Here is a 144,179-nt window from a genome sequence, read left to right as displayed (position 1 = left end):
ACAGAACACCACGTTTCAGGCGCGCAGCCGCCTCCTCAGCCCAAGGCCAAGTTCACGGTTAAATCATCAGTTTCTCCACACAGCCTGCAGGAAGGGGCACGATGGAAGCAATTTGCGCATTATGCATTCATAGAGGCGCAGCCATTCATTACATTCATCCCCTGGCTCTGTCCTAATGAGTCTCAGGAACAAGGCTGAAATGTCAGGAAGCTTTGGCGTCTTTTCCTGATGGGAAAATTACCTGAAGCTGTTGACGCAGACAACGCAGCAGCAGCGGCATTTCAAAGACTCTAGGACAGGGGCCTCCCCTCCAGACCCCGGAGGGACTGCCATCCCCGATGCTTTCAGCCCCCTTGGCCGCTGAGACAGTTAGAGCGCTCTGTGCCAACAAGACTCTTCGGAGCCTCCTTTGTGCATTTATTTACTGACCTCAACTCTGAAATCTCTAAATTATCTGTGCCCGTGTCACTGAGTATCTATCCATAAGCTGAAGCAGGATTGGGGGTCGTCTAACAATAGTGATCAAAAGCCAAGGATGTAAAATCCTGATTTCTGCCCATAAAGGTGAATTTCTTCCTTCTGAGCCATACGTCCTTATTCTTCTTTTTAGCCAAAAGTCAAGAATCATCCATGTATTAAAAGAAGCAAGAGGCAGTTAATGGACAAGTTCTGGTCCCAGACTGCCCGAGTTTGAACCCTGCCTCTGCCACATACTAGCGGTGGAGGCCTGATCAGGTTATTCCTTTTGTGCCCTTGCTTCCTTCTCCATAAAATAGAAATCACGATAGTAGGTACATCAAAGGGTTTTGTGTGAATTCAGCCAGAACAATAAAGCATTCAATAATCATAGTATTATTATAAATTGCAAACATTTACTGGATATTTTCCTTGTGCCAAGCACTGCTTTAGGCATCAGTGGTATAATGCAGATAAGATTGAGGGGCTTGCCACACGGAGTCTAGTGGGGGAAAACATCTATACACACATAAATGCCACAGGCTGGGATAAATGTGCATGCAAGGAGCAGCGGGGGGAGAGAGACCAAGATTGATCCTGCAGAGGAGGTCTAGAGAAGATTTCAGAGATTAGGAAAACTTTGAACTTGGCCAAGGTGAATGGGAGCTGCCGGCAGAAGAGTAGAAGCAGTTGCTTCACCCGACCTCCCAGGCAGACTGGATCTCTACACAGGACTTTCTTCAGTTGCTACCCACAGGATATGTGGCTGTTCTGGAGACTCTCCACTGGGTGCAGGGCCTCTCTCCCACACCTGTCTCCTCCGGAAGACGCTGCATGCCCCAGGATGAAGCTGTGTCTCCCAAACTCAAAGATGCTAAGGCCAGAAAGAGAATGGATCTATGACAAGAACAAGAAAGGGACTTGTCAAAGGCCAGGATATTCTGTAATATCAGAATATTCTGGTCTTTGGACCTTGGAATTAGGATCTCATAGTTCTTATCAAAGGCCACAGTAAGACTTTTTAGGAATTATTGGATAGGAAAAGGTAACATAAAACAATAAAAGACATGGTATAATTATCATAGCTAATATTTACTTAGTTCACTAAATGCCTTACTGACGATTACTATATCTTTACAATTAATCTATTAGGTAGGAAATATTATATGTTGAACTATACGAAATCGCCATTTTTCGATAAAAAAAATTGAATATAGATGATGACTCAAACTAATATCACCATTAAGTGAAAAGAAAATAGAAACTCAGAGAGTGCCGTGAATAGATAGATATAAGTGACCCGTGGTCAGACGACTGGGGTTTAATTTCTGGCTATGCCATGTAGTATTTCTTAGCCTTATATCAATGTCAGGAGGATTACATGAATAGCTAAAATAAATATAAAGTGCAGGGCATATTATAATTTGCTAACAATTTTTTTTTAATATCATAGTTAGCACCTTCTTAATGAGGAAAAAGAAAAGAAATAGACTGCCCTGTATCCTAGGCAGTCAAAGGATTGGGATTGGGAACTAGGCCTCCTGATACCCTGAGCTGAACACAAGGTCTGGTCCTGCTTGCCCCAGATTCCAGAATCCGGAAACATGAGAAAATTGGAAGGTGGTTCAAAACAAGGCTAGATTAGAGCAAAAATAAAAAATAAAAAAATCATCCTGAATTAATCACAAACACCAAGGAATCGAATAGAAAGGAGACTCTGAGTAAGAAGCTAAGAGAGAAGATTCCGAGGGAGGGGATTCAATAATGAGTAGAACCTGGAGCAGTCGCCGAGTCCAAGGTCAGGACATTGGGGAGGGAGAGACTTCGTTGGATTTCTGGAGAGTTCGGAAGAGTCTGCCAGTTTCTATGAAAGCAAATGCTAAGAAGTTGACCAAAAAAAGTACAAGGATGAAGCATGAGAAGAGAGTTAAAGAGGGAAAAGGTCAAGAACGCTCAGCGGTGGGCTCATCGACGGCCATTCCCCAGGAACCATGGCAATGGGGGCATTTCCAAAAACTCCCAAAGATCTTCCTCTGCTTCTATCTTTGCTTTGCTCTCCTGGGGCTTGCTATAAAAGGATGCTGGACACCCGCCAAGTATGTCGGACAGGTACAGTCACTCTCAACCCCGTCAGTATTGAAATTACAGCTTTCACCCTCATAGTCTCACACTTTTATCCCACTCAAAAATGTGATTAGTTAAGGGAAATAAACTGAAACTTGAGAATTTGGTGACCATCTTTTAAACAAAGAGAATTCCCACTGAACACGTCGCAATCTAATTGGGGTTGCTGGAACTCGGTTTGGTATACTTGGGTCTTACACAGGCTACATGGAGAGTGCGTTCTCCTTCAGCCCTCCACCCCTTCCTGTGAATCTCTGGTAGAAGCAATTCCCTCCTTCAAGAACTACCATTATGCAGAGGGTTTTAACTAGAGGTGCAAAATCCAGCAAGATGGGTATGGGCTTTGCTAAGCTCAGGTTTACAACATTGTGTGCTTGTCTATTCATCATTTCTCAGGTAATTATTTGTCACCATCAACTCAAGCCAAGGCCACAGAGCTTATTTTTAGAAATTAAAAAAAAAAAAAAAAAAAAGGAAGTAGTACTTGTTTGGAGGCCCTATACCATCCTTGGCCCCAGACAGTCTCATCCCTCTTTGGCTACACTGCAGACCTCAGACCTTAGCTTCCCATGAACACCAACCACATTAAAACTTAAGTTCCTTTAAGTCTTGATATTTCACAGAACCAATCTGTAATAATGACAGAAAAATGCCATTTGAGTAACCTCTTACTCATGCATTCATTCAAGCATTCGCTCATTTATCAAATGTTTATTGAACTGATTGAATTATTCAGGAAGGAATGAGCTGTGTTCTCTACCCTCTCAGGGCTCATAGGCTAGTGGCTAGAGGTGAGAGTGGGTGGATGGAGGTGAGTGCAAGAGGCACATGCATAATTCATCGTTAGATAAAACAGAATAAAATACATTCTCAAGATAGACTTAAGGAAAGGGCCAAGAGGGAAGAGGAGTAATCCATTCTCCCAAAAGTTTAAGAAAGGCTTCATGGATATGGTGGCATTTAAACATGGCCTTGAAGGAAGATTTCAGGTATAAGAAAGGTGAGATAAAAATATACTCTTCTGAGGGAAAAGGAATGAGCAAGGTGCAGAGTAGAGAGGAAACAGATCTGTCGCAGAATTCAGTTTGCCACAAGAGCTAACATTTATTAAAGGTTTACCTTGTTCCAGGCACAGGGCTAAGTGTTCTCAATAAATTATAATACTTAATCCTTATAATAATCTTATAAAATGGTACTTTTATTAATCCCACTTTACAAAGAAGAAAACTGAAGACCCAAGAGATCCTATAACTTTCCTAAGCTCAAGCATTTACTAAAAGAGGGAGCTGAGACTGTCCCAGGTGGGTTCGCCCTCCTAACCACACCCCACACTGCCTGCCCCCTAACCACACCGGCTGCCCACACCACTCGCTGGATAAGGTAGAGCAAGTCTAGTCTTGATGGAGACCACCTTGAAATGCCAGGTGAAAGGGCTTGGGGCTTCATTGTTGTCACATTTTCTAAGTAGACAAAGCAAATAAATGAGAACACAAAGAAAACTACTGGACCAGCTGTGTGAAGAATAAATTTGCATTTAAACGAGAACATTTACCACCTGAAGCCAGAGACTTTTAACCCAGAGAGGTTCAGAGTCTGAGGTAGCCTAAGAGGGTAGAGACTTCCAGGTGAAGCTCAAGGTAGAGGCAACATCAGCTTAAGAAGATCTTTCTCACACCCACTCCCACCTCATTCTCTGCAAAGAAAGACATGTAAATCAATCATCTCATTCTACAGGTAAGGGAGTGAAAATCTGAGCTTTTTTGCCCAAAGCCATGCAGTTGGAATGTGGCTGAACAGGGGTCTGTCTTCGAGTTCTGTGTTCCTTCCACCGCATGACTCGGGTTTAAACTTCCTAATATTTAAACTAGCAGAAGTGCACCAGCAGACTACCTGTAGCTGCACTTCCGACCTCTCCCAGGTTCCTCCAGCCCAGGGAGCACGACTGACCCGGATGGAGCTCATCTCCCGCTGCTCACGTTGCAAAAAGGAAGTGTAATCTGCCCCTCTTGTCCCTCTTGCCCCTCCACCCCCACCCCAGACAACTTCAAGTTGCTCTTCTCCACGATCTGGCTGCCTCCCACTATTGCTTGCTCATTTAGTTTTTGGTGTTTGGTTTTTTCCTTCAAATTTAGACCAAAGAAAGTAATCTAGAAGTACCCAGAGAAGAGTTAAATAAAACAAATCAGGCTGGGAAGGCCAGTGAACCCGATGTAGAAAATCAAGTTCCTTCTGTATTTTAAACATAGGACTCTAAGAATGAGAAATGAATCTCAAGATCACCATGGGACTTATCCTCCGGCTACTTCGCAATTGGACACGTGGAACTATTTGCCTTACATCTAATTGCTCCAAATTAGGTTTTGCATCTAATTGCATTAAAGCCTTGCTGACTTATTTGAGCATTTTTAATGAGAAAAAAAAAAAAGCATCCTGATTTTAGCTCTGTGCTCCTCTGAATACCAATTTCGCGTTCATTAGCTGGGGATGTTTCTGGAAGAAAGACCGCTTCCTGACAGAAAAGCCACTTTTCATCAAGAGGTTCAACATTTTGCAAAATCAGCTAAAGTGAACCCCACTAGAATGTCCATTCCTTGGTGGTCCAGCAGCTACATGGACTAAGAGAAGGAGACCAGGGCTGAGAGCTGAGGGGCTGGCACAGGCGATGCTGCAGAGGCATCCTTGAGAGGCAGATGCATGCATGGTTGGGCAGCTGTCTGTCTGAGGAAGTTCCATCTGCTAGGTGAGATAGGAGAAGGGTGGTGATACTCTAAATCAGGACTGTAGCAGCACTGATGGGGATCCTCGCAGCCAGAGGGATTGCAATAGGACCCACTTACCCAGAGGAGGGCTTTGCTCATACCCATGCCAGGTGCGAGAGACCAACCAAGCAAATGGGCTGTGGGTTCTTGACCACCCCCTATTTAAAATACTTCAGTAGCTAGCTATGGCTCTCAAATGAACAGCCTATTCCCCGACATTCTCACCAGTCCCTAGGGAGGCTGCCCCTGCTTGTCCCCAAACTCCACCTCCTTCCACTCTAGCCTTACCTCTCTGTTCCCCAAACACTCAGGGCTTCCTACCGCCCCAGGACCTTTGCATACACCAGCTTCTAAACAGGGAGCATGGCTCCTAACACTTCCAAAGTAACTTCTGTTCAGTCTGTAGCCTTCCCTTTACTCATCATTTCCTGATGGAAGCCATCGTTGACACCCGGGTTAAAGCAGTTTCCTTTTACACAAACTCTCAAAGAACCCAATTTTGTATCATCTATATTTTTTGTACTCTTGATGCTCTGGCATGTGAGGTCTTGGTTCTGGGAAGACTGCTTCCCCCAACGCTACCTAGTTCTTAAGGATAGTAAACAACTCCTCTTGCTAACACACCAGTCAACGCAGAGTGTGCATCTCACCATCTCGTTTTCAAACTCTCACACCTCAAGTCAATATTCTCCCTGCACTAACTCACCCCAGGGCCAGGTACTGACAATTAGAGACCTACCACCCAGAGCCTGCCCAAATTATTCAAATCAACCAATCCTTAGCCTACTCAGAACACCTACCCTGCCTCATCCACTCCCTCCCACCCAAGTCCCAACAAAGCCTGTGGCCCATGCGCTGCCTGTCCCTCTCTCCGCCTCCTGAAGAACTCTGGTCCTTCCCCCCATGGCCCTGCATTTGCATGTGGTGTCTCCTGCTTCTAGGGACCTGTGAGTACAGACCGATACTTAAGGAAAACAATTCTTTTTCTTTTCATTTTCTTTTTGTAACTATATGAGATGATGGGTGTTAACTGAACTTACTGTGGTAATAACTTCATGATATATGTAAGTCGAATCATTGTGCTCTGCGCAGACTTATACACTGCTGTATATCACAATAAAACTGAGCAGGGGGGACTTCCTGCTTCACGGCGATCTTTTCCATCTCCGCTGTCTTACCACACCTGCTGAAAACAAATCCAGGTGCACTTTAACACATTCACAGTCACAGGACTTTCCTCGGTCATGCCTATGGCTGTTTTATGTGCCCCTACGAGACTGTGAGCTCCTTGAGAGAAGGTTCCATATCCTCCTGTGCTTACTTTGATATCCCAGGACCTCGCTCTTGAGAGATGTTCTAAAAAAGAGGAAATATTCCCATGAGAAGTTCTAGCAGGAGGAATAGGAAGAATGAGGCAGGAACCCACTATAACGACCGGGCTGACACAGCCAAACATGGAAACAGACTGGACGCCCAGATCGAGGGGTACTCAGAACTCCTTTAAGATGCAGAGGGTTCCAAATCATGGCTGTAGGACCAGCTCAAGAGTGCATCATATGGGGAAATAAATCCAATTCCAGTTAGGTCTGGGTTGCTGGTATGTAGACGAAAGGCATCAATTGTTCATAGAGTGGGTTTGTGGACTTGGAGAGACATAGTCAAACTGCCCAGTGAATCAGCATTTTAGCACGCCCCACCCTGAGTGAGCCTCCACGGGCCACTTACTTCACCTGAGGATCTTAAGCAACGTTAGGATGCTAAAATTACACATGAATAAGGGGGCATGAAATGGAGGCCTCAGCTTGCCGGCCAGAAAGTCACAAGTGGTCAAGAACTTTGTGTTGTGTATGTGCCTGCGTGTTTATTTTTATTAATTTAATTAATTTTATTGTTTATTGTCATACAGTTGACATATAACACTGTGTAAGTTTTAAGAAGTATAGCATGTTGATTGATACATTTATATACTTGCAATAAGATTAGCACCATAGCATAACTAACACCTCTATCACATCACATAATTATCATTTCTTTTTCGTAGTGAGAACCTTTAAGATCTAGTCTCATAGCAACTTGGAAGTATATACTAGTGTATTGTTGACTAGAATAGGAGCTTGCTTTTCATATCTGTACAAAAGAATCTGTGTTCTTAGCACACCCTTAGGACATTGGGAGTATTTCTGGAAATACATCCATTGACACCCCAGGGCATTTAGGAATCCAATCTGAGTGACGGTTGACATAGTCGTAACTGTAAAATAATAGCACTGATAGTCAACTCCCAGGGCTTCATCACAGGATGTAAAAGTGTCACTGTTGCTTCTCATTTTCTGTTTAAAATGCGTCACAGAGGCTAAACAGACATCCTGTGCATTGTGCTGGCAGTCCCTGCTCTGACACAGCATGTCCAATTAGAAGCCCAGCATCTAGCACCTCTGACCCCATCTGTGGGAGGCAGCCTCCCAAGCTCCGGTGCTATTTCGAGCCAGAGATGATGAGCCCAGGGAGGTGACGCATCCAAACACCTCGCCTGTTGTTTAATTGACAGACTGAGAGCATCGCATCAAATGCTCCTTCCTCCAAACCCAATTAAGTAGCCCGACTCTCCCAGAAGGCAAGTTTTTAAAAATTCCCTTTTATCACCGCTCTCCATTGACATTTCCCAACTGCTCACCTCCTTCCCACAGCCAAGCATATTAACATGTTTAATGTGAATCTTTTTTGCTTGTTTGTTTGCTTGCAAAATGGGCTTTGTTGTTCTACGCGCATGCATTTTTTAATTAGGTAAATTTGTATTATGTTAGCTGTCATCTTCCATTTCCTGCACTTTTTTTTCATTAATCACTGTGCCTCTATGTTTTAGTTGCTAAGTGTTCATCTAATCTGCATAGTATGAATGCCTGCACCCTACCCTGCCACTGACCAAGTGATGAATACGCTAATTGCCGCCAACTCTCCATCACTGCAAATAATGTTGCAGAAGACAGCCCTGTGCCTGGCCCTAACATCTGTGCACATTCTTATCTTTCTAAGGGCCAGGTTGCTCTCCAGAGGTTCTCAGGAGTTCCTTTACCCTCACGTTTCCATCCTCGCCAAGCCTTTGGCATTTTCCAGTCGCCCACTTTGGCCAAACTGATGTGCGTAAAGCAATATTTCATTAATTTAACTGGCATATATCTGATTAGTAATGAGTTCGAGCAACTCTCCATATGCTTGATAGCCTTTGGATTTCCTCCTCTGGTTAAATTGTCTATGGCTTTTGCCTATTTTTCTTTAGTGGTTGTTGTCTTGTAAAGTCTGGATATGAATTTCTTATCAGTTTTAGACATTGCAATTATCCTATTCTGCCGTCTATTAACTTTATTTATAGTGTCCTTCATTGAACAGGAATCTTTAATTTAGATGTCATTAAATGGATCATTTTTTATCCTACAGTATTCATTCAAGGTTTTATTTAAAAGATTCTTCTTATCTCTGTGTCATGAAGTAGTCTACGTTTTTTTTTTACTACTAAGTTTACAGTTTTACTCTTGATATTTAGATCTTCAATCCCTCTAAGGTTCAACTTTGGTTGTGATTTTAATAGAAATCTATTTTTATTTTTCTCCACATAGCAAGCCATTTTTTCCAGTCTCATCTACTAAACAATTTATTGATTCCTCATCGATTTGCAGTACTACATTTATTGTATACAAAGTACTATATATTCACAGGACTGCCTCTCAACTCTCTATTGTATTTCATTGGTCTATATATCTGTTCTTCAAAATGTGCCATACTTTCTTTGTAGGATATTTTGATTTCTGTGAAGGATAAAATGCACTCTTAATATTTTAAAGGTTAATTTAGATATTCTGAGCTCTTCCTTCTCTCAAATTTTAGAGGTTTATCAAGTTCTTTTCAAAGTCCAACAGGAATGTTGAATAGTATTCCATTTAATTTAAAGATTAATTTTGTGAAAATTAATAGCTTTACAATATTATGTCATTACATTCAGATAAACGTCTTTTGCTTATTTATATAATTTTCAATGTCCTTAATTAGAGAATTAAAATTGATTTCATCTTACACAAGTTAATTCTTAAATACATCCTAGATTTTGTCACTACTGTAAATAGTATATTAATTTTCCTTATATTTAGTTCTGGAATAGAAAAACTCTATTGTGATTTGAAGTTTAATCTGATATCTTTAAACTTACTGAATCTCTTTGCAAGCTCAAATAGTTTGTATATTGATGTTGTTGGATTGTTTTAGATTAATAATTGTATCACCTACAAATAACGAAAGCTTAATTTCTCTTCCTAAATCTTTATATTACTTTTACCTGAGTTGGGAACTTTCATACTCTGATAGCAGAAGTGCTGATATAAGGATCTTTGTCTTTTTAAAATTTAATTGATTGATTGATTCATTGATTTTTTTTGACATAAAATGTTACCTTAGTTTCAGGTGTGCAGCATAGAGATTAGACATTTATATACCTTACAAAGTGAGAGTTCTTATAATACATTATCTTTTTTTTAATTAGGTATAATATTTGCTATATTTTTTTTGAATTACAACTTTAATCAAGTTAAGAAAATTCTCTTTTATTTTAGTTCATGAAGAGTTTTTATTACAAATAAATTTTAAATCTTATGAAATTATTTTTGTACATGAATTGCAATAATCATTATAAAAGGCTTACTTGTATATTATTATTATTCTGGAAAAAGTTACGTAAACTAGGAATCTAGTGTTCCTTATAAGTTTGGTGGAGCTCCCCTGAAGTCTTCTGTGTCTGGGTTGATTACACGGAGTGGGTAGGAGAATAGAGAGAGTTTCTTTAATACATATTGGTACACTCGTTTCCCTATTTCCTGTCACATCAATTTTGACATTTGATTTTGTTTTCTAGTAATTCATTGATTCCATCTAGTTTACTACATAAATTAGATACGGTTCGAGCAGTCTATCCTTATTTTTAAATCTCGGTTGTATCTATAGTCATTTCCCCTTCTTTTGTTCTGCATTTTATCCTTTTTCTACATCTTCTCTTTTTTCCTTAATCTTTCTTGCGAAAGGTTTCTCTTGAATTCATATTTTCAAAGAACCAGTTTTGAGTTTGTTATTCTCTATTATTCTTTTTTCACTTTACGTTGCTATATGATTCATTTTCATTGCTTCTTTTCCTTTATTTGCTCCACTGCTCTTTTTCCAATGTCATGATGCTTAGCCAATTTATTTTGATATTTTTGATATTTCCTAATAAGTGCATTTAAAGTTATGTCTTTCCCTCAAAGTTTTTCTGTAGATGTGCCTGACAAATTTTGATATTAATTTTTTTTATTATACTTTAAGTCTAGATATGTCTGCATTTCCTTTATGACTTCCTTTTGATTCCAGGGTTGTGTTTTTTTTAGTACTAAGATGAGGATTTCTTTTAGCTATTCTTTTCTTATTAATTTCTCATTTTATTGCAATATAGTTGGAGTGAATGATCTGTTAGATATCAATCACATAGCATTTTCTAAAAGACATCATAGTACACACTCCAGCCATGCTTCCCCAAACATAGCTTCCGGGGGAAGGAGAAAGTCTACATAAGCTTGAACAAGGCTTTTAGAATATAGAAAGATTCTAAAAGGAGAGAGAAACAATAAAGCCTGAAGAACTCAGGCAAGGATTAGTATCTGGTACAAGGAAGGCACCTGACTGGAGCAGAAGACAGGTGAGGAGTACAAAATAGGTTGGATAGGCTTAGTGAGGCCAGAAAATGAAGGGTCTTGAACATCAGCAGAGCACCTTAGTCTTAAAATGGTGAAAAATAGAGGGCTGTTGAATGTGTTTGAACAAGAGATTAACATAACGGAGGTGTTTTAAAAATTACAAGTTTCTAATTCTGTGAGAAATATATGTATGCCTGTGTAGCATGGATCCACTCCACAGGCATTAATTCCATCAGACACTGATGGAGTAGGAGGTGTGTAGTCTAAGGTTCAGCTGACTGTTCTGTTTAGACCACAGATAAGACCCTCTCAAGAGATATTGAAAGTATTCTTCCTATTCCTTGCCTGCCTGTTGGTTGGTTAGTTTTTTTTTTTTTTTTTTACGGTTTAGTTTAGCATGTCCATTTATAATAAATAGCTTATATCTTAACTAAGAATTTTTTATTTGTCCACGCTTTACACAATATAGAATTTTCCATTCATGCTGACCAGAAAATAGGCTTTCTCATCAACTACATTTTTACTAAATTCTTTCTGTGCTAAGATTTTCCAAACAGAACAGTTTGTTTATTTATTTGACGGGTAAATTAGTTGGTTGGCATTATGAGTTAAACTGCATCCTCTAAAATTCATATGTTCAAGTCTTAACCTCTACGACCTCAGAATGAGAACTGATTTGGAAATAGAGTTATTGCAGATATAATTAGTTAAGTTTAGATGAGGTTATACTGGAGCAGAATGGACCCCTAACCCATTATAACTAGCGTTCTCATAAAAGGGGGGCATTTGGAAACAGGCATGCACAGGGAGAGCGCATGTGAACATGAAAGCAGAGATAAGAGTGATGAATCCACAAGCCAAGGAACACAAAAGATAGCCAGCAAACTTACTTACTGACATCTTGGATTTCTAGCCTCTAAAACTGTGAGACAAATTTCTGTTGTTTAAGCCACTCAATTTGTGGTACTTTGTTACAGTGGTCTTAGCAAACTAATACATTTAGTTCGCCATTTTGCACTAGCTGTGTTAGAAAAGCCAGAGTGAGTCAGGGCAGTAGAGCAGCTATGAAAGGAAGTAGAAGGAGGGCCACAGTCTAGCTCCATTGTAGGTCTTTGTAGGATTAGCTCGGTTTAAAGGATTCATGCTGGACTTTCAGTTGAAAAGTTCAGAATGTCTGAATGTGGCAGGGTAACATGGAAGGTCTGTTTCTTCTCACCTCCTGAAGATAGTAATCGAAGCTCGTTCAGGAGAGAAGCACAGTATCTCCCAAGAAGTTGGGTGCATCCAGGTGTCTTACTGCCTGTGCGGTCAGCCCGTACACTCCATGGTGGAAAGACAGGCATTTGGCTAGAGAAGGGCACTGGTGAAATGTTTGGCCACCCAGCAACCCAACGCCCTTACCGTAACAGAGACTTCTCAGATAGGCAGGCGGCAGGCAGGAGAAAGAGCCGTACTTTGCAAAACAAAGGAGATATTTTTCAACTTTATCCCCTAGCAGCTGAATTTGGGGCATGTGACTGAAATTAGCCAATCCGCGCTGAGTACTCTGAATCTTGATGAGTGTTTCAGTAAGTCAGGAACAGTTAGAGGCTTTCAAGAATGTGAAGCTGTGTCGGTGGCATGGTGACAAGTGTCTTTCTGGGAAGATACCAGTGGTGGCTATCCCCACTAACTAGTACGCTGAGGTGACCTTGCCTTGACCTTATCTTCCAAACTCCCCTACTTTTGCCAGTTTGCCAAACCTGCCTCTGTAGCCCTGCGTTGTTTAAATGAGCTGCCTTCTATTAATTGCCGATTAAGGTCACCAGCATTGGTATGCACTGTTGGAAACCAAGAACAGTGACCGGTATATTGCCTTATCCAGTCTACCCGTGCAGGCCCCCAACACTGGCGACCTTCAATCTCTTCAGACTCTGAGCCTCCCTCCATCTGGGCCCCAGGAGAGCTGTGCCATCTGCCCTGCTTCCTCTACCCCTTGCGCATGCCTCTACTTCCCCACCCATCTGCTCTCCTGCCTTCCCAGCGTGACTGTCAGCTCTTTAAGAAACAAGAAATAGGTGGTGTTTGGTTTCCGAGCTTCAGACTCTATCCCAGCAGCACATCATAAAGATTTTTTTAACATATTTATTAATAGCATGGTCTCCCATCTACCTTTAACCTCATCCTCACCTTGGAGGATTTGAGAATAATGTGGTTCCCAGAGCACATGCAGGAACAACACAGGAAATACAAGCGGGGAGCTTCTGGGTTTCTCTAGGCGTCCAGATGCCTCTGGAGCTGACTTGAGACTCTAGTCATACCCACCCTTAGCCTAGTTTTCGTGTCTCTAGATGGATACTTTTTCTGCTACTTTTGATTATTTACCTTTGAGCACCACCATTCCTGTCGGTCTTCCAGGAAATAATTGAAAGTTGAAAGTATCATATTCTAAATTTCTTTCCTTTTTTAAAAAAAACTAAAAACTAATTAACAGTAGTAAACCTTTTAAGATTCCTGCTTCATGTCTATGCAAGCATTTGAAAACATGGGGTTACACTAACATGCCCTTCCCCCAACCCCCGCTTCCTTGGCCCTCTTGGACTTTCATTTTTCCAATTACTCTTCGATTCCTGGAACCTCTATCTCCAGCAGGCAATAATACTTAATTAAGGATGTTTGTCTACAAGCTTTGAGTAAGCTTTTCTAATTGCGACAGTTTCGCATCACTTTTGTTCATGTTGATAAGTTTTTTAAACACCATGAATAATTCAAAATCAGGTTTTGAATTGTTAATCGGAATAATGATAGCAGCAGTTCAACACTCTTAACAATTCGACTTGCCGTGGATTTGAAAAAGGCCCCGAAACCATTTCCCTCCACAACTTGAGGCTCCGTTTTCAAAGAAATGTGCAAAATAGAAGATTTTGCTCCTCAAAGACAGCCTCTCCCCAATAGTGCTTGGGTCTGTATTGACGGTTTGGGACATAATAATACAGTGGGGACCTGGTGTCATGCCATGGGTACATTTTACAACCGCAAATGTCTTTGCATCCTCCCTCACTTTGATTTGCAGTCTCTCTATTAGTAGCGTATCACTTAAAAAGGCAATGGAAAAGCTTCTTTTAGCCTTAGACCTTTCAAATAGGCAGAATTAGCAAAGGTCTCATTTGAGAACAATTAAGATTTGTTCCTTGTACGAGGTTATCTCTTGCTCCACTTCCGGCCTGTTGGCAAACTGCTCACTTCCGAATATGTCACTTCAGGTTCCTGCTCTCAGAACGAGCCCCAGCTTGCATGCCCAAGCGGCCATCTGATATGTCCACATAGTTGTCCCATCATCTCAACACACCCGCTATTTTTAACTGATTCTCCATAGTCTAGTTTCTTCCAAATGCTATGTCTTCATTGATGCTGAGAGGAGCAAAGGATAAAAGTTCAAAGCACATCGGTGGAGAGAGCCTCACTCCTGAGATGTAACTCCCAGGTATAAATTCTGACTGCCATTTACAGCTGGGTGACCTGCACAGTCTTCTTAGTCTCTTTATGCTTGATTTCCTCTCCTGTAAAATGAGCGTGATAATGCTAGTATTTATTTCATAAGGTTATTACGAGGATGAAGTGAGTCAGCATTGCTAAAGCACTTAGACCAGTTCCTGGCACATCATAGGCTCCAGGGATGGCTCCAGTACCTATCTTCCTCCCATCTTTCTTTTCCTGGCTCGTGTCCTGCTTCTCTCATGAATCTCTTCTTCATCACATCAGTACACAGTCATCTCTCCCTTGGTCAGCTGCAAATAGCACATAGACTTGATGAAGTTCTGTTCTCTAATTGGTACCTATCTGCTATATGTATTGCCTCCCATTCATTTAACATTTCCCCTGGTATGGGCATCCTTGGGTGTTCATGGACTTGCCTTCTCTTTTTTCTGATCATCAAAGGTCAGGGCATTCATAATTCCAAGCCAGCCCAGTGCTAAGCATGTAGTGGGCACTGAATAAATAGTAATTAATCAGTTTCAGTAATTGAGTGAAAGAAAATAAACAAAAATAAAAGATTATAACAGAAAAATGTGTCATAATGATCCTGAGAGACCAGGTCATATTCTCTAGCCCTCTCAACCTCCTGTCTATAATATTCCTCACAAATTTTATTAGTTGTTTAATGATTGCATCTTCTAGAATATAATCTCTACAAAGGTGAAGATTGTGTCTAAAATTACATGGGAAATAATGTTGTATAGGAAATGCTCTTCCATGGCTTCAGTGATCCTTAACTAAAAGCATGTGGCTATCTCTTGGGTAATGCCACTGGGCATGGCAGCTAGAACATTCATGTGCTGGTGTAGAACAGCCTAACTGAGAAGAGCCAATTTATTATTAACCGCCAAATGTCCCTACAGCTAGATTTGTGCAAAGAAAAGAGAACTATTTACACAAGATTAATAAATTACCCTCTGCCGATAGTTCAGCTCCAGAGATTTGTAATAACCTAGTCCTGAAATTTCACATTAAGAAATTGACTATTCTACCTCAACTTTATGATTTTTTTCTTTTTTGACACATAGAAAAAAATCTATAAATTTAGTTCAATGTTACAACAAGAATGAGGAAAAACCTTAAAATCGTAAAATTTACAATGTCGCCAAACACTATTTGCCTCTGCAATTTATCCTGACTGGTATCTTGTAGTTTGTGATCGAATGAGATACCTGAAGGGTGACTGACATTTTATTTGTTTTCATTAATTTGTGAAACTAGAGAAATAAAAACTGTAACCACCTCAAATTACTCTAGTGACATTTTATCTGTTCCAAACATTTTTAGCAGATTGGCAGTGAATAGAACGTTCTATTTCAATACATTTAGTCAAAACACCTCATTTGCCCTGTGGGAAAAAAAATGCAACTGTTGGTGGAAAGGTTGTTTTTCAAAAATCAAGAAGCAACTGATCTACATCATTGCCTGCTGGACAGTATGCCACAATGTCCCAGATTTTCATTTTCTGCTGCTCGGTAACAGAATCTCTAGAATGGCTGCAAAGGTACGTGAAAGACACTACACAATAAAACAGAAGAGTAGAGACACTTCAGGAAGTCACCTTAACTATTACAGGTGCTCTTTCTTAGGATGCCTATTAATGAGGCAAAATATTTCAACAGATTTATAAGCACTAATTCATTAATGCTCCTATTACACTAGAACTTTCCAAAAAGTTAAAAATATGATTTTCATATAATACATAATGAACACATGTCAAATATTCCATTCAACTCATTATTTATTGAGTGACCCAGTAAGATATTAAGACTGGTTCAAAGAGAATTAGGGTCAGACAGTTCACGGAAAACTGAAATAAATTTTCTAATAGTTACAAAATCAGTAAATGTCCTACTAGGCAATAAACTATAACCAAGAGGGTGATCTATTTTCAGGGTATTTGCTTTGCCCCCAAACAAATATTATTTGATTGCCTCACTTGGCCCTCACCACTACCCTTTGTGGTAAATATTAATAGACAGTGACTGATGGAGCCAGGACCAGAGCTCATATAGTCTTTACTTTGGAGCCTCTACAGCATCCTACTTCCCCAGCTCTGAAGAACCTACGGCCTTGGCTGTGTGTAACGGTCAGGGCATGGGAATATATTCAGCCTATAGCCCTAATTTCCTCTTCTGCCATGCCAGTGAGTGAACAAATTTCCTTCCTGGCACTGAGCTCAGAGCTGCTGCTTATGTTCAAACTGAATGGTAACCTAACTTCCTTCAATCTGTCTTTTTGTAACATGTAACAAAAGTGGGAATAGTTACAGCCACTCTTTCATTCCAGACTGTCTAAATTATTTGTGTTGCCCATACGTATTCACTAGATAACCATTCGGTGTCACTTGTCACATTTGGTAGCCCTTAGCTGACACAATTGTCTGAGCATCCCTACTCATACTTCAAGAATAGGTTCAAATGAACAGTATGCTCTGGTGAATGATTTTCCTTTATTCCAAAGTCTCAAGAATTCAACTATAATGATAAAAATATAATATTTTAAAGTAAATATTTCCTTAGAAGATGCTACTGGCTATAGACTGAACATTTGTATCACTCTTCCTGGCCCCAGTTCATATGCTGAAACTTAGTCCTCAGTGTGATACTATTCGGAGGTAGGACCTTTGGGAGGTGATTAGGTCATAAGGATGGGGCCCTTGTGAGTGGGATTAGTACCCTTATAAAAGTGACCCCAGAGAGCTCTTTCACCCCTTTCACCTCTTTCACAGTGAGAAGATTACCATCTATGAACCAGGAAGTGGACCCTCAGCAGACATCACATCTGCCTCTGGAACTGTGAGGAATAGTTTCTGTTGTTTATAAGCCACCCAGGCTATGATATTCTGTTTCAACGGCTGGAATGAACTAAGACACTAACTCACACATACACCCTCTTCCTCACATAAGAGAAGTTCTGGATGAACCTTAAAAACATTATGCCAAATGAAATCAGCCAGACATAAATGTACAAAGAATACATAATTCTACTTATATGGAATATTTAGAATAGACAAATTCATAGAGACAGAAAGTAAATAGAGGGTACCAGGGGCTGTAGGGAGGGGAGAATGGGGAGTTATTGCCTCATGGACATAGAGTTTCAGCACTTTCTGTTCTAGTTTCTCTCTTTGAAACTAAGTAAGAAGATCAGAGCCTTATTAGTCTGGAACCCTAATTTTAAGACAGGAGGCTCTGTGGAATTCTTCAGACCAGCTTTCTCATTAAAAGAGAAGATTCTGCATTCAAATCTTTAGTTGGCTCTTTGTGCCCCAGTTTGTTAGAACCCACAGGAAAGAAAGATGAGTGACTGGCCTCCTCCAACCTCCACGGTTGGTGAAAATGTCACCAGTTATTGTTGGAGGAGGAAAGTTGTCCATGCTGCCCAAAGAAAGGTTGTGCCTTGCCACTAAGGATTAGCAGCTCACATTTCCGAAAACTGAAATGACTTAACAGCAAACCGTCATCTGTGCCCGCCCATCCTGCCCCATTATGTCTTCTGAACAGGATGAATAGAAGCGCCAACACTGAACTCATCCAAATAACCTCCTGCAAGATACTCCGGAGAAGTAATCCATCTTCTAGTTTAGTGAGACATAAAGCAGGAAATCATGAAATACTGATGTGGAGGATGTCGAGTTGATGAGAAGGCCTCTTTCCTGAGAGATATACCTGCATAAATCAATTGAATGGAAATGATTCTACGCTTGTTATTCTACACTGGGGACATTGGCATCATTTGGGGTTCTTATGGAGTCGTATTTCTTTCTCTCCATCCTTCTCTAAATTCTCATTTTGGTTTGAGTTCTTTATTTCTCCTCTTTGACAGCAGGAAATAGCCATATTTCTGAGATATAAAGGAGAAACAAAACATTTCCCATGTCAGAAGAGAGTGTTGCAATCGGGGAAAAAATGTTTACTGCTGTAATTCCGTTAGGTTCAGTGATTCATGTTCCTTTGCAAATACCTTGCTTTCCATGATTCGAAATATTAGGGTTACAACTATGTAGAGAAAAATCTGTATATAGAAAAATTCCTAGAGGCCATTTTATTAATCAATTTTGTGTGTGGATGATGAGATTTCAAGTGATTTCCTGTAGTAATTATGTCAGGTTCCTTAGATCGATTTACATGTTATCCTGTTGGGAAACCCAGGGACTCTTATGACTTAGACCAGTTTTTATGTTCATTTCTCTGCTTAGAATCCTGAACTAAGTGGGTAGTAATATCAGATCACACAGCTGATAGTGCAAAATGAGAGTGTGCCTTTGTTACAGCAAACTATTTCCCCCCAGATGGACAGGTAGTTTCCTTCTCACTTCTCCAGTCTGATGAGTAAAGATTTTACCTCTTTTTATATACAGGCCCATCACAGTTCTACCTTTAAACCTTTTCTCTGTTACCCAGTGGCTGTTAAATCCCAAGGCCAACCCTGAGGGCCAACATCTAGGCCTACATTATTTCTATCCTTGGGAAACCAGTTTCTCTTCAGGCTTCCACTTTGGCTCTGAATTCTCTATTTTTTTTCCAGCTATATCAAGGTATAATTGACAAATAAAATTATAATATATTTAAGGTGTAGAACTTGATGATTTGATGTACGTATACATGATGGAAGGATTCTACCATCAAGTTTACTAACGCATCCACCACTTCGCATACTCACATTTTCTTTTTTCTTTTTCTTTTCTTTTTTTTTTTTTTGGTGAGAATATGTAAGCTCTAATCTGTTAGCAAATTTCAATTACACAATATAATATTATTAACTGTAATCACCATGACTTTGTTCATTTTATAACAGAAAGTTTGTACCCTTTGACCAGCCTCTTCCTACATCCCCTGCCTCTCAGCCTCTGAGAACCACCACTCCTACTCTCTGTTTCTATGAGTCTGATTTTTTTTTTGTTTTTATTTTGTTTGTTTGTTTGTTTTAATTTCTAACATATGAGTGAGGTCATCTGGCGTTTGTCTATCTCTGTCTCCTTATTTTACTTAGCATGTCCTCAGGGTATATCCATGTCGTCTGAAGTAGCAGGATTTCTTTCTTTTTTTTAAGTCTGAATAATATTACACTATATATACATACCACATTTCCTTTACCCATTTATCCATCAGTGGACAACTAGATTGTTTCTGTACCTTGGTTTTTGTGAATAATGATGCAATGAACATAGGAACACACAAATCTCTTCAAGACAGTGGTTTTGTTTCCTTTGGATATATACCCAGAAGTAGGATTGCTGGCTCACATGGTAGTCTTATTTTTAATTTTCTAAGGAATCTCTATGTGGTTTTCATAGTGGCTGCACCAATTTGCATTCCCATCAGCATGTACATTTATTTGTGTCTTCTCTAATTTCTTTTACCAAAGTCATATATAGTTTTTTATTTTACAGATCTCTCACTTCCTTGGTTAAATTTATACCTAAGTATTTTATTTTTTCTGATGCTGTTATAGATGGGATTGTTCTTCTAATTTCTCTTTCTGATAGATCATTGTTCGTGTATAGAAATGTAACTGATTTCTATATGTTGATTCTGTATCGTACAACTTTACTGAATACATTGATCAGTTCTAACCACGTTTCAGTGCAGTCTTTAGGGTTTTCAATTTATAAGATCATGTCATCTGCAAACAGAAACAATTTTATTTCTTCCTTTCCAATTAGGATGCTTTTTATTTCTTTGTCTTGCCTAATTGATCTGGATAAGATTTCCCATACGATGTTAAATGAAAATTATGAGAGTGAATATCCTTGTCTTGTTCTTATTGCAAAGAAAAAGCTTTCAGATTTTTACTATTAAATGTGATGTTAGCTATGTGTTTGTCATCTGGGGCCTTTATTATGTTGAGGTATGTTCCCTCCATATGTAGGATGTTGAGAGTTTTTATCATAAAATAATATTGAATTTTGTCAAATGCTTTTTCTGTGTCTATTGAGATACTCATGTGATTTTTTTCTTTCATTCTGTTAATGTGAGAGCATTAAAGCTGCTAAGCCACAAAAAAAAAAAAAAGAAAAATAAATAAACCTCTTAAAATTTAAATAACATTAGCTTTTGCATAGCATTAGATTGTACTTGGAAGAAATTAAACCATGACTGTTTCACCTGCCTTTTAGGGTCAATGAACGTTAAAATATCTCTCTAGCCCAAACACTCATTATATTGCTCTGTTTTCAATTTTTGGTAATCTGATTCTTTTGAACTCAGGTATTCCTATTTTCATGCACTCTCTTACTAAATGGTCACACCACTAAGAAGGACAACTCATTAAGAAATTTTTCATCAGAAGTAGCTTAACACAAATACTGGCCTCCTTTATTGACAGATTACTGAATTCTTGAAGGGCAAGGCAACAGATGAAGACATAGAGTAGATTACCACAGTGGAAAGTTTTGGACAATAAGGGCTTGTATCTTCTGGGAATAAAAAGTGAAAGGTGCTTAAAAAGGAAGAAGCCAATATGTCTTCACAATGTTACTCAGAGAAGACTTCAAGACTGTCCAGAGCATAGTGAATGCTTTAGTCTATGGGAAATTACTCGTCCTATTTATCCACCTTACAAATTAGAAAAATCTGGAGGGAAAAATAGGGCGGGAGATGTGCCAGTTAGAAGGAAGCAGCCAAATGGCAGTGATAAGATGGAAATCCTTGCTTTATGTCACAAGGTGTAATTATAGGGTGTTTGTCAGAAATGCAACACAACTTCCCTCTGAACTCAGCATTCTTTGTTTTACATAAAGCATGAATATAACCTTGGGTACTCTTTCCAGAAGAATCACCTGCTATGAAAATAGTATCAGTGAAAGAAATGAGGACAGCAGGAATAGCCAGGCAGTTATATTATGTACTCCATAGAATAAATATTTCCATTCAAAGTAAATATGCCCCACATAAAAATGCTCTGCTTTACTGTAACTACTCTGTTTAGTAGTTTCAATGAATCATACTTGGGCTATTAAGTGCATAAGTGGACAACAGTGTGCCTTGATAATTACACCCTTCTGTAACTGGCATGGAGCCTGGGTGGAAAAAGAAATAATTTGCAGCTCCCAATTAAAAGTGAATCACCTTACGAATGTTCTCTGAAATATACCACTTTCTTCTTTATTTCCAAAGCATGTAAAAGCTGACAACATACTCTTGCCTTTCCCACTTGTACTGTCAGGATTCTATATTAATTCTCTTGTAGGGATGTTCACAGTTTCCTGAAATAGCCAAATGGGTCCCCAAAATGACAATATTTAAAAAATCTTCCAAATTTGAATAAGTTCAGTTCTTCTTTCTTTGGTTTCTCCATCTTTCTTACTCAGCGATTCCCAAGACATCATTTCTTTGATTTCTTTGTGATTCCCAGGCCAAGAGCTCTCTATTTTCTCTCTGAATTAGCCATCTTCTATCATCACTTTCTTCTCTTCCCATCTCAGTCTGCAAGGTTCATCACCTCTAGCAGGATCTAGACAATATCTTCGATGTCTTTTGTGTCACTATTTTTCCAATGTGCTACCAGGTACAATATTTTCAGATTAGAAAAATACACACAAAAAATAAAATATAGGTCATTTTTAAAGGTCTAACTTTAAATAGAGATATTGATCACTTTAAACTGAATCCTCCCAACAAATCGGATCACGACTCTGCTATTAATGTCTACCTTGATCTCAGCAAAAAATTATAATGAACTTGACGAACTTGACTTGAGCATACTTTTAACTTACACTTTTAAAATGTGTAAGCCAAAATCCAAATGCAGAAAATGTAAAAGATTTTCTAAACATACACGAGAAGGTTGAAAGCTGTTTTGAACAGTTTAATAACCAAATACAAATACATCATGTAACCAAATAACCAAATACAAATACATCATGTAATCCATGTGTGCTGAGTGGTTAGTAGGTATACAGCCCTGAACTAGATTCTCACCCAGCAATGCCTCTATATAAGCAGACAAGCTGCCGACTCTCCATGAAGTCTTCACATCAATTCAACAAACATTTGTTGAGTGTCTCCTCTGCTCAGCACAGGAACATACCTCTCCAATCATTTTAATAACAAGATTCATTGTAGGACTAATTTAAAGTTTAAGTTACTCTCTTGAAAAAAAAAATAGTATGACAACATTATTCCAAAAATTCATCTAATTATCTTTTTTTTCTCTTAAGCAAGCTGGTTAAGAATAAGGGTATGTCTGTTGGAACACAGGATAATCCAACATGCTCTAACCACTCCCTCCATAGAATTAAAGCTTAATACAATAGTCTTACAAGACAGATGTTGTATCAGTCTCAGAATAGTGTGAGTGAACCTCAGAGAACAATCTGGATTTTTCCAGATTGGCTTGGCCATTTTAGGTTGAGTGATCATATGAGGCAGGTACTATTTTTATCCTCATGTTATTAATGAGGACATTGAGGCAAGTAAAGTTAAATATCTTTCTCAAGGTCACAACTTGCTTACTTTACACAAGATGTAACACCTGGAGCGAGTCATATAGCACCCTTATCTTTGGGTGCATTGTCTATAAACATTGTGATACAGCCTTAACTGAGTACAGGACTAAAAGAATAAAAATTTTCACAGAGAAGCGAACATTCCTCTTCCACTCATTCGAGTAAGTGCAGGTAAGTCAGGGACTTATGGGAACAAAGCGCACAACTTGGAAAACACATTCAACTAATCTTTCTATGGCCTTTGGGAAACATCGGCAGAACTTCTTACTGTAACTGTACAACTGGCTGAGACTGACACAGTTCTTGGCTGTATTTGTTGTGGGAAAAGAGTCATATTTCTTTAAAACAGAAAGTTAAGTGGCTTTGAAGGACAGATACAATCTAACCTCTAATTAACAAAGAAAGGCTTGCCTGTATTTCCAGGGACAAAGAACAAACAGAATAAATTTGCATATTGATTGGATGAGCACTGCCCCAAATAGGAGGAGGGAAAAAAAAAAATCCCAAAAGAGGAATTACATTGAAAGAGGGCAAAAACCATTAAAAAAAAAAAATCATTAAGGCTCAATGCACGGCTTTGAGTACAGAAATCACAGACAACATACTCAAATCAGCAGGCGCTGGGGGTGGTCAAACAACCGGAATAAGAACATCACAGAATTATAGGAGAGGGCGCCTGAGACCGTGAAATGAGAAATGAAGATGATATCTACTCTGGTGGCTGCAAAAGTGAAGTACTGCCAACCTTTCCCTTTCCAACGTACAGACGTCATCAGGAGACATTTTATCTGCAAAGGGACCCACAACAAAAAATGGAATGCATGGGGAAAACATTTTAAAGGGCTTTTGTGTAAAGTACTTGCTACCATAGGGAGGAGGAAGGAAAGTAATAAAGATGGGGATGTGAGTGGGCAAAACAATGTCATGTAGGGAGTGGGACTCCTGGAATTCTTCGGCTCACAAAATGCCTCTCAGTATTAGGAAAGAAGCCTAAATAAATAACCGATTCAGTTGCACACACACTTCCCTTTGCTCTATGCGCCCTTTGCCCCTTCTTTTGCTCAGCAAATACCTTTATTTTCTTCGAAACTCAATTCAGATCTCATTCCCTTAGCAAACTGTTGGTTCCCCACATTGATAGTTCCCAGGATGAAATTCAAAATTACCGCCCTTCCCGTCCCCACCACCTGCAACACACACACTTACATTTTGGGCAAAGAGAGACCTGAGAAAGATTACTCCAGATTGGTAAACTGCAGGTGTCATGAGCAAAGGAATTGACACACAAAATTCAGCCTGGGCTGCCACAAGACAAGTATATCTTTGCACCCACCCACCAGAATCTTAAAAGTTTATATAGAGGCTTTAATGGGGTTCAGTCACATGTATAGTTCAGATAGTCTTAGCAACACCTACCTTCCTCTCTTAAGGCCACATCCTTGAAACAGCTCCTAGGGTGGAAATGATGGACAAAACGTATATTCCAAGGACAAGAGAAGGGGTGAGGGGCCTCCAATCACCCAGGTCCAGTTTCTGAGTCAATGAGCAGTCATGTCCTCTCAATGACCTACTCCTACGCAAACATTCCCTGACACTCCACTCTGAGGCTCAGGGCATACACGTATACCTTGGTTCTGCTATTAATCTCTTTGTAGACTTGTGTTGTTGATGTTTGCTTCCGTGGCTATCTGCCCCAATTGGCTGTGAACCCCTTAAGAGCCAAGACTTGCATACATGTCATATTGCTTCTCACGCGGTACGAGCTCAACAACTGTTTGTGGATTATGGTGGCAATTTGTATTAAAAATACAACATTTATTACAAGAAGTAAATAAAATTAGAGTCCATATTTTTCTCATGGTTGACAAAAAGGTCACGAAAGAGGCTAGGGAACTTGTTTTATAGAAAATGTGGGAAATTCTGGGTTTCTGCTTCTAACATTTTAGTTAGTAAAGTGACAGTATCCAAAGGTATTCTATGGCATAATTGCAAAAACTGAGGTAAGGTGCTGAAACACTCATCTGAAATTACAGTGAAATTAGAAATCCAGTTCTTTAAAAAATAGCTGGAATAATTGAAAAATTACATCAGAAAAATCTGATGTGGTCATTAAATATGAAGGAGTCTTAAAACTGCCTTATTAACCACCCCTGAATTTTAAATAGTCTAAGCATTAACTGTTTGCTTCAGGGGGGTCTCAAAAGCAAGAGATCTTGTAATGCTAATTGCTAAAATGCTCCTAATTTGTTTCCAAGGGTTTGAAACCAGCCTTAATTGCTGCTCTACCTTTGATCAAATCAAAGAAAAAAATCAATGCCAAATTCATTCAGCATTCCCAATGCCCAACCATGCGCATATATGTTAAAGTTTTTTTGGCAGAAACTTAAGTTGACAGTGAACTTAGAGATGGGTTTCTCAGTCTGGCATGTGGCCATCTCATCATTATTCACTTTAATTTTACATAATTTATGAGATTGTATTTTTACTCACCTGAGTATTGAAAATATTTCAAGACCATTATATATTTTCATTTCAGTAGCCTGGGTATCTTCATTTATTTTATCTAAAAAGTTACATACAAATCACAAATAGGCTACATCAGGATAACCTGAACATTTTTCCAAAAAAAAAAAAAAAATGGTGTGGATTTTAGCAAAAACTACTGATTAAATTTACCACAATTTTACAGTCAGGAAAATATTTTTTAAATATATTCAAACTAGCAGATTAATAAATGCATCAAAAAAAATTAAGAGAAACAAGGACGAAAAGAGCAGAGCTATTAGCAAATACTAAAAGGAGACTGGAACTTGTTTTTTAATAAAAGGATTTTACTATTCTCTGAAAACGTACAATAATTTCACTCAAACAATCCTAACAAGTATCACTATAATATTAAGGCCCTTGTCATGGACACTGCTGGTTGCTCCTCCTGCATCCATCCTCCAATTCTTTCTTGCTGAGTGCACACCTTCCCCTATGTAATATGTTAAGGAAAGATGGCTCAATCTCTGGTCCCAGTGTGAATCTGAATTGGTTTTAGCCTTTCATGGCAATCAATTGTTCTTTTTGCCAGTGATTATTTTAAGTGTGGCACATCAAAGCCACAATGAGATATCACCTTGCAACTGTTAGAATGGCTATTATCAAAAAAAAAAAAAAAAAAGATAACAAGTATTGTTGAGGATATGGAAAAATTGGAACATTTATACACTGTTGATGGAAATGCAGTATGATGCCACTGCTATAGAAAACAGTACAGAGGCTCCTCAAAACATTAAAAATTGAACTGCCATATGATTTAGTGATCCCACTTCTGGATGTATTACCAAAAGAATCAGGATCTGGAAGGGATATCTGCACACTCATGCTCATGCAGCATTATTCACAATAGCAAAGATATGGACACAACCTAAGTGTTCATCAATGGATGAACAGATGAAGAAACTGTGGTATATATATATATATTCAATGGGATATTATATAGCTTTAAAAAAGAAGTAAATCTCACCATTTGCAACAGCATGGATGAATTCGAAGGGCATTAATTATGCTGAGCAAAATAAGCCAGTTGCAGAATAAATATTGCCTGGTTTCACTTATATGAGGAATCGCAACAAGCAAACTCGTATATGCAGGGAGTGGAATGTTAGTTACCAGGGCCTGAGAGTAGGGGAAAAGTGGGGAGTTGTTTGCAATAGGTATAAATTTTCAGTTGTGCAAGATGAGTAAGTGCTAGAGATCTGCTACATAACATAGCGCCTGTAGTTAACAATAGTGTATTATGCACTTACGAAAAATTATTAACAAGGTGGATCTCATGATAAATGTTCTTATCACACACACACACAAAATGGACAAGCATGAGAAAACTTTTGAAGGTGATAGATGTGTTCGTTGCCAGGCTTGCGACAATGGTTTCATGGGCATACGCATTTGTTAAACTCATCAAATTGTATACATTAATATGCAGTTTTATATATTAACTATACTTCAATAAAGCAGTCAAAAATATTAAATGAAAAATGGATTTAAAGATGATTGTAGCAAAAACAAACAAACAAACATTGTCCTTTGTCCTTTAATAGCTCATGCTATGACCAGGTCCGGTAATATCCACCAGAAGGCTTCTACGTTGTGACTAACAGCATCCTCAGCATTCTCTAGAATTCTAGTACATGTACATTTTCCTTTTATTCCTGGTGAAATTAGCCATCGTGATGGTTCTTTTTATGTGTCAACTTGGCCAGTCCACAGTACCCAGATGTCGCTATGAAGATAGTTTTTAGATGAGCCATCCTCCATAACATCGTTGAGCCTCATCCAATCAGTAGAAGGCCTAAAGAGAGAATTGACTTCCCCGAGAAAGAGGCAGTTTTGCCAGCAGACTGCCTTAATATTTGACCTGCAACATGACTCTTATCTGGGTCTCTGGCCTCCAAGCCTATCCTGTAGATTTTGTGCTTGTCGGCCTCCACATTGCCCGAAACTATTTCGTAAACACACACACACACACACACACACACACACACACACACACACACGCCCTACTGGTTGTTTCTCTGGAGAATACTGACTAATACAGCCATGTTTTCTTTTCTTTCTTTCTTTTTTAAAATTTTATCTAAAAGCTTTACATGTTTATAGAAGTTTATATATTAGCCAAGTGTTTTTCTTCAAGAGCCACCCAAATGATTCTTAATATTTTTAAAGAGAATTTATTTTATCCACGAGAGTGTTGCAGTTTATTTCTTTCTCTTTTCAAAAGGCTATAATATGAAAGTTAAAATTTATAAGTAAAATTTGCACTGAGGAAAATCTTCCTGACAACATCTGTGACCCCTCCTCCCCCCAAAAAAAAAACCCCAGTCAACTGGGACTACATATCACATTTTAATTATCAGAAAAGGATGTTCAGAAGGGGCATATCCAGCCTTACGTGTGAAGTGACATGCTGCTTTAATTTCCTATTAATCTAAAATCATCATTTCAAAACACCAACCAGCCATTCAGCCATGTCAGAGTGAGAGTTGGAGTTTTCAGATTTGATTGTCAGTAGTCAACAGTTCAGAGCTTCCTGAGGGAAAAAAAAGAACTTTTTATAAAGATCTATTAACATTTAAATAAGCATAGCTGTTGGGTGATTGCTATTCCATCAGCATCTATAGGTCCCTGCCTCTGAATGGTAATGAAAGGCAAGGTTCGCTGTCCCCTTTAAACATCCCAGGTAAAACGACAACCTGGTAGGCCAGATAACTAATTAAGCTAGCTCACCTGTTTTGGCCATGCTATGGTTTATTTGCTCGTCCCCATAGACCATGAGAGAGACAATATTCCGAGTGTGCGTGAGCACGTAGGTACTTATGCATATATAAAATGTCATATTTAATATTAATAATTACATCGGTAGTAACCACAAACACACAGTGAGTGTTTTCTAAGTGGTAGTCACTGTGCTAAGCATTTAACACGGTTGTGTCATTTAAAGCTTACTCGAACTCCATGGGGTGGCTGCCTTTGTTTGGCTCTTTTTTCAGATGAGGAACCTAAGGCTCCCGAAGGTTAAAAAATGTCATAGCTAAAAACTGACAGAGAATCTCAGTCTAAGAACTCAGTCACTAAACCTCAAGTTTCTCAATGTAGAAAGGGAATAATAATAGATATAACATAATAATAATAGCAGCTATTGCCTCTAAAGTGCTCATGTTTTTGCAGGAATTGTTTTACATGTTTTGGGTATTTTAATTGATTTAATTCTCACTGTTATAACCCCCATTTTACAGATAAATAACTATGGTAAAAACAGAAAAATAACTTGCCCAAGATCACACAGCAAGTAAATAGTGAAACTGGGATTCCAACCAGGTACCAGGCCCCAGCATCAGCCCGTCCTCCATCCACCGCATTATCCTGCTGTGTGTGATTCTTTATAAAGACACACAAGAGCTTTTCAGAGTTTCTGTGAAACAAAAACTATTTTAATAAAAATACTCAGGTATTATTTTTCCTTCTTATTCTATTTTTCTCATTCTTTCATGGCTGTTACGCTGGCAAGTTCTTCAGAGAATTGCCAGTGTAACAAATTGAATGTAGAAAAAGAAAAAAGAATCCCGCAGTCATCTATTAAGACAGCTGTCAAAGAGACCTTGCAAAAATGAAAGAGAGTGCCACTTGTGGGAAAATATAGCTGTTTTTCACTAGAAAAAAATATTTAGGTTGGCAAATAATGGGTTTATTATTTATTGTTCTTTTAAAAAAGAGATTAGTAAATAAATGTTATTTTTTTCTGTTTTAGTGTTTACCAAAGTAAATTTTGATAAATGTAAATCATAAACAAAACACTTTAGGGTCCTCGATAAGTTTTAAGAGTGTAAAAGGGAGTCAGAAACCCAAAAGTCGGGAAATGGCTGCTATGTTACATACTATTTACTTCAATGATAGTATCTAGTCATAGGTATTTTGTGAAAATTAAACAAACTATCCCATGTGAAGAGCTTAACATGGCATCGGGCACATAAAAAGTATCGACATATGTCAACAATTATTGTCATTGTTATTAGAGATGAAATATCTTGCCTGTGGTCACACTCTTAGTGACAGATCGGGGACCTCAAAAAGCTGCAGTTCTCAGCAATAATGTAATAAGCTTCATTCAGTAATGATGTAATAAACCTGAAGACCAAATTCACTTCCAGTGACTAATAAGAGAGACACAGAAAAGAGTTGTCTGTAACTAATACCAACTGAGAAGCAAGATGACGGGGTACGGAGAGTTCTAGGTTCCAGGCCTGATGCTGCAATTAGCTGAATGTGTTACCGTAGGCAAATCACTTGAAACCTCTGAATTATTGTGTTCCTGTGTGCAGAACAAAAAATGATCTCTCTCTCATTCACTTCACATATATGACTTAATGTATGTTCAAGTTCTCTAAAACGTAAGTATAGGAAATAAAAGTAGAAGAATAGGAAAAGGGTTTCCTACATCACGTCTCATAACAAAATAAACCCCAAAGGGGTTAAAATGTTAATGTAAAAAAATGCAACCAAAAATTGCTAGAAGAATATGTTATACAATCTTAGAGTGACAAGAAAATTTCTCCTAAAGTCTGATGTCTTCTTTGCCAGCGGAAGCCATCTGTCCTTCCCTGGCTCTGGTCTCCACTTGCGATGAAGTGGCATCTCCACCATCCTCTGAGGGGACTAACCCTGCACTGCCCGCGGAAGCAGTGGCCTCCCCCGAGGCAGCTGCCATGGAAGACAATGCTGGGTCTCCTCAGGACCCGCCCTGACCTCCCTCCTTTGTTCCTAGATCTATCCCTACTGTAGACTCAAGTCCCAGTGTGTCCTTAAAGGTGAAGTATGAAATGTGACCTGCGAGGAGGTATGCTACACTCCAAAATAACTACCTGAGTTTTCTAACTTACACAAACAGAGTATGGGGAACATGTGTGAGCATGGTGAGTAACTGTGTGGGATAATGTGTAAGGAACATAAAGTTGGAGCAGGCTGAATTTACTGATATGGGATCCCTAAGGAAAGATTCTGCATTTACTATTGTGGGTGAGGGGGTTTGAAAGGGTTCTAGCAGTAGTTATCTTTGGTAAGATTATGAGAGATTTTCCCCTACATAGTGATTTTATTTACCATTTTTTGTACAAAATGAATAACTTGGCATAATCTTTTTTTTGGGGGGGGCATAATCTTTTTTAAATAGAGGTATGAGCAGACATTAGAGCACATTAAAGAAGCAATATGCTTTTGATTGAAGCGGTCTGGATCAAATGCTGCCTTTTTATAATGACCTTTGTTCACTAGCAAGTCACTCAACCTCTCCAAGGCTCAGTTTCCTCATAAAGTTGCTATGATTAGTGATACAAAATATTTTGTCTTAACACAGTACCTACGCATCATAAACACATTGTAGATGTTATTCTGGTTTTTATAATTATTATTTTCATCATTATCATTGCTATTAAGGCAGAGTCTCCATTGTTTATAAAACATGATTTTTAAATATACACACAAATGAATAGCTAGACTGCACCACGTGGAGGACTTTCTTAGTCCAGGGGGCTAGATAGGTGCCCGTTCCCCTCCAGAAGAAGAGAGAATTCTCAAGCCACGGCATTTTCTTGTCACTATAGGACATTTTATATTATAACTGTGTAATAGCTATTCGTTTTGTATCTCAACATTTTCTCACAATTTTTTACTTCTACCAGTTACCTTAACTGTGGTAACTGGTAGAAGTAAAAAAATTTACTTCTACCAGTTACCTTAACTGTGGTAACTGGTAGAAGTAAAAAATTGTGAGAAAATGTTGTCAAGTATAAGCTATTTCAGAAACAAATGAAGAACCCATTGCCATATAAGCTAACCATGCAGTCAGCCACCTTTTGTAATATTAGAAAATAATATAATGAATGATATGTTACAACAAAAAATAAATTATTATACAATTTAAAATATAATATATATCATCCTTATAAAGTATACAGATATAATAATATAAAAACAAATAATATAATATTATAAATAAGGCATTTTTTCCAAATTCGGAGTAACTGACTTCCAAATGAACCTGTGAACTGTAACATATTTCTAATTTGGGGACAGAATAATATGTACGTACCTATATCTATATATAGTGTTATTTTATATTAACATTTTAAATTTTGCTACATATCATGTTACATACACACACACACACACAATCTCTGTGTTGTCAATAAAAAAACAGGAGTTCTAACAATCATTTAATTATTTTGGTATTGTAGACTTTTTTGAAAAATCGAGTCAGGCAAATCAAGCCATGTCTGAGGAAGTGACTTAGTCCGTTTCTAAAACATTAAACCAAGCTCCTCTGATATCCTTGAAAGAAATAGGGAAGTCGCAGGTGTGAACAGCTTTTGATTGCCCTTCAGAAATTATATATGTCTCATCTCCCTAATATGAGAAAATATCAAAAAGACAGAAAGCAGTTATTTTGCTAGCAACTCTCGCATGAAAGGGCAAAGCAAAAGGACTGGGAAGATTACGTCCATTTGTCTGAAGTCACGCTCCCTTCATTATAGTCACCCAGTAAAGTCTGTATCGTTTGGATGAAAGTCTCATTTCTTAAACTTTTCCTTTATTAATCTGTTTGGTCTGCTATATACAGAAATGTATTCCTTTTAAAAATTCGGAGGAATGGCTGGGTCGTGCATGTTAGGTTATGATGGGTCACTGCCACAGGAAAAGCAAAATTAGAGTTTTGGAAATGTCAAATAAGTAAGTAAAAAGCTGTGACCTTTGCTCTTTTAAAGGAGAGTTGGTTAAAACTAGATGGAGTCTGGCTAATGCAACCCTGAAGTTCAACTCTTTGGGAGCCATTAATTTATAGGGAAGCGATAGGCTGAGGATGACGGCAAAACTTGCATAAAAAAATGGCCCGGGCTGTTGATTGAAATGCAGATTCCCAGGGTACGCCAGGAATCTGCACATTTTAAAAGTGTCCCAGCTCTTAAAAATTGATGAAAAGCCAATTTGGGAATAAAGACTTAGGAAGTAAAAATCACAATCAAGTGACTTTTGGTAAACTAATCTGCAAACATCCAATGACATTTCAGCAAAAAAATCAAAGTTAGTAATCTTTACTTTTAAGCAATCTTGCCATAATGCTGAAACGGCCATATTTGAAACAAGAAAGATATCTTTGTCTTTGAATTGCCAGTTCAACATTTTTTTCAGTCCCCTACTTAATCTAATCGAGCAGCCCTTTTGAGTTATAAACACTGAGCAGTCCTTTTGAGTTATAAACACACCCCTTCCATCTGAATATCAAATGACATTTAAAATTGAGGGACAGAAGTAAACAGGTACTGTGGACTCTATAATAATATTACGAAGGCTAAAATTACTCATTACTGATTACTAATTGCCTTCTCAGAAATCTAGATTTGAATAAACTGTAGACAGTGACAGTTTGTTCCCACAAAGTTAATGCTATGGTTAAAATTTAATCAGCAAGTCCATGATGCTCTCAAGTTCAGGCAATCTCTCTGGGCAAAAGCATTAGCAAAGTTGCAGAGTTTCAACCATGTCCTCCCCTTCCCCCAAACTGTTTTCTGTTTTAAAAAAATTATATGTAATTTATTGGCGTGACATTGGTTAATAATTGTATAGGTTTCAAGTGCACAGTTGTATAATACCTCATCTGTATATCGCATTGTGTGTTCACCACCTAAAGACAAATGTCCTTCTGTCACCAAATATTTGACCTCCTTTATCCTTTTCTACCTCCACTCCTTTCCCTCTGGTAACCAGCAGACTGTTGTCTGTGTCTATGAGTTTTTGTTTGTTTGTTTGTCTTGCTCATTTGTTGCTTTCAGTTTTACATTCAATTGAAAAATGGGCAAAGGACCTGAACAGACACTTCTCCCAAGAAGAAGTACAAATAGTCAACAGATATATGAAAATATGCTCAACTTCACCAGCTATGAGGGAAATACAAATCAAAACCACAATGAGATACCACCTCATATCTGCTAGAATGGCTGTTATCAACAAGCCAAATAATAATTGTTGGAAAGATTGTGGGAAAAAGTAACCCTCATACGCTGCTGGTGGGAATGTAAATTGGTATTGTCAGTGTTGGAAAACAGTATGAAGTTTCCTCAGAAAAACTAAGAATAGAATTACCATATGACCCAGCCATCCCTCTTCTAGGTATCTACCTGAAATTTTTGAAAACATTTATTCATAAAGATATATGTATCTTTGCAGCATTACAAATGTTCATTGCAGCAATATTCACAGTGGCAAAGACGTGAAAACAATCAAAGTGTCATTCGATAGATGATTGGATAAAGAAGATGTGGTTCATATATACAATGGAATACTACTCAGCCATAAGAAAAGATAAAATATCGCCATTTGCAACAACATGAATGAATCTTGAGAATATCATGCTAAGTGAAAAAATCAAACATAAAAAGTTAAGAACCATATGATTTCACTAACATGTGGAAATGAAGGGAACTATATCAAACTAAAAGGTTTCTATACAGCAGAAGAGACCAAAAGGCAAACAACTGAATGGGAGAAGATATTGGCAAACAACACTTCTGATAAAGGGCTGATATCCAAAATATATAAGAAGTCATACAACTCAAAAACAGAAAAACAAATACCCCCCAACAGTTTTCAACTTTCACCTACAGCATGACCTGGTGGCAATAGTACTAGAAAAGTTGAAGGTTAATAATTCCCCAAATGCCCTTCTTTTACCATCAGAATGGGAGTCACCCCAGAACTACTGAGGGGAGCCTGGGAACCTGCATTTTCACTAACTACACAGGATGATTCTGACGTGAGAACACTGCTCAAGACTCTATTTCCACTTTTGCCACTAAATATATTGCCTAGAATAAAGTATATGATCTCTCATGCCTTAGTTTGCCAATCTAAATAGCAGAATAAAAGTATTTAAATCTTCCTTTCCCCTAGGTATATCAGACAGATAACGTTAGTGAAGTTACATTTAAAAATTAAAACTTGAGGATTATGTTTAAAAAGTAGCATAATGTAGTAGTTGAAAATAATAGATTCAGCGTTAGAAAATTTTGGATCGAAAACCCAGTCTACCACTTATTCACTGAACTCGTGTCTCGATTTCATAGCTGCAAAAAGGAGATATAACACATTAACCTCACAGAGTTATGTGAGATTAAAGAAGATACTATATGCAAAGTACTGGTATCATGATCGCCACATTTAATAAAAAGGAGATATTAGTAAAGGAGAAAGGAGCCATTAACTTGCTGGATTTTTGGCAAGTAAGCGTGGTAAATAGAGCTCTGTTGTCATAGCCACTGATATTTGGGGAATGTTTGTTACTGCTGTATAACTAGCTCTCCTGATTGATACGGAAGTCAGCTGACGGTGGAACGTTTTGCTTTTAAATAAAGTAATTACTAGGTACAGCTTCCTCTATTAACTTTGGTCACCATGGATATCAAACCATTTAAGCAATGGACCATCTGTCAAGAATGTCCAGCCCGGATCTTCTACTTAGAAATTCCACTTGCAGGGGCAACCATGAAGAGCCCCTGGCAGAAATACACTTCTTGCCAGATGTTAAATTTCATGTTTAACCAGACGCCCAGTTGCTGTTATTTCCCTGCCGTAATTCATCACTAGCACTCATGAGAATGAGATCTTGAGACGCCATGAGAGAAAGCCTCTCTCGGCAGCTTTCAAGGATGCGCTGTCTGCAGCAATGTGCAGTCTCCCGACTGTGTACAAGACTTTGCTGCTTCCCCAGCGTTTCAGCCTCTGGAGAGAGAGCAGACTGTTCAGCTGAGATCCAGCGATGCTGCGACTGCAGGAGACCCCAGCGGCACGCTCCCCTTGTTCGCCGCACCGGCAGCGCTCACCCACTCCTCTCTCAGGCCTGGAGGACCCCTTCCGGCTTGTCAGCATCTGTCACGGATGAGGAGCCTGTATGGAAAGACGCTGTCAGAACATGTGTCAGGAGAGAAAAGTAATGATAAGAAACCACGAGGAGGGGACCGTAAAGCTTATTATTGTTACAGACCAATGCCGCTGATGAAAACAGAGTAGGAGTCAAAGAATTAGGAGTCAAAAAACAAGGATTTGAATCCCAGCTCCTTCGGGCCTACCGGTAACAACCACGCCTAACATGTTTTGAGCACTCTCTGTGCACGTTATATGCACCTTCTCACTCAGTCTTCACAATGAACACATGAGATAGATTCTACCGGATCATTACCCTGGTTTCTTAGATTGGAGAACTGAGGGAAAGTGAGGTACGCTACAAAACAAAAATGTTCCTTTCAGTTTATGAAATAGCTCCTTTCCTTTTACACTCCTATGATGGGCGATTTTTTGGGTGCATCTGCCAATGACATTCATGAAGCCAGGAATCTGAAATGTCTGCGTAATTAATTTCTGGTACAATCGAGGGACAGTGAGTCTGTTAGGGAATACCTCCTGCAAAGCCAGCACAGTGACATTTGCTAAAGATAAGACGTAAGACAGAGTGTGTAAGTATTAGATAGAAATGGGAGATTTGGACAGAAAAACGTCTACATCATTTACAGGCTAACGTGAATTTTTCTGTTTCCTTACACTGGGTTACATGAGCTTGCCTTCACACATTTTCCTCCAAAAGTTTTTCATGGGGATAAAAATAATTTAGACAGCTCTAAACATCTCTCCCCTTCCCTCCTACTAGAAAGCTTCAACGGCTCCTCAATACCCAAAGAAAAAAGCCCATAACCCCTAACGAGTAATCATATACTATTCACGATCTTCTCAAACATCCTTTTTGGCCACTCTGCCTCCCCACCAGGCACACACACTGACTCTATGTCCCAGCTACCTCGCCCCTCTGTTACCATGACAGGTATTTACCTCCGTGTCTTTGTTCATGCTGCTTCTTCTACCAGGTGTACCTTTTTTTTTTTTTTTTAATTATCGTATGTCGAAACAATACCACGTGAATGAGTTTGCTAGGGCTGTCATAACAAAGTACGACAACTATGAGGCTTAAATGACAGACATTTGTCTCACAGTTCTGTATGTTGGAATTCGAGATCAAGAGGTCGGCAGGGTCGGTTCCTTCTGTGGGCTGTGAGGGAGAGTCTCTTCCGTGCTCCTTGCCTGGCTCCTGCGGGTTTGCTGGCCATCGTCGGCACCCCTTGCTTTATAGACACATTCCCGTGCCTTCACGTTCCCACAGCATCCTGTCTCCAAATTCCCCCTTTCTATAAGGATGCCAATCCTATTGGATTAGGGGTCCACCCTGCCCCAGCATGACTTCGTCTTAACTAATTACATCTGCCACCACCGTATTTCCAACACTCTGAGGCCCTGAGGGCTTAGGACTTCAGCATACGAATTGGGAGAAACGTGATTCAACCCATAACAGAATGGCTCAACTCTTACATCTGAAAGTACCACTTCATTTAAAATTGTCCCCAAATTCCAAGCCAGATTTACCAGGGTAATTTTCATCGAATGACTTTCGGATGTCTTATGGTACATCAAATGCTTCTGTGTTTCCTAGTTCTTTGTCATGTACGTTTTTCTCCTGAAGGCAGAATTTATCTCTTGTTCATCAGTCTGCTCTCTTCATGAATATCACCTTGATATAGTTGTGCCTTATCCATGTTTGCAGAATAGAATTTGAATCTCCTCTTTTAGTTTCTTCTCATGTAGTCACTTTTTCATTTTCTTTTTTTGTTTCCCTACCAAGAAGCTGCAACCGGCAATACCCCAAAGGCGTTTATTCCCTGTCCACTATGCTATTCTGGTAACGTGAATGACCTGACCACATTCCTTAACATTTTGGCATGTATCATTAGCACAGACAGTTCTCATGAATAAAGAAAGTCACTTGTTCCTGAATACTGGACTGGTGCCTTAGGTAGGTAGTTATACACATATTATTAAATACTCACTCTACTAGCAGAATCACACTAGATTTACTGTTAAAAATTTGCAATCGTCCTATTTAATCTGCTAAATCTGCCCCTGGCGACGCATCTCTTCAGATCCGGAAGAGTCACTGTCATGCAGCTGATCCCATCTGCCCTGGTGGCATCGTTGATGACTGGGGAGTTTCTCTCTACAGGTAGGGACTGCAGAAGATTCCAGAGACTGCCATTTCTAGCACGTCTCTTCCCCCGAACAAAATAAAGTTAATCGCAATATCTACATACATATCAAAAAAGTCTTTTCTCATGGACAAATTACAGCAAGTGATACAATACCTTAAAGGTAGTATTTAAATGCTTTCATCTAAAGCTAGAATTTAAAATCAGTAGTTAAAGGCAAGAAAGACCGAGCTATTTCGAGATGCCTCACATCTTACGATTTAGTTCTTGCACATTAGTCGCTATTTACCTTACCTAAGGTCGCCACTCGCTCCTCTCCATCCACTCCTCCCAGATTTTCAAGAGCCAGTCTGAAGATGTTAGTTCATCTTTCTGTCACCCCAGGTATCCCTGGATTTATTATTTATGCAAGAAACTTGTATGTCAGTAGAATATTTGATTTATGTCAATGATGCTCATCCCTGACTGCATGCATGTGAGAATCACCTTGGGAGATTTTAAATGATGCTGATCTCTCAACTCTGAATTTTCTGACTTAATTAGTTGGAAAAAGGGCCCATGCCCAAGCATTGCTTTGATATTTTTTAAAAGCTTCCCAATGTTCTTCCAACATTTAGCAATATGATGCCACCATCACCCAAAGGCGAAGTCTGTTCGCGGGACTGGCAAAACCCTTGCTCCTTTGTCATAATGACCGGTGCCAGCTGCACACTCCCAGCTTCACTCCTTCCTTATTCTTCCTGCTTGGAGACTTGACGTGCTGTTATTTTGTGATCACGAAGGGGCAAGTGTAAAGACAAAATACCTATGCACGACGACTGATGAAGTAGAATGATGGAAAGACGCTGGACCGCTGATATAAAGACGTCTACATATGCCTTCGACATTCCTAACTGATAAAGCACCCTCCTCCATAATCCATTCCCCAGGAAAACCCAGGCTGCCCTTCTGAATAAAGGAGCTCTCCAAATTACAGAAGCCAGACTCTGCCCTCAGAAATGCAGATCCAATAGATCTGGGCAGGACCCAGTCATCTGTGTTTACAGCTTCACAAGTATCTGACGAAATCCATGGCTGATAAGCTCAGACCAGGAAGAGAAGCTTGAAAAACAACTCTGGTCGTGAATGGCAAATCCTGAATGCAACAAGAAAATCTTGTCAATTTCTCTATTGTACATTTAAAGTAATTTAAAACAATGAATAAGGTAGTTGTCAGACCTCTGGTTACTGGGATTTCATTTCACCTAATCAGAAAGAACTTGGAACTTGACAAAAATGTGGATTCCTTCCTTGATTCTCCCAGAATCTCTTATTTAGCACAAAGCAAGAATGGTCTAGTCATCTAGCAATTTTATATCAAGTCATCTTATTTTATCCACAAATTGTTTACTCCTTCTAATAGGTGACCCTGGCCGACAGTCAAACTGGATTTCTACAATGGACAAATATTTCTTCAAGGAAATGAAACTTTCAGACACATTCACACGTTTTCAGAGAAACTGATAAACATATAGCCACCATAATCATACATTGTAGTTTAGGCTCTATGTTTTGATAACATTTTTACTTAGCGTTATAAGCTTATCTGAGAGAGAGAGAGAGAGAGAGAGAGAGAGAGAGAGAGAGAGAGAGAGAGCAAGCGAGAGCAGTAAATATCTTAGCCTGTTTTTTATTATGAAATTTTATTGTAAAAATGAAAATCCTTTGCCTTTTGGAACTATTCTTGGAATCTCCAAATGCAAGATGAAATAAATCGTGAATGCTAACATGAGGTAATAGCAGTGTATCAAGGCTCTGATAAGATTCAGTGGAATTTAAAGACAAATTCATAGGCCCAACATTATATCGTTGTCTATCCTAGGTATGTTGCTACTTGATAATGTTCTCCGACATTTCTTTTTCTTAGGCTTCCAGTCTCTAAAATAAGGGTGAACATCCATATGGCTGCCAATCTCACCAGCAATTTGAGATACTGAATACTTTTGAGAGTATAACATGTTATTTTAAAATTACTAAATAGAAAGTATAATTTCCATAGCTAAAAGATATTTGTCATTAGTATAGTTATTAGTTCATCTATTTAAGTGAAATGATTCTCCGTAGAAACTGACCTTCCTTCATTAAAAATGCTGAACTCGAATGAAATTGAAGCCTTGTAATTACCCTGAGGAAGAAAGAAAGATCAATTGAATTGATACTGTTCCATAAAGCTGTCCTTTTCATTTATTACTTGTGAATCATATGAACTTTGAGGAGATCTCATACCCATTCTTTTCATTAAGAAACAGGTAATGCATTTAACTTCCTTTTTATGACTCAGCCCAGGGAACACTGTGATCCAGGCCCCTGGAGTTTCAAAATACACAAACTACTTTCTCATCAATATTAAGATAACCTTGGAGGATCTGAGAGGTTGGTTTTACTCAGCACAGAAATAGGAAAACAGTGCATTTTTACAAAGGCAAGTGTGTATGTGTGTGCATGTGTGCATTCTTGTGTGGGTGTGCGTGTGTGCCTGTGTGTGTGTGCGTGTGTGTGCGTGTGTGTGTGCGCGTATAGCAACATGATAGAATTTGTCTACCACATGTATGGCAGAATACCCACCTGGACCTGCAGACCAGGAAAGTAATTCTCTTTGACATATCAGCTTCCAAGGTCAATTCTGAGAGAAAGACCAAGGACTGTTTCACCACCCACACTTGAGAGTACGGATTCACCCTGTTCTGTTACAGGCAGTAGATCACCTATTACCTTTAGTAGCCATATTGTCATTTAAGGCACGATAATTCTAACTTCAAGGGAAGCGATACTTGGGACTGGATAGGGTAGAGAGGCAGGGGATCTGTGTCTTTATTTGGTGGGGCAACTTATGTATAGACCCCAATTCTCATAACTACCTTCTATTTCAATCTTGCTTTTTTAACATGTTGTCAGCATAGCTTTTCCTGTTGAGTTAACACATTACTCTCTCTCTTTTTTTTTTAACAGCATTGCTGAGGTATGATTCATATGCAAAAAACTGCATATGTTTAATGTATACAATTTGATGAGTTGGGACATATGCATATACCTATAATACTTACTATCATTAAAATCAAGATCATAAATATCTCCATCACCTCCAAAAGTTTCCTCCTGACCCTTTTTTTACCCTTGGTTGTTGTTGTTGTTGTTGTTTTGTTGTTGTGTGTGTGTATGTTACACACATTATCTACCCTCTTAAGTTTTTAAAATATAAATATAGTGTTGTTAACTTTATGCAACATCTTACTCTTTATAAAAATGTTGAAAAGAAGCTACATTTGCAGAATGCGCTCAAGGAGAAAAAAGACTGTTTATCTGATCTTACCATAGCAATGCTCCTGATTGCTATTCATGGAGTTTAAATGTTCACTAAATAATGTCATTGCTGTCCGAATAAAGGAGAAACCATAGGCTGTCCTAATTAAGGAGAAACCATAGGTTGCAAAAATGACCTGTTTCAGACTCTTGGAAGAGGCCAAGATCTAAACTAAGTTGGACCCAAAATCTTATTATTTCCTCGAGATTATTTCTTACCTCCAAATGACATTCATTCTGATTAAGAAGACAGTTTTTGTTCATTACAAACAAGTGCAAATACTGTTAAAAAATATGTTTCAGTCTATTCTTAGCATCATTTAAGGTCTCCCAATTCCATAAAATCCAATACACCTTATTTTCTCCTCCTTCCTGGCCAACTGTTTTCTAAGATTTCCTCCTCTCCAATAGAGGAAAGAGAGATGGATTCAAAGTAATAAAGTCTGCACACACATATCAAGCTAATGCCTTTGTTATCTTCATAATAATAAAAGAATGAATTCAAGTCCTCTACCTCTCAGACTTCTATCTCTGTGTTTTGAATCCAACCACCATATCCTCTCAAGAATGGCTCTATTATTCCATCTCAGCAACTAGCTTTTCTAGCTGGTGGAGGGACATTAGGACATGACAAAGAAGGAAATCGTGATTTTGGTGCAGAAACTAAAGCCGAGAAGTAGGTGGGATCATTGCCAGTAGCTGAAGGACAACAGCCATTGAAGAGCAGTGAGTTTATAACTCAGTTTTAAAACTCGTTCTCAGGCATGAGTAAATTTCAAATCGGTTCCTATCAACAGAGTTAGTTCACTTGAATTGCATTAGAGCCAGGAAGAGTGATTGATTGTTAAGGCTAGAGACAGTTTAAAGGAGAAAAAATTTACAAGATAGAAAAATGAGGAGAAAGAGCCTGAATTATCTAGTCAATGTTTAATGATATCTCATGTTGCTGCCCATCAAATCACTTAATATATATTTGAAAGAAAATGAGGATGTACTCAGAAACCTCCCTAACTAGTTTAAAAAAATATATAAAATACTTTAGTGTTCTTCTCGAGATCTCTTGTGTAGATATGATGAACAAAAATGACTTATGACTCAGTGATTAACTAGAGGAAATGAGTCATAAGATGGTGTATTTAGCTGTCTGAGCTTCAGCATCACACTCAGCCACTCAGACATTGTTTGAAAGTTGAGAAGTAAACTCACTGAACACTACTTCTATTTTTATTATATTTAGTTTTCGACATAAAATATATTTCTTGATCCCATAACTTTGGCTCCAACCATATAATGAAGTTTATTCTCAAAAAAACATGAGGTTTTGATTTTCTTTTGTTTTTTTTTTCCAAGTTAATATCTGCATTAGCCACGAAACTTACTAGAATTATAGGAAATTCGTAAATGCTATAAAATAATTTATGCTCTCTCCCTGTGGGGCATATAAATTCATATGTATGAAAAAGAAGCTTGATTAAGTATTTCAGGAAGCCGAATGTGGCAACTATGCAGAAGCATGTTGTAAAATATACCACCTCAGGGTCTAGAAAACGTTCGGTAATTTATCCAATGAAACACTAAATACCAAAATTTTCATGTTAGATGAAAAGATGGCCTTAAATTTCTGTTGCACTTGGTTTTCTTTTATTCATTCAAACATTTGGATTTGTATTTATGTTGAATAAAAACATCATTTTAAAGCAAAGTGAGACCACGAATATAACACATTTTGGGTTTTTTTCCAGTTTCAAGGTAAAATTACAAGTCAAATTGTATATATTTAAAGTATACAAATTAAGGAATTGATAAATGAATACATCTGTAATGATAACCAAAGTCAAGTTAATGAACACATCCATCACTTCACAAAGTTACCTGTGTGTGTGTGATGAGAATGTTTAAGATCTACTCGCTCAGCAAATTTTAAGTATACAATACCATCATTCTGTACATTAGCTCTCCAGAACTTATTCATCTTATAACTGGAAGTCTGTACCCCTTGACCGACATCTCCCATTTCCCCTCCACTCACCCTTGAGAATCATCAATCTACTCTATTTTATAAGCTTGACCTTTTTTTTTTTACTAGTACACATATGAGTGTGGTCATGCAATGTTTGTCTTTGCCTGTCTGGTTTATTTGCATCAATATATGTGTTCCAGGTTCATACATGTTGTCACAAATGGCAGGATTTGCTTTATTTTTTTCTGGCTGAATAATATTCCATTATATATAGATATATATGTATACACAAATATGTAATAGGTATATATGTATATTTATGTGTATATATGTATATAAATATATATTTCACATTTTCTTTATCCATTTACCTGTCTAGAGACACTCAGTTTATTTCCATAGCTTGGCTATTTGAATAATGCTGCAAAGAACATGGAAGTACAGGTATATCTTTGAAATAATGATTTTTGTTTCCTTCAGATGTATACCTAGAAGTCAGCTGACTGGATCAAATGGTCATTCTATTCTTAATCTTTTGAAGAATCTCCATACTGTTTTCCATTATGACTGTACCAATTTACATTCACACCAATAATGCACATGGATTCTTTTTTTGCCACATCCTTACCAACATGCTATTTATTGTCTCCTTGGTAATTGTCATTATTACAGATGTGAGGTGATAGTTTATTCTGTTATGGATTTGCGTTTCCTTGATGATTAATGATGTTGAGCATTTTATGTACATGTTGGCTGTTCGTAAGTCTTCTTTTTGGAAAAATCTTTACTCAAATACTTTTCCAAACAATCTTTACTCAAATCCTTTGCCTAATTTTGTAATTGAGTTACTTGGTTTTTTTTGTTGTTGTTGTTGTTGGGGGTGGTGGTGCTGCTATATGAGTTCCTTGTATATTTTTGATATTAACCCCTTATCAGCTTTGGGGTTTGCAAATATATCCTCCCATTTCCATAGGTTGCCTTTTCATTTTGTCAATGGTTTCTTTTGCTGTGCAAAAGCTGTTTAGTTTTATGTAGTCCCACTTATTTGTTTTTGCTTTCATTTCCTTTGCTTCAGTTTCATTTTTTGCACGTGACTTTCCGGTTTTCCCAATACTATTTATGGAAGAGACTGGCCTTTTCCCGTTGCATGTTCTTGGAGTTCTTGTCAAAGATGAGTTGAGTATATGTGTAGGTTTATTCCTGGGCTTTCTGTTGTGTTCCATTTATCTGTATGTCTTTTTTTATGCTAATACTATACAATTTTGATTACTATAGCTTTGCAATATAGTTTGAATCAGGAAATAGGGCTCCACCAGCTTTGTTTCACTTTCTCAAAGTTGCTTTGGCTATTCAATGTCTTCTGTGGTTCTATACAAGTTTTAAGATTGCATTTTTTCTATTTCTGTGAAAAATGCCATTAGGATTTTAAAAGGCGTTGCATTGAATCTGTAGATTATTTTAAGCAGTAAGGTCATTTTAACAATATTAATTCTTCCAATCTATGAACATGGAATATTTTTCCATTTGTGTCTTTTCCGATTCTTTCATCAATGTCTTATACTTTTCAGTGTACAGGTCTTTCACTTCCTTGTTTGAATTTATTCCTAAGCATGTTATTCTTTTTGATGCTATTATAAATGAGATTTTTCAATTTCTCTTTCAAATAGTTTGTTATTAGTATATAGACACAACTGGTTTTTGTATATTGGTTTTGTATCCTGCAACTTTACTGAATTTGTATATTAGTTATAACCTTTTTGGGGGGGTGATTTGGAGTTTTCTAACTATAAGGTCATGTCATCTACAGAGACAGTTTAACTTCTCCCTTTTTGACTTGGATGTTGTTTATTTATTTGTCTTACCTAATTGCTCTGACTGGGTCTTTTAATATTTGTAGAGTAAAAGTGGTAAGAGTAGGCACACTTGTAGTGTTCCTGATCTTCGAGGAAATGCTTTCAACTTTTCTGTCTTGAATATAACATTAGTTGTGAGCTTGTCATATCTGACCTTTATTACATTGAGGTTCATTTCTCCCATACTAATTTGTTGAGCTTTTATCATGAAAGATGTTGAATTTTGTCAAATGCTTTTTTTACATCTATTGAAATGACCATATGATTTTTATTCTTCATTCCATTTTTGTGGTTCATTATTCTCATTGATTTGCTTATGTTGACACATTCTTGCATCCCAGGCACCAATTCCACTTGGTCATTGTATACAATCTTTTTAGCGTGCTATTGAATTAGATTTGCTAGTATTTTGTTAAGATTTTTTGGATTTATGTTCATAATGGATATTGCCTATAATTTTCTTTTCTTGTAATGTCTTTACCTTGGTTTGGTATGAAGCTAATGCTGGTCTTGTAAATGAGTTTGGAAGTAGTCCCTTCTCTTCAACCTTTGAGAAGTGTTTTGGAAAAATTTGTGTTAATTTTTCTCTAAAAATTTGGTAGCATTCATGCATGAAGCCACCTGACCCCAGGATTTTTTTTTTCTTTTTTTGGAGACTTGATTACTGATTCAATCTCCTTACTAGTAATTGATCTATTCAGATTTTCTATTTTTTTATGGTTCACTCTAGGTAGGTTATATGTCTCTAAAACTTTATCAACTTTTTCTACATTATCCACTTTGTTGATGTGTAATTATTCATAGCAGTCTGTATGATCCTTGGCATTTTTTTGTATCAGTTGGAATATCTCCTCTTTCATTAGTGATATTTATTTGCGTTTTCTCTCCTTTTTTTCTTAGTCAGTCTAGCTACAGGTTTGTCAGCTTTTTTAAAACTAATTCTTATTTTCGCTAATCCCTATTGTTTTTCTTGTCTCTGCTTCCTTTATTTCAGCTCTGAGCTTTGTTATTTCCTTTTTTCTGCTAACTTTAGGCTTAGTTTGTTCTTTTTCTAGTTCTGCAAGGAACAAACTTTATTTATTTAAGACCTTTATTTTTTCTTAACGTGAGCATTTATCACTATAAACTCCCCTCTTAGAACTGCTTTTGCTGCATCTCTTAAGTTTTGGTATATTGTTTTCCATTTCTGTTGTTTCGAATACTTTTGATTTTTATCCGATTTTTTCCTTTGACTGTTCAGAAGTATGTTGTTTAGTTTTCACATTTTTTTGTGAATTTTCCAGTTTTCCTCTTCTTTAATGATCACTAGTTTTATAGCATTGTGATTGGGAAAAAACACTTGATATTTCAATCTTCTTACATTTGTTAAGATTTGTTTTGTGACCTACCATACGATGTATTCCGAAGAATGTTTTGTATATGCTCAAGAAGAATGTATATTCTGCTACTGTTGGATGGAATGTTCTGTAATATCTGTTAAGTCATTTGGTCTAAAGTGTAGTTCAAGACCAGTGTTTCCTTAAACAGCCTAGATGATCTATCCGTTGTTGACAGTAAAGTATTGAAGTCCCTGACTATTATTGTTTTGCTGTCTACTTTTTCATTCAGCTCTGTAAATACTTGTTTAACTTATTTGGGTGCTCTGAAGTTGCGTGTATATATATATATATTTATAATTTTTGTATTCTATTGATAATTGACCCCCTTAGTATTATATAATAATCTTCTTTGTCTTTTGTGATAATTTTGACTTTAAGTTTATTTTTCTGATGTAAGTATAGCTATCCTCACTCTCTTTAAGTTTCCATTTACATGGAATATATATTTTCCATCCCTTCATGTTTAGCCTATGTTCATCCTTAAAGGTGAAGGGAGTCTATTGTAGGTAACATACAGTGGGTCTTTTTTTTTAAATCCATTCAGCCATTCTATGTTTTTTAATTAGATAAATAATCCATTTATATTTAAAGTGATTGTTGATAGGTAAGGACTTACTATAGCCATCTTGTTATTATTCTTGTCTTGGTATTTATTTTCTTGACTTCAATATGCAATATCAAACATTGAATATATTCACATTTATTTAAAATGTTCGATTAATTATTATCATATAAAGATGTTGGCAGAATGTGCAAATTGCTTTTGATAAGTAGAAAATCAAATAGATTCTCAAAATATTCTTATTCTCCATTCATTATCTTCATGCCTTGATATCCCCTGAGAAATGTACCCTCTTCTGGTGCAGAAAAAAAAAGAAAGAAAATTATAATGCCCCCCAAATTCATTAATTTTAAAACTAAAATTTTACGTTTATTTTTTACTTTACATTTATTTTACATTTCAGTTTACATTTATTATTTACTATGAAGTCTTACATTTATTTAAATCAAGCCTCTTTTGTAAAAAATCACATAGTAAATATCTTAGGTTCAGTGGGTCGTACAGCCTCTGTCACAACTACTCAAAAGCAACCACAGAGCATATTTAAGAGAATGGGCTTTGCTGTATTCCAATAAAACTTTATTCATAAAAACATGGAACAAGCCAGATGTAGCCCGTCGTCATAGTTTTCTGATTCCTGATCTAAATTACCACAGGGAATCTTACTTTTTCTGCTCTTTATTAATCAGATAATAACGAGGACATGAAAAATATGAAACAATAAATTTACACATGAGAATAATCTGTAGGACTTTAATTTCTCAGAGAAAAGCATGATAAACATTTTTTCCCTCTGTATTTAACTGACAGTAATGTCTTAGACTAGTAGAGGACCTCAAGGTATATTTTGGAGGAGAACCAACAAAACAGGAGTCACTAAGGAATTGAATGTAAGAGAAGAAGCAATGATGACTCTAAACTTTCCATCATTGGTGAATAATGATGCCATTTATTGAAACAAGAAAGACTAAGTAGGAATATCCTTGAGAATGGGAGGCAGAATTAAAAGTTCTGGATTAAAGTTAATTCTGAAGTGTCTATGAAACTTCCGAGAAAAACTCCCAGGTAGGCTACTGAATGTATTCAGAGAGGAGCTTTTGACTATAAAGAGAAATTGGAGGGTCATCAGCACATAGATGGCATTTAAAGCCATGAAAATGGGTGAAATTACCTAGGCAGAGAATATATAAAGGGAAAGCAAGACAAGGAAAGATCTTGACATACTTTCTAAATCACTCAAGAAAAAAACTAATCCTGTTCAGCATAGTTAACCAGTGCAAAGAGGATTTTATTGTACTCCCAATCTTGGTAAATCTGTAACTTGTAGGTGGTGGTAATAAAGCCACTTTTCTATACTCAAAATAATTTTTTTTCAAATTTATCAAATCACATAGTCCTTTTTCCAAGAAATATGCTGGGATACATGTTCATCTCAACAAAATTTGGAAAACGCTGTACAAGATAATAATAATTCGTGTACTATATTTAATTTAATATTTTTAATAAGTTCATTTTCTTATACTCATCACCTGTGTTTTTTTTAGTTGAAGAATTAATATTAGCTTTCTCATCATGCACAAAAAAACAGCAGATTTCAAATAATCTCTACTGTTCAGACCCATGTTGCATTTCTTTTCTATCTACATAATATACTCAGTGCACTGCCTCTTGAGGTGTTACTAGCCCAGAGGTATAAGCAAGTCCCCTGCAGTTTAATCATGTACAGAGAACAGATCTGAGTGCATACTTTCTTGTCATTGAACATTTTATCCTTCACTTATACAAAACTACTCCCTTTTTTTCAGGAAGGCAACGGGGAAAGGAAAAAAGAATAATAGATGAGAGAAGGTTCAGAGAGCGCCCAAGACAATAAATTTAGTGCAAACAGCCATTCCATTTTCTGAGGAATGAGGAAAGAGGTGATAGAAAGTCCTGAAATATTTTTTTTTAAATACTGAAGGTAAAATTTAATCTCCAGCAAGTTATCCTTTAAAAATAAAGCTCAAATAAAGCCATTTTCAGATAAAAGAAAACTAAGAGTTGGTAACCTGAAGACCTATACCTCAAAAATGCTAAAGTTCTTTAGGCTGAAGGGGATGGAAACCTAAACCTTCGGGAAACAATAAAGAACATTAAAACTGGTAAATGTATGTAAATATATCAAAGGCAATTTTTCTCTTAATTTTTAAAAATACATGTGACTAAAGAATCACATTGACTTAAATATTTAAAGATAAACTGAATTTTTTATTTTTTACCGAAATGTTATCTAGCTTAGATCTTTAAAGGTCACCAATTTTTTTTCTGGCATGAAACTGACATTTGGATATAACGTGATTGTTATTTTCTGAAGTTAAATACATATTTTCTGTCAACATTTACTTGTAACACTCATTCTATTTGGATTTTCTTTTCTCCCCCTTGCAGAAAAAAATGTGTATGGAGTTGATAAGCTTAGCAAGCTTCTAGCCTAATAGGATTATTCTCAGGAAATCTCTTTTAAAAGGGAGACATTTTCCTAAATGGAGTTCCATTCTAAGAGATTTCTGAGTTGCTAATCAATGAAGCAATAAAAACTGAACACACTCATGTATGGTTAGAATTTCTAGGTTCCAAGAAGTATACTTTATTCATTAACTCTGATGACATTTAAGTTAAAATAAAAAAGCGAACTGTTCAAATAAGGTAAAATTATTAGAGAAAAACACTTAAATTTACCACTCCTCAAAATTATAATGTAAAGTTCTTCCAAAAAGAAAAGCGAATTTAAAAATTAATTCAACAATGCATTCAAATACTGATGGACAAAATAAAATTTATGCTATTAAAAATAGTAAGCAAAAATGTTCGAAATACAGCCATCAAAATCATATTATACTCGGAATCTTTTCATTATTTATAGAAGTAAACAAAAAAAGATTGTTTTCTCCAATTCTTGCATTTGCCTACCAGACATTTGTTTCGGATATTCTGTCAATACCTCAGCATCTATCGATCCACAATTAAACTCCTCATTTTCTGTCTCAAAATATTTTTCTCTCCTAACTGCACATTCCTTAGTATCATCTTTTTTTTCTCTGAAGTTCCAAACCTAAAAATTATTTTTTGTTTCTCTCTCACCTCTCATAAAAGGAATGATCTTGTTCTATTTTTTCATTGTGAAGTTTCTGTAAGCTAACCTTTTATTTCCCTTGCCACTGCCCCCAATCTAATTCAAGTTATAAAACATTTAACTTGGGACCAAGAAGACTGGATTCATGGATAAAGAATACAGAGGTAGAGATATTGTCCAGGCCTTAATATTAGTTCATATGTATTAAGCATTTAAATTAATTTAATCTTACTACAACTCTGTGGAGGAGACATTATTATTGCGCTAGCTTTAGAGAGGGGAAGACCAATATAGAAAGATATCAAGTAATTTGCCTAGTAAACACATATATGTATAGTAAGACAGGGGCCTAGGCTGAAACCAAGTGTTAGAGTCCAAAGTATAAGTCTTAATCGGTATAGGTATTGCCTTCCAGGGCCAGATACTGAGGCCAAAAGGTATCTTGATGGCGTCACTGTGCCTTTACTCCAGGGCAAGCCCTCTCAAATCAATTTAGTTCAATGCGCAAAAATATGCTCACAGAAATATATTCCATAGGGCAATTCCTGGTCAATTCTGTTGGTCTTCTTCAGCCACAGTTTTAGAAGAAAGATAAAAATGGAATCTGTCTAGCTAATTGGCGATCCTTGTATAGGGGAAAATCTATTCAGAATCCCAGTGGATTCAGTTTCTGCTGGGTTGGTCGGAATTATTTATAACTTCCTGCCCACAGTCACTAAGGCCATTCCTATTCATAGGAGGAAGCATAAAATGGAAAAAAAAAATTTTAAAGCAGCCAAAGTTTAAAAGAAATATCCCTTCCAGCACAGGAGGAAGATAAGAGAGCAGTTGTTATTGAAAATGCTAGAATCACCTAGGAAAGCCATTCCTTTGTGAGTCTGAAGATACAGAAGGGGAAGGATCGGGACGAAGAGGGGAATATATTGGGCTGCCAATACTGCCTCTGTGATGGGAAGTGTTTGCTTTGCCTTTTGGAATGAACCTTGCTAGTGAGAAATTCATCTTCAGTCGGGCTTGAAGCTCACAGTAGAAGAACGCAGGTCACCTCTAATCTGATTGCCATTATAGCACAGATTGGGAAGAAGGTCCCAGAGACCAGGCTGCAATAGCCGGCGGGGAACAAGGAGGATTTGATTTATAGCAGCCCAGGAACATGTCGTCCAACTGTCTATTCATCATCTCAGTAACCAGGATCTGCGAGCGGCTTTCAGCCAGAGTCACGGTTTAAGGGATTGTATTCCTGGGTGAAATTGGCAAGATCTGAGCTTTTTGCCTGTCAAAATCCATGCCGGCTGGCGCAAGAACAGAGATTCCTTTTAAAATTGCATGTGTCAGCCAAATTAATCCCATTAAACTCTAAATGACCTTCCATTGAGGGAAGCTCACTAGGAAGGATACTGCTATATTGTGATCCCTTCTCTACTATAGAAATCTTCTTAGGAAAACAATTTCTTAAAATATCTGAATGCCAGAGGTAGAGGTAATCTTAAATGACCTTGTATAAAGTCTGCCTTAGTGATCATCCCACCTAACCATTTTATTTCACAAATGCTTGGCATAAGGAGAAAGAAAGTTCATCAGAACATATGAATTATCTAAAGCTTTAGTTGTTGTTATGGAAACATAAAATACATGTACTATATAATATCCATAATTTGATTTATGAGATAAAATAATAAATTCTGATTTTTTTTTTTTAGCTTTAAAATAAATCTCAATATAATCTGATCAAAAGCCTCTTTTAAAGATAACTTGAAATAGCTCTTTATATAAAGTTCTAATCGACACTCTTTCGGCGTTGAGTCAAATGTCTCTTCTGGCCAGACTATTATCTCCACCATTAAAACAAGATTTATAAGTACTTTGTTCCTAAGTTCTAACCCATTCTTAAATTTTTTCCACAGGTTGAGTTCACTGCCTTCTCCCCTATTATCACTATAAATATCCTGACTTTCTTCTTTCAGTGTACTTATCTCTAAATAGAAAGTTCTTGTACTTAATGGTTTGGGGCTTCCAGTGTCAATCAGACTTCAGAAAAACAAAGTCCAGCATGAAACATACTACTACTACTACTAATTATAACTTAACCACACTAGCTAATATGTAGAGGGTACTTAGTAAGTATGGGACAGTTTACTGAATGGATTACTTCATGTTATTATGACACCTGATTTGATTAGGAGGTTGGCAGTATTAAAATCTCCCTATCACCAACAAAGAAATAGGCTCAGAGTTAGCAAATTTGCCCAAGGTCACATAATTAGAAATAGTAAAACCAGGATTTTAGTTCCAAAAGTCTGATCTCAGGGCCCTCTCTATTAACCACTACGCAAACCTGTCTATTAAATCGTGAGTGCCGAAGCTGGAAGGTAATTGATGACTAGATTTATTAGTAGGTGTCTAATGCTGTGGAAAGGGCTGAGTGTAAGAGAAGCACCTAACCCAGACTGGGGGTTCAAGGGAAAAATCATAGCGAGTTGCTTTCAGAGCTGAGTATTGAAAGAAAAGCGGGAGTCCCGCAGTACGGCAGAGGTGGCCTGTAATCAGCGGGAAGAACGTGGAGAAAAAAATAGAGGCATAAAATAATGCAGCAACTCTTTTATTTGACAGTTTACTATACTTTATAGGTGTCATATTTAAAAAACAGTCTTTTAAACCAGGTACAGATAAGTCTGCTACAGATCTGCAAAATGACAGACTTAAAGCATGTTTCAGCAGATAGAATACCTCAAATTCTGGATTTTTCAGTCACTTTATCATTATGCTATGGGAGCCAAGTCATCCTTAACTTCAGCTGGAACAAACTGTCTAAATCTGGCCTCGTTGCCGATGCCAGCTTCCATGTTATCTTGTTATTTGCCCTTCGAAGCTTCCCTTTAGGGTTGATATTGCTGTATGAATAGCATCTTCGAGTTCTAGATTCCATTATATATTTTCTCAAGGAAACCTCTCCCGTTCACTTAGTTCTTTCCCATTAATGTGGCGGCTTTCCAGGCAAAGTAAGCTCCGGATGGATCTGACTAAAATAAATATGGCCACCCCTCATTCCAATCACAAATGAGTAAAGAAACTCCGAATGGAAGCCTACCACCTGACTGGGGGTATTCTTACATCACAGAAACTACTCTCGGTACTAGCTGATTGTGGTGATGGGTTCTTGATAAACAAGATAGTATGCCTGAGCTAGATTTTGGCCTCTGCGCTGTAATCTGGGCCTATGCCACTCTGCACCAGATCTAAACGTTTAGTAATTGGTTCCACTTCGTGTGCACTTCGCTTATCATAAAGAATGAATTCCTGTTGTTTTCTCAGTTGCTAATACCACACCATTTGCAGCTCTAATTCCCACTGAGGAGACTCCTCCAGTTATAGCAACCAAAGCACATTCGATCCGGACAGGTTTAGCAGGAGGTCTGAATGCGGTCAGCGAAAAGCTGTAACTGAGCTCCACCATCTGTACCTGGAGAGCCCTTTTATTTGTTGTTTACAGTAACTTTATTCATAGTTACCAAAATCTAGAAACAATTCAAATGTCCATTAATCAGTGAAGAAAGCAGTGAGTTCACTGATGGTGAATTCATTAGGCAATTGGTGGGAGTCAAAGGATAACAATAAAAGCTCACAAACCAGATAAAAAAGACTAAATAAAGAAACAGAGGACTGGGACACTTTTTAAAAAAGTAATAGTACAAAAGTAACTACTAAAAATCCTTTCTAAATATCAAAATAAAGTTAAAAATAAAACAAAGAAAATATCACATAAAGAAACACAGAAAACAATATACATAGTACATATAAAATAATTTGAAAAAGTTAAGACTAAATACAAAAGTTGTACCAATAAATGTGAATGGGCTTAACTCACCTGTTAAAAGAAAAAAAATCTCATTTTTGTACTCAAAAAGCAAGACCAATCTTTAAGCTATATTCAGGAAGACGCACCTAAAATGAAGTAATTCAGAAAGGTTCAAAAGGAATAATGAGCAAAGGTACAGCAGAAAAAAATGAAAGTAATAAAAAGCAAACTTTCAGATTCTGATGTCTCAAATAAATAGAAGCCAAAACTCATTAAAGACAACAAAGGACCATTTAAATTTAGTGTTAAAATTCACAATAAAGATCAGTTATAAATATTAATGCAGTGAATGAAGTAGAAACTATCTTTATAAAGCAGAACCGTGGGAGACACAAAGAAATATAGATAGAAACATACCAACATTGGACGACTTCCATTCTCAGGACGAGATAAATCAAGTAGACAATAAATAAAGATATAGAGATCTAAATAATGTATTCAATAAGATAAATCTTGTGGATCTATAATCAACTTTAACCCCAATAATAGAGAACACATTTTCTCCTCAAGCCTCACATAGAGTATTTACAAAAGTGATCAAATATGAGGTCACAAGGAAAGTAACAATAAGTTGCATAAAATAGAAAAATATCACTCTGATGATAATGCAATAAAAATCAATAATTATTAGTAAGACATTTTTTAAAATGCTAAAAATCTTTTCCTCCTGGAAATTTAAAAACTACGACTTAACTGTCCCAAGCCAGAGGAGACATGGCAACTAAATGCAATGTGATTCCCTGGATTGGATCTTAGAACAGAAAAGAACACGAATGGAAAAACTGAAGAAATCCAAATAAAGTCTGGAGTATAGTTTACAGTAATATAGCAATGTTGGTTCTTAGTTCTGACAGCGGCGCCATGATAACATAAGATGTTAATAGTAGGGAAAAGTGGTTGAAGAACATATGGAAACTATGTACTGTCTTTGCAGTTGTTCTGTAAATATAAAATTATGTCCAAATAAAAAGTGTGTTTTAAAAACTTTAAGTCAAAAAATACTTCTATGAAATCATTATTAAATACAAGGAACTGTATAACTAAAACAACAGAACTTTTTAAAAATTATTATTTTTAACCCAGACATTTATTTCCCTCTAAGACATGACCAAATGGCTTTATTTATTATTTATGAAATTTCTAAAAATCTATTAAGCCCTCTACGGTCTGTCTACTAAAATCAATATGACAACTCATATTATTAATGATTCGTGATGGGAAAATTGAGTGGCAGAGTGCTTTTGATATTCAGGCAAAGATAATAGGTAACTGAAGCCAAAATAAGATCCATTGCTTCTTTTTAATCTTTGTAATTGGTAGAAACACTACAGTTCAGAATCTATGGGATATATTTAAAGGTGTTAATAGAGGAAAATTCATAGCTTTACACATTTTATCAATAAAAAGAAAAGAACAAAAAATCAGCTAACTTTCCAATCCATAAAAGCCAATAAAGCGATGATCACCACCACCGTTACCACCAAAACAAAGTAAACCAAAACATAACATGAAGAAAAATGATACATATAAAAATAGAAATTGATAAGGGAGGCAACAGGAAAACAGTAGATTTAATTAGTAAAATAAGATATATTTTTTTAAATATCAACAAAATAGACAAAGCACCAGCTAAATTGATTGAGAGAGAAATCACAAATATACAAAATTATTGACATTGGGACAAATAATTATTGAATTAGAAGAATTTTTTAAAATGAGACTACTGTGCAGACCTCCATACAAATACATTTGAAAAACTAGATAAAATGAATAATTATCTAGGAAAATAGTTTTCCTAAATTGACCCAAGTAGCTATAGATAGTTCAAAAAGATATATTAATGTAAAAGATGCAGAAAAAGTTTGTAAATTGCTTGTATAAATTAAAATAATAAAAGAACCAAAAAAGAGAAACTTTTTAAAAAATTAAAAAGAGGCAAATCCTAAACTCCCCTCCTATTCTGAAGTTTTTTGTTTCGATTTGCTTCATTTTTTTTCCTGTTATTCTTTTCTGCCATTTTCCTCTTTTCAAATAAGTCCATATTTTTCAGGCTGAACACTGGTTCAAAACTATTTTTATGTGAACTTCTCTTTTTGGCTCTAATTCCTATTAAGAGATCTTCAATGGTTTCACCAATATGTCATTTCAGCTTGTTGTTCTTACATCCAATCCCAAATGGTAAATATACCTTTCACATGTCCCTCCAAAAAATCGTATCCCTGCTTGAAATATTAATTTACTAACAGATAGGAGGGGAAAAAATCAAATTACAGACAAGAGATTTGGCATTACATTTGAAATAGGTCTTTTCACAACGGGACTTAATAAATCTCTTACAAGTTGTCTTTAAATTCAAACGTGTCATACTTCCCTCGGAACTTCTGGAGGTTGGTCTCAGTGCTCTGACCTCTCCCCCAAGAACCATTTCCTTTTCATAAGCTATCAACTGAGCAGGTAAACAATAATATTTCCCTACTTTTGTCATCTCCCATATACTACCATCATTGTGGTATTGTTTTGTTTTGTTTTTCCTTTCTAAGAATTCCATCAGCCTATCAGCTAGTTTCATAACTAACCTGAGTGGAAATCATTGACATGAATAACCAAAAGTTGTGAACCATTTGTGTTATTCATTTGTGTCATTCATGATGAGTTAAAGTCATTCTTATTTTAATGGGAATGACTTTTGTCATCAAGTGATACTTAAAAATACTATTTTCTGATTCTTTTCTCTTGAATTTCCTTGTGTTTTTTTTTTATTGTTGTTGTTGAGCTAGATTTTTAAGAAGTGACATTAATCAGACCAGAGCTACATTTTTATTTATAAGTTTGATGCTGTCAGCAGAACTTGTCTTTGACATTTAAAATTTTTTTGAAAATCAAACTTTTCTTCCAGAAGAGTTCTAATGAATGTACAGATAACTCTGTACAAGAGTCAGATGAGACTGTGTCTGTTTTGTTTCAAAGGGAAAAATACAATTATTTATCTTTTTCTTAAGCATTCTCAATAGACTAGAAGTTTAAAGATGCTAGAAAATGTTTTATTTTTAACTTCCCACTGCTATCTCTCTTCAATTTTCTTCTTTCTACGACTTCTCTTTTCTTCTAGAGCTAAGACAAATGTTATTTTCCATCATTATCTAGGGTTAAATTCAGTTGGGAAGGAAGTAAGAAACATGGGAGTCGATAAGCACAAAAACACAATTCAAATAAAACTGGCTTTTGCATTTTTTTGACCTTCAAAAAGGAGTCACAGAATTGGGGGGTGTTTCATTCTGCTGCAGTACGGATGCACACTTGCTTATTGAGTAAGTATTTCCTATGTGCCAACCACTGGGAAAGGGTACTGCTGGGTTCTGGGGACACATAGGTGAATAAAACAAGACAGAAACCTGACTCCACAACGTGTAGAATCTAGGAAGGAAGACGGGTTAAATAAATAATCATTTAAATTAACATAAGCTATGGTACACGCAACGAAGGAAAGGCAGATGGCGTGATGGGCATATATTACAGGGAGGCCTGGAATGTTCTAGTAGGGTCAGATGAAGCTTCTCAAGGACATGGCATTGTAGCTGAAAGTTGGAGACAGGTAAGTGGTAACTAGGCATGGGGTTAAAGGATGAAAAGAATATTCTGGAAGGGGAATGGCCTGTATGTACACTATAGTATGAGGAAGGTTGGTGTAACAAAGAACCATTAGAAATGCTGCATAATAGAACTTTACTGTAATGCATCAGTAATTGCAAGGACGAAAAATAGAAAAATGGGCCGCAGTACTTAGTACAGAATAATTACTAAATATGCTCAGGTTTCTGTTACTACTGTTTTCCATTTCAACACACTGCCTCCCACCTCTCTCCACAGTTGCGACTCACCCACACTGCTTCTGATCAACTTTCTAGAAAGATTCAACTGTTCAGCCCCCAGGCAGGAACCCCTTTGAATGTGTATTCTGAAGTCTGTTCTGTGACTTAGCAGAAGCCTTCCTTGGGTATGTAAAATGTATGTATAGGTCATTCGGTAAATGTGTGTTAAGCAAGTATGTGGTTAACCATAGTGACCGCTAACACCTGCTGAGGCTGTGCCTTTGTTCCAGAGATGTCTTATGGGTAGTGAGCTCCTCACAACAATTTTACAAGGCAGGACCTTTTACTGCCTTCATTTTACCAATGAGGACAGAAGGTCAAACAATTTTCCCAGGGGCACGAGTTGAGTAAGTGGCAAAGCTGGGCTTTGAATCCGTGAAATCTATCTCAGGAATATGAGAGCTTCATCGCTGCTCCATACTGCCTCTTTAAAGACAAAGTTCTAGTTCATATAACGCTCACAACGTACTTGGACAGAGGCAGGGAGATGTTGGAAATTCAATTAAAAATACATACATGAGTGGACAATCGCCACGTGTGATTAATTTTACAAAGAAACTAAACTGAGCGATGCGATACACAGGAATCAGGTGTGGGCTGGGAACACGATTTAGAAAAGGTATTCACAAATGGCTTCTTGAAGTAGGGACTTTAGAACCGAGATCTAAAAGATGGAAAAGAGACAGCCATGTGAAAAGGTAAGGAAAGGATTTCCAGCAGAAGAAATAGAAGGCGGAAATATCTTGAGCGGGGACCAGATTGGTGCATGAGAGAAACTGATAGGAGCCAGGGCGAGGCGGTAGGAGTGGAATGCAGTCTCCTAGAGCCCATAGGACCCGCTGCCACGGCGGGAGGTTTGAGTGTCATCTGAAGGACAATGGGAAGCCAGTGGATATTTTAAAGCAAGGACCAGAGTAAAAAGGTACGATTAACATATTTAGAATTTCACATTAACTTTCACATCGGAGAATAGATTACAGAAGTCAAGAGTGAAAGAAGGAAGACCAGCTCAGTTCTTGCTGTCGACCCAGTAAAAAGTAATTATGATCGATACAAGGATATTGGCATTGGACGGGGAGAGAAGGAAATAGATATAGAAACACAAAGTCTTGCTAACAGCCTGGAAATAGGGAATGAGGAGAACCGAGGGATCAAGGATGACTCTTAGCCTTTTTGACTTAAATAACAACAAACAGTGGCCCCTCCCAAGGGAGACAAAGGAAGAGGAAGTTTGAGAGAAAAGTCATGAGTTCCAGTTTGAACGTGAAGTTTGAAATACTTATTGCACCTTTCTGTGAAGGTGTAAAGTTGAACGCATGCAGGTGGAGCTTAGGACTGAAGATAGAAGTACGAGCCATCAACATGTAGGTGGTATGTAAAGCCAGGGAGAACGCCTAGGAGGGGAAAGAAAAGAGGAGGGCCCAGGCCTAGTCCCCGGACATCGCTGGCTAATTCGCCATTCTTCTCGAGGCCTCAGATTCCTTATCAGTTAAGTGCGAATGAAGTGACAATGATATATCCTGTCCTAGGCTGGAGGAATCCAGGATGAACACTCTTATCCTTCTTTCCTGATTGTTCTTCTACATTGCTGGCAAGGAAGGAGATTTTTTTTTTTTTTCCTCCTAGTAGGTTCTCAAATAGGTTGAAAGCTTGGTTAGGGTTTCCTGGAGCAAAACAATGCCTAATTCTTAGATCACAATTCGACTCGCCTTCCAGTGAATCCCACATGTGCCTATCCAGATAAAGGTCCAGAAAGGGCCTTCTCCTGCCCATGACAATAAGGCTGGTGATGTTGCTGATCTCTTAATGTAAATCTCATGAGTCTGAGTGAACATTCCAAACCACGAAAGAGTAAATAGTCACAAACATCTGTACACCAATCACATAATCATATCTGAAAACTCAGTTTTAGCACCAGGATGTACAAGGACCCAGCAGGTCCCTTTGTTTGTCAATCAACAAGGCTTTACTGAGAGCCCTGGGGTTGCCTGGTACTGAATGAGGCTGCCTTTGTGAGAAAGCAAGCAAGTTCTCTCCAATGGAAATAGAAATTTAATCTCTTGTTCATCCAAACATTTCCCTTTAGCTTTTCCAATATGTCTGTTTTGTTTTTTGTTTTGTTTTGTTTTGTTTTAATGAATGACTAACAGAATAGCTGTTGCAAAGGCAGCCTGTAAATCCCAGCCAGAGGCCCTGAGAGGAAAGATGACTCATCTCACCTGACGTCAAAGCCTCCCATTCCTTTCAGAAGAATAGAAAGAGAATGATAACGACCTGGGTAGAATGACCCAGATGCCCTCTCGATTCTCGCATAAGTATAACGGCTTCCTCTTCCCCTGCCTGGTAATAATGATTTTAAACCAAAGGAAGTTTAAACTGTAAAAACTATAGTCCAGTGGACTAAAGAACTGGAAACAGTAGTTCCTAGCAATTCCAAATCTTTGTTGCAAGTTATTCTCCTTTGGAAAATGCTGAAGGAGTGCAATTCCTTTCACAGTGTGTTTTTTGTTGACGTGTGTCTTAGTTCAGGCTACTACAACAAATAACACAGATCGGATGGCTTAAACAATAAATGTTTATTTCTCACAGTTCTGGAGACTGAGAAGTCCAAGATCAAGGTGTCAGCAGATTTGGTGTCTAGTGAAGACCCTCTTCCTGGTTTCCAGAAGCTTCCTTCTTGCTCTATCCTCACATGATGCAGAGAGAGACGAAGTTCTTGTCTCGTTCTCTTCTTATAAGGAAACTAATCTCATCATGGTGGCTCACCATCGTAGCCTCGTCTGATCCTAATTACCTTTTAAAGGCCCCACTTCCAAATATCACATTAGCTGTTAGAGTATCAACATGAATTGGAGGAGGGAGAAAACAGAAGTGCACTACACAACAACTTGTCCACAATGTCTTGACAGTGACCATTTTCAGTTTGCCTTCTACTACGTGATTTCCAAGGACTTCATGACGTTATGCATAAGGTCATTCCACTACTCGCTCTGATGCTAATTCAAACGGAGGTTCAAGTGCATCAAGTAACCCCCAGGGCCGCAAGTCAACAAAACTCTGACATCCTTGTGCAAATAGTCACATAAATTTGCCCTTGGAAAATTTTTGATTATGTCACAGTTCAGTCCCCTGGGTATTTGTCCTGGGGCCCTCCACCCAGGCTAGGCTACTCTCATTAGTCCAGCAGGCAGCACCATCAGATCTAGTCTAAATCCTTCTCTACTTTCCAAGGAGACTAGACATCTAATAATAATACACGCCGAAATCGTTCGTGACTACTAATGGGTTATTTGATCTTCCTCTGAAGCTTCAACTCAAGTCATATGTCTGGCCACTCTGGCACCCACTTAGTTTGAATTTTTATTGCATAAGGATCTATATCAAGCCTTTGAGTATTTTCGATATATTAAGTTTTCATTGTATCTTATTATTTGTTTTATGGCTCTTGAGACAACTTACTTTATCATCGCCTTGTTTTTTTCTTTTGTTCTTTAACTCAGAGCACTCATCACAATGCTTAGCATAAAAGGTTGACTCAATAAGAGTTTGTGAAGTTGAATTGAATTTACATGATGGCAATTCTGGAACTACAGTTTAATGGCATGAATCTAATAGTAGTATTTCAGATGTTATAACAGGTAGGTAGGAAAAATGATCTTGAATTAGGACTTTCAGAACCCCTTAACATATCCACATCATATATGCTATAGAGGTGGAAAACTAACCATGATTAGTTTAATGATAGCCTTGCCCCAGCTTACGCCTCGATGTAACAATATCACCCCAATTTACACAGGACTGTTAACAAGAAACCAATTACTAACTTACTAAATGATAACGAGAGAAAGACCCGACCTATGAATCAGACACTAGCAGAGGGTGCTTCTTCCTAGCATGCAAATCTGCTAATGAAAGCATATTAGAATGAGAAATAAATGCCTAATGAATGTAGAATAAGAATTAAACAGATATTTTCAATAGACTTTGAAAAGCTGATGAATGGCTCTTTCTTTCTTCAGAAGGATAAAATTTTGGTCACTTGGAATTGGAACCTCAATCCTTTGAGAAATGCCTAGAGTCACCATGACAAATTCTTATTCTCTGACTCCCTTTTTTAAAGTTAATGTAAATCTGCATCTTCTGAATCGTGTGTCTTACCTCTTTTCTAAGCTCTCTGCCCTTCCCTCTTGTCCTTAGGGGGACAGTTCTGTGCAGGTCGTTATTATTCTCACTCTCATCGAGAGTTGCCTGTTGTACTCCTGGAGAACAACCCCCTGAGGGTCTCTAACCTGTCTAATATTCAGTCTGGAATCTCCCAAATGTGGGTATTCGTCAGAAAAGTGAAGCAGTTCCAGGAGTTCACCTAAACAGAGCCAAACTCCAGACATCTATTGGAGAAAAACATGGAACATCATAAATAATTATTAGAGATCAGAAATAGGCAGGCTGTTCATGGCTGTTATGCAGAGTTTTAGGAGAGGGAAGGGCCAACAAGAAGCATCGGTAAGTGTAGGAGTCATAATGGCACTTTGGTTTCAACCCTATAAAATTCAGTGTTTGATGGCGATCATAACAATCCTTCTGATGAGAAAACCAAAGTACAGAGACGTTAAATAACTTGAGTAATATCACCACTTGTGATAAAGCTGAATTAAAACTAAGTTTGGTTAGGCTTGGGCGCTTCTCTGTAATTCCTATCGCGTGCTGGTCTCAAGGGTTGAGGCCTTTCAGCTCCAGAAGCCAGCCATCGTGTTGCTATTGAATTTCTAATTTCATCTGTGACAACGCTGATTTCAAAGCAGATAACGAAAACTAGAGACCCCTGCGTGAAATATATCCAAGATTTTCGTAAACATTATCTCATCTTTACATGTTTACTTCCTCACCCCATTGTTGAAATAAATCAAGTCAAATAAATTTCCCAAGATAGTAAGTATAAACTGAGGTTTTTACAGACCTGAATGGACCTTCGTTTGCTAGCTCCGTTATAAGTCCAACCTAGTTCCTACCGTTCTTTCTCTAGTTCTTCCCTCGTCAGAGGTCTCGATGTCAGTAACTACAAGGCCCTCCTTCAAGCCCTGAAGCGCTTCAGAGGCCCAGGCCCAGCGCTGGAAGATCTCTCCTCCACAATTCCAGGCTCTAATAATTCCAGCCTCTTTTCCTTGTTCCCTGAGATCGGTCCCTGCCTCCTGCAGTGATTACCCCTGTAATTCATCAGGATTCCCTTTCGCTTTTGCAACTCTCCGTCCCGTTTAGCCAGTCTTTATATTATATACTCTCTGCTAAAATAACTGATATGTTTCCATGACTGGATCCTAATGGATACAGTTATTGACACCAGAAATTAAGATTTTTTTCCCTACCCTTTGGCTCACCTGTATCTAAGTAAGGTGCCTAAAGTACTTGGTATTCCTGCTCATCTAAGTCCATTTGGCACAATGTCATGGACTAGTATGTTATTCTTTGGAATGTTGAGATGATCAACATCTCTGCAGACCACGCAGACAATAGGAGAGTGGACACAGCCCTGAGCCTACACTAAGAAGTTTTACTCTTGATCCTGTCAGGTAAAAGGAAACTGCTTCTGGTAGTCCTTTCAAATTGGCATAGCAAAGAAAGCATCTGAGAGGTCAACCATGGCATCCAAAGTGCTAGATACTATGATTTGCTTCAGTAAAGATACCCAACGGGAACAGATGCTACCATAGGACTCGCCATCTGATTGAGTTAACAATAATCCACAGGCATTCTCTAACATCTCTCTTCCTTCTGCACAAGTCCAACAGGCAAGATAAATGTGGCTAGAACAGATTTCACCACCTCCGCAACTTTCAATCTTCGAAGTCCTTTTGTGGAAGGCTTACAGGAAGACTTGGAGTATATACTTGTGACTGTGTGTCTGCATGTGTATATGGTGTTTAAATCAATTGACAATTATATTTTCCAAGCACTACTATGTGTCTGTCATTGAGCAAAGAATGAAAAGATGGTAAGACAAGGAGATTGCCCTCAAGGAATGCTTTTTTTCTGGATGTCAGTACAGTAGAGGTAAATGCAAGCAGATAATTTGTAACACAACCATCAAGTGGTATAAAGGTACAAAATTAAGTGATGTGGAGTGCTTTATAAAAGAAGAAATCTATCATTTTTAGACAAGATCCTTGAGAAAGCACTACATATATTCCTTTGGAATTAGTTTGAAACGAGTATTTGTATTATAATCCAAGTCTTCTTCTTACAGTGGGATAATGAATGGGGTTCATTTTCTCCCTCGATCTTTAAAATTTTGCATTTTTCAAACTCTAATAAATTTTTACTTGTTTTATAATTTGAATACAGTAAGTCTTATTTTAAAATCCTCTCGAGCTGAAGTTCTATTCCATTTAGTAATCAATAATCCTTCTTATATAGTTCCCCAAACCAGATATAAGTAATGATAGTAATAATAATAATAATGCTTGTGATTATGGTAATCTGGCTTCACTACTTATCACCAGCTGCGTTATCTTGAGCTCTCTCAGTTTCTTCAAATGTAAAATGAAAATAATACCAATATCCACCTAATAAGATTATTGTGAAAGTTAAATGCATGAAGAAATACGAAACTCCTATAACAGTGTCTAGCACCTAGTAAGAGCTCAACAAAATAATAGTCCTCTATTGAGCACTCACTCTGTATCAGGCACTATGCTAAACATTTCAGTAGGTTGTCATCTACTCTCCCCGGCCAGTTGTAACTACTGAGGATGAAATTTTAATTTCAACTGCTCTAGTTATCCACATGTACAGTTGTGCATCAGAAAAGCGGCAACTGTGCACAAGCATGAATAATCTATCACTCCATTAGCCACTCATTTCTACATTTCTTTGGGGTCTTTCTTAGAAAACAATGGCACAGATGACATCTTCACATTTTAAGCTCAGACCTTTTCCAGAACCTGGGGACCAAAGCTTTAGACAGCTCAAAGGCAGCACAGCCTTGCTTCTACTATTTGCCATTCAGGATAGAGGCTGACCTCAGCGTTGACCTTGCAGAGCAATCTCACTGTCAAGTTTGGGTACTATTTCTACTCATTTAATGAGCTGTATTCAAAGACAGAGAAGAAAAGGAAGGGGTGGAAGAAGAGTGAAAAGAGGAAGGAAGGGAGGAAGGAAAAAAGGAAGGAAGGAAGGAAGGGAGGAAGGAAGGAAGGAAGGAAGGAAGGAAGGAAGGAAGGAAGGGAGGGAGGGAGGGAGGGAGGGAGGGAGGGAGAGAGAGAGAGAGAGAGAGAGAGAAGAAGGGAGGAAATAAGGAAAGAAGAAAGAAGGAAAATGACAAAAACTGAAAACGAAAAGTGCTACTTTAAATATGTTCCACACTGTCACAGGTGGGGATGCTTTTTAACTTTAAATAAGGATATTTTAAGAAAATATTCATTGCTCCTGGTTTATCCAGATAAAACTACTTAAGCCAATACAAGAGGAACAGGTTCAAATGGGAGCTTGATGGAAAACATAAGATAAAGTTTTGGCCATGGCTCCTATAAACTGCCTGGGGCTCTTGGTGCTATATTTAGTCTTCTGGAGTCAACTTCACATCACAAATACAATAACCTAGAGGAGATTGATGTAACTGATATACAGGCTGCTGTGTGTCCTTGGGGGGGGTATAATTCACATATCAACAAGAGTTATTCTTGTTTTTCTGCGTCATCCCTCTTCAGAGACAATTTTAAATCATTTGTGGGTGGATAGTTCAGCCGACCTAAAGGAAAATTTTCAATTTTCATAAAATAAGTTCTGCACCAATAAAACAAGAGATCATAAGGAATCTCATTCTCCTTTTGGGGGTACTTTTCTTTCTATTTGCTTTTTCTCTTAGCATAATAACCAAAGTCATTCAGTCCAGAATGGGCTATGTGCTGAATATATACTCACACCTTCAGAAAACATTCAGCATCCATTGCCATGTTACCATGTCTTTATGCTAAGTTCTAGGGATAAAATCATGACCAACGGAGAGCCCCCAGTCTCTAGGAACTTAGAGTATAAAGAGGAATGCAGATAAATAGGTAAGCAGTATAAAAGTGCTAAGACAAGGAAATACTAAAGAGTACGGAAGTACCAAGTCTCAGTACCAAGCTAGTTGCTTTATTACAAACTCATTGATTCTTGTCCATGATCATAATTTACCCCAAGTTCTTTCTGTATTTGAGTGAGTCGTATGAAGTAAGGGATGTATGAATGGGCAAGTAGATGAATGGGCAAGGCATGAATGACTGAACAATCTTCCCATCATCCCTGGATCTTAAACCCTAAACATTTAAACAATGTCTGCCTCTGAGCCTTTACCTTATGTCAAGTACTATGCAGCCCTGACCCTGATTAACTTCTATTTCTTTGTGAGGTGTCTGACCTCAATACAATCTCATCTAATGGAAACATGAAATGAAATCTTTGAAGCTGTTTCAAGAACTCCATTTTCCATTGCACTGTAAATGCCCTTAATGGGTAAAAGATGTGAATAACAGAAAAATAATAACTAGAAATATTATGCACTCACATAATTTCTAGAGTTTTTCTTTGTCTATCAAGTTAGGAGAGAGAGTTAAGGAAGAAAAAGAAAGCTAAACCAAATATAAATCAAGCTAGCCTTCTTTATAAAGGCACTTGTTTTTAAATTTGAATAAAACTAATAATCGCTTAAAAGATGTATCATAATATTAGAGTAATAGACAAAGCAATATATGTTTTATTTTCTCTTGACGAAAAAGGAATTGAGAAATTGTAGACTCAAGTCAATTCAACACAATAAGTGTTCATTGGGAAGCTACTGTGCATTTATTCATTTGTGCATTCAGGCAACAAAAATCTGTTCCTTCTAGATGTCAGACTGTGAGTTATAGTTACAGAGAGTTCGGTCCTTGCCTCCTCAGCCTCCTCACAGGTTAGTGGGGGATTCGATACATCAGTTCACCACAGATGCTATGTAAGGGGTGTATTGGCAGAACACAGAGGAGGAGTCATCCTCCTCCACCTGAGGTCTGGAAGGGCGACCTTTGGGTCCTAAAGATGAGATGGTGTCCTCTGGCACAGGATGAAAAAAGGAAACGTGGGGAAACTACTTCATTCCAGGCTCTCTTACAAGTGGTGTTCTATGTGCTAGGGATGCGGGTCCCCTCTCTCAAAGAGCATACATTCCAGGGAGGGAGCAGAAGGGGACAATAGACGCACAAATACATGCACACATAACACATAGGTAAGCAACAGAACAAACCAATAGGATTATTTCAAATAATGTAAGTGTTATAAAAAATAATAATAAAACAGGATTATGGGAATGAAAGTGACAAGGGCAGGAGAGATGGGTTGCCTCTTCACTGGAGCAATCACGGAAGGGATCTCTTAAGCCGGTGACATATAAGTTGCAGGTTCTGAACATGCAAAACTGCAGAAGAAAGCGAGCATCTCACATGCCGATGAAGGTCCTGTGATCAGTGAAGCTGGGGAGACCGTGACAAGACCTGGTTCTACACCGGGGAGCTTGGATGTCATCTTAGAGCACCGTGAGACCACCGCAGGGTTTAGAGTAACAGAGAGGAGAGATCTGATCTGTACCGAACTGCACTTTGCTCAGTCGCTAACAAATTGCTGGCACGAGGCCTAAGTTAGGGAATTCCTCTCAAATTCTTCATTGGAAAGGCTGAAGCAATCAACATTGTCTCTTTCCCTGACAAGGGCAAACAATGTAAACTCTATCTGATGTTTTTCAATAAAACAAAAATGTGGCCTCAATTATATTCCTGGCCATGCTCTGAAGCCAGACTTCTATAAAAATAACCAGGTTAAGTCCCACGTAATGAGATATATTTAATGTGCCTTACTATATCCAGTATCAGAAAAACATATAAATCCATTAAAGAGCATTAGAATCCCACCTGCTCACACCAGACTCTGAGAGCTGCCAGGAAAAAGAGAATCTTCCTTAAGAGAGAAAATAACAGTATCCTAAGCTAGAACAACCCTCCAAGTAGACTGTGTGACCTTGGGTATCACCTGCTTGCTGTGAGCATCCTAAAAGTCAGAGCAGAAGCTGTCAGGGTCCTTCTCGTAAGTCAGGACATTCCTGTTCAAGGCAGAATACCATCAAATGTTTAAATATGCAGCTTATCCAGTCTGCACTGAGCACTGAAGAGTGAGAAAACACCTGTGAGCAATGGCAATCCGTAAAATCTTCCTATGATGGGCAAAATTCGGATTCATAGACCCATGACCCTCACTAGCCATCACTTAACTGGTGGTAGAACATCCTCTTACATGAAGTACTTAATAGCTGTATAACCACAGCCATTCTTCTTTCCTGGACATGTAGACTCTTTCCAGTCTTTTGAACTCCTGGAAAACTACTGCAAAGATGATCCTTGTTCACGGAGGTTTTCTGTGTTCTGGATTATTCCTTAGGTAAGATCAGGAGTAAGCAAATTTGCTATAGAAAAGGCCAGAGAGTAAAAATTTAGGTTTGTGAAATGTACAGTCTGTCTCTTCTCTTTTCCCTCTCCTCTTTTAACAAATGCTTTAAAATTGTACCAACCCTCCTTACCTTGCTGGCCGTACAAAAACAGGCCACAGGTTGAGCTCGGTCCATGAGCAAACTTGCTGACAGCTGCATTCGATCCTCAGAATTCTTGAGTCAAAGGATATGATCATTGTAAGGTTATTTATACCCACTAACAAATTCTTCTTCAGAAATGTATGCCTTTTACCTGTGGCATCCAACAGTGGGTGTTATTTTTAGTTTTCTGGTTTTCGTTAAATACAATTTGAATTTTTGTTAGAGATGAAAAAATTTTGCCAGGAATTCTTACTCGTTTCTTTAAATATGTCAGTCTTATTAAAACTCTTAAGAGTTTGGAAATGGAGCCCATGGCCCCAGAGAAACAAAATGCCCCCTTATGTTTCTTTTTAAAAATTGTAGTGTAGAGGGGGCAACTTAGCCGTGCCATACAAGACAGCCACGTGACATCAGACCCTCAGCACGCTGAGGACATCACATTCCAGGAAACACAACTGGCCCTTGGTCTTTCGAATCTGTGTAGAAATAGGCTTTATCATTTGGGGACTATCCTGAATATGTCAAAGGAAGAGACTATTTTCAATCCAGAGTTTGCCTACGATTTAAGTTTCTATTTTGACAGATTTGCCCTCTTGGCCTCAGGGGCGATATCAGCCTCACACTTGCTTTGTCCGATGAAGCAAGAAATTCGTCCCGGCCAGCCGCGCGCCTGCAGCCCCATCCCGGGGGCTAGCAGGAGTCAGGAAAGGAGCACGGTGGGGAGGGAGAGAGGAGGAAAGCCACCCAGGGACACAACCCAACCTATTTGCTGCAAAGAAATCCTCTTCCTTGAATGGGATATGGAAGAAACAGTGTTTAAGTGCAGTTTCTATAACCGACGCGCGAAGGGCTGACCCAGTTCCAGTCTCTCTTCTTCGTTTCGGCTCCACGAAGCTATTTTAGGCAACATTAACCTCTTCCCAACAATAGAGTTAGAATAGCAACTCTGCTGTTTATTGGACGGATCGAGAATAAAAACCGACAACAGCAGTTGGGCATTTACTGAGCGCCTACTAGGTGCCAGACACTGTCCAGACACAGATGAGGAAGCTGAGGCAGCGGAAATTTCCTGCCTAAAGTCACACGGGGGGGGGGGGGGGAAGTGGCAGCATCGGGATGTGAATGCTGTAACTCCAGGTCCCAAACCCACCTTATTGCTCAACTCAAAGATTTTAAGTGCTAAAATCAAGAGTTTATCCAATGGATATGTAAAGAGATTCCCTTGATCTCAGAGGGCCAACACAGCCAACAAGATTGAGACGGGCCACCTCTCTGCTCACTCCAAAGCAAATCTGTTCCTCCCGCTGCCCAGAGGGACCAGTCCTAGCAAGGCTGGTCGACAAGCTGCCCTGAGCAGAGTTGGCACTCCCAAATCTGCAAAATTGCGAGTTATATATACTCAACTCTTTGTTTACTTCACCTCCGTCCCTTGGGAACATGACGATACCTTTTGTGTCAGAGGAAGCCAAGCCCAGCATTTACCCCAGCCATGTCTGGTTCTAACCACATAATCCCACTAAAGTGGAAAGGCCCAACTTCCTCAAAGAACCCATTGCACTCTGCCCCCAGAACACCTTCCCAGACTTTCCGCTTCCTGGTCTCCATAATTATTAGTTTTCACATACCGTACTCCTGAGTCATCGCATCTGAGCTGATGGGGGAGTGAGTGTCAGGCGTCTCTAAGACGAATGAGGGGGAAGGCACGTGGAGCAAAGTCCAGGAGAAACCAGGCACGAGCTTCCAGGTGGGCCCTCTCGGGGTGTCACACGGGCACATGCTTAATTCTCTCGGCAATCCAGGAATTTTAATGGGGGCCAGTCACGTACGGGGTCCCTGTGTGACTGATCTCTGCTATTCAGACTCTAGCCCTCAACCCAGAGCAAAAATCCGGTATTCATCACTAAGTAACATTGTTAAGATAACAGTTGCACAGCAGGGCCCCAGGCCTCAGGCATGCAAAATCATTCTCATCTTGCAAAACATTCCAGGGCCTCAGAGGTTATCTCCCAAGAGCCAGCCAGCCCTGGAGGCTGGTTTTTATTTGGCATATACAAGGTTCGAGCAACCCAGACCTGCTGAGTTAACCTTTTTCTGTACTAGCTGTGATCAGAGAAAGAGATATGTCTCCTCAAATGTCTCTAGCAAGACTGTCAAGGAATAAAAAGGAACAAAGGGACCCTGCTTCTATAGTCAACCGTGTCCAGGAGGATGTGGCAGGTGGAAACCCCAGGGCCATGGTTTCAATGCTCTTCCTTCCTCCTGAAGTTCGGAAGTGTGACATATTTATTTATGTAACAACCATTAAATAACCATCTGGGAAACAGTATGAAGCTCACAGCCTCTGCCCTGAAGAAGCTCACCGTCCTGAAGAAGAGGCCCCCCCTGTTGTCTGTGTATGAGCAAGTATCAATAAGCCACAATGCCCTCTGCTCATGTAGCATCCGGTGCAATCCATTCATACTGGGGAGGTGGTAATGCAGGCAGTTCAACAGATGCTGACAGAGAGTTGTCAGGTCAACAGCGAGCAGAACACTCTCAAGGCAGAAAAGAAAAAGGCAGGCTGTTTCAGACCAAGGGCTCAGCACACGCATTAGAGACAGGATTGCTCAGTGCATTCGGGGATCCTGGACTGTCATCTGAATAATGCTCCTTTTCTCAGTCCTCAAAATAAGGTCAAGTTAGTAAGGCTAGTTGTTACTGAGTAATTTATGACAAAGCTTTCCAATCTTTTTTCCATGGCGGCACTCATAAAAAAGTAATCCAGTTTGGCTCTCAGACGTCCTTTACAATTGTTGTGCATTGTAAATTTTCATTTTTATTACTTTTCCATCTATAAACAGGAGCATAAAATGAAAGAATTAAATAAATGAAGAACCTTTACACTTACCAACACAAAATATAATTTTCTTTTTACTGCTATCCGTCCTTCCCTACCTACTTGTCTGTTCTGAATAAAAAGTAAAAAAAAAAAAAACAAACAAAAAAAAAAACCAGAAACTGCCTTTCTTGTCACTTATGAGTAATGCCTTAGCTAGTTCCGGCGTGAAATGTAATTGACAATCAGTCATTTCCAGGGCAAATACCACCTTCTGCTAGAGTAAGATTCTTTCAAAGGTATTTTTCCATTTCTGTTTACAAATGCAAGTGTTTGCTTTCACACAGCTTGCATCTGTATGGATCTCACATGGTTTGTGAAGAGCAAGTCGACAGATTTTGTTGCAGAGGGCAAAAAGACTGAAATGCAGTCAGAAATCTGCTTTCTACTGTATGAGTTAGGCAAAACAATCAAAAAGGGAACTTTCATTCTAATAAAGACATAATTCATGTGACACGATTAAAGACACAACAGTGCACATCTTTGGGTAGAAGTGAATCATATATTTTTTAAGAGTCTATTCTTTGTACAAACACGTCAGTGAAACTTCGGGTTCTCTTCCATCCCACAGGTAAGAGCTGACCATGGGTTTGCCACCCAGATGAATGGCTTTCACATAAAAGCTTAGTGACACTCATAAATGCTGCTGAATTCAGGCTGGCCTGGAAATGTGGTAGCTCAACTTCTTGTTTCCTTGTTCACAAGGAACAAATCATATCTTTAAAATACCACCGCTAAGTGTGCAGTTTTAATTTTGATCATTTTACTATCACAGGAGCATCTGTGGCTAATTAATTACCATGTTGAATTTAGTCTTTCATCATCCAACTTTCATTCAGCAAATGTTTATTGATATTTTATGTGTGTCAGGCACTGTTACAGGTGCTTAGGATTCATAAGTAGTTGCTTGGATTCACTCTAAAGGGTGTTACATTTTTCCATTTTTTGAAAATTAACTTGATTACACATATCCAGTTCCTGCTGATGGTAGTCCATAATTGTCTCATGAACTAGGGTGGGCCGACTGCTGTAATAAACAACCCCAGGAATTCAGTGGCTTAACACAATAAAAGTTTATTTCTCTCACACAAAACAGCCCAACGTAGTTGTTCCTACTTGGTTGGCTTTCCTGATGACCTTTTCTATGTTTCTTCCACCTCACAGTTTTGCCTTCTCTGGACCCGGGAGTATTTTCCTTTGGCTGTGCACTGGGAAAGAGAGAGAATGGATGGTGTTATGTGGGAGGGTGTTTATGAGTCAGACCAGCAGCTGGGCACATGTTATTTCAACCCGCATTCCACTGGCCCTAATTTCACGTGGAGAAACCAAACTTCAAATGAGGCTTTGAAATGAAGTCTAGCTGTCTGCCTCCGAGGAAACAAGAAACTATTTGGTAAATAAGCAGCTGGTAGCTTCCTCATCTCTCAAGCAGTGTTCGTTTTCATCCGACACTGGCTCTTCAGCTCAAAACCAAATGTGAAGGTCTTGTTTTACATGTAGGTACAAACAAGGTTGAAATGCTAAGCCTTAGCTCAATGCAGGAAATAGTCACCGAATTGAATAATTTTTCCAAATAGCTTCTTTTATTTAACACTCGCCAAAAAAAATTATTCTTCCCTCTGAAATGCTTAAGATTTTTCACCTCCAAAATTCGACATGAACTTGATAATTGGCCCTTTATCTATATTCTAAAGTAGGTCTTCTTTCTCCTCCTATGACGGTATCCTTCATTTAAAGTGCACTCAATGTACTTCATCTGTATCATTTAAAAGGGTGAAAAACAAGCTTGAATATCATTAGGCTCGCAATTCGTACCAGAAAAACAGACTCATCTAAGACTTTCATGAAGGGAACACTTTGATCGAGACAAGGTTTAATTAAATGAATAATTAGCACTGGGACCTGATCAAAGCATACGTGTTACTGTACTGATTACTGATTATTCTTCTTCCTTGTGCATAAGGAGTGGTTCAGACCAGCTGACTCCGATGTCCCCACCTGACTCTGACAATCCATTCACTCCAAAGAGCAAGGTCATGACCTTTGTTGGTGGGACATCCAGGAGCAGCATGAAGGTCCCCAATCTCTAGTCCATTTTGATGCTTTAAACATAAAAATATTTAGCCTTATGGCTTGGAATGTTACAAGCAGTGAGTCATGGCCCGCTTGTTTGCCCTGAGAGACTGATGACTGAAAATCATATATAGAGATTTAGAAAAAAAATTGAAGCTGTTATAGCCTATTCATTCAAAAGTTCACATGAGCTGAAAATATATTTGAGTAGTATTTGGATGGCTGTCTCATAAAAATACCTAAATTTACTAATCATGTATTTTGGCTCATAGATTGTGAATACAGAATGAATAGACAGATCAGAGAGGACTTGAATAAGTGTCTACGTATGTGTCTAAATTAAGTGTCTAAATAAAGAGTCTGATTTTTACTTTATGATTTATCCTTCTTGATGTTCTTTGTGTGTATGCAAAAGATTTAAATTTTTCTTTCCACTTAATTTGTTCTATGTTCTTATTTTTTAAATATAGCTTTCAACTAATAAAGTATATAGAAATTATTTTTTTTAATTATTAGTTATCACATGGGATTAGGTTTTCGAAGTAAAACATAACTGATTTTGCTTTTATTTTGTGTGTTGGTTTATTCATTCTTTCATCCACTGTTACAGTTTGGCTTTTAACATTATAATTAAAGTCTAACTCTTGAGAAAATATCATGAAAAATTTGTTTCTGTAATTAAAAATATGGTTATTTCTAGAAACAGGAAAATATAATCACTTCATTAAATAGAGATTTACATTAGTGAAAGTAATATTTATATTTTAAGACATTTTAGAAGTTTATTTTATTAAATAAAAATTAGTATTTCAATTTTTGACTGTACTCATTTAAAAAATTACATACCGATTTTTAAAATTTATTTTTGTAACATTCTAAAAACTGCAGATGACCCAAATTATTTTTTGAAACAATTTTCTGACTACAATTCTCTACAACTACATTAGTTCTTAATTCTTCACATTTACATAGTCTTAAATTTTACATTTTCTCGCCATAATATAAAAATTTTATTAAAACTGGAATCTTCACAAATTCAACAGATTTTTCTCCCTCCAAGAAAAATTTTTTTTAAAACAAGTTTGTCACTGTTGAAGCAGCATGAGGATTATCTCACATTTGAAACCAAGTATCCTCATAATTCTTCCTTTTCTTTGGCCTGAATGTCTTTACTTCAAAAATATTATCAATTAAATTACGCTGTCATCTTTCTACCAAACCTCCAATTTTACACACAGGATTAATGAACATTTTAAACATCTGCAAGTGTAAAATATATGAATCAAAGTTCTCCTATAAGTTATAGCAATATCATGTATAGCTCATAAGGCTAGTGAGGTTACGCTAACATTAGCAAAGACTTATATAATTCACACAATTGCAGAATTGTTCATTTTACCAGCCTCCAGGGAAACTCTCGACATTTCCAAAAAAAGAAAAAGTGCCACTTTTGAATGATACTATTAGTAAACAGAAGACATGTTAGAAACATGGAAATAATTCTGACCTGAGATGGTTAAATCATAAATGTATCATCTCAAATTAATCTATCCTTGTTCAGAACTATGCTTTTAAGTCCGGAAGAGAAATATTTAGAACATTGTTTATTCTGTAAAGTAGCAAAACAAATTAGTTAACGGCACAGCAAATTAATACTTTGAAACAAATAAATTATGATGGAAACACTACATAAATTATGTAGTAACGGCACGAATGCACAGTGAAAACACTGAGAGTCAGTTCATATGTGAGCTTATTCACAAGGAATTTATCAAAAGTAAAACTTCATCTGTAGACCTGAATTCTATATTAAGTAGGACTATCAAAAGGTGACTCTAATACAGCCAGCCCTACGATTACAGTCCCGTTTTTAGCTTTATGTGACAAAATAGGTTATCGTTGTTTAATACCAAAATGCATTGCCTATGGGTGGAATTTTTTCCAAGAGTTTGTCAAGAACTAAAATAAGAATAGAAACAAAAATGACCCTTTCTTTACAAATTATTGAAAAATAGTCACTGGCTTGCTTTACTTACATTCCAGAGCATCTGACTGAACTTAATCCAAAATTTCAGGGACCACATGAAAAAACATATTAACGATTTCCAATAAATTTTAGAAAAGTTAAGCACAGTTTACCAGTGATGTTTCATGGGAATTATAACGTAAATCCTAAAGAATGATTAGGTTTAGAACAATATCTGTGTATATTTGATGAAAAGTTTTATCATTATTTTAGGAGACTTATTCTGAAAGAAGTTTGACCTAAACATCCATCTGTTTTATCACGGTAAATGCCCACTTCACATTTGTTAATGAAAGAAAAGGAGACGTTAGATTTTAAGGACGATTGCGTCATTAACTTTAGGTAAAGAGATTAGATCATTCGAATGTGGGTGATGGGGAGGAAGAAATCAACAGGGACAGGCCATTTCCCTCCCATGTCCTCCTTTGTTGTCAGCTGCGTGTGAAGTTTCTCCTTAATGGTAAGTACCAAGGAAACGGAAAGGTCATGTTCAAAGGTCTTCACCGAGAATCGTAGGTGGCAATTTCAAGCATAAACTCTTAACTTAAAAAGAAATTTTACTCAAGTTCTTCATTTAAAAACTTAAAAATATTTTATTTGGAAGTTTTATACAACTCTGATATTTATTGTCTTCTCTTTCACTTGGCAGTTTTAGTACGATTATATAATATACAGAAAGCATGATGATTATTTTCACCAATGCCCACAAAAGATGTCTCCCAAATCTCTCAATTTTACCCCAGCATGCCATATTGTTTTGTTCATTTTTGGTGTGTGAGGGTGACATGGAGCCTTGAGAAGCCCTGTCTATAGCTAGACAGTATCTAATATAAAATTCTCCAGAATGTGTGTAGTACATTTGAATGATGTTTAATAAATAACTTCATCCAAAAATGGTGGAAAAGTTCAGAAGAACCAGAAGACTGTGATGGATTTACATAAGTCCATTTTTCCAAAACTTTTTAAAAATAGAGTCCCACCATATTCATAACAATGAAAAGCTAAACCACAAACTGAACACCTAAAGTAAACAAAGTGATCAAAAATGATACTTAACCTTCAATCTGATGCCATAATTGTAGTTACGTTATTATCTGAGGAAATATTCAATATTAAAAGCACAATAATTACTTCACATACTACCCCGAATTATTTCCATTTGATAATAGTTATATTGAGGAATTGGTCAATTTTTTCTTCTGTTCTTCTGCTTGTACCATTTTCCCCTAAATATGTCTAGTAAGATGAATCCAAGAGCACATTCTCTAAAGTCTACCCTGTGGGATTTGCTAGAGAATCCAATAACAAGCACACTCTTAGAAAAAGCACCTAATGGCTCTAGTGCGAATGTGACCAGACCCCAAAACTAACGATGAAAATGCACAGCTGAGACGGGCTGCCAAGATGGAACATTACGAGCTATTTCCCTACAATGTCTGATCATATTCACTCCCTGGTTATATAGAACTTTCATTCCAGGAAGCGCGAACGTGACATGTACACAATGAGAATGGTCAGCAGCAAATATTTTTGTTGGGGTTGGGGGTGAGGGGGAAAAATGGAGAAAAGGCATTTTCCATATAGGATGTAATTTTAAATGCTCTAAATCGGGCTAATAAAAAGTAAACTTTCAAATATCTTAAATATACATTAAAACATATTCGAAACAAAATCTCAAGCAACTAAGAGAGCTTAGAAGAAAAAGATTATTAAAATAATAGTAGTAATAATAATTATTACTGTAATTAATCTCTATTACACTATTTTTATAATAAGGGAAGTCATAGACACTAACTCCAGGTGTCTAAAAACCTTAATAAATATATAGGGATTGTAGAAAACATGACCTTATTGGGCTGCCCCTTATTTTCAATTTAAAGGTAAAACTTAAACCTTAGCCAAGAGAGCAGCTTCCAAGGCCTCAAAAAACACTTAAATCCTATACTATCTTTGGTTATTTTTCTTTACTCCAACTCTGAAAAAATAAATATATTCAGGACATTAAAATCAGAAATATTGTAACTGGACTGAAATTACAGTATTATTAAGTGTATTAAAAATGTCTAGCATTATGTATGAACTCTGAACTATAACATAAATTTGAATTATCATATAATTTTAAAAGCTAAACATTTAGAAAAGTATTGATACAAGATATATTTTACATTCAAAATCATGGATTATTACAATACAGCTTTCAGCCTGGCAGTAGAAGATGGAATGCAACAAAAACATATTGCAACAAATGTATTTAAATTAGTTTACAAATATTACATAGAGTTAACACATTGCAAACAAATATTCAGTGAATTGAGTTATGAAGCAGTAATTTTAACATCAGGAGCTACAATAACTAATCATATATAGTATAAGACAGACATGTAATCATGATAAATATGTTAAACAACTTTAATTTTTGCTAGTTAAAAAAAAATCCCTTTTGAGTTATTTTTGGCATGGTGCTAGAGGCTCTCTCAAATAACTGGATGCAAAAGCATTGCTTCTTTACAAGTCCACAACACGCAGCACTCAGAGTCTTCCAGTTAAAATGTAGGCTTGTTCATGTATTCTTCCATTGTCTGAAAAAGAACAATAAATTAGAACAATTTTCCCTTAAGCCACGTTCTTTAGCAGCCTGTGAGATCTTTTTCATTACTTATTTCTTTGCCATTATTGAAAAGTAGTTTTGAAAAGTATTTACGGACATAAATCGTTGCATTCCAATGGTTTAAAGTTTGAATACAATTTGTATACACATTCATATGGCTGGAACTAACTTTCAACCAAGAAGAAACTAAGCTCGATCATAAAGTTAATGTCTGATAAGACAAATACTAAAGTGATAGCTGCCAAGATACCACTGTTGACTTCAGATAAGTGTCTGCTAAAATGATCATGAGGACCATCACCAGGCACACGTATGCGAGAAAGCTGAATCTGTTTATATAACATGTAATTTTTTAGATACTGTGCAGAATCTCTTTATTACACTATTGCCGAGATATGGATAAACTATGAGAATTCTTAAGATTCTTTGCTGCATATTTTGAAAAGATTTTCCTCTAAAGTATACAAATTATGTTTATTCCATCTTCCTCATTAGTCACCCTTGCTAACATGGCACAAGGCCATAATTTTTTTTCCAGCACTTTAAAAAAAAAAAAAGTATTCGAATGGGTTCAAATTACAGGCAGAGTTCAAAGTTACAGTGATGTTATAAGCCCTTGGCCATGCATGATGGATGGACTTTCTCTTGCACTCATCTTTATAACGTTTGTATAACACAGTGGCCTCTGGGTTGAATCAATGACGGAGATCAAGGTGGGGACCCTTAGGCAACACCCCGGTCTTTGAGAGCTCAATCTGTGATGCTCGGTGTGTTCTTAAGCCTGAACCCCAGGGTATGTGATTCACCTGCACCTGCCAGGAACACATGAACTAGCATGGATCAAACAGACCGAGTCCGAGGCCAAGCAAGATTGCTCAGAGGACACCAGCGATATTTAGAATTCCAGTGCTCCTCTGCTGAACATACTTGTGGTCAGTCATCCACACGTTCCTATTGGGCTCTTATACTTCCTAGATGAGCAGTGGCCAAGAGAAGCCCACACCCTAAGACCTCTGCCCTGTACCTTCTCCTAGAGATGCTGCTTGCGTCTTGAAACTTAGCAGGGGTATCGTATTGGCTAGGGACCCAGGCCTGTTTTGTAGCATCCTAAAGTTCACACCATTTAAAAAGGGGTCCAAAGTCACAAACACAAAAGTGGGTATAAAGCTGATTCAGAACGAGAAAAGAAATGAGAGTGGATCGCGAATTTTTCAAAGGTGACAAGTATCACAATATCCACAGCAACGGCATGTGGTTTTCGATCATTAAGGGCCTGACACACCTCAATAATATCTTATATTCGTTGTACGGCCACATGTTCATTGCAGTTATGATACGTTGCATTTGAAAATTTGACTACGCGAGGCTGCGGCCTGGGAAGGGGCCTGGGACAGCAAAAGGCCCTGGAAAGGCCCTGGAGTTGTCCCTTTACCAGCTTCGCAGTTCCTGGCATCTAGTTACTGGCACTAACTCGACCTGCGAAACACCGCATGAGCTGCCCTTGCTGAGCCATGCCGCTACTCAGATTCGATGGACCGGCAATGGGTAAGGTTGGTATTTTCTTGCTCTTCCTACCCTAAAGGTTGGAAGAGACTCTTTAGAGCTGGCACAACCTGAAAGAGCTCTGCCCCGGCCTTTCGCAGGAGGCCTGGCGTCCGCATCCCGGGAGCCCTCCTGTGACCCGTCGGCACTGCGCGTGCTGTGACTTTTTACCGCGCTGTGATTTGGCTTAGCTGTTGACATGATTTGTGCTTTAAGGGGTGACAATGTTGGGCTGCATCGAGCCGTTGCTCATGAATCTACACACGTATATATGAGAGGTATCTTATTGCTCGAGCTAATGACCCTCCCTTCTGAACTTGCTTTCTTATTCTGTGATCAAAACGTCTTCTGTTTGTCGCCCACACTGACAGACCTAAGAATTGCAACTTCTACAGTTCCCGGTCACTATCTTTTTTCCAGGGTTTCTTTTTTCCTTCTAATCACTTTGCACTGTAGTCCACAGGGCTTAGCTGTTCCCTTCAAAATAAGGCATCGCCTAAAGTCACCCCCAAGCAATTAAACTGCTCGTGTCAGGGGTGGTTCCATAGTGTAGCGGTTAGCATGTCTGCTTTACATGCAGAAGGTCTTGGGTTCGTGCCCCAGGTGGACCCACGGATATACCCTGGGTGTGCCAGGCCCCAGGTGTGCACCGTGAGCCTGTGGGAGGAGACACCCCGTCCTCAGAGATCCAGTTCTAAAGGGGAGATGGCAACATCCACAGGTCAGGGGTGGAGGTGGGGGGTGGGGTGCAGATAAAAGAGGGGAAAAAAATTGTTCGTCTCTTTCCATGTTATCAATGTCTAGCTCAAGCACACTCGGAATAAGCTTTCGGCATTTGGAGACTTAAAACTCTGTATTTTCTTATGAAATATGTGAAGGCAGCCTTTTATTCTAAGAAACTTTTATCAGGGAGAGATCTAGGGAAAGTCTCAGGGGTTACGTCAGGGTTTTTAGTTGGGCTAAAAGTGAAAGTGATGTAACAAAGGCCTCTTTTAACCTTTATTAACTACAAATACATGCTTAGGTCCCGAGGACAGAAAAAAAAGAAAGCAATAATTTTTTTTCATGATGCAGTTATATTACATATGCTCACTCTTTCTAAACATGTCTGACTGAATATACAAAACAAACCAGATACATAACGTCAATTTTTTAACCAGCTCTGCAAATGTTCATTGACTTAGTTAGCTTAAGTACTAGAGGCCAAGAGAACATTGATGATGCTGTTTTAATTTGCTAAGTGCTGTTAAGTCAACGAGAGAGATTTAGGGGCAGTCATGACATTGCCCGCTCACTATGGGGACATGGGGGCTAACTGGAGGGTCCCCTGAGACTTATTCATCAAGGCCTTCCACTCAATTACCAGGGACATGAACTACCAGTTTACATTTAATTGTGAAAGGCCTCTCGCTTAAAATACCTGCTCCCAAGATTTAAACGGAACTCAAAGTACCCAGTATACTGCAAGCTCTTCAAAACTCTTTCTCCTATGGGAAGAGGTAGAGGGGAGCTGTCCAAAACCAGCCAGGTGTGTCTTGGCCCTAATTCAAGAACCTTTAATTACTGGAGTGCCAAAAGACCCTGTTTAAAGTCTGCGTCTCCTATAAGGAAAATCCATAGTAAGGGCCCTGAAGATAGAATTATAAATGACCCCTGGCATATTTTAAGAAAGGTTGCTCTGCGAAATTTCCGAACCGCTGATTTCTCAAATACCTTGTAAAATTCCCTTCCTGTGGCATCTGGGGAGAGCCAAGTAAACATCGGAAAGTTTAAGTGCATTTTTTGAAGTGATAAATGCCCGAGCTTCCTTGCAGGCACGTGCGAGGTCTGATCGGTACCCACTCAAACAGACGCCTATCTCAGCGGCCGTTCACCTGAGGACTGGGCCTCTGGATGGGCAGGAGCATGTAACCAGCTCAAAGGTGTGCGCGAACAGTTGACGGGAAATCATGCCTCGCACTGTTTTATTAACTTGATCAGGCTCTTATTCCCAAACGGCAGGAAGAATGGCTTTAATGCTAACTTTTCAAAGATACTTTGTAACTCTCTGGAATCTCTGGATTTCTGTTATGAAAAGAGAAAGAGATGGAAAGACCCAATGATGCCAGGGGAACAAGCACCTAGAGGGGCGAAGGCCAGTGGGGTGAAGCGCTCTTTTTTACAGTGTCCCTAGGAAGATAAAAGGGGCTAATGTGAGCTCCCTCTTTAGGTACATTAGGTACAACGAAGTCTGGACTGTACCTAAAAAATTTATATGAGTATCACAGAGTCAGGAGCACAACAAAATTGATGCTTCAGGGCCCATTTAGACCTTGGCAAGCAAGCCGCAGCATTCCCAACTTATTTATGCAAATAAGAGCACACATACAACCTCCCCAGGAGGTGTAAGAAATTTTAATTAAAATGATAAATGCCATCTTCGATAATAAAGTCCTCATATCTCTGGCAAATGAAGTAACTGATGTACTGCCATCCTGCCTTCCCACGGCAGCCCAGACATTTTAATGAAAGTCTTTTTATACCTCTCGTAAAATTATTCTAGAGAACGAAAATCACCAAGTATTTGATAGCTTTTTGATAATGAGGCATCCTCACTAAATAGCTCAGTCAAACATGAAGAGCGAAGACTCTGGAGCCCAATTGCCTGCGTTCAAATCTCTATTCCATAGTTACTAGGGGTGTGACATTGAGCAGGTCATTTAACCTCTCTGTGTCGTAGTTTACATCTTTAAAATGAGGATAACAATACCATCTACCTCTTAGAATTGCTGTGATCATTAAATGATACATGCAAGTTGCTTTGAAACTGTACTCAGCACAGAGTAAGCACTCAGTATGTATTGGCTAATATATAAATACCACCATCACCCCCACCCCCACCCCCACCATTATCACCATCACCACAACCGCCATCACCACCATCACCACCATCACCATCATCACCAGCATAATCATCGTCGTTTTTCCCATTGCATGAGAAACTGAGTACTGACCTCTTGTAACATATCAGAATCTTCAATAGCTTTGACAGCTGATTTCTTGGATGTTTCCTGAATTTCTCCACCTATTATAAATTCGTCCAGGATAAAATAAGCCTTTTCAAAATTAAAGATAATATCCAGCTCACAGACCTGGTAGGACAGGGAAAACAAAACAAAACAAAACATTTCAATAAACCTGCAGTGAAATCAGGGTAAACATTTGTCAGCGTCTCAAGCTTTTTCAACAGTTACACCGATGAGGCATGCCAAAGATAAAAATATCAGATGGTATGTTAAGGACAGAAAAACAGAACTAGGGGATCACAGGCCTTTAATAAAAGTAGGAAAACCACATTCTATTAAAGCAGAGCATGTCCTTAGGTACTATCGTTTAATGTCACAACAAGAAATTTGAGACTCGGTAGAGGAATGAGGGAGCTCTCATCTCGTCTTTCGATCTGCACACGTGAGAGCTGAATGCCCATGTCACATTTCAGGAGGGAGGGCAGTGCTTTGTTTCTGCTGCTCTCTGGCCTGTAAATCTGGGCTCCTAGCATTCGGACTCTCGAAAGCCCACACTTCAGAGCTCAACTGTGCTCATGTTTCTCAAAATGATGTTACAAGCCAGTGGCTCTCAAACGTCAGAATGTGCCCGAATCACCCAGAAGGCTCATTAAAATGCATACTGCTGGGCCTCACCCCCAGAGCTTCTGATTCAGTGGGACTGGGCGAACCTGAGAGTCGGAACTTCTAATGGGTTCCCAGGGGACGCTAATGATGCTGGACATGTCAAGAACTACTGTCACTGTCACAGACCAGAGCAGAGAATGACAGGTTTGGTTAAGTGAAGCGAGTGACAAGACTAGTACCACTCATAATGCAAATAAGGCTCATTTTCGGTTCTTTAACCAGACAGCCACTCGGGCATTCTCCTGGCTGGTTCCTCCCCAAGGGTCCCTCAGCTCCCCGACACTTTCCACACCCTCTTGAAGGTCTGCTAACTGAAAGTTTGCAGTCCCCTTCACCCCTTACAGCAGCACTGAATACCCTTCGTTAATCTCTTTCTTGAAAATCACCTCTCTCTCATTCCCTGACTTTGACAATCCAATTCAATGCCTGTTCTCTTCATCTCCGATGATGATTCGATGATTCGTTCTCAGGCCCTTTGGATGGTTTATCTCCCTCCTACTTTACATTTGTTTAGGAAGGATTTACAGAGTGCTTAGGCCATAGCGATCAGCAAAACAAACATCTCTGTTCCACACTGCCTACATTCCAGCAATCTACCTTCTTAAATATGGGTGTTTCTCAAAATTCGTATACACACATCCTCCTAGGCCTACATTTTCTTTGCAATCCATGTATTACCCTAGACAATGTCGTTGACTCTCTACAGCTGTGTCTAGCATACAGGTAGCTTAACACACCTAGGTGACTAACCCTTATCTCCTTCGGATACGCTAGTGCAATATTTTCACCTGCTAAATAGACATCTCTACCTGGATGTTGCTCAGTCCAGGTCACCAGGGACCAAACTAAAGTCAAACACATTTTTTTCCCCTTTAGTCTCTAGTTTCTTTAGTAGGTGCAACCTCTATCCAGCGGCCCGATCTAATACATCGAGAGTTCAACCTGCCTTCCGGCTTCCCCTCACGCCTCTGCCTCCCTTGGTCTCATCCCTCTCAGTCTGGTGACCAGTTCCTACTGGTTGCACTGTGTACATAAACTCATATTCCCATCCTGTCTTTTCCATTTTCACTGTCACTGCTCAGGTCTGTGACAGCTCTAAGCCACTACAATGACCTTCCGGGTAGCATCTGTGCCTGCTCAAGGGCAGTGACCACTAAGACTTTGCTAAAATGCTGATCTTGTTCCCCTTCTGTTTAGGACAACATTTTAGTTCCCCGGCATGGCATACAGGACTATTTATAACCCAGCCTGGTCCCTGCTCTCTGCCTTCCTGTGACAGCCCTCACTCTATGCTACAGCCACGCATTTCACAAACTCACCGTGTTCTTTCATGACTTTTGCCTTTTGCACATTCCAGCAATTTCTGGAATGTTCCTTAAATGTCCTTTTCTTAGTCTGCTGATAAAATCGAGCTCATTTTTCAAGAGAGAATTCGAAAGTAAGGGGAATGGTGTGCCCCCCAAATCCTCTTATCTCTCATCTAGTATGTGCACTTGGATATGCTTGCTTACCAATCACTACCCCTGTACTGTGAGATCAGCCACAGACCTTGTCTTAGTCATCTTTCTATCCTCAGTATCCGGCACATAGTAGGATGTAAAAAATGTTTGCAGGATAAATGAATATGTCGGCCACCATGTAGGCTTTGTTTCTATGATCCTGGGGATTAATGGCTTCTCAGATAAACAATTTTCTGATCCTATCAGACGCTATGACTTTATATAAAATGGATGTCAATAATTTAGCAAATTGCTCCATATATCCAGGACTTAGGTCAATAACCTTGCAGACACCACAGAGAAAATGGTTTATACTGACAGATCCAATTGAATCTAGAAGCATAAGAACAAATGAATATAATACCACTATAATAAATGGCCAACTCAGAAAAACTCATCTAATTCATCTGCAAAGGTTACGATCCCTTCATTCATTAGAAAACAACATCAAATCAACAATAAGTGTGTATATATATCTACATCTATCTCTCCCCTCCCTCAAGAGTCTCTTGCTCTGAATCTTTCTATCTATATATGCACATATGTATATATACATGTATATTTATATATAAACCAATTTCAAATAAGAGTCTATCCAGACCTTTAGGGCTCTCTCTTAAGAACACCCATTAGAGAGAGGATGGTGTGATAAAAGCACATGTTTTCAGCTAACAGGCAGTCTCTTTTACTTCTAGAACACTCTCACTCCAGGTATTCTAATGATAGTGAAACCTAGCTCCCCAGGCAAAAATGTGGAGAGATCAGAGTACATTGTGGGCCAGGCACTATAAACAAGGTTAAAAGTACAGAAACAGAATGGGGACAATATTTGCAACATGTATAACAGTATCCACGATACAGAAGGAATTCTTACGAATCCCTAAGATAAACTTCACAATAGAAAAAAAAATGTTATCGAGAGGTAATTCATAGATGAGGCAAGGAATGAAAAAGGATAGTACACATCTAATAAGAGGCAGAGCCTCACCAGTAATCAGTGAAATGAAAATTCAGTCAATTTTTTCATCTGATAATTGCTGGTGAGAGTATAGATAACTAGGTACTCGCAGTCACTGTTGGTAGAATCTACAAGTTTTATAGGCCATTTTGGACTATCAAACTGTAGTATCTGTCGATTTTAAATGTACAAATCTTTTGACCCAAGAATTCCACAAGGAATTTATTTCTATGCTATCCTCAAACCAGTGCACAATAACATATATGTGAACAACAAAAATTATGGAAGCATCACTTACAATAAAAATGGGAAACGACCCAAAGTCCATCCATAAGGGAACTGCTTAAATAGTGTATGATATACCCCCCCCGCCGCCACCACCACCACTTGGGTTTGGATGGTACACCATGGGAACTCTATTTAGAAGCTGGAAAGAATGAGAGGCATGGAAAGGGCTCCATGATAGACTCGTAAAGGGAAAAAGAAAGTTGCAGGATAATATGCATAATGCAATTCTTCTTTTATTTTGTAAAGTATATGTCTAGTAGGATATGTAAAAATACGCATTACTTTGCAATGTTAAACAATCTAGATTAAGCAGAAAGAAAGCACAGTAGCTCCATGCACATGAAAGAAAGTATGAGAAATAAGCAGTTACCAGAGGTCGGAAGAGGCGGGAAGTCGGGAGTTACAGTAGCAAGAGCTGAGGAACCTCACAGCTCCAGGCAGGTGGACACCAGGAATCCAAGACAGACAGGCGCCTCGTTAGGAGAAACCAGCAACCAGAATCCTGCAAAGTGAACCTGACAGATACTAATGCAAGTTCTCTGGGAACTTCTTGGACCCCACTCACAGAGCGGCCACCCATCCCCCAGCCTACAGGGCTCACCGGCAGCCATGGGGCAACTGATTTACTGTACCTTGGTCCATGGAATAAGGATAAGGTAAGGTGGGATCCAAAGTCAGATACTCACAAAACACACAGACACATACCCATACATTCAACTTGAATATACAGCTACTATCTCTAGATCATAAGGGAAATGGATACACAAGTTCTATTGGCATAATAGAGAATGCTCCCAACGAGCAACTATTTCATATACAGCAAAATGCTACCCTACGGCTATTCTTGGGGTTAGACTCAGAGTAAGAAGAGAAAACAGTTCAGGAGAAACTTAGACCAAATGTAGGTTTCTTTAGCTATTGCTTACTTACTCAAATACTTCTAATTCCCTCTTAAGGATGCTGTCCCCATACACGAGAAATGCGCCCCTGATACTCGAATGACTCCATTCTATTCAATTATGCAAAAGCACTTGGCTTCTATGTATATAAACACGTGAGCCTCTTTACTTATGTTTTCTCATTTTCTCATATACCTATACTCTGGAAGACAGAATATAAGGCAGAAACAGTGATGATTTAACGTTATCTTTGATCTCCAAGGTTTGTGCTTTACTGTAATTTGGTTTGAGGGTCTTCTCTCAGAGAAAGATATGTGATGCAGTGAGATTATCTCAGGCATTTCAATAACTAAATCTTTTTAGGCAGAGTCCAAGAAGGACCTTCCCTTACTGAATTCTGTTTGAAATAAATACAAAAGTATCAAGTTAGACACAATAAATGTATAAAACTATATGTGTAATAGCCATAATGCAAAGTATGACTACATAGCAATTGACAGTGTAAAAAGTATTGGTAATTATACTGTTTCCTTGATCCTTACAACAGCCCTAGGAGGTTAGCAAAGTAAATATTTCTGTTAACCTTTCTGAGTGTCATTTTTCTTATCTGTAAAATGAGATATATGATGAGCCAAATTATGGGTCTGGTTAGTAAGTAAGCTGACACCAGGATCCGCTGGACTCGGAGTGCCCCTCCTTCTACAGCAAGAAAACCCCCCACATCAAGATCTCTGAGACAGCAACATCCACACCTTCTGAGTGCATCAGTGAAAACTCACAGGACTGTCCGCAATGGGGAAAGAGGGCAGGCATCCAAATCCTGAAACAGACCCTTATCTACTAGGAGACTGAGGCGTTTCTTCTTAGCCTCCATAAATAGTGGTTCATACTACTTATTGAAGATTGAAAGATTAACTAGTTAATCCTCGTAAACCTCCTCAGAACTGAAAAATGCTATAAAAAAAAAAAATACGTAACTTAAATTAGTAGCCAGAGAATTTGATTTATCTGTCATTGGAAGATAATATTTTTCAGTGTTACAGGAGAAGCTCAGTACAAAGTTTGCCCCTAGATAATATAAATGCAGAATTCAAGGAAACCTTCAGTATTAACACAAGAGGAAAAGACAGCCAAAAAGAAATCTTCCTGAGACGATGTCAATGAGACGCAGTACTGGTAGGTTTTGCTCATCACTGTTAATTAATAAGAATTGAACACCTCCTGGGCAGATAGCCTCGAGTTGCTCGTAGCTGCTCTTAGCTTAATAAAAGATTCATAGAATTTTTTAGTGAATTAAATTTTGGTTCCTGACAAAGACACAGCTTCTAAAGGTATGCCAAAATTGGATGAAAAATTAATGTTAGAGAAACAGGAATTCGTTCTGATTCTCCTTGTACTTTAACTGAGAGGCTAGCGCTGGTGAAGGTGATTCGAATTCTCTTGAGAAAGCCATGTGTTTCTGAAATACCTGAAATTTGGTCAGGTAAGATCGAGATCAACATTCAGCCCCATTTCCCATGATCATAGTTGGATTAATCTAGGAAAACACAACAGGTCAAACCAGGGCGCAGAAATGACGGGGGAAATGCAAGTTCCAGGCAAGCCTCAGGAAAACACCTTCGGGCCTTCACGAAAGGCGCAGCGTGGCGTTTGTTGCAGAAGACGGCACCAAAATGTCGGGGTATTTTTGAATAACGGAAAGCATAAAATTAAATAATCTAAAATATGAAAATACACTATTACATTTTTGCAAAATTCCTCTTTTAAAAATGAAAATAAACAGTGAACCAAGAGAAAGAGAAAGAAAAGTTATCTCGCTCTTTGATTACTTCTGTATGCTGTACAACAACCAAAGTTCCTGAAGCAACATTTGAGGTTTTATCATAATTTACGAAGGAAAAAAAGAGGATAATTAAAGGGGGGGGGAGCAGGAAAATTCTTTCAGAAACCTTTCAAGAGCTCATCCTATAAAACGTGTGGCAAACCCCAACCAATACTGCAAACACTGCTCATTCCATTAAATAGAATACAGAAAACTCTTCCAGAAGCAAATTCTCTTAACAACACTTAATAAAAATCTCCAGTGAGCAAGCGAATAGGGAAGAGAGTATTACTGAGAAAAAAACAAAAAACAAAAAACCATTTTCCAAATGCAATGATTTATTATTTAGAGTGTGAACTAAATTAAACGTTTCTGGGATATTTGCAAAAATCTAGCCTAGAGCTGGTTACAAGTGTTGGAAAAACAAATAAATAAGTCCTGGGTCTTATTTATGATCTTGAGAGACTTGCAGTTTGGTGGTCAAGCAAATTTTGTACATGTTAAAGATAATGCCAGGCTGGTCCATGTCACGGGAGCACTGGGTATGTCAAGAGAGAAAAGCAAAAAGGCAGGAGATGTGGCCTGGGACCAATGTTTGGAAGGCCTGAATGCCAGGCTAAGACGTTTAAATTTTATTCATTATAGATGGAGAGTGACTGAGGAGGAATGTCACCCAGGATTTGTGCCTTCTGAGACGGCCACCAACAGGCCAGGCAAGGGCCAGAGACGAGGTTTAAAAGAGAAGTGAAAGTGTAGCTCCAAGAAAACCTACTCTAGTGAGAGTGGCAAGAAGGAGATGAATTTTAGTTCAGTTTGAATAAAGGCGGATTTTAGTAAAGGCTGGAGAAAGATAAGGAAACACTGTTCTTCTGCACTGAAGGACCCTGGGACACGATAAATTCAATCACAAGAAAGAACACGTTTTCAGAAGATGTCTGGTTCTTGAGACGACTACGAAAAGTCCAGAGAAGACTGTCATCGGTAAAGTGAAAAAAAGTCACCTGACACGGATCTCCAGGAGAAAAAGTCCAGTGGACACGCAGGAGAGCAGGAAGAGCAGGTGGTCATTTAGAGCGAGAGAGAGAATTAGGGCACCTCGTATAATACAGTACTTGGCAATAAATGCAAGGAGATGCAATAACAGTGTGAAGGAAAAAGGGTTTGGTTTTGTTTGTGGGTGTTTTCTTCTTAGATATAAATAGCGTTAAAGAACACACGTCACTTAGTAAAAGAAGCTAGAGATGCAGCAAAAAACTCAAAAGAGAAGAGAGATGACTGTCACCGAGGAAGATGGGACAGAATAGGAAGGAATCCTTCACGATTAAATTCTAGTTCATGAAACAAAGTCTCTCGTGCCATTATGATCTAAAGGTAGAGGCGCCGCCTGCCTCTTGAGTTTTAAATCTATCATTTACTAAGAACTACAGAAAGTAGGGAAAGTCTTGGATCTGGATCCTTGGTACAAATGCGATTCGTATTTTAGACTTGAGAGAGGGAAGGAACCAATGTAAAAGCTGAAATGGAGACCAGACACTTACATTTCCAAAGTACTTGTCCAGCAACTCCACATAACGATGCACGATCTCTAGCGTCAAGAGCTCATTGTCCTGATTTTCAATTGCACAGCAAAAATATAGACTAGCATACCTTGAAAAGAAAAAATATATATATATGATGACCCATTAAACAACATGAGCGTGTTTTCCCCAGCGAATACGCCGTTACCTCCCGCTCTCCAGAGACTCTCCACCATCCAAAGTCCAAGAATAAAATCATTATTCATCACATCCCATATCTTCCTCAAATGTGAAACTGAATATATAAAAATACTGGGTGATTGGATTATTGCTGTTATTTATGCGAAAGTCCCTCAATAAAATTTTATCAGAGGGACAGAGTCCTTTGGCTCACGGTAATCAAGGTGTCTGTTCATGCCCTTCTCCGGCTTGTGGATTGTCCTTTCTAAACTCCAAACCCTTGACCTTCTCGCTTTGCACTGGTCTGTGTCTCCATCCTCAGCTTGCCAAGTCCCATGTGTTTCTTCTGCCTAAAATACTCTTCCCTACCCCGTTCGCATGGCTAACTCTCACTTCTCCTAAACCTCTGGACTTGGATGCCACTTTCCTCCAGGAAATGTCTATCTTCTCTGACTAGACTGGAGGCCCCGGTTATGCACCCCGTGTCTTCCCCACATCAGCGCATCTAGCCTCTTCGTTGTCCATGCCGAGGTCTGTCCCTCCCCCAAGGGATCGGTGGCTTCCCAAAGGCAGGTACTGACTCTGCCTCGTTCACAGTTATATTCCAGGTATGTGTAATATCTGTTGAGAGAACCACGGAAGCCTATTCTTTATGCAATGGTTGAAAATACAATTGAACCCAAAGTTTTAGAGAACTAGCAGGCAGAGAATAGGGGCAAGCTTCTGGATGACAAGTACTAAAAGTTTTGACCTTGGATCCAGCTGAAGGAGCTTTGCCCAGGCACTACCATGGATTAACAGTAATTTAATCCATTAAATACAGGCTGCAGAGGTTACTTCTGTCTTTCCCCTTCAGGCTTTATAAATACCCCTTGCAAGAGCCTCTCTATTGTGCATTTTCCATGTGGAAGTTGCAGAAGGATGCCGTATGCAGGGTCGGGTCAGCTGTGTTCTGGTCCTGGCTTAGGCATCAGTTACTGGGTCTTTATGGGCATAATTACTTTATCTCTTGGGGGCTTCAGTTTCCTCATCTATAAACAAGGTTCCTTTCCAGAAGGAACTTGCTATGGACTTGCTATGGCAATAAAGGTACAATAAAGAGAGAACATACTCAGAGGCGTTAAAGCCAGACAGACTTGGATTTAAACTCTGGCTCTGACAATTACCACTCCATTACGGTGACTGCGGACCAATTACTTAAACTTTCTGTGGCTTCAGTTTCTTCATCTGCAAATATGAGTAATAATAACAATAAAAAGAGCTGCCATCTCTGCACCACACTAATCTGCATTTTTCCCATAATATTTATTACTAACTGACAATGTTTTGTTTATGTAACAAATGAGTAAGATCCGTGAGAGGAGGAATGTTCTGTGCTTATTCACTACTGTGTCCACAGCCCCCAGAATGGTGCTGGGAACAAAGCAGGTGCTCATAAGGGTTTTCCTGGACGCATGCGTGCATTAGCAACGTGTAGGGGAAGTGCCTAATATCCACCTGGCACATGGAAGGCCTTTTAATAAATGAGAGTTCTTTCTCGGTTAGTCTATTGGTACAGATATTTGGGCTGCAGTCTTCGAAAATTTCACTAAATGATGAAATCAGTGTTGCAATCTAAAATGTTCAGGATAAACAAACCCAAGCAGTAACAGGAAATTCAGTTCTCATAAAGTTACTCACACCTTTTATAAACAAGTTTTAGCTCTTTCCAGTCGATAAAACTGCTTGTCCTGTGACCGCGAGAGAGAACAATCTGAATAATTTCCCGGGTGATCTTTTTCCTTTCTTTGTCAGGGAGTGTCGTGTACCACTTCTGGAGCCGTAATTTCCCTTGTCGACTGAAGAGCAATATGAAATGTATCTGGAACAAGTGAAGGACAGGAAAAAACAGAATTTGGTCAACCAAATCATTCTACGTAGACACTAAAACTCAGTGGCAGGGTGTAAATGATTATAATTCTGAACAGATGAGAATACATTTGCCAGCCTGAAAACTGTCTCATCTCTGAAATTATATTTAACCCATCGGAGAACAAAAAATGGTGTGAACCACAAACATAGCTTATTTATATTCTAGGGGAAAGATAAGTTCTTTATAAATTCCTTTTTATGAATCACAAATTCGGTACAGGGAGGAAAATGTGTCAAGGAAATATATAACTCTTTTAGGAAAGCATTCAAATCTTTTGTCACAAGCCAAATATATATATATATATAAATAGAAGAGTTTACTTTAAAAATTACATCCCAGTTCCCCATCGCAACTACAGAAACATAATGGAAACAGAGAAATAAAGGAGAGAAATATGGGAAGGAACTGAAGATAAAGCAAGGGGGGAAGTGAGAAAGCAAGGAAGGGACCATATTTTAAGTCTTTTTAAAATAAGAATTGTACGTATTTAAGTTGTAGAACATGATGATTTAATATACATAGTAAAGTGATTACTACAATCAAGCTAATTAACATATCATCAGCTCACATAATTACCATTTTGTGTGTGTGACAGCTTCTGAAATATACTCTTTTAGCAAATTTCCAATATTCGGTAGAGTACGAAGTACCGGCATCACGCTGCACATCGGGTCTCCAGACTTGCTCACCTTATGCCTGCAACTTTGTACCCTCTGGCCGACATCTCCGCATCTCCACCACCTCCCCTCTCCCAGGGGCCACCTTTCTACTCTCCGCTTCGCTGAGCTTGACTCTTTTAGATTCTACATCTAAGTGAGATCACGCAGTATTTGTCTTTCTGTTCCCGGCTTATTTCATTTAGCGTGATGTTTTTTTAGGTTCATCCATGATATCACAAATGACATGAATTCCTTCTTTTTATGGCTGATTTTCCAGTGTGTGTGTGTGTGTGTGTGTGTGTGTGTGTATCACATATGCTTTATCCATTCATCTGTTAATGGACGTGTAGATTGACTCCGATCTTGTCCATTGTGAATAATGTCACAAAGAACTTGGGAGTGCAGGTATCTCTGGATCCCATGGTAGTGCTATCTTTAATTCTTCAAGGAATCTCCATACTATTTTCCATAATAACTGGACTAAATTACAGTTCTGCTGAGGGTGTACAAGCATCCCCATTTCTCCAGATCCTCACCAGCACTTATCTTTGGCCTTCTGTAATTGTCCTCCTAATGGAGGTGAGGTGACATTCCATGGTGGATTTGATTTGCATTTCCCTGATGAGTACTGATGATCATCTTGTCTTGGACCTGGTGGCCATCTGCATGTTTTCTTTGGAAAAAATGTCTATGCACCTTTTGCCCATTTTTAAATCAGGTTACTTGTTTTCCTGCTACTGAGTCATCTGAGTTCCTTGTGTATTTTAGATATTAACGCCCTCACGGATGTATGTTTTCTTCCATTCCACAAGTCATCTCTTTATTTTGTTGATTCCTGTTTCCTTTGCACTGCAAAAGCTTTTTTCAGTTTGGTGCAATTCCATTAGTATGTTTTTGCTGTTGTTTTCCGTGTTTTTATAGTCATACTCAAACTATTTCCAAGAAGCTTCTTATTAATGTCAAGAAGCTTTTTTTCTTGTTTTCTTCAAATAACTTTACAGTTTCAAGTATTACATTGAAGTCTTTAATCCCCTTTGAGTTCATTTTTGTATATACCTGTAGCTATCCAGTTCTCCCAACACCATTGATTGAAAAAACTGTCCTTTTCACATCTGTGTCCTTGGCATCTTGTTGAAGATCAAATTGTCTGAAAGGTAAGCTCTTAACTTACTTTATGTGTCACTTGGCTGAGAACTTGAGAATCAACTATCTCAAGTTACAATTGTCTTTGGCATCACAATAGATTCTTAACAATTTAGATAGTGTGTTGGCTACATTAGGAAGCAATCTGATCTTACTTCCAATTACTTTTCAAATGTTTATTTAAAATGAAACGTTCGTGTTTAAATGAATTTTAAAAACTTTAAACAAGTGGAAGACACTGTAACATGTCGAAATTGACTCTGATACCTTGGAGGTATAGTAGATCTGCTTTTCAGAAATTGTGAGATGGTCTGACCTTTATTTTATGGGAAATTAAGTTTTATCAATCCACAATATGAGAAGATTGCATTTAGAATCATATTTTATTTTGTCAAGTTTGTGCTTTGTGTTGTTTTTTAAATAATAAACTTTATTATTGAGGTTAAGGGTGTTATAGAGGAACTAAAATATACTGGGAACCAAAATAATGGATTTTTAAAACTTTTTACAAATAAAATACTTGACTCCTTTAATTGAAGAGGTTTGGCTCTGAATGTCATGGCATAAGTTATACAAACTCAATAAATAGGTGGTGACATTTGAGCCCCCCCCCCAAAATGGACTCTTTCCTTGGAGCTTCCCCTACCCTCAAACTATAGAATTTGAGGTCTTCTTAATAAGCTCTCTTCTGTCTTAGAAAGGAAATATCTGTTATAACAAGGACTTGAGGGCTAAGACACAGCAAATTAAGAGAAAGCAAGTTAAAAAGCTCTGTTCTCCTAGCAGCTTTAAGAAAATTCACTCTGACTGGGATTTTAAATATTTGCTTAGAACACAGCACTTTCTCACATATCCATTTCATTATCAGCGCAGGTATAGATAATTCAATGATGGAACACCGTTCCTATTTTCTAAGAATCACATTGAGAAAGGCAGTTTTGCTTCTAAGAAGAGACAATCATAAAAGTGACATTCTAAAAGTACAAAATTGAATGGTGATAGAATAATAAAACCTCGAGATTTTGAGAACAAAATTCAGTTTTGGATTATTAGCAATGGGTAAAACTATTCAACCTGATGTCTAGTGAATGATGAGATTTTTTACTAGAGAAGTGAAATCCACACATTTTCTCAGCATTCACTCTGCTTTTCCTGTCAGAAAATGTTCCTCATCCCATCTAGCCTAAATCTCTTCTGTTACAATGTGAACCAATTTTCCTTGATTTTATCCACAGAATATATAAAAAAATAATAAATCGCTATTTTTGGAATAACAACTAACTTCGCGTACTGTAAGACAGCCTTTAAGTCTACCCTGGATTTTTTCCTTTCTGAAGGTTTCATGCCTTCTCCTTTTTGGTTGATGATGTCAGAATCATCGTTGTTGTGATTCTCCCAGATTTCCCCACCGGCTATCTGTTACTTTCAATTTGGGGCACTCAGATCAGGGCCCACAGTTCCAGTGACAGGCTGCAACTACTGCTGAGTTTCAATGTAGAATACTTTCTAGTTCTTTTACCTTGCGACCTTCTCTCAAGATCAGGCGTTTGTCCTTTTAAACGCTGATCGACAACGTATAACAGTATACAAAGAACAATTTTTTCCTTCATTTTAACAAGGAATTCGAAGAAAAGGGGTGATATGTGACAATACATTGTATGCATAAAGCGCAACCGAAATATTAAAATGCATTCCGAATTCAAAAGAAGCAACAAGTAGCTTCAAGTTGACCCAATAAATGGCATTGCATAGGACAGTGTCGGAAGATCCAGCCCTCTCAAGAGATGCTCTGGTGCCTGGCGTCGGTTCCATCTCAGGGTAGAGTGGTGTAGCTGGAGAGACCTAGCAGAGTGAATCACAGTGATTCGCAAGAGTTCATCACCTCCAGCAATTAATTTTATCCAGATATCAGTTTAGTCATTCAAGGCATATTTGAATAATACGTTTTAAGAGGTTAATCAAATACCATTTTTGATTAGCATTAGGTTGAGAGTTGGGAGGCGGGGAGGGGAGAAGGCAATTGGGAGGTTTTTCTTCAGTCATTACGAAGAGCCAGCTTCAATTCAAGTTGATGCCATAAACTTCATCTGACTTTGGAAAAACAACCTCCGGACATTTCCTTTCAATAGTGTTGCTGGGAAGAAAGGGGCAATGGTGATCCTGACCAGTAATACCGACAAACGCCAACTCCAGAAATGACCATAAAACCCAGCAACACGTGTTGAGCAGGGCTGACTGCTTCCATTTGGCTCACATGCTTTGGCCTCAGGTGAGCACCCAACTTCGCCAGTGTCACCCACCCCCGACTCAAACAGAGCCACCTCTGTCAGCAGTCCTTCTGAAGAATCTGGTTCTGTCCTGGATGATCCTTCAAATCAAAATCAAACTTAAGTTTAATCCAGGCTCTCTTCGTCCTCAGAGTGTCCTCTAGAACACTCCTTTGATGTAATTTGGCACGGCCTAAAATTCTCGCTTTGACGCCACACAAATTACTCTGGGTGTTTTCTTCATCATGTGTCTCTGAAGCACGTCTCGGGTAAGTCTTTGAAGGAAACACAAAGCAGCCCAGTGCCAGACCAAAATATTTAGTCTGCTGGCCTGAACCAGTATTAGCATCTTCCTTCTAGCAGAAAATAAACAGTGAAGGCTTCTAATAGCAGCTTTCATTCTCAATGTTCGCAAATCTCCTTCCTCCTGATCTGAACCCAGGCAGCGGATCCACAACCAGCTTCCAAGAAGAGGGGTATCCAGGAACTCTTTCCTGTCCCCAACACTGTCACGTCATGAACACCACTTTTTTGGAACCAGCTTGTATTATAGGGTCTGAGCTATAAATATAAATATACAGAATATGCTCCTTTCCTCTAGTTCCATCACCCTGATGGGCCCTTCCTCTGGTGGCCCGGATTCCGTGAGACGTCACTTAAACAACACTATTGCTAGTGTCCTCACTTCCTTTGCTCCTTTTCCAACTTCCGCAGCCACTCTGCAGATTCCCAGCCCAGATCGGCCCATCCGCTCTTATCTTTGCTTCCATACTAAGGCATTCCCGAGAAAAGCCATGGAGGCCTTTGCAGATCGGTACTGCCATAAATGCAAGATGGCCCAGCTCAGCCGAAGTGCCACCGTTACCGAGAAACCTTCCAGGTACCTCTTCGTGGAAAGCGTCACTAAGCCATTCCCCCTCTTACTTCCTACATGGGTTATCCCAGGTCACCACACCACGTCCCTCCTATTCCTTATCTCCATCCTTATTCCCGGACGAAGGAGAGAACAGCCAAGAGGACAAAAATCTTTCTGTGGTATTTCCTCAGCTTCCCCAGCCCCTCCCACACCTGGATGCCCGTAGGCACAAACGTGGTCACATCCACCCCCTGCCAATTTAATTTTCTTCTAACGTCAGGGAACACGACATCATCTCCTGCCCTGGCTTTGAACTCTCGCCTACATCTTCGGGAACATCATTCTGACACTGCCGATCTCTGCCCCTCTCTTCCGAGACTCCTTAAATATCGATGCTGAATAAATCGAAGTCCCTCTTTCTTTAAAAATGATGGCCCTCTCTGGAATTCCAACCTTTCCGATAAGTGACTCAGTGGTCAGTGTCAAAGGCTCATACCTGTTTCCATACCTGTAGGCCTAGTAAGTCTACTTTTAAAATCTTTCTCAAGGATATGCCTAAAATGCTGGCACATATTTAAGCATTCAATGTTTACTGCAAATCTTATAGTAACACACGCACAAAAAATATAAACTACTTAAGTTAGAAATTACCTAAATTGCTAATAATAGATAAATTTTTAAATAGTATTTGTTAAATGATTTCAATAATGAAAATGCCTATGATATAATGCTAAGTAAAAAAAAAAATCAGAATATAAAATAGTACATGGAATTTTATAGCCACAGTGTAAAACGATACTTTCATGGAAATTATATGAAGGAAACATATGAATTGTTTAACTGTATTTATCTTGGAATAATAGAAATCTAAACATTACTGTCTTCTTAGTACTCGACTGGATTTTCCAAAATTCACAAGTGATTCTTTCCTTAGAAACAAAAATGGTTAATGAAAAGATTATTAGCGAGTTCAATAAAAATCAGCCAACATTCTAGCTGAAGGCCAAATACTAAGTAAATGTCAAAGTGCTTTCGACAAATAAATCCACACACCTCGGGGAGACTGCACACTACTCAGGAGATGCTGGTGGGACCAGACAAACTGGGTTCACAGCCGGCCTCCTGGCCACAGGACCACGCAGGCACGGGACAAAGGAGGTATGTAAGCAATCACAAAAACGATCATTGCTGCTGTGTTAAGATGGGGAAGCCGTGGTAATTATTCTCTCTAACTTCGAGACGATGTTTTTTAATTCCGGTAATGAAATGAAGTAAGTGAGGGAACGAGGAAGCAGGAACCTACAGTTCAGTCTCCATTCCTATTAACCATCGTTTCGGCAATGGCAAGCAGGTTGCAACCCACTGGGCTGCTTCACAAATTCTGTAGATCACGACTAGCACCTTTTTAATGATGTAGAACATTCACATATATTACGGTGTGTGTTCCAAGACACTTTTGTCCCATTTGCATATACTCGTACTGGGCAGTGGTGTAAAATGCATTTCTTGTTATTGGTTGTGGCTAAAAGGAGGAGGAGGAGGAGGGCGAGGGAGGCAGAGAAGGAGGAAACAAGGACAAAGAAAGACACCGGGCCGGTGAGGAGGTCGCCCACAACGAGGTAAAAAGCCGGGAAAAAATATTCTAAAGCGAGGCTAGTTAGTAAGGTCATGTTAACAGAAAAACAGCTTTTTGTTTAGTGTTACTATTTAAACTCTGAATGCTGAGTACCAGGAAGAAAAACGTGTGTGTGTGTGTGTGTGTGTGTGTGTGTGTGTGTGTGTGTGTGTTTTCTAAGTGAGGAAAACAATATTTGGAGCGGGTCTCTGGGTGTGGCAAACCACTGCAGTGTTCACAGTCAGAGAGGCAACCTTGGAGAAGGGCAGTATAAATATATTTTTGAATCAGTATAAAGTGTCAACAGTGAGCATCTTTGGACTTAAGTGGACTTTTAATTATTTCCCTTATTTTGCTTTTTTCTACCTTCTAGTTCTTCTACAATGGACACACACACACACACACACACACACTCTCACACGAGGATGCTGAGTTAAAAGAAAATGGAGTTTCTAGATCAATAAAACAAAAATGGGGATCTATAGGGAAAAGACAAGAAAAATATCTCGAGAATTAAAAAGTATGACAACCAAAATAAAGTCAAAGGACTCTCCAAGAAATTGGAAGACAGAAAAATAGATGAAAAATTAGAAGAAAAGATCAAACAATTAGGGGTCAATAGAGAATGTGTAAATCCAAAAAGATAAAGATAATAGAGAGGAAGAAAATCTCAAAGAAATAATTCAAAAAATGCCCTAGGCCTAACAAGATGAGACTTCAGATTAGAAAGGCTCTGCAAATGCCCAGGACAGTGCATTTTAAAAGTACACCATCATGAAACTTCAGAACACTTAAGATAAAGAGATAGCCTAAGAGATTCCAGGAGGACAAAACGTTCACAAAACAGCATAGGACTCCTCACCTGCGACCCTAGCATAGGACTCCGCACCGTGACCCTAGCGGTGGGACACCAGGAGGCCACATCCGGCCACATTATCAGTCAAGCGAGCGTTGAAAAAACATTTGACATTTCCACACATGCAAAAACTAAAAATACAGAGGGAAAAATAAAGTAGAAAATTGTGTCCAATGTATCTTTCTTAGGAAGCCACTGGAAGACGGCTCTCATCAGAATGAAAGCATACACGCAAGAATAAAACAGATGTTATCCAGGGTACAGGGAATTCGAAGTGAAATGATGATTAAAGGAAAGACCAGAATAACACTCATGTCCCAGATCAAAAAAACAACCATTCCAGATGCAAGTGGTGGGGGCTGGAGAGGGGGAGGGAGGCATGTGATTTATGGATCATTTCATTTCTTTGCATAGGTGGAAAAAACACTGATAGCCATCTGAAGGATCTGTTAGTATATTGGGTAAAACACTGTGATGGATACATAGAAAACTAGGCAAGGGGACAAAATGATAAACTCCAGAAAAAGAAAAAAATAACTTAAAAAAAGAAATCATAATCATAGTTTTTAAAACTGCTTTAGGAGAAAGAGAGAAGGTGTACGTGTTTTGGGGTAGAGAAGGATGGAGCAAGTGAACAGAAATAAAAGCTCAATTACCATAACAGGAAGTTGTGAGATAATGTAAAAAATGGTGAATGGAAAACTACCAGCGTAAACACATGGTTTAGAAATTTAGAGGTAAATACCAAGAGAAAAGGCTGCAATTATTGAAAGTAATTGCCTCTGGGAGAAAAACCTGGGAAAGGAGAGGGGATGCTTTTCATTATAAATTATTTAACTCTATTTGATTTTTTAAAAAAATTATGTACATATGTTACTTGGATTAAAAAGTGAAAAAGAATTTTGAAAGAATAAATAAAAGGGGGCAGAGTATCTATATTTCATAATAACATTATTCTGGGATATCATCCCACTTCCTCACAACTTTCGACTCAAAAGTTTAGAGCAAAAATCCTGAAATACATCAAGTGTTCTAAACTGTTATAAAAGCTATCGTTTGATTCTATCTGAGGCAGTTTTATTTACCAACCTGTATCATCAGTTCATGGTGTAACAGTATCATTAATTTACTAGCTTCCAGGTGTAATAATACATTAATACGTGTCCTGATTTTACTTCGAGGCATACGACGTTTGACCAGAATTCTAACATTCCTAAACAATTTTTAAGGAGAGAGGCTAGCGTTTGCTGATTCTGTGGCCATCCTTTGTGTTTTAACACATCACCATTCATCCCTCCTCAGCCTTCACCTGTGGAAAAGGAAGTCTCACCTTTTAAGGTTCTTTTTATACCAGAGGTTTCTTAATTTCCTTATTGTTTTGCATGTTTGTTCATAAATCATGTCTAACTCCATTGTTTGCTCGTAACAGGGACTCAGTAAATATTAGTGGAACTATTGAATTTTGAGAACTGGCAACTAGCCCTGGTTTAGTATTCTGAGTAGATAATTGGCTTTTCTACGGGGCGAGAGAACACTCTGGCTGTCTTGAGATGACCTTTAGAAGAAGGCCCACGATTTCAAGCATTTGAGATTTTTCTCCCCAGCATATGCCATCAGTTTGGCTCAAATAAACTGTCCGAAAAATTCCCTAAAAATGTGTGTGTATGCGTGTGTGAGTGTGTGTGTGTGTGAGTGTGAAAGAGAAAAAAGAAAAGCCCAGGGTTTCATTGAGCATCGTAAGCTTAAAACTGGGATTACCTTTCTCCAGATGCAATAAAGCCAACTAGCACTTGCCGTATTTGACAAACCTTCTGGCAGCTTATCCTGACTTATCCGTTCTCTGGCCAGAAGAGCATCCACAAACCAAGAGGTACAGCGGCTCTTTTCTCTCTGCTAGATCAACTATAAAAATGTTTCACACAGCTCTTCTGGACACTTATTCCTTCAGGACCCCAGAGTACGTCCTTGCATGTAGGGACAGACTCTAACGATTCCCGGTCTCCCTCCCCTACCTAAGCCAGCTCTGAAAGCCACAGGGCCATCCCTCCAGGTCGCTGCCTCTCAGGCATCTCCCTTTGGTCTCAGCCCTCATTGAGGGGCTTTCGCAACATGGAAAGAGAGGCATCTGCTGCTGCTTCACCAGCATCAGGTATTCGCCTTCTCGAAGGATCTACAGTTCCCTCTTCTACATGCCTTCTCTACAAAGGTCATTTGCTGAAGGCTTCAGTGATCCACCCTACTACAGACTACCAGCATGCCCAGGGTGGGAATAAAATTCGCCAGATTACAGTCGCCCAGGGGTCATTTACACATGTACTTAGCATAAAGGTTCTTGGACAATCCGCCAGCCCTCTAGTTGAGTGACGCTCTGAAACAAACTTGTTACATGCCAGAAATGAACATTTTAGTTCTTTCCAATTTGTCACATGTCATTCAGCCAAAACAATGTATTTCGATAACTGCTTCAGACTGGGTCCAGGACATGCTGCTGCATTCGCTACTAGGCCACCCAAATTTGATTCAGGGCACACTAGGCATTTATCACTAGGCCAAGCCACGTGCTTGGATGGCAGGGGAGGGGCGGGGCGCAGGGGGTGGGGGCAGTAGAGCCGCTTGGTGGTTAAGCGGAAAGACTACCAATCGGTAGCTCGAGAGCCTGCATTTGAATCCGGACTCTCATTCCTGAGCTAAGTAGGAGTGGAAAAGTTCCTTGCTCTTTCCTGTCCTCGGTCTCCTCGGCTATAAAAGCAGGATGACAAAAGCGATGACGTCAGTGATGCTGGGGGTGGGGCGCCGCGCACATGGGACCCTCTTAGTGCCGTGTCTAGCGCAGAGGGAGCTCTCAGCGAGTCACCTGGGAGGCTGCCGCACCCGCGGATACTCGGGGCTACCTTCGCCGGGGCCCGCGAAACGCACCCCGCTTCTCCCTGGCGAACCGCAGCACCCTACGCCATCGCTCTGCCCCAGCTGGCTCTGGGTTCCGACGGAAGGGGCCTCTGACAGCCATCTCATAGGTACCCACGAGGGCATTCTGCGTCTCTTAATAAACCACCTAATTGCTGCCTCGTCTCCTTAATCACCTGGTCTCATCAATCACCTTTCCCAATGCTTAAAGGACGAGTTTGCCCCAGGCAGCCCAAACTTGCAGGTAAGTCATTTAAGCTTCTTTCTTTCTTTTGACTGCTGGCCGATGGTCTTCTGATCATGTCCTTTTTTTAAAATTCTCTCCAGGTTTCCTGTAAGGCGTTTACTGTAGGGCCCCCTATTTTTTTTTCCCCTTGCCTATGTATGGTTCTAGTTGCTCTTTCTGCAACTGAGTAATGGCGGTCGCTTTTAGTTTTCACCTTCGTTTTCAGCGTTCACCTTCCCCGCTGACTCTGCGTGGACCGCATCCCTCCTCCACAGCGACCAGTCTCGCGCGTCCTCCAGCAGGTTCTATTCACAGAGGCCGCGGCGTGGCTCAGTGCGAACCGCAGGGCAGGTGTGACCCTGAACTAGCTGTCAGCTCCCCGCTCTGGGCCTTGTGCTTTCCAAGGAACGGGACAGCAGGCTCACCGGTCACATACCTTTCACAGCCGGGCAGAGGTGGGTAACGTCTTAAATGAGGGTGAAGTCCCAGCGTGATACAACAGAGGGGGGAAGAGACAGAGTCAAACTGTCAATCCCACGTTTCAACTAAAGAAACAGCCACAATAAAGCGTTTCCGGGAAAAGAAAAAAAAAAAAACGTCAGCCAGTATCTCCAGGTTTTCAGGGTTTTTTTTCCCAAAAGCAGCATAAAATCTGAATGATTATGTGAAATACTAGGGTTATTTTAATGTTGGCAATTGATAATAATAATAATAATAATAATAATAATAATAATAAACAACAACGACGCAACCTGATCAAGCTAAACGGAGCCCTTGTGACCAGAGGTGGTTTGCGAGCTGCATTGGGGCTGCAGGCGTCACTGGAGACTGCTCGCCGCATTAGGTGACGGGCAAAGTCCCTTATTTCACTAATATCATTCTACGGCCTTATTGCACTTAATAAATTTCCCTCCTTCTGTGGCTTCTGAATTTTCCCGCTTGAGGACGTGGCTCTCTGGCCCGAGAACCTTGCGTATACATCTCAGCCCGCTATCACAATCCGAATCTCCAGTTTTGTTAAGTTTATTTTCTTCGAGATTTCAGCTCAGGTTTATGTTTCCACAGTAAAGGAAGAGACAATTTATATGGAGAAGTAAAATGCACACAATCTCAGAACCTCCTTTCTGGCTCGCTATGCCGGGCTTTTTTTCCTGAAATAAAATGTTGAAAAACAGCCACATTGGCTAACGCGTTTCGATTTCTTTTCCCAATCCTTGCACTCCATCTGGTGGCAGAGCTCTCTACTTGTAACAAGTGAAATGCTTAGTGAAGAAGGAAAACCAGGTAAATTGGGTGAAGAGGAACGCGTTAAGAAGGATAGAAAATGAGGGATAGTAAGGGGAAAAAAAAGGAATGACATGGAAACAAAAGAGTAATCCACAAGTTAAAAGGTTAACTGCTGAGAATGAGCTAGTGGCCATTGATGCAAAACATTAAAGAGCCATCTGTAAAGACAATTCCTCATGCAATTGTCTGGTACCTAGCCACCTGCATGCACCATGTGTTTATGAGAAGGAAGGATGGATAGAAGGATGGACAGATGGGTAGTTACACTGAAAGGACAGACAGAATCAACAGCCCGTTGTGAGCTGAACTGCGTCACCTAAAACTTCATATGTTGAAACCCCACCCCCTGCATCTCAGAATGCGACCTCGGTCGTTCCAGATGTAATCTGTTGAGGCCAAACTAGAGTAGGGTGGGCCCCCAACCCAATATGACAAGATTCATTATTAAAAAAAAAAAAAAAAAGGGAGGCTGTGGACACAGATACGTACACAGAGAGAACACCATGTGAAGATGAAGGCTGAGGGGTGGGGGGGGACGGCAGAGCCGAGGGATGCCAACGATGGCCCGATGGCCGGCAGCCCGCAGGAAGCTGAGACAGGAGCCGGGAACAGTTGCCCTCAGAGTCCCCAGAAGGAACCAGCTCTACTAAACACTTGATTTTGGACTTCCAGCCTCCAGAACTGTGAAACTACAAATTTCTGTTGTTTAGGCCACTCAGGTGGTGGTACTTTATGGCAGGAGCCCTGATGCATAGCTTAGTTTGCGTCTAGCTTTGAATTTTATATCTTCTTTTTCAATCTCAAAATCCTCATCGTTGTTTTCTATGTCATTAAAATCCAAAATCATAAAACCAAATCATCTACATTCCAGAGATTAAAGTCAGCAGATTCTATTCCAACTAGCTAATATTTATTCAGTGTCTACAACAGTGAGGTATTTAAAGTGAAATTATCACTCATGCCTAGGCTCATAAAACAATAACATTAAAATGGGACAACAGAGCTGATCTGGTGCAAACTTCCTCCTCTTAAATTAGGACATGCAGACCCAGAGAGCTGGTGGCTGGACCCTCCGTAGCATAGTTAGCCCGAGGCAGAATTAACACGATGTTCTGGCCCCCAGCCCAAGGCTCTTTGTACTTGGCACCTTAAACCGCTTTGTGTTTTCTGTCAAAGCTAAACTACTACTGTTCTTCCTTTTTCTTCCATTTATGCAAATAATTACAACCAGGCAAGTCTCATGCTAACACCAGAGACCTACTCGTAATGGTTGACACATGCAGATATGTTCCAGACACCATGCTAAGCACTTTACATGCAGTACCTCATTTGACCTTCGTAAAAACGAATAAGAGCTGGGTAATATCACTACTTTGGTCGCTAAGGAAACGGGAGCCCCCAAAAGTTAAGTATGCTCTGGGTCAATCACAGAGAAGATTCCAGAGATGCTCTGATTCTAGAGCCTGCTCTTCGACTAGCTACGTGACATCACCTCCCTGGGTAGAAGCAAAGACACAGAAACTGGCGCCAACTGGGCTGGCGTCACCCACTTTTAAAGTCAACCAGAAGGTATTTCTTGAGGCTCTCCACACCCCATCCAATACCGAGAATTTCTGAGCTGATCTTAAAAATGAGCAGGAAGAGACAAAAGGCCGGTGCTTTTAGATAGTAAGATAGAAGAAAAAAAAAAAAATACTCAACCGAGCATAATAATGACATGACCACTGATTCACTCTGGGTCACTCCTATTAAATATAGCACAGCGGTGACAAGAAGGTAGGTGAACAAAGCTTTAAGCAACATTTATTGGACTGGCAATTTTTGCTAGCAGAAAAAGATAATCTAAAGTCCTCTATGTAGTTGCACTAGATCAAATGTGGGCCTTATCTCGCCTTATAAAAATAAGAGCAATGAGGAACTTCAACTTAGAAAAATAAAGTTGGTTGGATATCTCTACGAAGGGTCTATAATGTTATTGAAAGAAGAGCCATTGCTTCCTTTGAGATTATAAAATAACTTACACAGACCCTGTATCGGTGGAGAGGTCCCTGGAGTAGAAGGTAGGGAGAAGGATGGCAAGAAAGGAAGAAGAAGGTGTAGCTGCTGTATGCTGGGCTTTCTTTCTTATTGAAAATGCATCTGGTTTTACCTTTCTGCCTTTCTTCCCTTATTTCTCCATGTATTCATTCAGCCAGTATTTACTTAATGCCTGCTATATGCCAGGCACTGTGCCAAGGGACGAGGATACCACCAAGAACAGGACGGACAAGTTCTACCCTCATGGAACACACGTCTTAACAGAAGGAGATGGACAATTAACAGTAAGAATGATGTGTTAAACCAGAAGTGGCACAAGTTGCTATGGAGAAACAAAATAACCTTGTCTAAGTATATCAAGGAAATGACTTTCAAGATAAGGCCTGAAGGATGAAGAGCATTAGCCAACTAAAAATGGGGAGAGATAAGAGAGGGTAGGGCTGAGTAAGAATGATAGGCAAAGGGAACTGCAGATAGAAAAGCCAGGAGAGGAAGGCTACGGTGTCTTCAAAGAATTGAGAACAGCACAAATGGCTGGTCGTCGGCGTAGGGAGAGATGGCAGAGGTAAGGAGGGTTCTGTAAGCTACAGTAAGGAGTTTGGACTTTGGTCTAAGGGTGATGGGGATGAAGAAGCTCTAGAATAGCAGCACGGTGCAGTGAGGACTGAGAGAAGTGGAAGGTCCTAAGCTATTTTAGTAGTAGAACCAATGCGACTCGGTGAACTGTGGGTGTGGGAAGGAGAGAAGAGACAAGAAAGGTCCTCAAGCGTGGTAGCAAAACTTCTAAGTCGAGGAACCCAGGGGGAGTAGGTGGTAAACCAAAGGACGACTTTATCGGGTCAAGTTTCAAGAGCCTCTTGAACGTGGAGACTGTCCTCCCACAGAGGGTCAGGACGTAGAGAAGCTGGAAGAACTCTCCCAAATAATCTGCTCCAATCCCATATTGTCAAGTGAGGACACTTAGCCACAGAGACAGGAATTGACACACCAAGACCGCAAAGAGATTTACAAGCCCGTTCAACTTGGTGACAACGGCTACACACCCTGCGCTGCTTGTCTATTCCTTTTAAATTCTGAATTCACTAAAAGAGCATTTCAAAACATCTCAGAAAAAAAAAAATAATACTGTGTAGGTTGGGGATATCCTAATATTTTCCAGTAATGAACTATTTCTCCAAGAATGAACCACCTGATCAGCAATGCTTACACCGGGGGTTCCAAATAATGTTATTTTAACAGGGTGGGGAAAATTAACAGTGATTATTTGCTAGGTTGTTTAAAACATTTCAGTTTTTCAACATAAGGACATATAAAAGTATTTTCTTATAGAACACAACGTAAAATTATTCATGGTCTTTAAATTCCTAATAATGAATCCTAGCTTTAAAAAATAATTACCATAATTATAAATTATATTCCTAGGCGATATGTGAACTATCTTAAAGACAGAGTGCCTCTTAAGCAAATTTAACAAATAACCTCACAAATCCCAAATGTGGCAAAGGCAAACCATTTTAATAGTGTGCTTTCTTTGCATTTACTCTGAGCCACGTTCGACTTCAGAATGAAGCAAATTGTTAAGAATTTCATCAACAGTTTCAGTAAGGAGCATTTTTCCTGAAGTTTTGATTACATTCTACCATCTACAGTTCTAAAAAGAAATATCTTTCTGCAAACTGTATAGTTCAGGAATATTTTTGAACAACTAAGCACTTTTTATAGATGAAACAACAAGAAATGAACATCTATATCTTTGGATATATAAACCAGAATATGCCAGAACTGCATGCAGTAAGATGGCTTTTTCCCATTACTACAATCTACGTAATTGTGTTAAAATTTGAACATTTCTGTCGATCAGAATTTCTATGCTGGTTGATAGTACAGACCAACCTTTTTCAATGACTGCTTGAACCTTGTTTAAAGCAACTTTAAACTGCAATGATGTTATAAATGACAGCAAACACATCCACCGTCAGTCAAGAGAGATTTGTTTTCCTTCTTATAAATCATAGGTACTCAATAAAGACAATCCACTCCAACCTCAAGATCTCTTATCCTCAGATAGGTCATAAATTCACCTATCCGTCTTCCTCTTTCAGAAAGTTAAAGCTTTATTCAAAGTCAAATGCAGCCAGTTCATTTTCAATTTATATTCAAGGTGAGTCAAGAGGAGTCAAAATGGCAGGCAAAAATTGGATGTGGTCGGTAAGGTTTGTTATAAAGCCCCGATTTCGCAACGCCATTTTAGTGTTACTAAACGTTACTGCTCAGAATTCCATATGTCAGGGCTTTTCACTTCATGCAACAATTAATCGGCTGCACCCTAACAGCACGGCACCCAGCATTGCGGGTATAGGTGATGAGTCAGGCCATACTGCGTACTCAAAGCATACTATACTTCAAAGTCCCAGGATGGCAGGTCACTCATTGTCTTTGGTGTAAAAATTGTACGCTGACTTTAGGAAACAACGTGGGAAATCTGAGGTGACTAAAACAAGAGAGAAGAACCATGAAAATGGAACCTCAGCTCCAAAAGATAACGGGTATGATTTTCCGGACCTCTGACAGGCAGAATGCAAACAAGGAATGCAAGGCTGTCTTTACTCAGACTTAAGCAGAACGTCCCGTTGTGACCCACCTTGCCCTGTGTCTCCCTCTCCCATCGGCTGAACAATGGCCCTTTAATAATATATATATATATATATTTTTTTTTTAAGTTGCGATGAGAGCCAGGTAAAGCTAGACATGGTGAACCTCCCAACTGATGCCTAGGCTGGCGTTCCTAAATCCAGGTCCCGCTCATGGCTCTGGCAGTGGCTGAGCACGCATCCCGAACCCTTCAGATTGGAGGTTGCGGGCACACTGCCAACCTAGAGATGTAACTGCGAATTAACTTCACAGTGCACACTCGCGCTAACCGGCCTGATTTGCCATGCCACAATTTCCTTTCTTCCAGTTTTCCAGGTCATTGATTCCGAACTGTGGAAGAAGAGAAAGACTAGGATCTTCTGGATCCAATGAAAGGGAAGGGGAGCTTTTAATGTAAGGACGTTCATGGTAAAATCTGCAAATCGTGTTGGTATGTCCATCTCGAATGTTAAATCTTACAAAAAGACTTAATTGGCCAGCAGTGTTGTAGAAAATGGGCAGTTAGTTGAAAACCACCTTGAACTAACAGCTGGAATTATACAGACTTCACGCTCATAGGTATACAGCTATGCGTTGGGTGAAAAGAACCTGTGAGAAAACATTCACAGGGAAATCACCGCAGAAAGAACTTGCCTCTGAATAGCCCAGCAAGGAAAAGGCCGGCATTGAACAGGAGCCTTGAAAACCTGTCAGAGGACGCAGAGGAAGGAAACAGCAATTACTGCGGCTTTGTGTACAATTTCCAGAGACATTTCTGAAGATTGTAGCAGAAAGCCTTTATGTTTATAACATGCAGTGCTACGCTTCTGACGTCAAGAAAAAACCATTTAGTCCTGACATTTATTCTGCTAGGTAAATAACTCATCAGATACTTCAGATATGTGTCCAATACTATTCTTAAAGAAGAAATACATGCCTCATTGTAGTTCAGAACTATATCTACTAATACCGCTAAAATAAGTGTTTTGGTTTCTCAGTCTGTTCCTCAATTTGTTTTGTTTTGAGGTTTCGGTGAGTTGAGGCGTTTTTTATTCCTCTTCTGTTTTATTCATTTTACCCATGTAGTATATGTAATCTAGTTACATTTTTTTTTTTCAGAACTTTTCGAATACTAATGATTTCGAGGTTAAATCTGAATACTTTCTATGCATTCACTAGTCTGAGTATACCAGAAATCTCCATTTATAATATTGATTGATCAAGTACAGCCTCACAAATATTAGAGGAAAGTTGGTACCATACTAAGTAAAGGCTTTCCAAATTACAGGGGGGGGGGGACAAAGGGAGAGAGAGAGGGGGGAAGAGTGGGGGAGGGAGGGAGGGAGGGAGAGAAAGAGAATGTGAAACGTTTAACTTCCAGAAAAATAAAAATAAAGACAGACGTAAGTACAAACACTAGAAAAACTGCATAGCTCTCTAACGGGCATGCTTGCCAAGTTAAAAAGAAACCAGACAGGTTCCAACTGAGTGAATAACCACACGCCTTCATTACTGAAGTTGCCAAACTCCTCCTGGTAATCACGCCGGTAAATGTAAAATGTATGCTTTGTGAAGTTCATGGTCACGTTCCATTTTTTTGATATGAACATTTTTATATCATTTAGGTATATATTTTATACCATTTATCTGATTTTATATCATCTTATGACAGTTCTGTTGTATATCATTTTAGCTGCATATCACTTCATATCATGTTAGATTCTCCCTTTTCTTACTTTAGGAAAGTGACTTTATGCTTTCAGTATTTAGAATATATGTAAATTCTGTATATATGTATGTGTATGTGCTTGAGATTGTAAACTTTCTTTTTTGGGGCCCCACTAATCTGAGATACTGTTCATGTTTAGTTCTCATAATATTTGAAGAAAAAAGTAATATTATAAACAACATCTCAATGGTTCCCTCGAGGCATCATCGGAGATGGTTTTTATTTTCCTCTTTACATTTGTTTTATCATGATTATTAAACATTTAAAGATGGCTAGAGAAATACAGAATGCAGTAGCTTCTCCACTGCAGGGCTTTCTGAGATGCTGGACAGTTGGATACAGGGACTGGAACAACGACCCCGTCACCCCCTTTCCCCGCTCCCCCGGGCCCCGGCTCTGGGCCCCGACACACCCTGCCCAAGAAAATATGGCTTTGTTGACGTTGGATGTAGGACAAGAAAGAGCCCAGTATGTGTAAGCACTTCCTTAATCAGAAGTGAAAAAAATCGTTACCATAAAATTCTTCCCAAATGGCAAAGTAAGACCCCAGAACGCACGGAGGTGACACAGCTAGAACTGAGCTTCAAAGGAACAGAGAACCCCATCCTGTTCCAATGGCATGACTGGCGGCTGCAGCCAGCGCGACCCCGGAGGGCCCAGGAAGCCCGGAGGAGAAGCACTGCCTCTGCCCCGCCCCACGTAGCCTTCCCCCCCACCCCCCGTCCCCCCCCACCCCGCCCTTTGGGTAAATTTTCAATCTTAGGTTAAGTAATGGGATTTTAATGCTACACGGAAGGGTTTTTTTGTTTTTGTTTTTTTGTTTTGTTTTGTCGTTCCACAGGCCTCCAGAAACACTGCAGAAGAAAGGACTCTTTTCAATAACAACTTGTACATTAGAAAGATGAATGATGTAGAATTTCTAATTTTAAACGATTCATCTTTTCATTGAAGAAGATCTCAACAGTCCCCAGAATTTTGATACTCTGATGGCAAATCAACTTGAATGCGTGTGACTAACGTACTGGAAAACAATGCAACTCAATTCCTTTAGAAATTTAATTTAATTTTCCTTAAATACTGACAGGTTGGTGAAGTTTAAGGAGACCTCACTAGGAATATCAAAACAATGACTTCACCATTGCTCCATTACCATTATTCTTAATAAGGAAGCTTCATTTATCATAGGTCAGAGCAGGTCATTGCCCTGCTTTCCGAGGGAGAATCAGTCCTTACCACGACCTACGAGGCCCTATTCAAAGCGCCCCCTCCACCTCTGACATTACTCACCCTACCCCAGCCCCACTGGTACTGCCCACCTCAGGGCCTTTGCACCAGCTGTACCCTCAGCTCAGCACTCCTGTCCCCCAGTTGACTATCTGCAGGGGTCACTCCCTCATCTCCATCAAGTCTGTTCAAAAACTCACTTCCCAGCAAGACCTACCCTGACCATTCTATATAACATGTGCCACCATCACCACCCTACCCCGAAACTCCCAATCCGCCAACCCGCTCCATTACTTTCCATAGTAGTTGTGACTTACTATTTTACTGTATTATTTTATTGTCATTATTCTACACTCTACAATGTATGCTCCACAGGGCAGTGATTTTGCCTTTTGTTCAATGACGTAGCCCAAGCTTCCAGAACAGTGCCTGGTACATAGTAGTCCCTCAATAAATTCTTTTTGAACGAATGAATGAATGACTACGGCAGACCCGGTCAGAAGAAGATGAAGAAGTAATATAATCAATGGTAGTCCCATAATACAAAAAAGAAAATGTAATATGTAAAATGTAATTATTTAGTTAACTTACAATAGAATTATATTTAAAAGAGTAATTTTAGGATAATATTGATGGGTTTTGAATTATGTTTAAATCCATCACTGTCTCCCATTTTAATGGTAGAATTTTGCTTGTGGGAGAAAAGATTAATTCTGGGAACTGTTGATATGCTATCACCATACAAGTATCAATCTTGGTGTCAATCTTTGATAAATCTAAGACAATACATTAAAAGAAACATAAGAACACTTTTTTTTCCTATAAATGTTATAGTAAAAAAAAAATGCAATGACCCATCATAGCAGAGTCAAAGAAAATCTCTTTTAATCCATTTATTGGTAAGTAATTGCCATGAGGACTTAACATTTTGAACTCAAAATGAAGAAATTAACATTTAACTTTTCAACTAGCTACCACATGTCTACTCTTCCAATACATTCAACATTACCCCCTCCCAGAAAAATGATAGAGACAATAAACGATCAGAAAAACAAGTAACCAACGGGTATATTTTGACAACACAAAAGTAGAGTGCGCTATGTGTCTAGCATGCACCTAAAGTATGAGAATTATAATGGTACGATAAGCAGAAAACAAGCTCCTAATGGCCCCTGAAACTTTAAGCGTAAAATTTAAGAGTTTCCTTAAGAGCATTCATGAGAGAGCCGTTTCACTTTTTCGTTTTCTTGTAAAAACTTAAGTTCTAATTTCCAAGTCCTAGGCTCAAAATGGGTATCCAAGCCTTTGTCATCATCCATCTCTTCATGTTCTTTGTCCTTATGGTTTTCCAGGGGTCATTAGAGTGGCAGGACAGCGTCCACCCACTACGGAACTCTAGAGCGAGTTAATGAATGATTCCCTCGGCACCAGTCAAGAGCTTAATAGCAGTGTTCACAATAATGCTTATAAATAACACTGAGAGTGGTGTAATACAACACCTAACATCTAGATGCCTTTACATCTTTGCCCGTGACTCTTCCCAAGTCTGGGCTATTAACTGAGTCCACTGGGTCCCCTATTTTTCATTCTGAATCAGTCTTCAAGGAGTTTTTTACTTTAGAAATTAGAAAAAAAAAAGCTATACAGATCGAGAGCAGAGAGCAGTATGTTTTAAAATCTGCATAGGCACTAAAAATTACAATACGATGGACCAGAGAGTTTGCGCAATGCTAAAGCTAAATGGAATCTTTGAAATAATCTAATGGGAACTCAGTTCTAGAGGGGAGGCTGAGGCCCCAAGTCACATGGCTGGTACACTGCTGAGTCAGGACGAGAGCCTGGGGATCTTGACCTCAAATGCATCTTTTGATCAAAGCAAAATGCAGCTGGGCCAGTGAAAATTTAGACTAAGTTGCTTAATACGTTCAGAAGGAAAAGAAGTGATACCTGATCCCGTCACAATCCCTTCTTTCTTTGTAGCTTTCTAAATATGCTATTCTTAAGTCTGCACCTTGGCCCAAAGGAGCAGTATTATTTTCTTTCTTGAAGCTACACACGAAGCAAAGTCCACTTACCTCCCACTTCTGAAAAAAATACTATTCAGATGATGCTCAACAAACACTTTGTGATGGATAGGAAACTCCCAAAAATTTGATAATCATTATTTATATTATTATAGACCAGTTAGGATTTCTCCCTTATAGACTCATTCCCTGCAAATTCTTTTTAAAAGCACAGTATCTTCCTATTATGGTTTAAATATTGGCTCCGTTTAATTTTTATAAAAAGTTTTAACGTAATAAAATACACATAGCATTTGCCATTTTAACCTTTCTTAAGTGGTTCAGTGACCTTAAAGGCATCTGTAAGTTGTGCAATCATCACTACCACCCTTTCCTAGAACTGTTTTCTATTTTCCTAAACTGAAAGTCTGTACCCATTGAACAATAACTTCCCATTCCTTCCCCTCAACCACCAGCAACCACAATTCTGCTGTCTGTCTCTGTGAATTTGACTATCCTAAGTATGTCATAGAAGTGAAACTATACAGTATTTGTCCTTTTATGACTGCTTATTTCACTTGGCATGAGGCCTTCAAAGTTTATTCATGTTGTAGCATGTCCTCCTTCCTAAGTCTGAATACTATTCCAATCTATGCGTCTAGTACATTTTATCCATTTACCCATCGAAAAGACTTGGGTTGCATCCCCCTTTGGCTACTGCGAATATTGCTGTTACAAACACGGGTATACAAACATCTCCTCAAGTCCCTGCTTTCAGTTCTTTTGGGTACATACCAAGAAGAGGAATTGTTGGTCATATGGTAATTCTATGTTTCATATTTTGAGGAACCATCACACTGTTTTCAATAACGGCTACACCATGTCACATTTCCACCAGCGATGCATAAGAATTCTAATTTCTCCACATCCTCACCAACACTTGTCATTCTCTGTTTTCTTTCCTTTCTTTCTTTCTTTTTACTAGTGGCCATTACGGCAGGGATGAAGTGCTATGTCGCTGTGCTTTTGATTTACACTCCTTTATGAATCATGACATTGAGCATCTTCTCATGTGCTTATTGGTCGCTTGGATATCTTCTTTGGAGAAAGGTCTATTCAAGCCCTTTGCCCATTTTCTCATCGAGTTGTTTTCCACTCCATTTTTAACGGTTCCATTGATAGACAACTGTTGATGCTGGAGACATTGTGGTTCAATGGTTTCCTGGGACTCGGGAGTTGGGTGTATGTCTCGGGGCCTCTTAGACATAAACTGTAGGAATTAGAATATGTGGTTTGGTAGTTTTTAGGTATCTTACGGAAAGTTTAAGATCTATTTATTCTCTGCCTGTTTCCTCTTGAGCCTTAGGAAAAACAACATGGCACAGTGTAATAAAATGTAGTTACAAGCTCGGGTTTTGCCAAGAACCAGTTCTGTGCGCCTGTGCAAGCTGATCAGTATCTCCGGAGTGCTCGACCTGAAATCGTTTCCAAGGCTCCTTTCAACTCTGACCATCTGGCACTAGATGCCTATCACGCCAGGCCATGATAACCATCATTCTTTAAAATAATGGGACTACTGAGAGTAAGTCTCAAATCAGCAGTCATAAATCACTTTTTAGATACTTCTCAGGAACCAAATATTACAAAAGAACACAAATATCACATTTATTGATCAAAGTCTCTCCCCATTTCCTCACACAGGTGTGTGAGCCATTGTTCACCTGGTATACAGTAGGAGCGGTACCTTACTTGGTTGGTTCCCCTTCCTACTCTTGCCCTTAGAGAATCTGCTTTCATGTTGGAGGGATTGTTTTAAATGTGGAAACTCTAGATCTAAATAAAAGTTAATGACGGAGAGGAAAACAAAATCTGAGCAGCTGTGGTTAAGGAGAGGTTGGGGGAGGGGGCTTCGGGGGGCTGCATGGAGCCGGGTTTCACCACCACCGTGTTATTGTTCAAATCGTGGGGGAGAGGGGAAGGGGTAAGATCAGGAATATGTAGGAAAGTCATAAAAACAGGTAAACTGGACTCAAAACTATCAATAAAATGAAAAAAATTCACTTTTCTCCTACGGTTACTTCAGCTGTGCCATTTTGACCTCAGAATGCATGTTACAAAACCTCAGTGGGCAATTTTTCTACGCTTTCCAACGCCTTTCTTTTGGCACTGACACCTAGAGATGGAGTGCAGCACCCCCCACGCGGGACAGTCACGAGCCTTCATCGCCTGCATAGACCGAGAACAAGAGAGTAAGCGGATTAAGATCATGGGGAAAAGAACGAATCGTGCAACAAATCGTCGTAATTTAATGCCATTGTACGTTACTTTCAATAGCAATTTATTACTATTGTGCATTAACATCAGACCCTGTGCTACATACATAATTTAATCTCCATTGCAAACACATGGGATGGAGAACAATTATTCTCCAATTTTTAAACTGAGGTAACCGAGACAGAGGTTAAGTTACTTGCCCAAGGTAGCGCAGCTGTTAAGTGGTGGAATTGGGCTTAGAAGCCAGGCAGGTTAGCAGCAGATCCCCAACTCTCAATATTTTTACCAGTTATCATGCTGTTTGGTGGACACCTGGGCTAACTCACTGTAACACAGCCCCTGCATGCCTACCATAAGCCGCTTTCTAAAATATGGCCATGATGACTACCAACATGTGGGACAGCGAAGACAGGCAAATCATCCTTGGAATCAGAGGCGGCCCGGACGAGTGAAAGGGGTGAGAAGGAGGCGTAAGCCTCCCTACCCGCAAAGGGCCTCAAATTTAGAACTGCACATTATTCAGACTGTCCCAGAGAAACAACGGTGAGGTTAAAAGGCAGAGGCATTCTTCACCCAGCTGGAAGCTTGTGCCCAAGCTCAAGTTCAAACTCAAGCTCCTGGCCTACGTGCACGGTGACTCAATATAGTTCTATAAATCCTTAAAACATTTTGAAAAAGGCAAAAAGAAAGTGCACAGCATTGTATGCATGCTGCATGCATTAACTTGTTAAGCACAAGTCCTGTACAGACACTTCACATTTTCACATGTCAGTGGCCTCAGAATATGAAATTAGCTTGGATTTCCCCAGGCTAATTCTGCCCGTTAGGCCCCAAACCCTGTGCTTCTCACTGGGAAGAAGACTGGGCTGAGCAAATCAGAGAAAATTCATGGGGAAGAGGCCACAGTGGACCCGGCTGGCATCACTGGGTGTCTCACACTCTGCTCTCTGTTCTCTGCATTAATAATGGGAAGTGGCTGTTCTCTGCTTTTCACTTTCTGTTCTGCTCTAGTTCATAGCCTGCGGCCTCGGAGAAGAGACCGCACCCATCATATCGAGTTCAATAAACAGGCAAAACCATAAAGAGTTGGCCCTTCTGCTTTTCAGACATCACCTAATTCTGAAACCAAATTGTACCTGAGAGGTAACAGTTAAACCATCCCTGGCCACTCTCCAGGCCAAAATAATCAGGGACAATATGGTTAGGACTAGGTGTCCAAAACCCTAACCAACCTCACAAAGTTCTCACTGATCAGGTGAACATCCACCATTTACAAAACAGGCTCACATTTCATACATAGAAACTAAGTTTTACTTCAATCAAAAGAGGGTCTGTACATTAATTTAAAAGATATGAGAGTTCTAAGACTGTACAAGAGATTTCAGGCTGACAATAATACAAAGACTGATCTTCATTCTAAAGGAATGTGATTTAGTTTTTGACTTGGATTTTTAATTCATTTTATCTATAGGGTTGATAGAATTAATAAAACAATACCATTGCTTCTGAACGTAAATATCGATGTTCTATAAACTACATTGGAAAACCTTTGGGTATCTTGTGCTATAAAACTAAGGACCATCGTTGGTTCTCCTTGCTTGGTAAGTTTTAGTCACAGGCTCAGGGTATGATACATCAGAAGGAAGAGTTTGGAGGAGCTAATTCTGAGAGAAACCATCCAGAGTGATTTTCAGCACAATCCAAGGGAAGCAGAGAGACTGGGTTAATTAATTCCAGACGGACCCAACTAATGACTCCTTAGTGTCTGACCCAACTCTCAGATAATAATCACTTTCTCTCCTAAATTTAAAAACCAACTTCAGATTCCTAGGGATTGTGGTACTAACCAACCTAAAATGAATGATGCATGACAATGTAAAACCAACCTAACAGATGAATCTTGTAAGAAAAACTAAGACAATGGGTCCCAGTTTCATAAGAAATCTAATTTTTTAATTTCACATCACGACCCAAGCCCATAAACCATTCTTATGTATACCTTACTCTGCATTCCATAGAGTACAATACTACCAGAATGAATTTTATCATCGGTTAGGTTCATTGGTTAAATTAGGAATGCAATGCATACAATATATTCAACAATAAACATTTATGACAGAGAATGGATGATTATTCCGTCTGTCCCCAAGCATTTGACAAAAACAGGGGTCACTCATCAAAAACAAAGCAAGAGATCAGATGGCTCTTTTTGAGCAAAGCCAGTGCTCCAGGCCATGAACACACTGTGCTGTTAAGAGAAGCAGGAGATGTGAGCAGCCATGAGGCGTCACAATCATGAAAATCACAAAACACAGATAGTGAATGTTCACGGGACGCCATGGAGAGATGTCCCATCGCACCCACATCAATGACTGAGGCCAGAGGCTAGTAAATGGCAGAGACGGATTCAACACAGATCTGTCTGGCTCTAAAGCCTGAGGATTCCCACCATCCAGGCATCAATCCTTCCCACCAGTCGAAGACAGCGATCACGTGCATACAGTGTAGATGGAACCGCTGGTTACACTACACGAGCCTTTCAAATCTGTGTTTAATAGACACATAATACTAGCGTCAGCAGTACCGCAGACTGTTTGCAAAAGGCTACAGGTAATCCCCATAACACGGCAATTTGACCAGCACAATCCAGAAGTAGCGCAGTGAGCACCAGACCATGCCCAGCACTGGCCTGGCCCGCTGGGTGACCCAGCAATCAGCCATGTGTGGACAAGGGTGAAGATGGACTTAGCATCTTCCAATTGAAACACATGTTTCTTCTTTCATTAGACTTGCCGAATAGCATAAAGTTTTTTAAGGGCGAATGAGACAGATATTTTTGGGTTCCTTTTGCTGGAAATAACCATTCTTTATGTCACCCGGTCGAGAAACAGGCAATGTAAGAAAAGCACATTCTATTTTCTCACTTCTTTCTCTTGAACAACATTTTAAATAGTTATTTTAAAATTCAGAACTCTAACTTAATTTTAGCAATGAGCAGCTATGGAATAAACTATCAAATCATTGGCACCCATAATTATGGCAGTTGGCAGTAAAACTGATATTTAATTATAAATCTTTCAATGATGTTACCAAAAAAAAAAAAAAAAATACCAGTCCAAGATGCTTTTGTCAATTATATCTCAACAAAACTTGGAAGGAAAATAAAGATGCTTTGTAAAGAAAAGGAGTCCTACTCTGTTGATGATTATCTAATTTCACAGTTAACAAAAATAATTTTGTGCCTTTTTTTTTGGTACTTTTGATCGAGGTCCAAAATTTTTAGCTTCCATAGCCAAGATGCTAGTATAGAATATAATTCTAAATTAGGAGTATATTATAGAAGCATTCATGATGTAAATATTTGTGAAAAATATGATGATTAATGCAAAGTTAGTTATCCGAAGTATTCTGTTCTTTTAACTCTTACTGATAAAATACAATTATATTCACGGGTTATGAAGAGGAGTTTAGGAAAATGGGATTTAAAAGCAGGTTTTGTTAAACAGTCAATTTAACTCTTGTTAGAAAGATTTAGTGTGGTCTTTAAAATATCAGTATTTTGACTCTGAAATTGACTTACAAAGAGCAGAGATTGTATCAACGCAAGTTTTATCTGCATATTTGCTAAACTAGTTGCTCCAAAAATTACTTTCCATTATGATTTAAAAGGTACTATTGTTATCAATTTTTGTAATATAAACATCAGTTAGACAAGCTTATTATTTCAAAGAAAGTCATCTTTTAAAGTTTTTTTTCTGAGACAGAGAGTTATTTATCTTGCAATTAACACAGAATGAAAGTCTTTTTTCCAAATGCTTTACACAAGGAGCCAGAACTGAAAATTTCACAGTCCATTATGTTTTAAAATGCTTTATTTTTAAATAAGTTTAGTGGTTTGAATTTTAATAGATGATGACATATAACTTCTCAATAAATAAATACTTATTGCCTGAGTTTTCTTAGGCAATGAATTTTAACTAGACTTATTGTAGTGATCATTTCACAATATATAGTTATTGAATTACTATGTCATATACCTGAAACTAATATGTTATATGTTCGTATCTACGAAATGATGATTTTTGAACAGAAAACAAAAATACCAGACCCTCCTGGGCTGTCCTCCTGAAAAATGACAGAGGAAAAAATCTATCATTCAATATCCTCCACTAAGTGATCAAACGGCTCCATTTTTTCTCGGGAACTGCGTGAGAGTTTTCCAAACTCGTTCCCTTGTGCAGCCAATCTGTTCACGGGCCGTGAAACACGTCTTGCTAGATAGAACCCACCTCACCAAGCCAGCCCCTCTCCCCCACAACATCTGAAATATGTTCCTCGCCCAACCAAATCTGTAACACCCTTTCAAATCCTCTCTCAAAATTCACATTTCCCCACGTACCCTAACCCCCTCTGACCCCATCTTTGTTTTCCACATTCTTGAAAGAAGCCCACCGTTGAGGGTGGCACACCAGTTGCTCTATTTATACGTTTTCCCTCCCTGTGAGATCAGAAGCTTAATTACTTGTTTCCTTTACATCTCTTAATGATCTCTAACTCTGTGTATAGACCACAATAGGCATTTAGTGAATGTGCACATACAGCAAAATTATAATGCTGTGCTGCTTCTACACTGGACACGATTGAAGCCCAAAACACACTTAATGTAGTCAACACCTAGACACACACACACGCACAAACATGTGTGTGAGCAATGCAATGTTCAATACACGGCCACATGCGCTCTCTGCTGGTGTGGCTGGCGCGCCTTTATGCCAGCTGTGGTCATGAGAACCCCACCTGCAAGCTGCACTTAGGACGAGCCCAGCTCCTGACCAACAGCAAGACAAGGACACACGGATCAATAATTTAGCACCAAGCCAGCCCTGCTTCTGATCTGCTATGTTCAGAAAATAATATATATTAGGTGTGGAGAGGCATATGATTTGAAGCTGATAACAGACTGTGAGAGCCAAAAAGGATTTTTAAGATTCTATCTCAGGCCCGAGCTCTCTTTGTATGACAGCTGAGGACATATCCTGGGAAGTCAGGTGACCTAGTGAAGGTCACAGCTACGGGCATAGCTGGGTGCAGGGTCCGCATCCCCTTATCTTCCAGTTAGCAATCCTTCCAAGTATTATGCTCTTCTTCGGTGTTTCTAGGGATGTCTGTCCTGTGCTGCTATTAAAATAAGCTTTCCCTCAAAAAAATAAAATAATAAAATAAGATAAAAAATTAAAATAAAATAAAATAAAATAAAATAAAACAAAATAAAATAAAAGTGTTTCCTCTGAAAACATCTATTAAAGTGTTGGAGGAAGAGAAGTTGGGGCAAACACACAGGTCAGTGGGGGGACGTAACAGCAGATGGCTTTTTAGAGACACACAAGGGAGCCAGCCCACTTGGGGACAAAACAGACACACACACACACACGCACACACACACACACACACACACGTACACTTACAACTTCAGTAACATTGTACCGTGGCTGCTGCTAAGAAGGCAGCTCATCTCCAAAACCACACACTGGAACGAGAGAGGCTCCCCCTGCCTCCGGACAAGACACGAGGCACTTTCAATCCATTTCCCTCAAAGGCTTAAGGAAGGCATTAACATTTACGTTTCAACTCTAATTTAAAAAAAAAAAAAAAAAAGTTTGTCCTTTTTAGTTATCTGGAAAGTGCCCTTGTGAGAAACGTCATTCCCTGATAATTCTGGGTAGACCGTTTCTTAGTCGGTGGACTGGGGGGCTGAGTGGGGGTGGGGGCGGGTTGCGAGGCGGGGCGGATGGCGAGGCGGGGCGAGATGCGTGGAGATGAGTGTCGGCAAGAAACCTGCTCCTCACGGTAGACCCTGAGCAGGGTCTGCTCCAAGACACACATTTCCTTAAACCACCTTTCCCTCCAGTCTCCCTGTTACCATACACATCCACACACACGTGTGTGCACGTGCACACACACACACAGATGCACACTCTTCTCTGAATGGCAGAGGGCAGGGTGGCCCACCCTTCTGGGCTCAGCCCAGTACCTGTCCCTCCCCTGAGCTCTACCACGTCCTCCTCCGCGAATTCCTGCAGCGACTCTACAATCCGAAGGACACGCTTCCCAGCTTAATTACCCACCCCCGGACTCGGGTTAGATTTGCTACGCGTGTGAAATATTTCTTCCCAGCTCAAGTTCCTTGTGATCAGGAAACAGACCTTGTACTCGTGGGTTTTTCCCTTCGAATAACCTCCATGGTAAGAACACAAGGATTTAGCAAGTCAAGAAAGAAACCCTGAAAAGTGATTCACATAATATTTCTCCATTTATCATTTCCCCTAGACAGAATTATCAATTTAGAAAATAACGATACCTGTTAGTTGTTTAATTTTGTCTTATTATAAAATATGCCTCCAATTAGATTTTCCTCCTGGAGTCTTCTGAGAGACAGACTGGCCTTTGGTTCTGTTTCAAATCTTTCAAAGAGAATAAAGATACTGGAAATAGAGGATGGACGTTTCGGGCAATTTTCAGCGTGACTTTGAATGAAACATTAATAACTCAGCACTCTATTCGTATATTTCATAGTGATGCTTATTTGATCTTTCCAAATGTGATTTTTGTGATCAGGAACAACTTTGTTTAAGAGGCTACACTTAAATATGCTAAACTCAGCACCCTGCATGATAATGGCCACTTACTGTTTATTAAGAACTTTCATTTTCTTACAGCAGCCTTCTGAGCATTCATTAAAAATCTGTCCCCAAGGTCTTTATGCCTTGACAAGAACACTCTCAGTTGCGAAGAAAATAAGGACAGGTAGGAGATGGCATATCCATCACACTCTTTAAAGCTCAGGTTCGATCTGAGAGACAGACGTGCCTTGTTTCATAGGCGAGCCTCCCATAATTGCTGATATGGACCCGATTACCTGAATTCCTAAGGTATTGAAATCATGAGGTCGAATGGACTTTGCAAAGTCTGACTCATACGCGGTCCACTGAGAATTGAGAACTTGACGCCTTAGTAAAGAAAGTGAAGGCAAGGGCCTGCTTAAGAAATAAAACGAAAAAGCACACATACATGGAGTTTTGAATGACCTTTAGAAAAAAACAAGGTGTTAGGACAACCTAATAACCTAATAGTTGCAGTCTATGACATTTTGCTGCTTTATTTCATCTGTTCAAATTCCTTAAAGATGAAAAAAAAAAAAAACACCTTAGGAACCATTTTTTTAGTTTTTCGTTAGCTTTTTTTTTACCCCCCCTATTTCTCTCGACATAGCCTCGCTAACATTTATGGAATGCATTCCAGGTGCCAGGGCCTGTGCTAACACCTTAAACCGGGTTCTTCGATGCGATCCTCAGGTAACCTTGGGACGCGGACCGCATGACGAAAGGGAGCAGCAATGCCCACGATCACAGAGCTTCACGCCGGGGCCCCCGGGGTCTGCCTCGCCCCGTTCCGCCCCCCCACCACGGCGACCCGCACATCCCACGCCGGCCTTTCCACGAGACCAGGCAGAGGCCTGACGAAAAGCTGTGCGCAACGCTCCGTGTGTCACACGACAGAGATGTCTCTCCTGACAGCATGTTCTGTCACCTGATGAAATTCTGACACTTCTCTAAGAAGAAACGTTCATTCTTTTTCAGGTCTCATAGCCTCACCTGCATGACGATAAATTGCTACCTTGATTTTTGTTTTTTTTTCCCCCGAAGAAGGTGAGGGAAGCTTCGGTGTGCAGCAGATGCTAAAACTGGGGGCAGAACAACTCAGTGATGATCTGAATCTGATACCAGATCCGATGGGTCCTTTCTGACTCCTTCAGGAATGTGACTTCTTAATCCTGCTGGAATGTTCAGCTGTCTACTGAATGCAGACAGGCCCACCCCAGATGATCTGACAAACATCTCTGTACTTTAATAGTTCAGTCCTGAGAAATGACTAGAAATATTATTTTACCTTGTTACCAAAAGTTTTCAGAGTCACTGAGGTGAAAACAATGAATCACATTTTTTTTCCTCTCGGCTATCTCAATTCTCATACAAAAGCAAGGTATAATTAGAAGTCCTAGAAGTCTGGCCAAGAGCTCAAGTTAGAGAGAAAGAAAAAGAGAAATCGTGTGTGTGTGTGTGTGTGTGTGTGCACGCGCGCGCACGTGTTTAAGGGAATTTCTGCTACCATCCCAATTCCAGACCCATCCAAGCTTAAGAAGGTACAAAATACAGGGAAAAACAAAACAGTTTTGCTGGAGAAGTAATAATAGAAATAACAATATTTTAAAAGTCATTTTTATATAATTTAAAAGGTATTACATTCAAATAGAAAATGCTGGAGCGTCTAACAGAATATGCAATAAAAGTGAATCTTTTTACCGCTCTAGTTCCTTAGAGCCCTTTACAGAAACAACGCTGTCTGTTGCATACTTTTGTTTATAGAGGGGCAGTTTTGGAAGTTTCGTTTATATATAGGCAGAGATGTCTGTTTATTTTACACAAATAGGGGAGGAATGTACAGGCTCCAAGCTGACAAGCTGCACCACACCTGGATGAACAGAGCAGACCCAGGAGCAGCTTAGGGAGTCATTGTGTCCCGTGCCCAGGGCTCCATGAGAACTCGGACAGAGGCAGCGCCTGCAGCAGAAGCACTGATCTGAGACCAAATTCTGGGAGATGCTCCTGGACTTTGTGTTCATTCAGAACTGGTTCAGGAAGAGACCATGCAAAGGCTGCGCCAGCCGGAAGAATGGCCCTGCCTCCTCAGGCCAAGACGGGATGGAGGTAGCAGGGCCTGAGGTTGCCCCCAAGGCCAGTACAATTCCCTACTCCACATGCCCCAACTAGGTCCCTAACCTGCTTGTCTCAGAAACTTTTTACAAAGTAAAAATGAGATGATGACTCACCAACGCTTTCTAGTACAACCCTCTTCTCTGAGCTTGATACAAAATATTTAGAAAGTTTATAGGACTTCCCAACAAGAACTCCCCACCATGAGTTCCAGGGGTAGGGAGTTTCTGGCTTGTCGGGCACTATCTCTGGGGCCCTTTCTGTGGGCACCAGAGCCCTGGGTTCAGAAGGGCACCACACTTGGTTCAACGCTCTGTTGTCATCATCTGTAAATTCTCAATAAATTCTGAACAAGGGACCTTACATTTGCATTTTGCATTGGGTGTCCCAAATCATGTAGCCAATGCCGCCTGGAATACTCCCTGTAATAGGGCAGGTGTCTGATGTATTTGTCAAATATACAAAGGGAATTGATGGAAGCTGCCTTAGAACATGGGTCAAGAACTACAGCCCTCACCTGTTTGGGTAAATAAAGTTTTATTAAAACACAGCCAAACCCATTTGCATCTGGTCCAAGGCTGCTTTCACTCTAAAATAAAAGAACGAAGTAATGGTGAAAGAGTATAGAGCCTGTAAAGCCGGAAGTATTTATAATCCAGCCCTTTACAGAAAAATTATTTCGACCCTGCCTTAGCACCTTCAAATGTTTCTACCCAAATAACTGTAACAACAGAAAAGGCAGGTAGCCTTGTGAGACTAGAAGGTTAGCCTTAAGCAACTAGCCATAAACGAGCTATTTCTTAGGTTAAACCTTTAACGTTTATGTGCATTTTACATACTGGACCCGAATTTATTTGTGTTTTAAGGTTAAGAAAACATATTTTTTAATCGAAAATGATCCGGATGAGTCGTGTTCTCCCGCAGAGTTCTCCCACCTTTATCATGATGAGTGTACAAAGGGCACAAGCCTTTCAGTCTGTAAACCATGGCCCTGGTCCCACCTCCTTCAGAGACCCGTATGGGAGGAAGGCTCCTGAAACATTTCGCATCCACTGAACCTTGCCACATACCCATCATTCTTATCAGCCCAGAAGTTTTGCTAGACGAGATCCAACAAGGACATTAAAAATGGAATCCCAAATGCCCTTATTCTCCATGTACTTTGGGGTTTGCGGCCCATCCCACTGAGAGACTAATGAGTGATTGTATTATTTTCCCCCCTGGCAGTTTTCAGAAACTATTTAGAGAGAGCTATTTCAGAACCCAGCCCTACCTGTCAGAAAGTTTGCAGACTTGGGACTTTATTGAAGATTTTTCAAAGCCCATCTTCCGCATAATGGTCAACGGCATTTCATTTCTAACTGAAACAGTGCTCCCTTTCCACTGTTGAAATTCTTAATCTATCCTATTAGCAGCCATGCGATAAAACACATTTTCTTTAGCTAGGCAAGGAGCTGCTGAGACAGCTTAATATAAACCACAGAGAGAATTTTAGAGAATTTCGAAAGTTTTAACTTGCCTCTGAGGTCTGTGTGCATTCGTTCACATCCCCGGATCTGGGGGCTTTGAATGGTGGAGAGGGTGTTTCTACTGGGTAAATAAATGGCCTAGGACACTTCAGGGGAAATAGAATCACTGGAGAAGAACAGGATATACCAGCTACGGAGATTCTGTGAGGGGCGGGGGCGGGCCCCAGGGAAGAAGCAGCCCCACAGATGTCTCAGACCCCCGGGGGAATCTCCGCCTATAGCAACAACAAAATACAGTCAAAGGAGTTTGTTTCTATTTGAAATGGTTGTCAGAAGGGAGAGGGGTGATGGGTGAAAAAGGCGAAGAGGAGTGACAGGCACAGACTTCCAGTTATACAGTAAATAAGCCATGGGGTGTAACGTACACCACAGTGAATACAGTCGATAATATCATAATAACTTTGTATGGTGACAGACAGTCACCGGACTTATCGGGGTGACCACACTGCAAGTGTACAAATGTCAATCACTATGTTGTACACCTGAAACCAATATAATATTGCATATTAACTCTACTTCAATTTTTTTTTTAATTGAAGGAATGATTCATGGAGATGTCAAGTGCTTATCTTTGGAGGTGCTTAAAGGGGTTTTCTTTATCTGTGTGTGATAACTATCTACTACATCTGTTCATAATGAAATAATTCGTGGAACTCAAAAGGACAGACATTGAAAATACAGTGTGGCAAACACACGGGCTGCTGACCATTCCCTTCCATCTGTTGTTAGTAAAATGACATATAAAAATTGTAAGCTGTTGCCAGTATTTGCCACAAAAGCCAGTAATGGGAACTCGAAAGTAACAGTCCTGGCAAGGGGTAAATACAAGTCCCACTGGTGCTGTAGGGAGACCTGTGGGAAGGGCCTGCTGTAGGTGAACCCTCTTGGGACAACTGAACGTCACAGAGGGTCACTTCCTTCCCTCATTCCCACCCCCATCTCCCCTACACCAACTACTGGCCAGCAGCCCAGACAAGGCCTCAAGGGAAAGAAAGTGCTCATTACTATAACAATTTCACGCACAAACTGGAATTTAAACTGCCAAGAAACTACACATTACGTACAATTCACTTAAGCCTCAGACAATTGAATTGATCTACTGGGGGTGGGGGAGCGGAGGGTCCTGGCAGGAGGTGCAGGTTCTCAGTTAGGGTTCGCCCCCTCACCCTCCCAACTCCTCCTCGCCTTTCCTATTTGTATGTAATACAATGAGATGACAATGACCATGGGAAACCGAATTATCTGATTCAGAAAGGTACACTGATGCTGTTTCAAACTAACATAGTTCCGGTAAAGAAACGGCTCAGCAGTTCAGCTTGGGAAGGTCTCGCTCTCTAAAGTAAGAGTTAAAATCACGCCAAAAATATCTTTGACGATTTTTTATCACATCAGATAAAGAACACACATAAGAACTGGATTTGTAGCACAAGAAGATGATTACTTATATTTCGATGAGTTTCTTTCAATGGCTCCTTCCCCTATTTTGTTCACAATGTAGTTTTAAAAGTCACTTCAACTTGTCGGAAGCACATGCACTGCATAGAACAAAGTCTGCTTGCATTTTTGTTAATGGTGTCCCCAAAGCCTTTCAAACTTCACCCTAGAAATCCTCGCTGTTATCTTATTATAGGGAAAAAATAAAATAAAATAAGATAGAATAGAATAAAATAAAATAATAAAATAATAAAATAAAACAATAAATAAAATAAACAAATTTTTAAAAATCCTTCTTCCGTCAATATTGTCAACCATTCACTAGTAAATTCTTTCCAGCAAGATGTTTAAGTGCACCGGGCTCAGAGTCCCTGAAACACAATAACCTTCGCATTATTTTCCAAGGCAGAAATTCCTAAAACAAAGGCAGAGTGCAGAAGTACAAATCTGATACAAACAGCAGGATCCGATGCAAACTCAACCCCAAGATGCACAAGGTATGAAATGGAATCAAGAGACATTTCCTGGTACCAGGCGGGAAACGGTAAGCATCTTCGAGTTCCCTAGATTAAGAGTTGGCAAGCATCACTAACAAAGCCAGAGTCACAAAGTGGCCTTCACCTAAAAGCCTAAGCTGTGGATCAACACGGGGAGGGCTACGTTTTCTTCTCTACCATGTGACAGTAACAAGAGATGAGACATCACAGTCACTGAGCACTTACACGAGGCAAAGCTGCTCCATACACTTTCATTGCACTGACCCACGGAACCTGTCTGTGACTCCTTCACTCTTAAAAATACACGGACCCAAGGACCTTTTGTTTATGTAGATTGTATCCATTGCTATTTACTGTTACATATTTAAATGAAGAGAAATTTTAAAAATTTATCAGTTCATTTTAAAAAATAACAAAGCTATTATACACTGACGAATAATCTTGTTATGAACAATAACAGTATTTTCCAAAGCAAAAAATAAAATAAAATAGTGACAAGAGTGGCACTGTTGTACATTTTGGCAAGTCTCCTTAAGGTCTCTCAACAGGGCAGTAGGACCCCCCTAGCTGCTTCTGCATTCAGTCAGTTCCACTACCCCAAGGTCACATCAGCCTCAAGAAAACTCCATGTATAGTTGCCTGGGAATGAACATGAAAAGGGCAGGTAACATCATGTGCTATCGTGAAAACAGTCTGGCCTTGCGGACCTCTGACAAGCTTCAGAGACTCCAAGTGTACCCAGAACACCCTTTGAGAATCCGTGCCTTATGAGCTTGGAACAATTATTATCTCCATTTTGCAAACGAGCAAGCTGACATAGAGAGGTCAAGGAATTGGACCAAGGGCACGCTGCTAGAACAGGTCGGAGCAGGTAAAAGGCAAGGCGCGTGCTACTTACCCCATCGGGTCATTGAAAGGATCGATCGAGATCATGAATGTAAAGATTGAGCATCCCCACTTGGCCTATCCCAAGGGGTCAACATTGTCAATACTCCCCATTGGGCGAGGCCCGGGGGAAAACCTAGGAAAACTTCATGCATTTTTGATCAACTGATCGTATGACACCGGGGAGAAAAAAAAAATAAAACTCCACAGCAGATGCTATCTCAGCCCTCGGGACGGAAGAGCCTTTTGCAACTCAGAAACTCCAGGACCTCGTTCCACCCCCCATGAGGTTCGTGATGCTGGTGGGCTGCGTGCACTGCCACCTTGTTCCTTGGGAAACCTGAGCAAGCCAAGGGAACTGCTCCACTATTTACAGCTTCCTTTTTGCCCCACACTGTACTTACAAGGAAACCTCAACAAACAATAACTGCGCCTCTAGTCTGTGCAGCCAAACTTCTCCTAGAAGCTGGCACCTGTGGGCTTCCTGACCTGGGGCTCAGCACCCCACTGCTCTCTTGCCCATTAATTTTCTTATTCCACGTGGCCCCTCTGTGTCTACCTGCAGTGGGTCACTTGAGCCACAGCATGCAAGTCACTTGTATTCCTTCTTGGATTAGAGAGGTGAGCACACCTGGGAAAGTGGGCCTCGTACGGTTCAGGTCACTGCACTCTCAAAACACTACCTGGACAGAAGGCAAGGGTTAAGAGGCACCTGAGCTGTTGTTCCTACCCAAGGGCAGTCACCAGGATGTGTCACCTGGAGCGCTGCAACTGGTCTTCCTTTCCACTTTGACAGCCCTGCTCTCGCGCTCTCTCTCTATCTCTCTCTCTCTCTCTCACACACACACACACACACACACACACACACACACACACAACCAGTCTACTCTCCACCATCACCAAAAGGATCTTCTAAAAGCATAGAAGGGATGAGGTCAGTTCTCCCGCTAAAACCTCCCAAGGCTCCCCCCACTCAGTTGGAATAAAAACCAAACTCCTTAACCTGGCTCCTAAGACCCTGCCTCATCTGGCCCCTGTCCACCTTTCTTGCGCCCAGCAAGGGTGTCTGCTCTCTGGCCTCTGCGCTCTCTGCTCCCACCACCCGCCGGGGACCGCCGACAGATTAGGAGTCACCCCCGCCAAGAGGCCCTCCCGGCGTGCCCGCGGCTCCATCCGGTTGTGTTTGAGACTCCAGGGCACTTTGTCTCGCAGGCTAACTTTACATCACTGGCCTATGACACGTCTCCCTCCCTCCACACCCTCCTCCTAGAACGTGAGCCCCCCGAGAGCTAAGGCTCCACCTAGCCCCCCGTGACATCCCGGCGCCCGGCACAGTGCCTTGCCGAGGCTAAGCGCTCAGCAAACGGTGACCGAATGAATGAAGCAGCGGCGCCCGGGGGTCCCCGAGGGTCCCGCGCTGGCGTTCCTGGCGCCCCGCCGCGTCCGGGCGGCTGGGCCACAGGCGCGCGCGGGCCGGGGGGTGCCCGGGTGGGACGGGGCCGCTCCCCCACAGGGCCGCAGGTGCCTATCGGGGGCGTGCACCCCAGGGGCAGCGCCACCGCTCCGATCGCCCACACTCACCATAGTGGCGGGGCCGCCACCGCTCCCGCCCGGCGAAAGGCGAGCGGCGAGTGCGGCGCACACGAACCCGAGAGCCCAGCACAGGAGCCGGCGCGGCCGACAGGTGAGGCGCGCGCCTCAGACCATGGCTGCCTCCCACAATGCCCTCGAACCGAAAGTTTGCAGACTCCTCCCCGCCGCCGCCTCCCTCCCCTCCCGCCCCTCCCCTCCCCTCCCCTCCCCGCTCCTTCCCCCTCTCTCCCCTGCCCCTCTCCTTCCTTCCCCTCCTCCCTCTTCCTCTTTCTCCACGGCCTCCACACTTTTCCCTCCTCCTCTTCCTCTGCCTCCTCCTCGCGCCCCCCACCACCCCTGCGCAGCTCGCCCCGCCCAGCGCCGCGCGGCTGGCAGCAGGTGCCAATCCACCTGCGCGCGCGCTGCCGCGCGGGGGCCTCGCCCACGCTGCGCCGCCAGAAGCCCGCGGGTTGGTCCCCCGCAACCCCAGCGCGGAGAGCCCGGAAGGGGCTGCCCTCCGGAGTCTGCCGCGGGAACGTGTCATTCATTCAGTCATTCATTCAGCAAACCTTTATCAAACCTGACAAAGAGATTTCCCCCATACACTCACGAAAGTACCAGAGGCTATGTGATCCTAAATCGCCTCGGGAAGGTAGCGTTTGCCCCAGCCTGAGCTAGAAGCGATTCCTTGCCTCCCAATTTCTGTCGTCATATCTATAATCTTATATTACATAGACATATATAACTGCAATCAAGACATTGGTCATTTTAAACAGGCTCGGTTTTGAGAGGTCTCTCCTAAGACTGACACAGAGCCTCCAATCTCTCTCCATCCCTTGAATTTTCCTAAGTCTAGAATTTTTTACCTGGGTCTACCGTGCACCTTCTGTGGGCGGTGGGCCAGCTCATGACCACAAGCAAGGGACGCTCCGTCTGCCCATGCACTGATGCCACATTTACCAGTGCCAGGTCCTTCAGAAGAAACGCGGGGCTGCCAGCCGGGAACAAACAAGCCCATCCTTCTTCTGAAGCTTGTAGTCTCTTATAGGACGACAAATAGAAAACAAGTGAATAAATACTGCAAAGTAAGAGGAATGCTAATTAGGTGAGAAGATTACAAGGATGAGTGCAGATTGCTGGGACAGGCCCTGGGAAAGATATGTTTATTAGCGGAGGAGGGAGGGTTCGGAGAAGGCTGCCCCCCCCCCAATTCTCATCACCCACCCCCACACACCACCCCCACCCGGAAGGTGAGACCTGGAGAGGAGAAGCCAGGGCTCAGAAAGAGAGAAAAAGAGCTGTCCTTCTCAAAAAAAACCAAAAAACAAAAAAAACCCAAAAAACCCAAAAACAAACAAACAAGGCCTCTGGGGCTGGAGTTAAGTGAGAGAGGGTAGGAGAGGTGGGCAGGAGCCAGAAGGCGATGGGTCTTTCCTCCATTAGGACATTCCTACACTGAAAGCCCCCAAGACAGCGACAGCACCCAATCTCAAGGTTCTCAAAAAGCTCAGATGCCTTTACGCCTTGATTTTCAGTTGCTACACCCCTCCTGATGGCTTCCGCCCTGGTGCGTAGCATCTGCCAGAAGAGTCTGGAAGAGGATTATTTAGAAATCAAACTTCAGGCAATGGAGTGAGTTTGACTCCTGACAGATGATCCACTGACTGTGAACTTAGAAAGAGCTGCTTTCTAAACCCCTAAATATTCACCCAGGGTGCATTGTCTCCCCATCTGGGACCTTTGGACCTCCTTGTACCTAAGTAGGATATAACCGTTGTGACTTTCCACCTTTCTAACTTCAGGGCAGGGCTTATCCTATAAAAGCACCCAGAGCCTTCTGCTTTACAGGTTTTATTGCTAGTGGAAAGAGACGAGATTCTAAAGGTGAGTTCTAAAGCTAAAGAAATCCCAGAGCTCTTGCCAAGACAATTAAGTAAAAGATTGGAGCAGGAGAAATTTCCCTGACTCATGACCTATGGTAGGGAACATTTGATTAGAGAATGAGGGAAGTTTAACTTAAAAACTACTAGCATCTTTTGCCTTCCCTTCCGACCTGAGGTGGGCCATGGACACTCTCCGGGGCTTCTCTCCCTAGTGTTCTTCCCTCTGGATTCTCACGTCAAACCCTAAATCACCCTCGGGGCTGGACACTTGATATAGGTCATCTTATCAGGCTGTCAGGATGACCTATATTATTCAATACATGGTTTGCAAGTATTTTCTCCAAGTTTGAAGGTTGCCTTTTTATTTCCTTGATTGTTTGGGCAGTACTATGCCCATTGTACAGATAAGAGCCTGAGACACAGAGGCAGTAAGGCCAAAGCAGGCACAGACAGCCTCTAAGAGGCAGAGAGCTAAGCCTGGAGTCAAAGCTGATTCCCCCTGGAGCATCAGACCCGCTCAGGACACAGCAGTGGTGTTAAGCAATGTTTCTTCAGAATGCACTTGTGTCTCAGTGGAATAACTTGCAGTTTTGAGTCTTGATTTTCCTATCTCATCTTTGCTCCTTTTCAAACTCCTGTCTCCATATGAGATCCACCAACGAGGTCAACTCCAGCGAGGACTCAGAGGCCCTGTAATTCAAGACATTCCCCTACTAAGAGGAGTTCCCTGATCCTCCCTAACGGGGCCTTTAGATTCAAAATCTGCTGTCATTGTCTTAACCTAAAAATAAAAGGTCAAAGTGAGAGGCAACAATCATTTATCTGAGATCCAAAAGAAGAGCTATTTGGAAAATACTGATTCAGGCAGAAACCCAAATAGTGTTCCCATTAGTGGGTAAAGGCAAGGGGTATTTATGAGAAAAGGAAGGGGAAAGAGTACCTGAATAGAAGGAAGAAATAAAATGTGCAGATAAGCTAACATGGTGAAGCTCATTCTAAGAACGACTTCAATTCTCAGTTCAGTAGTCACAGCAAGTAGTTGGTTGGAATACAGTGCTGCTTCGGCCCCAGTCCAAAGGCAGTTTTGCCCAGTTTTAACATCCCGGAGGTTTGAGGAATAAGACACGCAAGGCAGTTCCTTTGAGATGGCAGCTCCGACTCCGTTCTCAAGTGGCTCTGTTTATGTTATTTTTCACAATCGGCAGAAGCCAGGGCGCGCAGCGTGTTACGTGTTTCAGATTAGGTCGTGTCCGAGCCGGGGCGTGCGATTCTGTGCGTGCACAGTGACTCACAACGCAAGGCCCTGCTATTAGGTCAACCCGATTTATGAGTTTCACTTCTCAAATCACTCCACAGCGACACAGTGACAGGAGGTATAGAGAATGCAGGAAAGGCCACCATGGAATCCACAGGGGAGAAGAAGAACAAATGGAGGACGTGATAATACAGCCCATAAACCAAAATATTAACTTTCTGGAAATGGAGAGAGATCGAGTTACAAGTTTCAAAAATAAAAAATAAAGGAAGCAAAAGAGAGGTCATTGAATGATTTGTCATGAAGTGACAAATCTTTCTTTCTTGATTTGATCCTCTAAGCCATTGTCCAGAAACTTGCCCACCCCACTCTGGGTCTCGATTTCAAAGAACTGGCATCGTTCCTTTTAAGAGAGCATCCTACTTTAGTCTGGCTTTCGCTACCAATTCTTCACCATTCATATCCCTCAGACTTTGGAATTCTGAACCCTCGAGCAATTGCCACCCTCCAGGAAGTCCTTGTGCCTTCCTACCTGACAGGCCTTCGGTGTGGGCTGGCGCTGGATGCCACATTGGTACGCGTTGTCAGCCTCCTGTGGAATCTACTGAACTTCCTGGTTGACTTTTAACCTTCAACATCAACTAGAGAACCATCAGCCCTGATGCCCCTGATGAGCAGCAAACTTTGCTTTTTGCAGCCTTCACTTGTACCCCTCGTGTAATCCTGCGGCCGCATCGAAGATGAGTGTCCTCGTACAGTCCCTAGATAAATGTCTATGTTGGTCAAGGGACTGAACCTCAAGACCAGTGTTTCAAAATCTGAGGTAGGAAGTGGGCGATGGAAAACAATAAGAATCACCTCGCTCTCAAGTGAGTTTGAACAGCGAAAGGGTCGAGAACTAAGCCCTGCCCAGGGTGACGTGACTTCAAGGACCTGTGCTTGGTGCTGGGCTTGTCCTGCAGGAGAGGAGCGTCTGCAGTTGAGCACCTTGGCTGCCAGGCCAGCTTCTCCCCCTACCAGCCATGGGACACTGGACACTGGGCAAGATGCTAAACCTCATTGTGCCTCCATTTCCTCACCTGGAGAATGGAGACAATAATTCTTACGCCTCTGTCAATGTAAGAATGTTCAAACCTGTAGATAACTTTTATAAAAATGTATTTGAGCCAAACAAACAGCGGATGCACCTGGAAGCAAGATCTCAATGGACTGAGATAAAATGCTTGTAAGAAAACGACCATTTGAAGCGGCAGCTTCTTTTATGCATTTGGAATTAAGGAGGGAATCTAAGAAACAAATGGAGGTGGGAGGAAGCAGGGCAGGGACTGGAGTACAGGACAGTTCATGAGATGATGCGCTTTCTTGAAGACAGTTAAGCTTTAGAAGGAAGAGTCCGAAAGGTAACATTTCAAAGGTGCCTTAACCTAGATGCACAGAAACGATGCACAGACAGGGCTTGCTCACAGCAAAGATAAACCTGTCCCTAAAGAAGTTATAGGCCTGGGGCGTGACTACCCACCATGACCTACCAGGTAGGAACTTATGATCAGATCTCCCTGAGAAGGTTACTGTCCCTAGAACCCCTTTTTTTTTGTCCACGCCCCCTCTCTATTTCTTAAACCGCCGTCTTTTTCTCTTTAGCCACGGCCTCCTCTCCACACACACACCTGAGAATGTACTGAGATCGCTCCAACGTGTTCTGTGTGAGCTGTCATCCCTCTGTTACACATAAGGATGCTAGACTCTGAATAGTTAAATAACTTGTAAAAATCAGCTTGCCAGGGAAATGCAGAGCTGGGATTCAGATCTGAGCCGCCTTGGCTCCGAAGTCCGCTATCTTTTCACGAGGGTTATCTTTCGGCCCCTGGCCTGTTTCGGCCAGACTTTGAGCTTTCCTTTATTCTGGTCCTTGTCATTCCAATGCACTTGGCTGTATTCATTCTGGCCAGACCTTGCAGCATTTATAAGAGTCTGGAGAGGTTCCCTGCCCTGCACAGAGCGTCCGCACTTCATCCTCCAGCCTCAGGTGTGGAGTGGGCACCTCGGATGTAGTCAGGACCCCGCTGATCAGAAGGGTGACCTCGAACGTCCAGGAGAAAAGTTCGGCTGAGGCCACGGGCAGCCGTAGGAACTCTGGCCCCTTCTTAAAGTTTGAGCCCGTGGACCTCAAACTTTGGTGGGCGCACAATCACTGAGGGAACATGTCAAGGAAGTGCGTGCTCCGTCCTGTCCAGAGAAATGCTGATTCAGGGGATGCTTTCTAGCGTTTAGTGTGGGAGTCCTGCGCTCAGATTCTACCACAGGGCTTCGAGTTTAGTCCTGGCCTCACTGCCTCTTAGCTCTGTGACTTTGGACTGATTGTCTGACGTTTCCGTGGCTCGGTTTCGTCATCTGTAAGTGGAGATAGTGTTAACATGCCATTCCTGGTTTTGCTGAGAGATGTGATGATAGTTATAACAACTATGAAGTGGTTAGCATGGTGCCTGGTACATTGTAATCATTCCATGAAAGTTAGCTGTTCTTGCCGATACAAAGTTTCTGAACCTCTTTTTCGGGCAAAAACGAAGCTCTCGCTCAGACTTTGTCTCCCAAAAGACCTGCAGAGAAGTTGGGGTTCTGAGTTCTCCCTCCCTGCCACTGGCAACCATGCACTTTCCACGGGCCCCCAAATCCGTTATTTTTCGACCCAGTTCAGCCCCGAACTCTCTAATAAGAAGTTCTCTCTGAGAGCTGCCTAGGCAGAGAACCCCAAAGTTAAGATAGAGATCCCTCACTTTTTAACATCAATAATTAGAGAACTCACAGTTCCCAGAGACTCCAAGACCATGTTCCTTATTCACAAGGACCACATCCATTCACCACTACTTACTTCTTTACTAAGCAATGCAGTTTTCAGTACCTGCGATGCGCTGGGCGCTGTGCTCGGTGCACATGCAATGGTGAACACACACCCACACGAATTTATAACCTAGTGTCCTGTAAACCAGCATGCCGACAAAAGCAGTATAATTGGACGTCGCGATGAGTTCTGCCATGGCTAAAACCAGGGGCCAGTGATAGAGAACGGTGGGAATCCACGTAGAAGGGGAATAAAGGCAGAGACGCTCTGAGGAAGGGACGCCTGACCTGAAGGCTGAAAGGGGACCAGCCAGGCGACGGCGGCGGCAGAGGGCAGGAGACTGGGTGCTCGGAGGACCTGAATGGAGGCAGGTGGGGCTGGAGCACAGCAGGGCACAGAACAGTCCGAGGTCTTGGTCCCAGGGGAGGCAGGCATTGCGGGCTCTGCTAAAGACCTGGGGCTTTGTTTTTTTTTTAAAGATGCTTTTATTATTATTATTATTATTATTATTATTATTATTATTATTTCTCACCCAAATCTCACTGGTTCCCATGATTAAAGAATTCATGAACCAGAGGACAGAAGGGAGAGGGGACAGGGGAGGTGGACGGGGTAAAAGGGGTCAAGTACGTGGTGACAGAAAGAAATGTAGCTATGGGAGGTGAACACACAATGCAAATATATATATGCCTTACTGTTAAAATGTACAGCTGAAACGTGTTGGATTTCATTAACCAATGTCACCATAAAAAATACAAATTAAAGTTAAGAAAAAGTAAAAAAAAAAAAAAAAAAAAAAAATAAGAATTCATAAACAAAAGGCTTGTTCCATATTTCCCCTTCCCCTCTTCGTGCCGTACCTCAGGCCTTAGCAGAGGAGGCATTCACTCGCCCGAGCCCCTCCTCCCCTGCCTCCAGCCCATGCAACACGGGAAACCATTTTTTTCTTGGACTGTGGTTATTGGGAGTGTTCCACATTTTTCATTTCTCTCGTTTAGTAATCATTGAACGTCTGCCTAGGTAGTCCTCCAGCATCAAATCTACACCTCCAGGTCAAATGAGAGCCTGAACATTAGCTCAGAGTTTGACTTCTGGTGAAATGGAACTCCCAGAGCCCTAAGTAATCATTCTCGTCCCTGACAAACTGCAAGGCTAGATTTGAACATCTTATGAGAATTAGGTGTGTAGTTAGGCTTTCAAGGAAGACACGATGCCTGAGCTAATGTCAGACCAAGACATGGCAATGGAGACCCCCTGTGTTCATTTTGAGTAATAGCAACCACTGTGAATCTTTTTCCTCCCATCTGAAGGCCAAGCGCATTCTCGGGAACTTTATTTTTTCTGTAATTGTTGCCACCTTTCAGGTACAACTTGTAAACAAGAAAGTCAGCCAGAATGCAATGGAGCTAAGAAGGGGGACCAGTAATGAGCTGTCTCTCCATCGCCTTGGGCCATAGTATCATCATCTTTAAAACGGATGAACTCCTTTCCTCATGGCCCAGGGGTCTTTTCCATTGTAAAATCCTAGGAGCCGGAAAGGAGAAGTGGAGATCTGGGTTCTAGTCTTGCCTTTGCCTTGCCTTTAACTTGGGTGGTCTAGTCACTGACCTTCACCAGGTCTCAAGGTCATGGAAGAGGTGGAGGATTGGGTTTGGTGCTCTCTAGGGCACATGTCAGCCACTTTAAACTTGTAACTATCAAAATTTCCACCCAACTTCACGTGCTTGACAGAGTCACCATTGCAACTTATCCAAGTCGATGGCATGCACCGAGCTTGACTCTCAGGCTGGTGTCGTCTCTGTCCCCAAAAGAAAGGATGTGAGTAACAAAGGCCAGTCAGGAACCAGAGAAAAAAGATTCGGACACGGAACCGTGGGATGCAGCTTGGGCTTTCAGACACCACGTCTGGGAACCAGGCCTGGGAGCCGCCTGCCCCTACCTTTGCCTTGACAACGATACTCAGCCTTTACCTGCCAGAGATGAGGGGCCTCTGAGTGCCTTGAAAGCCTCCGAGACTTGTTAGTCTTTGAATTTCTGATCTTCTAGCCAGTCTGGCACATCAAAATAGCTAAAATTTACTGGCCATTGAGCATGTGGCCGGTAGTGTTTAAAACACTTTATACATATTAACTCATTTAATCTTCACTACAACACTCTGGAGACTCTCCCTACCTTACAGAGAAAGAAATCTGAAGCCCAAAGTTAAATAAATGGTGTGAGACCACACAGCTTCCGAGGGGGATTCGGGGCCTGGTGGTTGTCTCTGCACCCTGTACCCACCTCCGCGCCACCTCCCCATACCCTCACCCTCCACAGCTACTGCAGCCTTGGGCACTCAATGCAGACATGTGGAATGAATCAATGTTGAATTAATGTTTTAATGAGTCAAAATGAAGCTCATTTCAAGATCCCACTGGGCTCCAGATGCTCCTAGCACCTTCCCCTGCTTTCTGAGCCCGAGGGATTCTAGGCCCCTGGATGGTGTTTCCCCTCCGCGACTACAGAGCGCTCCTGGCCACAACCGGAGAGGGAGCCTCACCCGCAGCTCCAATCCTGCTCGTTCAGACTTGACAGGTTTCTTTTTCAGCCCGTGACAAACGCCGGGGAGACTGGGCCAGAGGACACTTGTGTGGCACTGCCCAGTATCGGTCTTTTGTCAAAGCACCCTATGTCCTCTTTCGGTGGCGACCCAGGAACTAAGATCGCTATCAGGCCACACGCCTCAGCTCTCCACCCCAGAGCGAGCTTTGCCTCGTGGGGCAGGAACCACACGGCGTTCTCTTCTTCTCCATCCACCTCCCCAAAGCAGGTCCGATCTCCACTTCATTTCCGTTTCTGGTTGAGGGTAGAGAAAAGACAGGAAACGGTACATAGTTAGTATCTACTGTGGACACTAGGCTAGCTACTCTAAATATCTTAATCTTTATATGTGACCGTATTTGTACTCATTTTACGGGTAATGAAAGCAAAAGTGCCCAGAAGGTCTGCATAACTTGCAAGTTTTAACATAACCAGTGCGTAGCAGCACTGGATTTCAAACCCAGATAAATCTGGGGCCAAAGTCCATGCTCTTTCTACCCGATGCTGTCTTGAAAGTGCTCATTAGCACTTCCTGTTGGCCTCCTCTGGGCCCCCGGAATCACTGTTTGGGCCAGGAATAAAAGGATGTGTTTCGGAAGGAGAAAAAACAGAAGTCGAGGACTATTTCTTCATCTGTAAAACAGGAATAAAAATAGTTGCTACCACAGAGAGTTCTTAAAAGGATCAAATCAAATAACCCAGATAAAAAACTTAGCACTGTGATTAGAAAAAAACAAGCACTCAGTGCTTGCTAGCAATCCCACCCATCCTGCACCTGGGTTGCAGGTGATGCCACACGGGGCTTCCCAAAGAGAAGTTGGGGGACGGTTGGGTGGGGGGCGGGGGGCAGCATTTGGGGGTTGGAAGCAGCTCATCACACTCCAGTGGGTAAGAAAGAGGTATAACTTTACATACAGATAGTCTTGGCCTCAAATGAACATAATTTAAACTCATATGCCGACAGCAAATCTTTTCTGAATAGAGAAATTCATTACTCTGATTCAGATTTTCAAATAAACTGCCTGAAATCAAATAGAGAAAATGCACAAATACAAAGAGAAAGCAATAAATAACACGAACATAGAGCACTGAAGTCATTACGTACCGCAGTAAATAGGCCTAACTCTCAGGCTAAACTCTCAAGCATCGGATTCGAAAACTAAATTCCATAAAATATGTATTCCATACCTTTTTCCAGCATACAACAGGCTATTCTGTGAAGGCGAGTATTTACCAATTTACATTCATAAAAATATGGTAAACTGGAAAGAAACATTCTTATTAAAGTTTTTTAAAATTCTGTAACGGTATTTTATTTTCTGAGATGTATCTGGTCCACTGGATTCCACTGTGACTTGGTTTGAGACTCAGACAATAGGGGTAAAAAAATCCAGCATTAGGAGTGTTCACTACCTTCGTCAAGATGCAAATAGTTTAAATAGGGAGACTAAAGAGCAAATCAAAAGTATATATATAGGAGCACAGAAATAACCTCAAAACTAGGGAGAATTTTCCTAAATGTGCAATAGGTGCTTCATTGTGTACTATTCTTAGTTAATACACTTTAACACATGAAACATTAGACTTTTTTTACCACTATCTTTGGAAATCTGAAATCTGAAAAATATATGAAGCTTCATTCTTACCCTCTACCTAATACATTACTACAGTTTCAAATGCTTCAAATTCACACAAGTGTAGTCTGATAGTATTTGTAAATGATGGTTAAAGTTTTTCAAAAAAAATATGTAAGGAACCATGTATAAGAAGTATACGTTGCACTGTCAGATACCAGCCACAAAATTAGCTTTCTTGCATAATTAGGACTGAACTTTTTTTTAACTATAATTAAGTATGAAGATTTAAGATAACATTGTTAAAATGTACACTTCTTAATTTTTATTTATTTTTAAATTTTCATTTATCCACTTTCAAAAGTTGTCGTTGAAATGCAGCAGGAAAAAAAAATCTTCAGATAATTCATTATAACTTTACGATTGAAGTCAGGTTTTATGAAGACTAACAGGTTTTGGGGGTGAAGGAGAAACACAAAATTATTTAAAAGCACTCAGACTCAAACAATAAAAGAAGTCAGTAAGAAGCAGGAAATAACTTCTGAAGAAAAGAAAAAAGAAATAACCTTCATGTGCATAATTACTGGTGAGAGAATATAATAGCAGAGAAATTCCCATTTACCGTATCAACTAAAATGAAAAAACAAAACAAAAACAAAACAAACAAAAATAAATGCTTGGGAATAAATTTAACATGAATTGGGCTACACCTTAGAGAAAAATCCTAATTGTCCTGAAAGACTCCGGAGTAGATTTGAACCAAAGGAAACGTTCTTTGTTTTGCATGGCTAACTCAGCATTATAAAGATGTCAGTTCTCCCTAATTTATAAATTTGTTATCAAATAGCTTATCAGTAAAAAATAACCAAGACATTGTTTACAGAGCTAGGTAAGAAGAAATAAAGTTTATTTGGAAAAATAAGCATGCGAGAATAGTTAGAAAACATTCACAGAGAAAAGCTGCAACGTGAGACGAGCCCGGCTAGAGGCTAACTCTGTAAGGGCAGCAGCCAGCACTGTGACGGGCGACAACGGCAGGGCAGGGGCATATCGAGCTCCTAGAAACAGCCCTGGGCACGTGTGGAACGTTAGGACAGCTGCTGTCTCCTATCAGTGAGGCAGAGATAGGGTTCATTTCATTCATTCATTCATTCATTCATTTAAAGAAATGGTGCTGGGGCACCCTTTACCATTGGTCAATGGGTTTGCCACTCGAAAAAAAGATAAAATTAGGTTTATATGTCATACTGCAATGAGAGTAAAGCCCACATAAATCAGGGATCTAAATGTAAAAAACAAACAAACAAACAAACAAACAAACAAACAAACAAAACAGAGGTTGGGAGAAAGGAAGGCACCATGCAAGTCCTACAGGAAAATATGTATAAATTCCTCTTTAACCTGCATATAGGGGTTTTTTAACAAGAACCAAAATCAGTTTTTTAAAAGATGGATAAATTTGACTACATAGAAAAATTGTTTTTACTTTAATTGCAGAAAAAAAAACATGAAGTCGAAAATCAAAAGACAAATGAAAAACTAGGAGAAAAGCATTTGCAACATATAGCATAGATAAAGGGTTATTCCTCTAATATATAATGAACTCAGAATTGAGGTCAAAAGGATCAAAATACCTGATACAAAAATGAACAAGATGCTCTGGCCTCACTCATGGTTAAGAGCCAATGCCCTCCCAGGCCCTCCGTGACCCAGCAACACCCCCCCCACCCCGCCCCAACGCTCACCTTCTCTGCCTAAAGGCTCCCCTGCACTCACCCCACTGCAGCCACTCTGGTCTTGCTCTTCCCTGGACACAGCAAGCTCTCTCCTGTTCTGGAGCCTTTGATCTATGTTTTCTCTGCCCGAACCTCTCTCCTTGACTCCACTGAGCTGTCTTACTCACCTCCTTTGAATTCTTTGTACGCATTATCACCCCGATCACGTTATTTCTCCGGTTGCCCCCTCCCACGTGCATTCTCCATTTCTGGTAATCTGCTCTTTTTTCCTCTATAGTAATTATTGCCTTCTATCATACTGTATGATTTACCTATTTATTAGCATTATTGTTTATTGTCTGTCTCCCTCTGCAAGAAAGTAAACTCCACAAGAGCCAGGATCTTTGCTTTGTTCACTGATATTTTTTTAAAAATCTAGAATACTTAGATATGATAAGCACTCAATATTTTTTCAATGAATAACTTGTGTCAATAAAAACACAATATATAAAATTCACATCACACATAGTTCTATTTCAGTGCTTGGGAAACAAAATCTCCTAGTTTGAAATGCTCTATCTCTGGGCACGGTGCATAACTTGCATTTACATAGTGGGTAAAAACACTGAAAAATTCAGTACTGGCGAATACGGCTAAAAATCTGAACATGCTAACTCCAGAGTGGGTTAGTTCAAAACCAAATTCAATATGGCCAAATGAAAACTCTCAAAGAAAACTTTGGAGCTCGGGGGACAGGGACGTGGAGGAAGTCTGAAGAAAAATGAGGACCATGACCCGTTAGCCACAAGCTCCTCGACTCTCCTTTTGGAAAATGACTTGTTTCGAGGAAGCTCATGTGTACCCTATGTCACCCTGTTTCCACCTAGTTCTCTTGCTTGGGGTGGGGGCGGGGCGTGCTCTGCCCCGTGGCTCCCAGGTAAGGGATGAAGAGTCTGGTGGCCCATCGTTTAGGTCACTGTTGCTGTGAAAGAAATCACTCCACACTTAGTAGCTTTAAACAACTATTTTATTTTGTTCACAATCTTGGGAGTCAGGAATTTGGGAAGGGGTCACGTGTGCAGTCCTGTGATGGCAGCTGCTTGTCGGCTGGGTCTACAGCCATCTGAACGCTCACCTGGGCTGGACATCGAAGATGGCACGTTCACATGGCTGGCAGTTAGTGCTGGCTGTCAGCTGGGAGCTCTGCTCAGCTTCTGGTCCCAGGTGGCTGGTTCCCCTCAGAAAACCAGGTGGAAGCTGCATGGTACTTGTTGATCTAGCCTCAGATGTTGCACCAGGTCACTTCAGCTATATGCTATTAGTGAGTCGCTAAGGTTGGCCCAGATTCGAGGGGAAAAAACCCATAAATCCCACCACTCTGTAAGAGGGTAAGAGAATTTGCAGAAGTATTTGAAAACCACCGAACCCACCGAACATGAAACTACAGAGTTGTCTTCAATTAAGTCTTAGGATGATCAGTCACCCAGAACTAGCAGTTGATGTCTTAGAAATACGAGAAACATCTCACCACGTCCTTTGTGTACTTATCCTCTGTAACCTCTCTACGCTTTCCTCTGAGCGCTCCTTTTAGTCTCTGCAAAATGTAACAGTAGCTGGGTGGGTGGAAATGATGGGGCAGCGGGTAACAGCCACTCAGCAGCTTCACTAGACTCACTCCCTGACAAATGCACGAAAGTTCCTTTCCATTTATGTACAGAGCACCCAAATTGTACACATACAAGCACCGCTATTATGTGCCTGACACTGTGCTCAGTACTACCTCATATACAAATTTGATGTCCTCACAGAAGTTACAGGGAGGAAAACGAGAACTGTAGCTAGACAGGAATAAGCAAGGAGCATCGCAGATGTCGAGGAAATAATGAAGAACCATGTTAGGACTT

At 40.0% G+C, this 144,179-nt stretch overlaps 1 protein-coding gene, 2 long non-coding RNA genes and 1 pseudogene across 4 annotated transcripts; all 4 read right to left on the bottom strand.

Annotated features, from left to right (window-relative positions):
• Positions 1-52,603: 52,603 nt before the first annotated feature.
• Positions 52,604-53,298, bottom strand: LOC107499068 (annotated as a pseudogene).
• Positions 53,299-66,155: 12,857 nt separating this feature from the next.
• LOC118613869 lies at positions 66,156-71,196 on the bottom strand. Its single transcript, XR_004955987.1, has 4 exons — positions 71,048-71,196; positions 69,786-70,990; positions 68,149-68,232; positions 66,156-68,034 (listed from the first exon to the last, which is right to left on the bottom strand). It is a non-coding gene; the product is annotated as an uncharacterized LOC118613869 (long non-coding RNA).
• Positions 71,197-75,703: 4,507 nt separating this feature from the next.
• Positions 75,704-130,581, bottom strand: AP1S3 (adaptor related protein complex 1 subunit sigma 3). The gene is made up of 5 exons (XM_016122892.2): positions 130,439-130,581; positions 91,801-91,979; positions 89,960-90,068; positions 82,278-82,415; positions 75,704-77,713 (listed from the first exon to the last, which is right to left on the bottom strand). Exons 1-5 carry the CDS (start codon positions 130,439-130,441, stop codon positions 77,678-77,680), a joined length of 465 nt encoding a protein of 154 aa, XP_015978378.1. The 5' UTR covers positions 130,442-130,581; the 3' UTR covers positions 75,704-77,677.
• Positions 130,582-135,230: 4,649 nt separating this feature from the next.
• LOC118613868 lies at positions 135,231-142,472 on the bottom strand. Of its 2 annotated transcripts, XR_004955986.1 has the most exons (3): positions 142,337-142,472; positions 138,946-139,241; positions 135,231-135,958 (listed from the first exon to the last, which is right to left on the bottom strand). It is a non-coding gene; the product is annotated as an uncharacterized LOC118613868 (long non-coding RNA). The 2 variants fall into 2 exon arrangements; XR_004955985.1 differs by lacking the exon at positions 135,231-135,958 and having other exon boundaries at positions 138,765-139,241.
• Between the last annotated feature and the right edge of the window lie 1,707 nt (positions 142,473-144,179).

Source organism: Rousettus aegyptiacus, unplaced genomic scaffold, assembly GCF_014176215.1.
Source record: "Rousettus aegyptiacus isolate mRouAeg1 unplaced genomic scaffold, mRouAeg1.p scaffold_m13_p_2, whole genome shotgun sequence".
Taxonomy (NCBI): domain Eukaryota; kingdom Metazoa; phylum Chordata; class Mammalia; order Chiroptera; family Pteropodidae; genus Rousettus; species Rousettus aegyptiacus.
The sequence above is the reverse complement of the archived record's forward strand: the minus strand, read 5'-3'. Positions and strand labels throughout refer to the sequence as shown.

Coding starts and splice junctions, on each gene's coding strand:
- AP1S3 (XM_016122892.2), bottom strand. Junction 82,416..89,959: donor TGGACAAGTACTTTGGAAAT/GTAAGTGTCTGG, acceptor CTGTCCTACCAG/GTCTGTGAGCTGGATATTAT. Junction 77,714..82,277: donor ATTCTGATATGTTACAAGAG/GTCAGTACTCAG, acceptor GTTCTTTTTCAG/ACAATGGAAGAATACATGAA.